Below are 126,544 nucleotides of genomic sequence, written 5' to 3'. Positions count from 1 at the left end.
GTTGAATACAACCTGCTGGCTGCATACTCCCACCCCTACCCCTGCTGCCTTCCAGCCCTGCAGCAGGCTGTGCATGAAGCACCTCCGCTCGGAGGTGAGGCAGCACCAACTGACTTCAACAACATTTCATCAAGAAGCAAAACATCCACCGGGCGTGGTGGCACACACCTTTAATCCCAACACTCGGGAGGCAGAGGCAGGTGGATTTCTGAGTTCGAGGCCAGCCTGGTCTACAAAGTGAGTTCCAGGACAGCCAGGGCTACACAGAGAAACCCTGTCTCAAAAAAAAAAAAGAAAAAAAAAAAAAGAAGCGAAACATCTGTGATACCTGACCAAGTGGTTTAGAGGTTGTTGTTGGGTGGTTTTTTGTTTGTTTCTTTTGAGACAGGCTCTCTGTGTCCTGGAACTCACTGTGTGGACCAGGCTAATGTTGAACCCATAAAGATCCTCCTGCCTCTGCCTCTTGAGTTCTGGGATTAAAGATGTGCACTACCATGTCCACTTTGGCCAAATAATGGTACCATATTGGTCAGGTTAATACATGAAGCTGACCACCATCCTCAACACGATTCCTAGTGATTGCTAGTCCTTTCCAGCGCCCCCACCCTGGCCTCTGAAGACACCCACACACACTCCAGCGACATACGTGTACACACAGTTGATAAATTAGACCAAGTACATGACAAAGTTGTGAGACTACTTAGGTCATCTAAGCCTCTGCTCTTTGTCTTTGGGGTGAGTTCTGCAGGCTGGTGTCTGAAGGGCGCTGTGCTCACTCACCCAGGCCACTCGCTGACCCACGCTGGGCCCACTGCATCCTGTAAGCTGTCTCCTGGGAACTGCAGACACTGCCCTTGCCATGCCAAGCACTCTGGCAACAGCAGGCCTGGCCTGAGTGGTGGCAGTTCTGCTTGGCGTGTTATCAAGGTTGCTGGGCTTTGCTTCTTAGGAAACATTTTCTCTTGAACCCATCCACCTGCCCCTCAAACCCTTTAAAATTCCTCACCTATGTCCCAGTGTATCTGTGTTGGTGGGGCTTGTCGTCTTTGTGGTCCCTCTGTCAGTCTGCTTTGCTGCCTTCAGCCCAGACTTTGAGGAGACTGTAGGCTCTGAGCACCCAGCTGTGGCCCTGGAATCAAATTTATCCAGTGTCAGCAGCAGGCCAACACTACCGGGCTGTGTGACAGAGATGTATCCTTGTGGGTGTGTCACTGCAGAGTCACTTCATTGCTGAGGCGTGGACATGGGGGCTCTCCTTCTTGACCAAGCTGGGTACAGAGTAGCCACTTGTATGCCCACGGCCCCATGCCTTGTCTCAAGCCCGCACTCCCCAGTACAGAACTGCCTTTAGCTCTGGTTCTCAGAATCACACCCAATGTGTTTCCTGCTACCCCACCTCTGCTGTGTTCCAGCTTCCTCCTGCCCCCACCCCCACTCATCTGCATACCTACTGTGCGCCATGGAAACCTGCACACTGGATTGGGCAGGGCACACCAACACACTAGTGGACGTAGATCTGTACACACACACACACACACACACACCTGCTCTGGTACAAGTGGAGCTATGATCTGAGCTGGGAACTTGGGTTCCCAGAGGGGAGGGGCTGCTGGCCTGGGAAGACTTGGCTATGCCTGACTAGCTGCGGTGCCTTCCAGGTGTCTATCCAAGGCAGCTGAACACCTTAAAGGGAGCCTCTTCAGACTTGGTTTATGACCTGGCGTCAGGATAACCTTTTCCCGGTAGCTAAGGGACACATCCCTAAGATGGTGGCCTATTCTCTGATGACCTCTTTCTGGCCTTTACCTCCAGGTCCAGTCCTTTCCCCCCCCCTCCCTCTGTCATTCTGTGCCTCCATTCCTTCTGGGCTTTGTCTCTTTCTGCCTGGTATTCTCAGGGAGCCCTATCCACCCCTAGTGAGGCTCAGACATGAAACACTACCCTTTCTCTGAAGAGGCCACCAAGCCCTGGTAAGTGAGCCATGCCAGGTTTGGCTCAGGGAGCTCACCTTCCATCTGTGCCACTATGTCCTCCCCTGCCAGGGCAGCCTGCACTGCCCCATACCCTAGTGCATTACTTGGGTCCTCTCTCTCTCTTCTCTCTCTCTCTTCTCTCTCTCTCTCTCTCTCTCTCTCTCTCTCTCTCTCTCTCTCTCTCCTCTCCCCCCTCCCCTCCCCTCCCCCTCCCCCTCCTCCTCCTCCTCCTTCTTCTCTCTCTCTCTCTCTCCCTCTCTCTCTCTCTCTCTCTCTCTCTCTCGCGCGCGCGCGCGCGCGCGCGCACGCAGGAGTCCTTCATAGATTCCCCACTGAGATAAGGGGCATTCAGTACCTCAAGATGAAGCCCACCCATTTTTCTGAAGGTGACACTAACTGAACCCTGATAAAACAGGGTTCTATGCGGAACACCCAGCCAGAGTTGGCCCTGGGAGGCACCCCCTCGACAATATCCATGCCACCTGCCTCTGCTCCCAGGTGGGCAGTAACCCACACAGGTGCACTGTGGGCACCACTCCGGATGCTCAGGGCCAGCCTGACCTGGGAAAAAATGGACCATCCCACACCTGTGTGTCTGTGTATACATGGTATGCACACACATGACCTTGGCCCCAGCTCCATAAATACTGGAGAAGAGGAGAGAAGGCCGCCTAGAGGCAGACACTCACCATGGGGCGCCTGGAGGTTCTATTTCTTGGCCTCACCTGCTGCTTGGCAGCGGCTTGTGCTGCAAAGGTAAGCCGGAACCCTACAAGGGACTACAGCCCTCTCTCATTCACTAAGATCTGGGAACTGGGACAGAGCCTGGAGGGTGGGAGACAGAGTACAGAAAGACAAGAAAAGGCCAGCGAGCCCACTAGCACTCCAAGCTCTGGTCCTGCCTGAGACACCCAGTTTGTCTTATTCACATGAAGCCCAGTGCAACATGCAAAACTGCACTGGAGTCTCACACCAGGAGCAGTTTTATGTAAGAATGTCCCATGCACTGTTTGAAAGATTTATACTAGAAGCCCACTAGTGCTCTGTGGTTTCAGGTATGCCTAAGTCTGGCAAGCCTCCCCACAGACCCTGGCTTTTCCTTTTCTAGAGGGGTCTCCTGCCAACAGAGAAGCAGTTTGCTTGGCATTACACAGCAACCATATCCTGTTCTTAAATAGGAACCTGAAATGTCTGTTCCAAATCAGGGCTCTGGCTCCCAAGTGCCCTCCATTTCCTGCTCCCCCTGAGAAGGGGTGAGACCTACCCATACCCGCTGTGTGCCCTGAGGAGCTGCACCAGCTCTTCTGGGGCGCCTACAACATCTGCCCTTTAACCACCCTTCTTGGGAGTGTGAGGACGAGTCACAGAAAGCTCAACAGATGCAGGAAGAGGGCATAGGTCTCTGCACAGGGGCCCCAGCAACTCACCCAAACGCTCCAGCCTTAGTTCTCTGGCCCTTGTCTTGTTTTCTTGGACCCTGGAGACCATCCTGGAGAATCCTCAGTGTCACCCTCCTGGAGCCTGGATGTTACAGTTCGGTCCGGGGCTCTTGCCATGGGAAGGAAGTTGTTTTCTTTCTTGGAAGAGGTTTTTTTTTTTTTTTGTGGGGGGTGGTTAGAAGGACCTAACTGTCCCACTACTGCTCCACCACCAGCACCAGCACACTGTCCTGCCACTGGCCAGGATCATTGCATCTGGCCCAGCCCTGGGCACTCAAGTCAACCACTACCGCACAGACACACTTCTGAGAGGTGGCATCACACTCACACACACACACACACACACACACACTATCGCACAGACACACTTCTGAGAGGTGGCATCACACTCACACACACACACACACACACACACACACACACACACACACACACACACACACATCCCTAAGCTGGCTTTCTGACTCCTCCCAGTAACCAAGAACCTTAGATACCCCAATGATCTGTGTTGTCTCTCTGGCTCTTCTCTTCAGTTTCCTTACACAGTATAGTAGGGAGTCAATCAGCCTGGACTTAGAGGGCTTCTGGGATGCCAGCTTGGGCTTGCAGCTACAGGCCACCTACTTCCCCCTACCTGAAACCTTGCACAGAGGAGAAGCAGGAGGCCATACTATCACCACTGCCAAGTAAGCGGAGCTGCTCCTGCATGTGCCCTGGACTGATGCAGGCAGGACAGGAGGGGACATGCACTGCACAGAGGTTAGACAGCCTCATCTCAACAAAACAACTCGCGGTGGGAAAGTGCGGGGATAGTGGGCAGATGAGGACCTGACTCCAGACCTTGGGTTGAGCTGGACACCAAATAGCAGTACTGATTGGCCCTGTGAAGATCCGGGCATGGGGCCACCAGTTCCATGCCCATCTAGGAAGGCAGTGGGGAGAGGTGGGGGCAGGAGAGAGAGATCTCAGAAACCTATGGCAATGTTAGAAACCCTCTGGAAGCACTGAGCATCCACCACTGTCTGTAGTTGGACAGGCCTTCCCTCTGACAGCCATCAAGCCTTAGAGGAAGGTGCGGTGGCCCATCTTACCTATGGGGAAATTGAGGCCCCAGGTCTCAGCCGAGATCTAGACTGTCACTCCAGCTTAGCAGACGTGGGCGGAAGTAGCCTCAGCTACCTGAAGGAGGATGTGCCAGGGTCTGGGAGGAAAGGGAATCAGCCCCTCCAGCACTTGGCAGAGGACCTGCTAGCACCCTGGAGCCCGCTCCATCAGCCACTCTGGATTCAGGCTAGCCATGCAGAAGCCCATCTGACCTGCCCTGTCTCACCTACAGTTGGGGGCTGTGTACACAGAAGGCGGTTTCGTGGAGGGCGTCAACAAGAAGCTCAGTCTCTTGGGTGGTGACTCTGTTGACATCTTCAAGGGCATCCCCTTTGCCACTGCCAAGACCTTGGAGAATCCTCAGCGTCACCCTGGCTGGCAAGGTGGGTGCTGAGTGCTGGGTGCTGGGTGCTGGGTGCTGGGTGATGGGCTGGCCCTGGCTGGTTCTCTTTACACCTTGCCCTTCTCTCACTGTAGGGACGCTGAAGGCTACAAACTTCAAGAAACGATGCCTACAGGCCACCATCACCCAGGACAACACCTATGGGCAAGAAGACTGCCTCTACCTCAATATCTGGGTGCCCCAGGGCAGGAAGCAGGGTATGGATCCCAGTTTCCCAGAGAACCCCACCCCACCCCCACCCCAGAACTTCAAGCCCTGGTCTAGGATCCATTTGGTGTCGTCAAGCTCAACAGCCCTGAAATCAGCACTGAGGCGAGGAGGGGGTGCCAACTGCTGATCCTCACAGCCCTGCCTGAGTACCTGCTCCAACAGGGCTACTGAGCTGTCTGGGGAGAGGACCTGTTGGTGTCTGAAGTCCCTGTCTGCCCCTTTCAGTGTCCCACAACCTGCCTGTGATGGTCTGGATCTATGGAGGTGCCTTCCTCATGGGATCTGGCCAAGGGGCCAATTTTCTCAAAAACTACCTGTATGACGGGGAGGAGATCGCCACTCGGGGCAACGTCATTGTGGTCACCTTCAACTACCGTGTTGGACCCTTGGGTTTCCTTAGCACCGGGGATGCTAACCTTCCAGGTATGTCGGAGCCTCCGACTGTAAGAGCGGGAATAGTGAATGCACAGGACCCTGTGCGGAGAGACGCACTTCAGAAGCTTCTAAGTTGACAGCCGAGGGGAGGCACCTTCTTCACAGAGTTGGGGGACTAAAGCTAAACTATGGGACAGGGGAGCCTGAGGCAGCCGCCGGGAAATGAGAGAGGCCAAGAAACAGACAGAATGGCAGAGATTCAAGTTGAGCCCTGAAAAGATACCATAGGAAAGATGCCAAAGGGAAGACAGACAGTAGGAGGAAATGTGCAGAATGGAGTCAGGCCGAGCCACTGGTGGCTGTGCCTCCCACGCCTCCCACCTTCCTGACCCACTCCCCACCCCCATCCCACCGCTACTCCCCTTTAAACTCAGCCTCCTGAAGATCTACCATTTGCCCTCCTGGGAATGGGCACATTGACTGTTAATCTCTAGGTCACCAATCTCTAACCTCCTCCAGCTTTAGTTGGGGGCCCTCCTGATGAAGGCTCTCCCCTCACCCTCAGGTAACTTTGGTCTTCGAGATCAGCACATGGCTATCGCCTGGGTGAAGAGGAACATTGCAGCCTTTGGGGGGGACCCTGATAACATCACCATCTTTGGGGAATCTGCTGGAGCTGCCAGTGTCTCCCTGCAGGTCTGGGGCCCTCTGGTGTGGAGGGGTCTGACCCCAAGGTTAAGGGAGGGAGCCAATGGGGCCTAGGATAATGGTCAGAGCAGGGTGTGGCTGGGAGCCCTGGGCCCAGGTGCAGCCTGTTGACAGAACTTCTGGGTGTTGCAGACCCTCTCCCCATACAACAAGGGTCTCATCCGGAGAGCCATCAGTCAGAGTGGTATGGCACTGAGCCCCTGGGCCATCCAGAAGAACCCACTTTTCTGGGCCAAAACGGTGAGCACAGCAGGGCAGGAGTAGGCAGGGAGGGGACCTTTCCCAATCCCGTGCTGCCCTGGACCTTCTGTTTGCCCTTAGTCATTCCAAACCTCGATGCTGGCCTTCTCTAACCTCCTGCCTCTGCCTTTCCTTAGATTGCTAAGAAGGTAGGATGCCCCACAGAGGATACTGGCAAGATGGCTGCGTGTCTGAAGATCACAGATCCCCGGGCCTTGACACTGGCCTACAAGTTGCCCGTGAAAAAGCAGGAGTGTGAGTGGTGCTCCTGGGTGGGAGGCACGTAGGGAGGAAGAGGAAGGCCCTTGTGAGGCAAGGCTGAGCTCCTGAAGAAGACAGACAGGTGCCACACTGGGTCTGTCTCTACCCCCTAGCAGGCCCCAATAGTAAAGAGATGTCTTCCAGTACTCCAGGGACTTCTAAGAAGCCATACATGGCCAGGTGCACACCTTTAATCCCAGCATTCAGGAGACAGAAGAAGGCAGATCTCTGTGGGTTCTCTCTGTTGCCCGGTCTACTTAGTGAGGGGTCAGCCAGAGCTACATAGTGAGACTGTCTTTAAAAAAAAGAAAGAAAGGTAGAAATGAAGGAAGGAAGGAAGGAAGGAGGGGAAAAAGGAAGAGGAAGGGAGGGAGATAGGGAGGGGCAGAGAGAAGCCTAACATGAGTCCCAGACAGCAGAAACGCACACACGGTTTCAGGGAGATGTGTAGACCCAGACCCAGGGCCACTGTGCTGGAAGGTAACTCTTAAGCTTCCTTGTAAATGTGTCAATCACTTGTAAATTTCCAAATATTTGGTCCTTCCGGCTGGAGCTGCCACCAGCAAACATGTAGAACCAGCCTGCTAGCCTAGGACATTGGATTTTTTCTTTGCTTACCCTTCCAAAGCAAATCTAGCAGTCTGAGCATGATCTGTGCGCATGATAGTTAGACACTCTACCACTGAGCACCTCTGCCACTCAAACAGATAATTTTATTTGGAGAGCCACTGAAGAAAGCCTGGCTGTGCTGGGCCGAAGGAAAGCCAGGGTCTCTGCCTGCTGAGCTAGAGCACAGACCAGCTGGCAAGCCTGGGGGACAGGCAGGCCTTACCCACGGCAGCCAGCAGGCCACCTCATCCCTGGTGGAGGTGTAACAAGGAAAGAGGGAGGGCACAGGGATGCTCAGGCAGACCAGACAGTCACAGTCTACGGAGCAGTGGACTCTTCATGTGCTCATGAGACAGTCTGCGAATGCTTTGGCCTGGCATACCCAGAAGGGCGCCACACTGCTCAGCATCCCACATTCAGGACAGTCACCCCTATCACTAGCTGATTGTGGCCAAAGGTCCCTGGGGCTAGGGTTGAGGAACCTGGGTCTGGTCAGAAAAGGAGAGAGCAAGTCTAGTACAAAAGGCCAAGAGAAAGAAGAGGCAGGCACTGGAAGGTATAAGAAGCTGTTGGCTCTCCCACCCAGACCCTGTTGTGCACTACCTGGCCTTCATCCCTGTCATCGATGGTGACTTCATTCCCGATGATCCCATCAACCTGTACAACAACACTGCTGACATTGACTACATAGCGGGCATTAACAACATGGACGGCCACCTATTTGCTACCATTGATGTGCCCGCTGTCGACAAGACCAAGCAGACTGTCACCGAGTGAGTGGGGGGACGAGAGGGAGGGAGATGGGTGCTGTGTTGGGGAAAGCACAGGCAGACATGCTCCTGTGGACACCAGGGCAGTTCAGCATGTTTTATTGTCCCCATGCAGGGAGGACTTCTACAGGCTAGTCAGTGGACACACTGTCGCCAAGGGGCTGAAGGGGGCCCAAGCCACCTTTGACATCTACACTGAGTCCTGGGCCCAGGACCCGTCCCAGGAGAACATGAAGAAGACAGTGGTGGCCTTTGAGACTGATGTACTCTTCCTGATCCCCACGGAGATAGCGCTGGCCCAGCACAAAGCCCATGCCAAGTGAGGTCTGGGAAGGGGTTGGCCTGGGGAGGCTCGTGAGAGGACTGCCTAGTTCTCTTGGCTCACTAAACAATGAACATAGCTCTGGGCTTCCCATCAGTCAAGGTTAAAAGTATAAGAGAAGCATATACCTTGTCTAGTCATGTGAGAAATATGAGTTTTGGTGGGAAACAAATGATCCTTGACCCTGGATTAGGGAAAGAGGAGGTTTCTGAATACTGTAGGGTGGAGACACAAACACTGGATGTGGGCTACAGCCTTTCTTTCCCTTATTATCAAGAACTCCAGTTCAGAGCGGGACGTGGTGGCACACACTTTTTTTTTTCAAAGATTTATTTATTATATTTATATGAGTACACTGTAGCTGTCAGACACACCAGAAGAGGGCATCAGATCCCATTACAGATGGCTGTGAGCCACCATGTGGTTGCTGGGAATTGAACTCAGGACCTCTGGAAGAGCAGTCAGTGCTCTTAACCTCTGAGCCATCTCTCCAGCCCAAGTGGCACACACTTTTAATCCCAGCACTCAGAAGGCAGATCTCTGTGAGTTTAAGGCCAGTTTAAGGCCAGCCAAAGGCTACATAGAGAGACCCTGTCTTATACAAACAAACAAACAAACCAACCCTCAATTTTCAATGAGTCTTGGGGTCCCCTAGGCCCTGCGCGTTCCCCCTGGCCTCTCTCCAGGACATACCTCCCAAGGGAGCCCCCTACCCACACAGATGCCTCTACTTCCCTTAGGAGCGCCAAGACCTATTCTTACCTGTTTTCCCACCCTTCACGGATGCCTATCTACCCCAAATGGATGGGGGCAGACCATGCTGATGACCTCCAGTACGTCTTTGGAAAGCCTTTTGCCACCCCACTGGGCTACCGGCCCCAAGATAGGGCTGTCTCCAAGGCCATGATCGCCTATTGGACCAACTTTGCCAGGAGTGGGTAAGATGTGTGGTGGAGCCCAGGATCAAGGGCAGCAGACTTGAGGGCTCCTCTGTCACTATGGCCGTGTAGGCCCGCTCTCTCACTTGGGCAAACTTCTTATTTATCCTCAAGCCTTGGTAGCTAGCTTGCACATGAGCAGGAGAACTGCTGACCCAGCCCCAGGGTAAAGCACGTGCTCACCATGACTGAGCCTTGAAAGGTTGGCTCGGATGGCCAAGCTGTCTGTGCAGAGCTGTCCAGGAGCACGGGCCTCCAGTCTCTTTGCAGGCCCCTGCTCAGTCTCTTCTCACTCTGCAGGGACCCCAACATGGGCAACTCACCTGTGCCCACACACTGGTACCCTTATACCTTGGAGAATGGCAACTACCTGGACATCACTAAGACGATAACCAGCGCTTCCATGAAGGAGCACCTGAGAGAAAAGTTCCTGAAGTTCTGGGCTGTGACATTCGAGGTGCTGCCCACAGTGACTGGTGACCAGGACACCCTCACTCCCCCTGAGGATGACTCAGAGGTTGCCCCTGACCCACCTTCAGACGACTCCCAGGTTGTTCCTGTCCCACCTACAGATGACTCTGTGGAGGCTCAGATGCCTGCCACCATTGGCTTCTAAAGTCTTATAAGCTGGGGCTGGAGAGATGGGTCAGGAATTAAGATCACTCACTGTTCTTCTAAAGGTCCTGTGTTCAATTCCCAGCACCTACATGGCTGCTCACAACTGTCTGACTCCATCTACTGGTGTGCAGATGTACATGCAGACTAAGTACCCATATACATAAAATACATACATAAATAAAGTCATATAAGCCTTGGTCCCAGGGTTCTGTTTCAATAAAGCTCTCCTTCAATAAAGCCTCAGCCCTCACTATCTGATAATTTGGTCTTTGCTCCTGAAACAGCCTGGAGGAAGGAGGGACGCCCCGTCAATGGTGACAGGCACTTGGCCCATTCCCTCCAATCCCCAGGCTGCAAAAACCAAAGGACTACCTTTGGGGTGGGGCAGTAGTAGTGTAGTAGAGAGGGAGGGGAGGCTCTTTCAGGCAAGAAGCAGCATCCTGAGATCCTGGAAGATCCCATCTATTAGGGGCATCCTCCAGCCCTAGCCAGCCGTGTGTGGCAGAGAGGCAGGGCCATCCGAGGCACAAGCAGCTATAGAAAGCTGGAACGTGCTTCACGGGCCACATGGATGCTAAGGGGAAGAGGCACCCTACAGCTTTAAGCACTGCACTCGGGCTTTCCCAGGCATGGTGCAGCAGGGAACAGAACCCTAACAAGGTTAGCTGGAGTGTCTTGGCCTTAGGAAAGGGCTTGGCCAGTGTCCCACATGTCTGCAGGTAATCCTCCTCCTCCCACTTTTACAAAGGACTTTGAAGTCTACATGTCTCTTAACTGACAAAATTTGCCATAGACGCGGGACGGTTTTCTCTTGGTCAGGAAAGGCTTTTGCTTGGAACCTGGGTCTTGCAGTATTGCCCACACTGACCTCAAATGCTGGGCCCAAGGGTTCCTCTGCCACCAGCTTTCCGAGAAGCCGGGCCTAGGAACTACAGCTTAGAATAATTACTTACATTAAAGGAGATAATTTTAAACCTGAGTTTTGCTATCTATCTCAGGTTAGCCTCCACTTCATCATCCTCTGAGGGATACAACATTGTGTTCAGCCTGCAAGTGTCATCCCAGCACTTGGGAGGCAGAGGCAGGTGGATTTCTGAGTTCGAGGCCAGCCTGGTCTACAGAGTGAGTTCCAGGACAGCCAGGGCTACACAGAGAAACCCTGTCTCAAAAACCAAAAACCAAAAAAAAGCAAGTATCAAATTCTTAAAATTGTGCTAACCAGGTCAGCATGGCGCTGAGCAGCAGGCGGCACCTTGTGGAAGCCTGACATTTCGAGTGCCAGCCCAGAATCCACGTAAAGGTGGAAAGAGAACCGACTCCATGAAGTTGTCCTCTGACCTCCATGCGTACACCCCCCCCCCACAGACAATGAGAAATGCTAATTAAGAAGCTGTGGTGGCACACAAGTCTTAGGCTAATTGGACCATTTTCAGGACAATTACACATTGTATCACCAATGCCATTACCTGTTTCTACCATCCAGACAGAAGCTGGACCCTCTAACACCAAGCCTCCACCTTCCTTCCCCAGCCCCTTGTGACCTGCCGTTCAGCACTTGCCTGTTCCAGATGCCCCTTGTGTAGGGTGATGGAGGAAGCCCCCGGGCCAAGCTTGTCCATGGTCTCCAGCCTTGCTCCTGGCTGAGCACACCCCTAGTCTCTTGCTGGTTTGTGAGGATGCTGAGTCCTTCTTTTGACTGATGCACAGCTGGTAGCAATGCTCCCGCTTCCAAGCTGGAGTGACTCAGGTCCTCTGTTTTCCTTTGCGGATCTAACTAAAGGCTTGTCGATTCTGTTCATCTTTTCAAAGAACCTGGCTCTCTGTTCCATTACTCTCTGGTATGAATTTCCCATTTTCGTGTGTAGTGTGTGCATTTGCATACGTGTAGATACATGTGTGTAGAGGCCAAAGGTTGACGTCAGCAATCATCTTGGATTTTCTTCTGTGGTCTGGGGCATCAAACCAAGGGCCCTTTCCCAGGGTACACAGCACCCAGATCCTGCTTGTTCCTAAAGACTGATTTATTTTTGTGTGTATGAGGTTTTACCTACATGTGTTCCAGTGTTACATGTGTGCCTGGAGGCCAGAACAGGGCATCAGATTTTCTAGAAAATACATGTGATGGTGAGCCACCATGAGGAATCCAGTTCGTGTCCTCTACAAGACCAACCATCAAGCGCCCTGCCAGCCCCTCTTCCTACAAACCCTACACATTTCTGTGTTTGTGAACATGTGGTACACATGGTGACCTCACTTACAGAAGTTGGACTTTCCCCACCATGTTGGTCCCAGGGAGCAGAGTTGGGTTGTCAGGCTTAGTAATGGGTACTTTCACCTCCTGAGCCACCCTGCTGCCTTACAACCTACCACTTCTTTCTATCTCATTCACCTACCTACCTATCTTCCTTCCTTCTACCCATCCATCCATCCATCCATCCATCCATCCATCCATCCATCCATCCATCCATCTACCTACCTACCTATCGTATGTGTATGAGTGTTGGCTGCATGCTTTCCTGAGGAGCCAGAAAAGAGGCATATCCCCTGGAGCTGGAATTACAGGTGGTTGTGAGCTGCCTGATATGGGTACTGAGAAGCAAACCCAGGTCCTCTCCAAGAAGCCTGCCTCTGGGCTCTGCCCTCCACACCTCCCTGAGATTTCCGCATATGTGTGTGCTCTTAGCTGTAGAGCCCCCACCCCACTCCCCAATCTCCTATCTCTATAGAGACTGATCCCTGGAGCCACCGCCTGACACCAGCCATTCACAGGCCATCTCCTCATGAGAACACCCCAGGAGTGCTGAGAGGCTGTAGCACTGAGCACATCACTCCTTTAACTTGTCTGCTGCACATGAAGTGGGTGTGTGCTCCTTCAGCTGCCTCTTCTCTGCCTGCATGAAATCAACTGAGTCCTTACAAAAGAGTCAGAAAACCCTGAAAATAAGCAAGGAAATAAAAACAGTAAAACCACAGTGACCAGGCCGTAGTAGAAACGGGATTTTAATATAATATTCAAGTCTAGCATTTTCTATTTACAACAAATAAATATTGTCCCACCCCAATCAGTAAACTTTTTACGTTTTATACAAATGTTCAGTTGTCTTCCTCCTCCCCACAAACCTCCCACTGCGTGTCGTCTTGTACAGCCCGGATGCAGCGGTGGTCAATGGCACTTTCAGTGGACTGGGATTCAATACCAACCGGGCAGTTCACGAGAGGGCTTCTCTCTCTGATCCAAGGGAGGGCTTGGGCTCCTGGTGGGCGAGGCTCCCTCACTCTGTAGGCCCTGAAGGTGGAATCTTTGGTGCAGCCTGAGAAAGGCTAGAGTGTGGGAGGAAAGGCTAGGACCTCCATGAAAGTCCCAGGCCAGTGCCTGTGGGCACAAGGAGAGAATGCAGTCGGCAGCCCTGCTGGGTGTATGTGTGTCCTGGAGCATCCGGGAGCATGGGTGGCAGTGATCTGCACCTGGGGAGGTGTCAGCAAAGTGTGGTGGATAGTGTCCAGGGCAGGCAAGGTCCCATGCCCAGTTGGCAACACTCCTTGGCAAAAGTCAGCTAGTCCTCTGGTTTCAGAGAGCAGAAGGCACCGAAGGCGGCAAGTGGTCCCCAGAGGCCAGGTCAGCCTGTCAGTGGCAGGTGTCAATCCCGGCAGCAGGAGAGGTTCAGGGTGAAAGTGGAGTAGGGGGGTAGCCTGGACTGGCAGGTGGGCAGAGGTACCTGTGTGGCCAGGGCCACTCTAGTCTGTAAGTGCTTAGTCTCCAGCCAGTCAGCCCGTCCCAGGAGACGTCCTTAGAAGATGCCTTTGGCAATCCTGAGTCCCTTCTGCTTCATACGAGGGAGGGTGGAGCTGGCTCCATGCTTGACTTTAGCCCCCTTAGTGAAGGTCCGCTTCTTTAGGATGAAGTCATAGTTGGCGGTAGAGTTCATGGCATAGAACACATTGGCGTTTTCTGGAATCTTCAGCTCTGGTGGGAGAGGGACAGGGAGTGGTGCTTTATGCGGCTGAGATGCCCCCACCTCCTGAGAGCCTCCTCCCGGCCAGGCCACAGCAGGGCCTTGGGAGTCCTCCAATCCAGCTCCAACAAGGACCTCTCCTGCGACCCCAGTAGAGGTCAATGAGAGCCTAAGGAAGTCTCTCCACACCACCTTTACGGCTCTCTCTGCTGGCTAGGACTTCCAGCCAGAGCAGGTTTCCAGGAATCCACACTGCCTTCCATGATGCTCCACTGCTACTCACCAAGGCTCCAAGGACCAGCAGAGGGCAGAACCTTCCTCTGGGTTCCATTCCACTAGTCACCTCTGGCCTAGAATCTGTCCATCATTACCAAGCGGGACTTCCTGCTGACCCCGTGTCTGCCTCTAGTTCCTGAGCCTCTGTAGGCCTGCCTTCTGGAAGGAAGGGGCCCCCTCACCCTGTCCATATAACCAAAACAGTGGAGAAGCTGAGAGGAGGTTTGCAGTAGAACATCTAGGTATCTTGGGAGTTACTGCAGACAGCAGCAAATGGTGAGATGGGGGTGTTCAGCTCACTTCAGCAGTGTCTGTGGTGACAGACATGGGTGGCCTCTGTGGTGATGTCTCTCTCTAACATTAAGCTGCTGGCCACAGCCTCCTTTTGGGGAAAAGGACATAGGCACAGAGCCCCTGAAATTCTCCAAGATCCTTGAGAATGGCCTGATTTTTCTATTTATCTTTTTAATTACATTCATGCATCTATGGAGGCCCAAAGAGGGCATCACATCCTGTACAACTGGACTCATAGGAGGTTGTCAGCCAGCTGTGGAGAAGCTGAGAGGGGGGAACTGAACTCAGATCCTCTGCAAGAGCAGCACACACTTAGGGGATTATAAGTAACCATGTGGGTACTAGGTACTGACTCAGGACCTCTGGAAAAGCATCAAGTTCTAACTGCTGAGCCATCTGTCCAGCACACAGTAGTCTGTACACTGTAACCACTAGGCTGTCTGCCCAGCACACAGTACACTGTACACTGCACACTGTACACTGTAACCACTGAGCCGACTCCCCAGCCCAGGCTTGTGACTCCATCCTTCTTTCTAGAATGCTGACTCGTCTGTGCGCTTTTTTGCATCTCATGTGTGGATTTTTTTTTAAAGATGTATTTATTTGTATTTTGTGTGTGTTGGTGTTTAGCCTGCATGTATGGCTAGGAAGGTGCCAGATCTATGCAAATGAAGCTACAGTGATGAGCTGCCATGTAGGTGCTGGGAACTGAACCTGGGTACCCTGAAAGAGCAGCCAGCGCTCTGAACCGCTGAGCCATCCAGCCTCTCGTGTGTGGATTTTAAACTGAGCATTCTTCCTGAAGTACCTGCTTTCTTATTTTAACCAGGCAATGTCCTCTCTGACAGGCCCACGCATGAGCCTCTCTCCTCAACTCTTGTCTCTTATGGAGAGGCCCAGCAGCAGGCTCTGGGGAAGGGGCCGGTGCTGAGCCGCCCCTCAGCCCTGGCCTACAGTTGACTGACTTACTGTGATCCTCTGAGATGATCTGCACCAGCTCATAATCCTCCGGCTCGTCCTCATCTAGGTTGTGTTTGTCCATGGCTTTTCGGATGACAGTCGGAGCCTTATCCTGGCTGGTCACCTGAATTGGGATGGGGAGCAGGCTATCAGGACAGGGCACAGTGTCCTACAACAGCTTGCCACCAACTTCCACATGGTCTTGGGGAGCTATGTGCCCCTGAAGCAAGAGGAACCAATAATTTCCACTCGGATGATAAGGAGGAAGCAGCTGATGCTCACTGGCCTCCCATGCCCAGCCCTGCCCTAAGGCTGCGGTGGCAGGCAGCACAGGCTACTAGCTCAGAGGGTTCAGACATGGGGTCACCCAGGTGAACATGACTAAGCACCATTCCGGCTCCTGGCACTGAGGGGCACCAAGGGGCCGAGGCCCTACTGGGGTGGGTATGGTAGGGTACCTGACCCAGTGTAGCGGCCGTCTGCAGCTTAAGCCCTGGCAGGTGGGAAAGGCCCTCCGTGTACTGCCCATCCATAGTCTGAGTAGATCCCATCCCATTGGCTCCATGTTCAAACAACATCCACACCTTGGCACTACTGAGTCTGGCCATGGCTACCAGCCTGCTTTGGTCCCCGCCTTCCTGAGCTTGGACTACAACAAGCTCCTAAGCAGTCTGCCTCCATCTTGGTCAGCAGCCTATCCCCATGGACACACCCAGTCACCACTGGCTTCTGTTTCAACCCCCAAGAGAAAGTCAAGGGCCTTACAGGTCAACGGGTCCTGAATGACTCTCCCCTAATCCCTGTCCTGTTGCCTTGGGACTGATGCCCTACAGGCTGGCCCATTTCCTGGGGTGGGTGGGCATAGTGCTCCTGTCCCTCCTCATGGGCCAGAGTGCTGACCCAGGTCTCCAGGTATTTCTCTCTATTCTTTTTTAAGATAGTTTAAGATGATTCAAATACCGACAACAGGCAGGTATCTGTGCACGTCTGCCGTCTAGCCAAGTCAGGCCCCACAGGCACATGGGCTGCAGCTCACTCACCAGGATGCTCTTGTACATGTTGCCGTTGTCCACATCCAGGCTGACCCTGATGATGCAGCAGTCGCCCACCTGCTGGTTGTAGAGAGGCAGTGAGGAGCTGTAGCTGCAGACCCCTGAGACGGAGCGCTTGTGGGTGCGCGTGGTAGACACGGGCGTGGTGGAGGCTGACGAAGAGGAGGTGCTGCTGGAGGCGGAGCTGATGCCAGAGGTCTCTGGGGACGACTGGGAGGCTGACTCCCAGAACTGTGGGCGACAGCAGTGTCAACAGCAGCCTGAACCACGAAGGGCCCTGAAGGCCAGCAGCCAGCTTTGGGGACTTCTGGGCCCCTTGTTGGACAAAGTGAGGATGGGTAGAGGAGGGAGCATGGGTGGTCACCTTCTTTTCCTGGCCATCAGGAGACTCTGGGACGAAGCTCATGTTGATCTCCTCCACATCAGAGCTGGAAGAGCCAGCTGAGTGCACACTGAGCGCGTCGGTGATGTCCCCGCTGCCGAGGTAAGGGCTGCACCGAAGCTGGTCACAGGACTTGGAGTGGGCACTGCTACTGGTGCTGAGCTCCGTGCTGGGAGCCTGGCGGCTACAGGAAACACTTGGCTTACTCTCAGGGTCTTCCCAGGGGTGCCAACCTTGACTGCGCTCAGTTCTGTTTCCCTGGATATCTGAGGGGCCATCCCATCTCATAGAGGTGAAAACTGAGGCCCAGATCGCTGACTCAGCTCACTCTGTGAAGGGCTGATGGGTGTTAGGATTAGGCCCCAGCACTTACTCGCTCCAGCGCTTGACAATGGCTGTGCTTTTCTTGCTCCTCAGGGTGTTGCTGGCCGACTCAGACGGGGGCTCCAGCTCACACGACAGGGTGTAGCTAAGGTAGACATGGCTGTGAGGCTACCAGGAGCCAAGCTGGGGCTCCCAATCGGGGTAGCCCCCAAGCTGGAGCCTGGATACGCAGCTGTCACCAGGCAACAGTGATGACATCATGTCCCTCCCCCACAACCCCCACCCCACCCCCACGGCCAGCATCCTCACCTCTCAGCCTCACTGAGTCGCTCCATAGCTCGGAACCATGTTCCAAAGTGTTCTTCCGGAGCAATGCTGTAGTTGTTGCAGGCTGACTGTAGCAACTTGATCTGGGCAATGACTTCGAACTCCTGGATCAAAAGACAATAGGGTGGTGAAGCTTCTGTGTCTTTACCGCCGCCTTACACCCACTCACGCGTCTCCCTCTTTTTACACAGGAGGCTGTCCCGGATGTCATCACCCCAAGACCCTTTTCTATGGAATAGCCTCTGAAGAGTGTACCAACTATCACCATAGAGCAACACAAGGACGCACATGCCTTGCCCAGCCCACGACCTCCCCCGCCCCCTGAAGCTGGCAGCTCCTCACCTTCCTTCTCTTTTCAAAGTTGATCAGTCTCCCCTAGAAGACAGAAAGCCAATGTCCGTAAGAAAACAGGCACCTTCGAGCACTGCCTACCTTCTGCACTACCACAGACACCCACTAGGGGGCAGGAAGTACCCACGCCTGGCTCTAGGCAATAGCAAGGGGAAAACCCTAAGGGCAGAGGTTGTAGACATTTTTGTCCAACCCACTCTGAGTTCGAGGGCCCTGCCTGGCCCACATGCTGTCTGTCCAGCCCACTCTGAGTTCCAGGGCCCTGGCTGGCCCACATGCTGTCTGTCCAGCCCACTCTGAGTTCGAAGGCCCTGCCTGGCCCACATGCTGTCTGACCTTGGAGTGGCAAGCTTCACTCTCTTGCCCATGCATGTCTAGTTTGGCCAACCCTCATTTCTGCTGTCAGAACTCTGTAGTCTCCAAGGGGGCAACCTCCAAGATCTCTTGAGAACCAGAGCTCAGGGGGCTCTGTCCTCCTTGCCCTTCAGACCCCACCACAGGCCCAGGTACACTCACATAGAGATAGTCCTTCATGGCAGTGTCCAGCATCACCAGGTCAGTGAGGAATGTGCCCAGGTAGGGAACGGTGCCCTGGATGACTCCCTGGGGCATCAGTCAGGTGGGAAAGAAGCGAGGCCTGGTCAGGGCCTCTCCACGGCTCACCCGACCCCAGCCAGGCCCACCAGGGCTCTCCACTTAGAGCAGCTCAAGAACCTTTGCTGCTTCCAGCCCAGGGTCCCCTGCTGCCCCCAGCCCAGGCTGCAGACATCTATGGTCCCTGCTCATACCCTTCCCAAAGAGCTCTGCCACGCCCTGACTCTGATGTCCCCAAAGATCTAGCAGGTCACCTTGCCACAGGAGGTAAGGGCCAACCAAGGGAGCCCTTCCTCTCCCAACCTCTGGGCGGGCCACTCACTGTCTCCTTCTGCCGCCTCTGGGCTCTCCTAGGGTTCATCTCCAGTGTGGCAAACTTGGAGGTTCCTTCCTGCCAGGGTTGAATGTGAAGTCAATAACATTTTCTTCTTCTCCCAAGCCCAACCTATGCTGCGATCCTGGGCCTGGCTGGGCCAATGTGTCTGTTTCCACATTTGATATTTCTAGATCAGTGTCCTGTTTTAACACTCACTGGGTGGGGGAGGGAGGGCCTGGGCCTGGCCTTTGTGCACCTCACCTTCAAAGTTCCCGGGGACAGGAGGGCTTAATTTCTGGCCCCTAGTGCCATCTTGACTGGCTCCCTGCAGCAGTGAGGGGTATGCAGCCCGGTGACCTCCTGCACACCCCTCATTTCCCTTAGACCCATTGTGTCCTGCGAGCTCAGCATCCTCCATTTGCCAGACAAGAAAACAGAAGCCTGCACACTGGCAGCACCTGGCATGGAACCCCACAGGGACCCAAAGGACTGCAGGCTACTGACTCTGAGTCCTGTTCTCCGGCCACATGAAGCATGGTAGGACGGTCTCTAACTGAGCTGTCATATGGGAGAGGGAGAAGGCGGGGCCTGAGACCAAAGCTTCCCAGTTCCACAGGTCCCATAGCAGATGCTTTGTTCTCTAAGGATCTTGGCCTGCATAGCCAGAGCAGGGCCCACTGATAACGCTCTTCTTATGTGGTAGCTTCTAGGGTGAGGTCATCAGCCCCCACCCAGCTAAGCTGCCGGGACACCCTATGGCCTCAAGGGATGAAGCAGTCAGTCCACCACCGTTCCTCATGCTGGTCAGCAGTTGCTGCTTCAGGGCAGCGGGGAGAGCCACCTATACAAGCATAGCTGCACCCTGGGACTAGATGTTTGGAATGGAGGATGACACCCATCCCAGGTAGCCTCTCACTGGGACAAGCCTGGCCCCACAGATAGAACAGGCTGGCTCAGGGAAGTAGCACCCTCTTCCATCTGCCATCAGTCTGCCAGTGGCTAAGCCACAGCAGGAAGCTGTAGACCTGCTAATCTGGCTGTCTCATCTTCCTGCAGCAGGCTGGCTGGCTGTCCCTACTACATCAGATTACCAGAGGCCTACTGTTCCACCAAATGCCTGCCACCTGTCCAAGAACAAAGTCATCCCCTCCTCCTGTCTGGTCTTGACAGGACTGGAAGTTGGCCAAAAGCTTTCAGTGAGGAGATGAAACCCTGCCATCTCCTGCCCCCTCCCCCCTCCTCCCCTGTCCCCTTCCTCCAACACCCTGTCTGCCACCTCACCTTGATGAGCAGCTCTCTGCTCAGGGAGTAGTTGTTCTCATCAGAGAAGATCTCCGACAGTTTCTGGAACACTCGAAAGCTGTCCCTGAAGGAGGCACAGAGCGAAGGCGGCTGTAGGGAAGGCTGTGCACTGGGGCAAGCACCGTGGGGAACCCGTTTTCCTTTACAACAAAGCTTCCGCGCTGCTGGAGAAGAACCCTAAATATGGTTCCATGGAAGCCTACCAGAGCAGGCAAAACCGTTTTGCTCTCAGCTGGGTAGTTCTGTGCTGTGTGCAAGCACGAGATACTTACCTGGCTCTAATCAGGGTGAGCACACTGAGCTGTGCCGACCAGTGAGCCTACCCTTCTCTTGGTCTCTGCTGTTGGGCCTCACTAAAGGTAGAGCCAGCCTGGGATACAGTAGGGTTGGGGATGGGGAGACCTACCTGGAGACCTCTTCCCACGTCTTCTTTAGGCGGTGGATGGCATTGCTCTGTAGAGCAGAGAGGATGGCGTAGAGGGAGGAGAAATTCTTGAGCGCTCTGCACTCCTGGGGACAAGGAGTCTGTGAGTGGAGCCCATGGATGAGCCCTTCCTGATGCCAGGAAGCTCCCAGAGGGCATGCCAGGGACACATGTTCACACAGCGACTCAAGTGTACAGTGCCTGGAGCGAGTATACACCTGGCTGTGTGGCCCTGAGGTCTATGAAGAAAAAGAAGAGGCCCTCCTGTAGCTTACCCTGGCCACCTCGATCCAGTGTTCCACCACCCGGGCCCTGTCCGGAGCCTTCATACTCTGGTCCCCAAGGCAGGTAGTAATGACACAGTTGGCCACGTTGTTGAACTGGGCGACAGTGGCGCGGATGGTAGGCGCGAGGTGCTCCTTGCCCTTCTTGTCCCGTTGGGACCAGATGGAGCCCAGGCAGTGGTAGGGCACGACTTTCTTGAATAGTTCCTAGGGAGGGGGTCAGTGTCACAGCCCCGCACAGCCCAAAGGCCCAAGCTGCAGCATGTAAGAGTGAGGATGTGGCTGAGCCTGTGGGACCCTCACCCCTTCACCTGACTTCTGAGGGTACCCAGTGCAAGGCAAACCAGGTAAAGTGAAGGGAGAGGAAACACACACATAGCAGTGGCCCTGCCTGCTCACCTCTGAGAGCATCTGCTGCCCCTCGCTAGCAGGCACGCCTGCTGCTATAGGCCCACCTGAGTCTCAGTCTCCAGTGCACAGTGAGCACTTCATAAATGCTGAGGTTAGACGGGCTTCAGGGTGGAGTGGAGGAGGGGGACCCAGGCGCACCTTGGCGAGCACTCCTCCATCTCTCAGAGGACACACACACACACACACACACACACACACACTCTCTCTCTCTCTCTCTCTCTCTTTCTCCCCTCCCCCCTTTCCATGTCTACCACGGGGGTGGGAAATCAATGCCTTGGGTTAAGTAGTATGCTCTAATCACACGTTTGTTAACTGTGAAGCTAGGACTTGCCCTGGGACAAAGGCTCTGAACCAGAAAACAGGTCTAGACAGCGGAGGATAAAAGGAAGCCTGCCTTGCCCCGGCCCCAAGCCACTCACTGCATCCATCAGAGTAAACTGTTCAGCCACCAAGTCAGGAGGGAACAGCAGAAGGTGAGGCTTCTCGGTTAGTCCATTCTCCGTGGCTTCAGGCAGAGACCAGGAAGGCTCTAAGGCAGGAGTGGGCACAGGAGCTGACTCCAGTTCCAGGCTCTGTGAGACGGCGGGCTCCAGCTCTGGAGCCAGTGCTAGGGATGGCTCAGGCTCTTGAGGTGGCTCTGGAACTGGTTCTAGCTCAGGAGCTGGTGCCACCACTGGGCTGGAGGCCAGCACTGGCACTGGGGCCGCAGCGGGCTCTCGTACTGGAGTTGATGTCACCACTTGGCTGGGCGTCAGCAGCAGTGCAGGTTCTAGCTGTGAAGCTGGCTTCAGAGACAGCACTGGAGCTGGGGACAGGGCTGCAGGAGATAAGATGCCCACTATGGCTGCCTTGTCCAGAGCATTTCAAGACCGAGAATCACCGACTGCCAGAGAACAAGCCCCCATCCCAACAACAAGATGGTATCCCAGACTCTGGTGTACTACCTACTGGGCCCCAGGCTTGCTCTTGCTCCTGGCTCGGTGGCTGGAGCCTCTCTGTGGTAGAAACTTTTACTGACCCTCCTAGCAGGCTCTGTGTGGCTACCCCTGGTTCCTCACCCTCAGACTCAGCCTCACTGGGCTCCAGGTCCTCCAGCTGGGCCAGGAGAAGGTGAGCGCGGCGCTCCAGATCTGAGCCAGGCATGTTGAGCTGTACATAAGCCACCAGCTGCTTGAGGCAGGGAAAGTCCGGAGGTTGACAGAAATCCTCTGAGTATTGGTCCAGCCAGGTGCCCAGGATGGAGGAGATGGCACTGGGGACACGCAACAGAGTCAGAGGCATGGTCTCTCCTCGTACCCTCCCACAGCATCCTGGTGTGCCTCCACCCACAAGTCCCCTTTGGCTGTCCAAGTAACTAGACAGAGGCTACAGAGGGTCCTACAGGAGGCAGCAAAGGCTCATCAATGGGATGGTGGCTCACCCGGTTCCCACTCCTGCCCAACTCTACTGGAATGGAGATGCCCAAAGGGCCTGCCATTCAACCAGTGGCAAGGGTTACCTCAGTACCTATTCTTTGTAAGCCAGGTATGGGTTGCATTTTCCTGAGGGACTCAGGGACCAGCTAAATGCCCATTCTTAAGGAGTGAGGCTGCACGTCTATTGAGACAGGCTATGCTAGGGAAGGATTTTCACAGTGACTGGTTCTGAATCAATCAATCAATCTCTCTCTCTCTTTCACACACACACACACACACACACACACACACACACACACACACACACACACCCCTCCTCTTCCATCTGACACAGGGGTAGCCTTAGACCTTAGCCCAGCATCAGGAACCACATGTGTGGGCCTATAGTTTGCTCGACCCTTGTTCCCTAAACCTCCCCTCTGGACGTAAAGCCTACTTACTTTTTGAGTTGGTCCTGCGGTCCGCCGTCCTCACTGGAGTAGGGGAGGATGCAGCCATATCTAGAGGAGGCCGTGAGGGCGTCACATCTACCGTACCTGCTTATGATGTCTAGTGTTACTGGTCAACTCCCTGATGGGAATGGGGCCCAGGGAGGCAGGGACTCAGCTCCTGTCACAGAGTTAGGTGCTTGGCAACATGGCTACGCACAGCAGATTGCTTTAGAAACCGAGGCACTTCAGCAGACCTGAGGTCTCTCAGTCGATTACCACAGGGCCGTCCTTGCTCTGTGTTCTAGGTTGAGGTCCCCTCCTTTCTATGTAGGGAACCCACTTAACCTGAGGCTGAGGAGAGGAAGGCCCTGGCAGCCCACCCTGACAGGAGCCTGAAAGGAGGCTTATCCCCAAGCTGGGCTCCCCCAAGGTGCGGCCGGCAGGAAGGGTGTCCTGGGTCTGGCGGCAGTGCTCACCTTTTGAACAGCAGGTCTAGCACCTGCTGGGTGGTAGTGAAGGCTCTGTAGGTGCACAGGAAGACAGTGACGTAGGAAAGGTCACTGCCCTGGAAGGCAGGCACCAGGTGTTCCACCAGCTTCTCCAGAGTACCAGCCTTCACCGTGCGCACCTTGCAGGTCTCATAGAGGTTCAGAGCCGACTCGTTCTCACACTGCGGGGACAGGAGAAGAGCGAGGTCAGTAGCAGGGTCATGTTCTCAGGGACGCTGGAGGCTGGAGCTCGGGTCACCTCCTGGACACCCTCAGCAGAATGTGGCCCAAACTGGGACAGAGGGTCTCTCTCTGGTTTTAAAGTCTTGGATTTTCAAGCAGAGTTTGAAGTGTTGAGCCCTTCAGGGCGGTTTCTTAGGTGAGTGACAGCATTCTCTAACATACTCTGTGGGAGGGGGATGTTTCCAAACTGAACAGTCCATCCTAGAGGTGGAAAGACAGGCTTACTCCGGGGGCGGGGGTGGGGTGGTGGTGGACCCAGAATGTTCCCTGAGCAAGTTCAATGACCACAGGAAAGAATCATGCTGGATGCAACAGTGGTGAAGCATGGCCGTGTGGCGGCATCAGCGCTGTCTTCTGGAATGTTATGTGGCTGAGTCGGTCAGGCTCAGCTTCTTAGCTCAAGGGACCCACAAGACTTGTTCTGAGACAGCAAGTTGCAGAGAAGTGTATACATGTTGAAGAATTTTGTCAACTTGATACATCTGACAAAATTAGAGTCATCTGAGAAGAGACCCCCCGCCCCCAACTGAGAGATGCCTCCTTAAGCCTGCTGTGGACAAGACTGCTGGGAGAGGGTCCAGCCCTTGTGGGTGGGGCCGTCCCTGGGCTGGTGAGCCTGGGTTCGTGAGACAGCAGGCTGAACAAGCAATGGGAGCAAACCAGTCAGGAGCTCCCGCCCCTCCATGGCCTCTGCATCAGCTCCTGCCTCCAGGCTCCAGCTCTCCCCTCCTGACTTCCTTCAGTGATGGATGAGGATGCCAAAATGTGAGCCAAATGAACCCTTTCCTCCCCAGCTTGCTTTTGGTCATGGTGTTTCTTTATAGCAATAGTAATCCTGGTGAGATGGCTCAGTGGATAAGAGCACCCGACTGCTCTTCCGAAAGTCCGAAGTTCAAATCCCAGCAACCACATGGCTCACAACCATATGTAACAAAATCTGATGCTCTCTTCTGGAGTGTCTGAAGAAAGCTACAGTGTACTTACATATAATAAACAAATAAGTGGAAAAAAAAGAGTTTAAAATAAAAATAAAAAAAAAAAGTAATCCTAAGACAGACCGCTTACAAAGCCTAAACTTCCATTCAATGAGGGCAAAGGGCAGTCCTGCTGTGAGAGGATTTCTGACACTAGGAGGAAGAGGACAGGGGAGGGGAGGAGTGACATGTGAGGACAGCTTTTAAACCGAGCAAAATATTTGAATATGCATGGCCTTATGGGCAATGAGAAGCAAAGCCAATGGCTTCTCTTCTCACCTGTGGGTAGGGATGTCAGCAGGATCTTTGTGCATGGGCTGGGGAAGGGAGGGAGGCTCAGCCCAGAGTCGCAAGAGGGACTGGGGCCCTCAAACAGAAAACTCTGGAAAGGAGTCTGGCAGGGTCACCCTCCTGGTCTCCTCTCCACACTTACCCCTAGCCAGCGCTGGCCCTTAGTGGCTCCTTGGTGTAGCTGGACCTTGCGCAGGGAGATGGAGTAGATGACCCCGTTGATCAGCTCCTCCCCAATCTCCTGCGTGGAGCTCTGGAAAGACAAGGCCCAAGAGCCAGGCCAGGCCATCAGGGGTCTGCTATAGGGGCATGGCACAGACAGGTGGCTTCTGGACTTCCAGGGCGAAGAAAATGGAGAGCCAGGACTCCCCTTCCCACCTGGCTCCTCACGACCTTAAGGTCAACATCTCAGGAACCTGCTCCTACTTAGTACTGGACAGCCCAACACAGTCTACCTGGACAGTACTGTTATTCAGCCATTTCAGAGACGGGTAAGTGGAGGCTGAGGCAGCCAAACTGTCTGGTGTATATGACAGATCCCCTATGCCAAGGCCCTAGCATGGTCACAGGTGGCACTGGCCTCAGAACCCAAGGCCAGGGTCACCCACACTCTTCTTTCATTGTCCCATCTGAGGTTCCAGGCTGACCAGGCAGCAGCAGGCAGCTCTTTCTAGCCCAGTGCTGGAGTCGGCACCATGGCTCTAGGGCAGGTGCAGACGCTGACCACATCTGAGGCCACTTCCTTCCCCTTCTGCTCATTCATGCTGCTGAGACTTCTTGGGTAACATGGGGGTTCCCAGCTGGCTGTTCTTCCTCATGTGAGTGAGTGGGGTACTGCAACAGTGCTGGGGATCCACAGAACCCCAAATCATGAGGCCTATATGGAGAAGGGGGTCATGTGACTGCTTCTCAGAGCCTAAAGCAGAAATGAAACATTCACTTCCTTGCACCTCAGGCTCTCTCTACTCCTGCCCTCTGGAGAAGGGATAGAGGGGACCTGATTCCTGGAAGTCAGTGGGTAACAAGAAGGCTCATGACCCTAAGCAATCCTGGCCTGGACCCTGTGGGAGTGTCATGTGTTCCTCAGCGCAGGGAACTTCCCTTCAGACACTAGTGGCACTGTCATCAGCTAACCCCTGACCCAAATCTAGAAAGTCTTTCAGCAAAGATAAAGGAGACCATGGCTCTGGAACACCCACTGTGTCGGCTCAGCGTTCTTAAAAGTCAGGGCTGGCAGAGTCTTCCTTCCCTGAGGAGCCTGGCCGTACCCAGCATCAGCAGCAGAGTCAGGGTCACACATGAGGCTCCTGCCATACAACACTGGGGTTCAGCCTGGGGACCCTAGTACAGTGCTACTTTGTAACAGGTTTTTATCGATGCCCATTAGACAGAAATGTGCCCTGGCCAGGCACACCCGCGGCCATAGCTGGATGCGAGCAGCAGTGGCCATCCCTGAGCAGGGCTCAAATGCAAGGCTTTGCTTGGCCTGGGCTTCCGCTGACAGCCCAGCAGCTGGCCTGGGCCCTGTGGGAGTGTCATGTGATCCCTGTACCCTTCCCCCAACCGAGGGGGGGCCATTCTGCCAGCTGGATGGGGGTGGGGGTGCAGACAGGCTCTGAGAGCCATACATGTCTTCCTCTGGGGAGCCGACACCCTGTTGCACAGATGGGAACTGTTCCAGCCATGAGGAGCTAAGCCCATACACTCTGCTTCCTTCAAACAATCACAGCAGAATGAATCAGACCACCTCACAATACTGAGTGTGGGCCCCTTTGCACCAGATACCCAGAGAAGACAGAGATACCCCAGGCCTGGTTAGAAAGCAACAGAGAAGAGCTTCCCTCCCCAGTCTAAGGAGCTATCCTCAGGTCCCTCTGAGGTTGGAAGGGCAGGGACCATGTAACCTGAGGCTACCTTGAGCTACCTTTCTAGTAGGCAGCCCATGTAGGAAGTGTCATATTCAAGCAGTCCAGGGAGAGGAGGGGGTAAGCTGGCCTGGTAAACAGCTGAAACAGCAAAGATGTCTGCCAGCCTGCCTGCCTAGGGCAGGCATCCAGGAGGCCTCTGAGCTCCAAGAAAGGAATGCCACATGGTTGGCTGTGTCCTTAGAGAGGATCATCTCCTCCCAACACCGCCCCCCCCCCCCAGGCCCTCAAATGTGCAAGGCCCCCAGGGACCTAGGATGAAGCTGGCTGTTGTCGCTTGAGGGTGAAAGTGTCCCTGGGAGTCCTGGGAGTAAGCCGTCCCCACAATCACAGTCTCTTCAGAGCTCCCAGAATGAGGTGTGTCACCTGATCAAAGTTCTCAGGGTGGCAGGCCAGCAGGATGTATGTCCCCAGCTAAAAGAAAGAGAGCTGCAGGCCAAGCCCAGAACAGCAAGGGGCTCAATAAGGATGGGGATGCCAGGCCTGTGTCATATCTCCCTAGAGAGCACTGGGTGGTGGTGGTGGCCGGGCCTGGCAGACACTGCTGCTTCTGCTTTGGAAGGCCTTGGCAGATGTGGTAGAGTTCAAGCATGAGATCACAGTTTCTCTCTATGTGTGCAGAGGCCGGGTGATTCTAACCTCACCACACCTACCTGTACCACAGTCACCAGGGTACCCCAGGGCTCTAGCAGGTCCCTTGCAGATCCCCTACAGCTCTGGACACACAGAGTCCACAGGACCAGACCCAGGTACTGTATCTCAGGAGGAGTCTCACTCCCCAGCTTAGCTCAGCAAGCTGGCCATGGGCTGAGAGAACAGCAGTAGCAGCTAACAGGTGGCACGGTGTGGGCTGCAGCTGACTAAGGATGGCAGACAACACCTGGGACAGCACAGGAACTGGTGATGTACGAGAGTCGCACCTGCCTGAGGACCACCTGGACTACTGGATCCAGATGGCAGCTCACTCAGAGTCCTACCCCATGCTTGGAAAGGAGCTTCCAGAACAGGGAGGGGCAGTCCAGATTCGAGTGAGCCATCTCAGGCTCTTGTCATGGAGGGAGAGCACCTTCCAGTTTTACAGGTGGAAACAAAGCCCAGGGGAGGGTTGAGGTGAGAATCCATGATTTCTCACGCCCAGGCCATGAGCTCCAAAGGAGTGGGTAAAATGTAAACATCAAGCATTAGAACCCTGTCTCAGCCCCGGCACTGGGTGGACAGCCTCGATGCTGTGCCTCTGTGGCAGCCCTCAGTGATCAGAGGAAGCTTCAGCTAGGGACTGCACAAGGAGCCTGGTTGCCATGGCAGCAGGAGAGCACCAAGACCAAAGAAAAGTCTTGGGCCTGTGCAGAGCTCCCACCGAGTCAGATTCAGGTCCCAGGAACCCTCCCTGTCAGCCTGAGTCCTGCTAATGGCCAAGTTAGCATTTCAGGAAAGAAAACTAGACTCAAGTGTGGGAGGGGGCACGCCCCAGTCCTCACAGGGTATAAAGCAGACCCAGCTGACGGCAGACTCACGCCAGCCCATGACCATGCCATCCAGCTAACACGGGCACTTCCTGCCCCTGAGCTTCTGTATATTTAGTGCATGTAATTTAGTGTGGTGCCTGGTGGATGAAGGGACACCAGGTAGACAGGTAGAGCTAGGAAATAGCAGCCAGGACAAGGATTTCACCCCTGGCCTGTAAGGACACACCCATGGTACACAGATGCAGGGGAGAGGCTGAAGACTGAAATGACTTCCTCGGGCTACATAGCAGATGGAAGGTGGCCAGGCTGGTGGCGTCACACAGGTGCCTCTGAGCAGAGGCTTAAGGACGAGTCCTGGGGAATGGATCCTGCAAGCCTGGCTCCTCTGCTGGCTGTCAGTCTCACGTGGCCAACTCCACAACTCCTTTTTGTTTGTTTGTTTTGGTTTTGGTTTTCAAGACAGGGTTTCTCAACTCACTCCATAGACCAGGCTGGCCTCAAACTCAGAGATTCGCCTGCCTCTGCTTCCTGAGATTAAAGGCGTACACCACCACTGCCTGGCAACATGTCCATTTTACAGATGAAGAAACTGGTGCTCAGAGGGGCTAGCCTTCCACAGAGCTCAAGCTCTTTGCCTATTGGGTTCAAAAGGACAGATGGGGCCTGCAGGTGTGACCTGTAGGACAACAGCTGCAGGAAAAGGTATCAAAAGGAGGGGAGCATGCCAACAGAACAGCCATGGCCCAGCAGTTCTGGTCCCTGTGTCCTGCTCAAGTGAGCAGCCCCCGGGCTGTCATTTCTCTGGGGAACTGAGTTTGCTTGGAGCCCCAGCTCCTGTTTTAGGAAGCAATTCATCTCAATCGCTCTCTCTCACTGGGCTGGGCTGGCTCACTCCTCTGTGGTATATACCTGATAACACAGCATTTGTGAGGGTATCAGAAGTCCGGGTCAGGGCAGGTGCTAAACTGTGAGACCCTTCAGAGTGAAGCTGAAGCCCCTCCAGATGCTTCCTCGGTCAGAGCCAGCAAGAGATCTATCCAGAGTCTTGAAAACTGTCTGACAGGAGGTCCCTGTTCCTGTCCTGCTAGCAATCTGGTTCCTCCTGCTCCAGAGCTGCCTAGAGGCTCCTAGGAAATGGGCCAGCATCCTCTCTCTCTCTCTCTCTCTCTCTCTCTCTCTCTCTCTCTCTCTCTCTCTCTCTCTCTCTCTCTCTCTCTCCAGCCATCTGGCCCTCCTCATCCTCAGCTACTGTGCTTCTGAGGAAAGCAACTGTAAGTAGGAGGAGACCCTGGGGGCGTGGCTTTGATGGCAAGTCTCCTCACCAACACAACAGGCTCTAAAGTTCTTGAAGGCTGCCCTTTTAGAGTCAGCCAGGAAGTATCTCTAGAACATTATCTTGTGCGAGCGAGCGTGCGCGTGTACACACACACACACACACACACACACACACACACACACGCACACACGTACACGCACGCACGCACGAGCGCGCGCGTGCACACACACACACTATGTACCTATATCTCTGAGTTTTCAGGGTCAAGGGAACAAAAGAACCCTGGGGTAAACTACGAGCTGCACACAGTGTGATCAAGAAAGCAGACGGCTCGGAGGAAGAAACCTGGCCTCACTGTGTCCAACCCACACAGCCTTCAGGCGACACAGGCAAGCAGCCAGGATAAGACGCCTGCCTGCCTGGCCTCGGCCTCTGCAGTTGACCAGCTTGTTGAGTGCAACCTAATTAGTTGTTTCATTTGTTAAATGGGCTATTAATAGCCCTGAACCCCTCAAAGGACAAAATGCATGCAAATTATTTAGCCTAGGCTCTTCCACCAAGCCCCAGCGGCTGTTAGCTTTTATGTTAAGCCCCTGGTTACAGTTCCCAAGGTCTCAAAATCTGAGGTACTCTCACCTTCTCCTGGACTCTAAGCCTCCCCATCACTCACCCGACAAAGGCTTTTTTGCAGTGCTTGGGTCAAGCTCTATCCACGACCTTTGCGGGCTTCTACTGCTCACTAGCCATCTCTGCTGGGTCCTGCTTCTAGATCTTATATGTACCAGACACCCTACCCCCAACCCCAGGGAACACTGTGCTGAAGTCCTGTCTGCGACCCTTTCTGACAATGTATTTATTTAGGTCAGGGACTTCACCTCTCTGGCCTCCAGCCTCTTAGCAGATGGCACTGGCATCTGAGCTGGAGGTCTGTGTGAGCCGGGAGGAACACGGTATTGGTGCCTGCTGCCTGTGAATGCTACAGATTCACAGTCACTCTCGCCAGGATGAAGCTGAAGCAAGCCTGTGGCAGGAGCATAAACCTCGTGACCTCTATAAAGCAGACTGGGGCAGGTCAAGCTAGGTCGGTGGTGGCTTGACTTAGAACTGAGAGAGTAGGCAGATGCCCAGATGTGTGAGGACATCTGGCAACCCCAGGCTGATGGAAACAAATGACAGAAGACGAAAGGCAAAGACAGAGAGTGCAGGGACCTTAATTGGATTGATTTCATTTCTGGACCTGGGTCTGCTACCAGGAAACCAGACTCAGGATGGGGATGGGAGGGAATTATTGGCAAAACAGACAGGGATTTCCCTGCCCCCTCCCCCAGGCGAATGCTAAATGGTCATTGTGTTCAGTTTCCGGCTGTGGCCTCCTCTCCTGCCAGGACCCTGGCTTTCCTGACCCAGCCAGAAGCTTCCCTCTGATTTCTAAACGGTGACCAGGCTGCATGACAACACAGAGGCCTGGAGAGAGGGCAGCAGAGGAGGCACAGATAGCAGCAACCCATGCAGGAACAGAACCTTTCAACAGCCCTGCCACAAAGGGTCCTTAGGGATGTAGCCAGACAGAGTCAGAGAGAAGCTTGACACCCCCCTCCAGGAGTGATCAGGCTAGGCCCTTCCAGCACACAAAGCCGGAGACTCTGCCAGACATAATGAAAGCCAGATGAGTGCAGGGCTGGTGGTGGGCCGCCCACCACCAAGCTCCCCGGAGTCCCTCCCCAGCCGCCTCCAGGATGAGACCACTGGGTGAATGAGCAGCCTGGCTTGGGACACCTGCCAAGCACAAGAGGCCTCCTAGGCCTGGGGGCCCCATGACCAGAAGTTCCCGAGTATGCTTTGTCTGAGCCTTCTCTAGGCAGAGCAGGATGCAGGGCTGCCTTGGGATTCCACTACCCCTGGGGCATGGTGGCAGGTGTACACTAAGGTGAAAGGAAGAGGGCACTGCTGGGTGTCCCTGCCCAGGACACTAGAAACAAGCTCCTACCCACATTCACTATTCCCACCACCCACACATAAGGGCATGGTCTCTGAATCTTCCAGCCCATCCCACTCCCTTCCTGCCACTGCCTCCTCTGAACAGCCTCGATGTTCCCGGGTCATTAGACCTATGTCTGACTCAGTGATGGGTATTCAAAGGCCCCTGAGGTCCCACTCACCTCTGGGGAGTTTAGGGCTGTGCCACCACAACCACTTGCTGGCCCACTATATTGTGGCCTCCTCGTGTCACGCGCCCCATTGACAAGGGTTTGAAATGAGGATAGGCCCTCGTGGTTGGAGCATTCACACACCACAGGCGTGTAAATAGTGACAGCATGGAGGGGCTTAAAGGTTTGACTGACTGCAGTAATTGGGGTTGTCACACCTGTGATGAGTGGGAGCAGGTACTGGGATGAATTGAGGGGGCACGGGAATTCAGCTCTGATTCCCCACCTACTGCTGAGGGTGTGCTGGAAGCTGTAATGCCCAACTGGCTGCCCCAGGGCTGATACAGCAGGGGGACTTCTGAGGAAGGAACCCCCCAGCCACACACAATGCTGCAAAGGACGTTGGGCTCACCCACCTCCAGGCGCGGCAGATCAGGGTCGAGCTGCGTGAAGCTGTGCAGCACCACTGGGCAGCTGTCGGGGACGCCCACCTCCAGGCGCACGGCGTCCCACACGCTGCGGCTGCGCCGGGAACCGGGAAACAACGGCTCGGTGCCCCCTATGGGCCCGGCCGCCTCAGCCCACATGCGCTGCACCATGGACGACTCACGGTGGCGCGGGTGGCCGGCGGGCCGCGAGACCCGGGGCAGCGCGGGGCGCAGGGCCGGCGCGGCTCCGCGCTGCCTGCGCTCTGCGCCAGAGGCCGGGCCTCGCTGATGTCAGCTGGGGGCGTGGGCTGCTGGGGGAGTGGTTTCAGAGGGGGCGTGGGCCTCCTCTAGTTGGCAGGCCTGGTGGACAGCGCTTGCATACACAGTCTATGTATTGTGTGGGCGGCCCGTGATGCTGTTTTGCTGAAATCAGATCCACTTCCCGGGAATTCCAGTTACAACACCCCCTAGCTCTGTAGCCTCAGTTTCTTCACCTGGAAAGTATGGGTAATGAAAATGACTTCCTCCAAGAGTGTGACTGGGAGGATGTCAATGAGGTCACTGACTATGTGCTCATATATTAGAGTATGGGGAAGGGTGACCCTGAGGATTGATTGGGCTCAGTGTCCACAGGGCGTTGGCATCCAGTCCAAGCTCCATTGGGAGAGGGATGCTTCCAGCCTCAGCTCCAGTCACCACAGTCATGCACAAACTAGACAAACCTACTATGCAAAAGCAATGCTGGTTACCACTAGGTGAGGTGGCGTACTTTTAAAGGCTTGTTTATTTTATTGTATGTGTACTGTTATTTGCCATGCATGTGTGTACATTGCAGACATGGTAGACGCTGATGCCTGAGGGGAACAAACTGTGAATGCTGGGCCATCTCTCCCGCCACAAGGCCTAAATTTTCTTTGAAATTTTTAATTGTCAGAAAGTATTTTTATGAACAGGCTCCAGTGAATATGATTTAAGAAAAAGATAGGCAGATTTGGCTAGGTGTGGAGATCCCCTAAGGCTGCTCAGAAGCCCGGGCTCTGCCCTATCTCCAGGAAGTCCAGGCGTGTGGGGGTATATCACAGGAAGGCAGTGGCTCCCACACATTCTGTAGGCTTTTCCCCAGCCCCATTCCTGGGCCAAGGACCCGGCAGCAGCTCAGCTTTGTTTCCTGACCCTGCTGCTCTCTCCTATTCTGGCTTTCTTTTTCTAAGGGCCACTTCTCTCTGATACTTAGTCCCCAGGCGTCAACCCTGCGGGCAGGCCGTCGGCAGGCAGGCTGCCTCCAGACACACTAATTGCAGGGATGGACGGTGGCAGAGGTGAGGTTCCATCATCTACTCTGCTTTTCTGGTTGCTGTCCACCTGTTTTATCAAGTTCCTTTCCTGTCTCGCTCTGCATTTCCCTCCTGGGAAGTCTGTTCATGGATATCACATGCACAGACACAGAAACACAGACACACATATGTGTAGGCAGATACACAGAGACATAAAGCCACACAGACAGACAGACAGACAGACAGACAAGCTCCTCACTCCCATAGGCCAACAGCTCAAGCCTTTTTACTCTGACCCCCTTTCACCAATATAAGTGTCCCCATGTTCCTGCCTGCTGCCCTAGACCCCACAGGGCTCACACCCTCAGCATCCCCAGCACCAGCTGTGACTTTTTAGACACTTCCCAGAAAGCAGAGCCCTCCCCAAGGCCTCCTAAGCATTCCCTCATGATTAGCCCCCAGCCTACAGGGAATATCCTTTATCAAGAGCAGGCCCATCAAAAGAGAGGGGATAAGGACAGCATATGTGGGATAGTGAAGAACGTCTTGCAACCCACACCTAAATCTAACCATCACTTGGGGAACAACAGGAGTCAGAAGGATAGCCTCCACACACCACCAGCCTGCAACCTATGGAAATCCAGCCTATAGGACAGACAGACAAACAGGTTTTGCTTTGCTAACAAATATATGGGGGTGTGGAGGTACACAGAAAGAAGAGATACCAGCCAGTATGTGGGTTTGTGAACCTGATATGAACAAACTGACTGTTGAGTAGCAAGGCGATGCACTCTAGGATACCCAGCAGGATCCTGAAATAAGAGGAACAGTGAACCACAATGGTCAGAGCAATGACCCAGGCAGCCAGGTTGCTCCCTAAGCAAGCACTGTTTGAGTATAGCGGGCAAAGGGATGACTTCACGTGGGAGGCGTGGCGAGGGGAGAAAAGGCTTGATTTCATTATGTTGCTCAGAACAGCAAGAGATCTGATTCTAGAATTTTCCATTTAATATTTTTGGAGCAGGGTCAACCTTAGGTAGCTGAAGACTACCACAAATTGATGGCACGGATGCTGCTGCTCCTCCTCTTCCTCTTCCTTTTTTGTTTTTGAGGCAGGGTTTCTCTGCATAGCCCTAGCTGTCCCGGAACTTGGAGATCCGCCTGCCTTGCCTCTGAGTGCTGGGATTAAAGGTGTGTGCCACCATGCCTGGCTGGACACGGACATCTGGACTTGGACGTTGTTTCTTAGCTGCCACTATGGTGTGGTTACTGTTGAGAGTTATATGGCAGGGTGGGAATTTAGTTCAGTGATGGAGAGCTTGCCCAGCAAGTGTGGGGCCCTGGGCTCCATCCTCAGCATCAAGGGGGAAAAAAAAGGGGGCGTTCTATGGCTGTGCCTGGGATTTTCAGATGAACTGATGTTATTAAAGCCATATTATGCCATATTCCCTACCTTGAGTCTATTTGGGATCTCTCCATAATAAAAGTTAAAAGAACAAAGGGGCTTGGCTGAAGACTCACCCTCTGAGACCCCTGGTGGGAGGTAGTGACCCTGGGCTAGATCTGAGCCATTTCCTATGTGCTTTACTCAGCCCAGTCACTGACAGGATCCTGAGAACAAAGCAGCCTCAGGCAGTGGGTGCCCAGGGAACTGAGTCCTGATGTTCACATATTCTTAATGGAGGCTGGGGACAGCCCTGGTGACCAGGAGTGAGACCTGGGCTGTCACACAGCATGCTCACCTCTGCAAGAAAAGGTTACAAGGAACTGGTCTCTCTCCTCTTCCTCATCCCAGCCCTCCTGGGAACGCAGCTGGCCCTCACTGGGAGGCACAACAAACCCCTCAGGAACAATGCTGACTTTACACAGTTGGACGATGTTCCTCAGAGAGCAAGGCTCTGAGCTGACAGGCAAAGACTAGAGGGAAGCCAAGAGCGCCTCACACATGTATTTTGTTTGGACTGCAAAGTGTTTTTAAATGTTTGAGCCAACAGTAAAAGGTCAGGTGATTTCACATAAAAATCCAAAATTCAGGCGTCTCCTGTAACTCTGCGTGACCTGACCACACCAGCTGTGTTCCTGAATAAGACTAGAGGCTGGGTGGGAGCTGAGCGGCTCGGCACCTGTGGGCTCTAACTACCCCTGGACACCATTCCCTGATGCTCAGACAAATGAGCCCCACAACTGTCTAGGTCCCTGGAGTCTGGCTTCCTGTCTTCTGAATCTTCCTCTGACTAGGATGAAAATGCGTCCGTCCTCACACCACTTCAGTGAGTGCATTGCTAGTCCTTTCATGCTGCCAAGGTTGCCCCTGCCATGGTTCTCAGGGGCCTAGTTCCATGTCTGCTGGGTAGCAGACAGCCAGAGCCAGACCTGGACACCAGGCAATGTCAGGACAACCACAGAAATGAGCCAACACTTTCTTCACACCCAGGCTGGGCCACAGCCAGTGAGGACAGCAGCCGGGGGGACCCTGGTAGAAATCCTTTTTGTCTCTTGTCTAGGCACAATGGCCAACACCTGCAACCCCGGCACTGGGGAGGCTAAGGCAGGAAGATTATCAACTTGGAATCAGCCTAGGCCTCAGAGCAAGACCCTGCTTCAAAACAACAGACGACTTCTCACCCCCGGATGGCAGGTAAAGGCCTGCCCGCATGGCGGGAGGACACTGCTAAGGTGTGGCCCAGCCCAGCTCCTCTGTCATTTCCCGACTAGGGCATCATCATTCCTGGCCTGCCTGGGTTCTGGGGTGGCCCTGTGTGGGCGTGTGAGCACACACCTTGGCGGGAGATGACGCACCTGGGCCTGAGTGACCCAGCTCAACCCTGTGCCCTGCAGTCAGTCTCAGGAGCCTCTCCACACAATGGAGGAGAGAACCGAAAATAGCAACTCCCCCAGGAGGTCATACTGGGTGGAGGGATGTGACATGATTACCCCAAATCTCTGACCTCACATAGAGTTGCTGTCCAAGGAAAACTGGAACAAAAGCAGCCTGAAGCTCAGTAGATCCGGAACCCAACTAAGTTCCAAGCAAGCTGTCTCCTGACCACCACCCATGTACTGTGGCACACATGCCCACATACATCACACATACATGCATACACAATAATAAATAAGAGGGGCTGGAGTGATAGCTCAACTGTTAAAAGCACTCACTGCCCTGGCAGAGGACCTAAGTTCAGTTCCCTGCATCCACAGCTAGCTCTAACTCCAGCCACAGGGGATCTGACACCCCTGACGTTTCTGATATCGAATAGCTATACCCACATGCAGACGCACGCATCTAAATATAATTAAAAATAACAAAAAAGTTGTCTGTGTATACATGCACACTAAATGACTATCACACACACACACACGCCCCACAACATCAAGCCTGGGGCAATGGAGATGGCCCCTGTAAGGACACATGATTCTTGATTAGCCTCTCTGGCTTCAGCCTCAGGGAATTCATGCTCTGGATTGTTACACTCTGTCCCACCAGCGAAACTCCACGCTGGCAGCCTACTGAATGCCCCCTGCCCCATCACAAGATACCCACTTTGGACCTACCCACACTGACAACCCTGGGGACCACTAATGCTCCAGGTGTCACATGAAGTACACAGGGGCAGAGAAGAAAGACAGTGAGGACACAAACACATAGAAACGGAAATGGAGACTCAGAGCTGAACCCAGACTGAAAACTGAAGAGAGGAGATGGAAGGGGGAGGCCGGGGGTGTGGTGGTGGGAGAATAGACAAGCTGTGGCCTGTGTGAGCTGATCAGAGCAGTCAAGGGAGCCACTGAGCACGTGCAGTAGCTCCATGTGTCCCACAGTCTCATCGGTCCCTAAGCCTAGAGGCAGTGACATTTGTCCCCCAGCACACCCCAGAAAGGCCCTGGCATCAGGCTCCCATTCCCTTCCTTCCCCGAGAGCGGTCAGCAGGCTGCCAGCCTGGCCCTCCTCTTATACTCAGCCAAGTGCCAGGTAGAAAGCGTCCTGAGGCTCTGGAACCCGGCTTTGAGCCCTACTCCCTGCTCCATGTCTTCAGAGCCCCAGGCGCAAATCAGAGCTCAATATCTCTCCCAGAAAGAAGAAGACACTAAGAAAACAACGAGGACCACATACCAGCTATCGCTCTGAGTCAAGTGTAATCCAAGAAGCACCATCCGACATTAGCTGTGAGCTGCTGTGACGGCCCACAGGCATGCTGTCTGCCACTGCTGGGGACAGGTGGCCAGCCAGAGCTCACACACAGCACCCCAGCCTCTGAGCTGACACCGGGTACAGGAGACAGCTCTCCTGGTGCTTCTAACCAAACTCCTTCAACCAGTTCTGACAAGAAGAGTAAGGAGCCCTAAGGTGCCAACTCCCATGGCCCAGGCCAGGTCTTGGCTGTGACCTGACAGCCTTTCTGGCAAACACTTACCTCAGCAGTGGGTGCCAGCAGAGGTGCCGGGCAAGGTGTCGGAGGAGTGGGAGAGTGGGCAGTGGTGCGGCGGGCAATGGCCCACCGCCTGGCAGTCACCACTGAGACACAGGCAAAGAACACTGAGCCCTTCCTCCCCCTGGGCACAGCAGGCCTAGCATGGACCCGGTCTGCTTCCCGGGCCATAGCAGGGCGAGAACCCAGTGGGGAGTGGGCTCTTTGGCAGGCTGTCGGATACTGTGTCTGTAGCCCGCCTGCCCCAGTGGAGTTGAGCTCCAAGAGTGCCTAGGCCTACTGTCACCTGCATGGCTGTCATACCTGCTGCTGTGACGGGCAGGGCCAGGAATTCCCGCTTGTACCAGGCCACAAGGCAAGCAAGGATGAGTGGCCAGGACTCTGTTCTGGGGTGGCCTAGTCATCTATTGCTAACCTACACCCCTTAGGTAGACCTAGCTCTCTCCTCCTATCCTCTGCCACCAAGACCTCATCCCACGGATCTCCCTTGGGGGGCTGGAACTCTCTACACTGGGATCAAAGCAGCCTTCATCAGGAGCAGAGTCGCCAAATGAGCATAAGCCAGGTCTCGAAGCCCCATGTCACCATTCTAGAAGCCTTTCCTGACCACCTAATTCATAGCTCCTGTCCCGGGTATTTGGCATGGATTTTTTTTAAAAAAACAATTATTTATTTTATGTATATGAGTACACTATAGCTGTCTTCAGACACATCAGAACAGGGCATCGGATCCTATTACAGATGGTTGTGAGCCACCATGTGTCTGCTGGGAATTGAACTAGGACCTTTGGAAGAGCAGTTAGTGCTCTAACCATTGAGCCACCTCTCCAGCCCCTGGCATGGATTTGTTTGTTTGTTTGTTTGTTTGTTTTTGAGACAGTGTCTTGTAGCCCAGGCTGACCTCCACCTTACTATGAAGCCCAGGATGACCTTGAACTCCTAATGCTGGGATTACAGACGCTGCCAGCCCACCGGGCACAGTACTTCATTTTCAGCAGAGACCGAGTAGGGTGGTAAACACTGAGTACTACGCCCACCAAGATTTCAGAAAAGAGACCACAGAAGAAGTAGGTGGGATGTCTGTCCGTCAGGAGCAAGGCAGCAGCTGAGCTGGCGTCAGGCTTTAGAGCAGCTCACCATCCTTCCCCTGACTTTACTGCAAAACAAACACTGGAAGCCACTAACCGAGCTCAACACCCCTCTGACCCAGAAGAACCAGGGTCAGGGGAAGAAGCCTGGCTCCTACAGCCAAGCCCACAGGCTGCTTCTGTCTGCAACCACAGACCTGACCCAAGGCCCACCAAGCCCAGGAGGAAGTAGGCAGAAGCCAGGCTGTATCTTTACCCTCCTGGAACTCTCGCTGGGCTTCCAGCACTGAAGAGGCAGGAAGCCAGTGGTGGCCAGGGACTCTCCAGCTCCCCCAGAGGCACTGCAATCCCCAGTGGGGGTGGCAGAGACCCAGCATCCAGACTGAGCCCGCCAGCACCCTAACTCTGTTCTCTGAGCAATGCACACCCTCTTCCAATGGTCTTCCTGTGACTCTTCCAGAGTGACTGACTGATCAGTGGCTCCAAGCCTTGAGGAGGGAGGGGGCCTCAAGCCTTGGCTCCTGGGCCTGCTTGGTGCTGCCGCCTGCAGGACTTGCAAACACACCACACTCCTCCATATTGGCCTCTCTCTCCTGTGCTACCCACCTAACCACTGGTGTTGGCCGGTACAGGTTTACCGGTGAGAAAGGGGTTTCCCCACAGAGGCCTGTGGAGGAAGTATGAAGGGACCAGAAGGGCAGCGGCATTATGTTTGTGTCTTTGACGGAGCAGCGTTTACATGGACTTCCTGACCACCTGGCCTGTGCAAGATACAATGCCTGCCCCGGATGCAGGCTCCTTATTGCCCGACAGACACTCCCTCCAGCCCTCCCAGCATCTTCCAGGCCTAGCATTCTGATTTCCCCAACCCGCCCCAACCTCAGCTTAGGCTGCAGGGCTTGATCCTGCAGCTACTCTGATTCTCACAGGGCAGGGCTGCCTGGGGCAGCAACACTGAGCAGGCTGAGAGGGCTGGAGGGTCTGAGTCACAGCTAGGTCAAAGAACAGGACCAGAAGGACCAGCTGCCACTCCTGAAGCTGGGGTTCCAGGAGGAGGGACCAAAGAAAGGGAGGAGCCAGTAGCTCCCAGCCCCACCCTGCCACAGGCTGGCCCTGAGAGAGCAGGCCCTTTGTTCCAGGCCCTCGGGAGCCACGTGACACCTGTCACTGTCACTGCCTGGAACGGAGGATGGCCACAGGAGCTCCCAGAGCCACAGAGTGGGCTCAAAGGGCCCCCTGCCACAGGGACAGCGCACCACCCCTGCCTGCACACCAGTGTATATGATCCTGCCCATTCTCTCAGGACGCCCCTGTCATCTGCTCTGTTCTACACACCAGTGGCCCTGGGAGAAGGTACCTGGCCACTCACACAAGCCTGCATGGTGTCCCTAGGCCCAGATGCTAGCGTCTGTGGGGGTACTACCGCTGTGGGAGTGTCTTCCCGCCCTTCACAGGTTGGGGGGGGGGCTCTGAAGGGTGAGAGCCCATTGTTTATAAACAACTGGTAGCTGTGACTCAGCTGTGACTCAGCTGAGTGCTGACTCGCAGAGCTGTTTACAACGCACAGCATCCTGTCCCTGAGGCTGACTGGGGACATGGCTCTGCTCTTCTTTCCTGCTGCCTGCTGACCTGACACTCGGGGTCCTATGGGGGAGTGAGAGGACAGTTCCTCTCCAGGAACTGGGCCCATCATCAAGTCACCCCACACATGTTCCTGTGGTCCGTGCTTCACTGGCTTCTTCTCTGGGGCCAGGGAGAGTGCAGGCCTCAGCTCTGGCCAAAAGGCCCCGAGCAGTGGTGCTATCATTGTCTGTACTCCTCAGCCCCAAAGCAAAATTTACCCATAGAGGGAGTAGATACCACAAAGCCCTGGTCCCCAGTCAGGCCAGGCTTTTAGCTCTTCTCAGTGAACACAAAACATTTTCCACCTAGCCTGAGACAATGCTGAAGCCACCATAGTTATCTTCATGGGAAAGCTGGGGACAGAAGCCCAGAGAAGGCAAACAATCTCCCCAAGGTCACGAGGCCATGGAGATGCTCAGACCCACTCAGGGTCCAGGGCTGCCTGCTTTCTTTTACTCTCAATCAAGTTAAAGATCAGAAAATATTTATGCCTGGTAGCACTGACAGGTGCAGCAAGGCTGCAGGGTTCATGTCACCGAGGGCGGCGGTCTGCCGTGGACAAGCCTGGGCTGGGATACTGACTTCTCTTTCTCCTGGCCACTGTCTGTAACCTGCTTGGTGCCTGGAGTCCCAACTACTAGGTCTGAAGGGCAAATCTTTCCCACTCGTTCCGTAGTTTAGGTCAGTGACCTCGGAGAGCCTTCACTTACAAAAACCACCCAGTGTGGACGTCACTGAGTCACCACAATGAGCCAGGGAAAAGGCTTCTCACAGCCACGCAGCAGGGCCAGTCATCCAGTGCTGCTGGCTGTGGCTGGTGTCCTAGCTGCTCTTCCCAAAATCTCTTGCCTGCCTTAAAAAGACCAGGATGCCTCTGTCCTTGCGGTGTCACCCATGGTCAGGAGGAGCATCTCAGGAACTCCTGGGGTTTTGAAGGGCCAGAGCTTCCAAATGACTTATGGGAAGCTTCATAGAGCCATGGGTGTTTTTTGTTTTGTTTTGTTCTGTTTTTTCGAGACAGGGTTTCTCTGTATAGCTCTGGCTGTCCTGGAACTCACTTTGTAGACCAGGCTAGCCTCAAACTCAGAAATCCACCTGCCTCTGCCTCCCGAGTGCTGGGATTAAAGGCGTGTGCCACCACTGCCCGGTGAGCCATGGGGTTTTGTTGCCTTCTCCTGGCAGTCCAGAACTGGGGAGGCCAAGAGCACAGAAGCACATGCCACACCTGCCCCAGCATGTGGAAGCTGGGCAAAGCCTAAGAGGACCAGGAGCAGGCTGGCAGCTGAGGCCCGCCCCAAGCACAGCAGTACCTCACAAGAGACTGGCTCACCACAGGGCTTCCCTGTGCTGGCAGCCTGCTGCCAGGCCTCCCACCAACCACTGAGTCATGAGATTGCCAAGAAGGGGAGGACCTGAGAATAAGTGCCCGCCCAAGCCACTCCCACTGGCTTTGGGCCCAGCAGGATCCAGCACTGCCAAGAGTTTAAGGCTCCTCTGGGGGTGGGGGTGGGGAGCAGCTGGGATTAGCTCTGCCTCCTGCAGCCTCGGCCTGCCCCTGGGATGTCCGGCAAGTAGCCTCCCTCCAACTGGAAAGATCCAAGTGGCAGCTGTGAGCTAGGATCTGGACAAAATTCTAAGCCACCTGATGGTTTTGTCGGTCTTTTTCCCTTGCTGGTCCTAGCCCACAAAAAGCTAATCTCTGCCTCAGGCAGGCTGTATGTTTAAAAGAAATGTTCAGTGGAAACACTTGTGATAGGGCAAGATGATTTTGTGGGCCACTTGTTCAGAAGAATGGCACCCCAAAGCTGCTTGGGGTTGATCTTCTTTTTTTTTGTTTTGTTTTTTGAGACAGGGTTTCTCTGTGTAGCCCTGGCTGTCCTGGAACTCACTCTGTAGACCAGGCTGGCCTCGAACTCAGAAATTCACCTGCCTCTGCCTCCTCAGTGCTGGGATTAAAGGCGTGCGCCACCACGCCCAGCTGGGGTTGATCTTCTAACCAGACCTTTTTGCTAATTAAGAGCCATGACACCTGGCTGGAGAGATGGCTCACTGCTCTTCTGAAGGTCCTGAGTTCAAATCCCAGAAACCACATGGTGGCTCACAACCATCTGTAATGCGATCTGATGCCCTCTTTTGGTGTATCTGAAGACAGCTACAGTGTACTTAGATATTAGATATAATAATAAATAAATCTTTAAAAAAATTTAAAGCCATGACACCTTTGCAAAATGTAACCAACATGGTGACAAATGCTACAGTTTCTAAACCTGGTCAGTTTTGATACTTAAAAGGTCAAGGGATCTGACCATCTAGGACCACAGGGGTTCCCCAGGCGCCTGAGTTGGTGATAAGCTGGCAAACAGAGCAGATGCAAACCCATCTCTAGAGCTGGGGGACCCTGCTCAGTTGACAGAGCGCTGCCTAGTGTGCACGAGGCTCTGGATCCCATCTCCAGAAATGCATAAACTGGACACAGTGGCCATGCCTATCATCTTGGCACCTGGGAGTTGGGGACAGGGGAAGTGGGAATTTAAGGGCATCTGTGGCTACATATGGAGTTGGAGGCCAGTCAGGGTTATATGAGACCCTATCTCAAAACCAAAATTTCACAATTGCCATAAAAATATCTACCTCTGCTCCTATGACCCTAGGGCATCATGTAAACTTCATGTTTGAAAGGGAGAATGCCTTGGAGGGAGAAGAGCAGGGTGGACACAGAGGAGGCCACAGCAACTGTCACAAGCCAGGAAGCCCTAAGCTTCATGGGCACAGCAGCCCAGTGTCCTGCTTCTCATCTATGTCCACAGCTAAAGTGTGCTTGAAGGCAGAGATGCCTCACAAGTATTGAGAGCTAAGGGGATACACACACGTATAACAGTACACACACCAACACTGCTGTGTCAGCTTGAGGCCTGCCAGGTGGGATGGGATGGGAGCCAGGTGCCCCTGGAGGACTCTGCTCCCGGCATGGGTAGGTACCTGACTTGGCAGACTCATGAGTACCTGCATAGACAGGTGGATCTGATTGTCCTGGTGGCTCCTCTGGCTTCCAAATTCCTGGACTCTAGTCGTAATTCCTCAGGGTTACGAGAGCTTCATGGAGGAGGAAGGGTGCACTGTCTGCCCACCTGCTCCAGTGAAGGTGTTGTCTTGCCCCAGAGGAGAGTGAAACAAAACACCAAAGCACAGGAAGGCAGGGGAGGTGGCAGCCAGGCTTTCTGGGAAGCAGGCGCCCTTTTCCTTAGAACAAGAGCCAGGTGCTTGCCAGAAATCATCTTGCCCTGAGATGCCAAGTCAGCTCTGGCTCAGCACAAGGACCTCCCTCTTTCCTGGCTGGCCAGAAGCAATTTTAGGCAGTGGGTCTCTGGCCACTGGCTAACTATAGGTTGTTCTGGTGCAGCTTGGCCTGAGCAGAGACACCCGCACCAAGGGACAGCGGAGAGCTGGGAGAGGCTGTGGGTGAGGGGAGCCCACAGCCAGGCTCTTGTGCTCAGCAGGCCATGGCCATCCAGGGTTCAGGAACCACAGGAATCAGGACAAATGGGCCCTTGTGGTGCAGGAGACTGTTTGCTGTGCCAGGGACACTGCGTGCCCAGAGCTGCCACCAGCCTGCAGCTCAGGGCTGGGAAGTAGGACTGCCCTTTCAGAAGGACCTCCCGAGTTGCCCTGACCTAAAGAGGGCTTCAGACTCCATCTAGATGCCAGGAGATGGCAGCGCTGGTGCCTGCTGCCCTATTTCCCACAGAACTTTTCCAACAAGGAAGTTACCCAGCCTGGGGGCTGGTACTGCTTTGTCCCACCCCCGAGCTACCTGCTGGCTCTCTACCCATCCTGATTTTGTTCCTTCTTTGGTGTCTTTCCAGAAGTCAAGACTCTCAGATGCTCATATCTGGGAACCTAACAGAAGAGCAAACTGCCAGTCCCCCTTTCCTGTTGGGGCCTGCCAGGGGCTACCTGGTCTCCATGCCCACAATATGATAACAGAATGACCATGCACGCCAGGCACTGTGTAGAGCACTTCCTAGCCACTGAAATGCTGGGTAAGCTGAGAATGATGAACATATGAACAGATCGGAGAATGGACACTGAAGCAGCTGAGTGTGAAAGCTCACCTTCCTATCCCACAGCTAGGATGTGACAGCCCTCCCTGCCTCAGCTACTTGTCCCTTCACATATACACTGGCCCAGCCACCTGTAGGTCTGTTAGGTCTGGGGACACACATTATTGGACCACAGAAACAAGGGCCTGGATTTGCTCAAAAGTGGGCAAGGGTGTCCTGAGGCAGGGAGATGTCCCGAGCCACCCCAGCAGCATGCACACAGAGCACACACTGATCTGCACCCCACACAAGGCAGCAAACGATGCCGTCTTGAAGGCCCAGAGACCTGGGAAGAGGCCTGAAAGGCACAGCATTTTCCCCACACAACTACCCCACAAGGACAGACTGTGACCCGGTGGCTCCCTCCCTCAGTGCCTACATCTATAGCTTCTGTGCCCAGCACCTGTTCCTGGCAGGGCTGCCGGGAGCAGTGCAGGAAGCCAGGGCTCTGTGAAGGGATTTCCCAGCCCTGGTTGCTAGGAAGGAAATACTCTTAGAATCCCAAAGATGTTGAGAATACGAATCTCAGCCCCTTCCCAGGGGACACCACCTGCCCACATGCTCCCTCCAGCCTCTGGTTGTCACTCTGGCCACTCAGGGCTGCTCCAAGCCAGGTGAACCACCTTGCTTTTAAAATTAAAGTCCAATCTTGAGCATGGATGTTCAGTTCAGAGGCCTGAAACTGGCCCCGGGGAAGCAGTGGATGACGGCAAGGCCACGTCAGATGGCTCAGACAATAGACCCCACCTCCCGGGGTCTGCGTGGGAATATTTGTGGATTCAATTCAGAGCCTGCAAGTGTCCTTGCCTGTTGCCTGTTCTAAGAGCTGTCCCTTCTGGAGAATCCTGTGGCTATCTGCCTTCAGATACTCCCTGTACCTTTGGAAGGCCTGCTTGTGTGGTGTCAGGTGTCTGAGCACCCTCATATACACTTTAAGTCTTTAAGCCTGCAGGGGAGGTCATGAAGGCTTGGGGTTAAAGGGCTAAGTCAGGATTCTCATCTGCCTGGCTTCATCCTCCTCCCTTCTGACTTCCAGACAAGCCAGACCTGCTAGCACCTCCCCCTCCTTGTGACAATCAGGGCTGGGCCACAGTCAGGCAAGGGTGGATTCCTTTGCAATGGATTTCTTTCAGGTGGGGAGAACCCCAAGGACTCAAAATCATTTCTTCTCTGCCCTCCCAGTTTGAACTTTTGTTTTGTTTTATTTTGTTTTTTGAGACAGGGTTTCTCTGTGTAACCCTGGCTGTCCTGGAATTCACTCTGTAGACCAGGCTGGCCTTGAACTCAGAAATCTATCTGCCTCTGCCTCCCAAGTGCTGGGATTAAAGGCATGCGCCACCACTGCCGGGCCCAGTTTGAACTTTACTGGGCTATCTCACCTACCCCCAGTCTCTTGGGACATGTCACCTCTAGGGTCAGGATGGAATCCGGGAAGAGACAGAAGAGGAGGTAGGTTACACAGGCCCACCTCTCCTCATCTCCTTTGGCAATAAAGGGCCTTGGGCAGTGCTCAAGGGCAACGGCTCAGCCCTCTTCAGGGGAACAGACTCTGGGTTTCAACTCAGAGGAGGCGAGCAGGGAGAGGACTCAGTCCTCTCACCCAGCCCCGCAAGAGCAAGAAGCCTCAGCTCCTTAATTATGCACCCAGTCTAAGGGCAGGGCTACAAGGCCAGTCCAGGAGGTAGCCAGAGGCCACCTCTTGCTAGACTGTGTCCCTGAACAGCCTTCTTCCAGCACAGGGTTGGGCTCCACAAATGAACATAGCAGCACCTAAGGGGATCTATAGTTACCTATTCCCTTGCAGGGAGGCCAGGAGTGGGAATTTCCTTGGAGAAAGGGAAAGGGGAAGGAGAGAGAACACAGACAGGTTCTGAAGGATGGTAGCATGCACCTTTATCCCAGAACGTAGGAGGTAGGGGCAGGCAGATCTCTATGAGTTCAAGGCCAGCCTGATCTACATGGTGATATTGTTCTAAAAAATATACAAACAAACGAAAAAACACTGACTGGCTTAGCAATCATTTCAGGATATTTAATACTAAAACCTCAAGCCCAGTGTCCAGCTGCCCAGACTGTGTGCTGGAATCCAGTTACCTCAACCTCAAACCCTGGAATCTACCAGCGGAGGCAGGCAGACTCAGCCACGTGCAGGCCCTGGGCCCGATTTCCCACATCCCATGCAAGTCCCCAAACGTGACATAACTTACGGGGCAGTATTGATGTTTAAAGTGGTGAGCACACAGGGAAAGGGACAGATGAGCCAGAGATGGAGAAACAGGTCAAGAGGAATTATGCTGTGGTCAGCCGGCTAGTTAGTCTCAAAGTTGGTTTGAGACCACAGCCTTGTATTCCAGGAGCTCCAGGGGACTCTTGGTCTTTGCCACACCTGGGATGCTGCCGTGCCCCAGGACTAGGGAGTCCGGGGCTACAGGGTATTTGTGTTGTTAAAACATCGTGCCTGTCCCTCTGGAATGGCCGGCACCAGGCTACAATTGACTGTACAGCTGATTCTGAATCTTTCTGACATTCTACCACTGTCCAATTGTCACTCGGATATCTAGAAAATGGCATTGGTTGCTAAGGGACTGGCCTGATGGTAGGCAGCTGCAGCTTGGGGTAATAGGAAGAGGGAGTAGACTGGGGTTTCTCTCAGTAAGGATCCTGGGGCTGTGGGCTGCTAGGCCCTATATGGAGGTGTGGGTGGATCAACCACAGGAGGTAACCACTCAGAGCTAAGAGCCACACACAGGCGGTGGGAAAGCCCCTAGCCGGGAGTCTTCCTGCAGGTATTTTGGGGGACTATGGTTGCTAAGCAACTGTACTAGGTTGCCATGGGAACTCTCCCTTCTTCTGGGACTTGTCATTTTTATGGAGATGCCACATTCCTTCCCATCTCTACCTCCTCAGGCTGTCTCAGCTACCTGTAAGGGGCCCTGGAGGCTCCCCAAACCTACCTTTGCCTACAAGGAAGCCACCTATCCAAGAAAGTACTATGCCTCTAAGACTCAGTTTGGGGGTGTGTGTGTAGGGGATTCAGGTCTCACAGTGTACCTCAGGATGACCTTGAACTCATAATTCTCCTGCCTCAGCTGGGATTGCAGTCGTGCACCACCCCGTGACCCTCTAAGAGAGGATTCTCTTGAGGTTCAAGACCCAACACAGAAAGCAGAGTTGAGGCCCTCATTAGAGTCAGGGGGATGAAAAAAATCTGTCTAGCTTGGTTTGCATCTCCATTCCTGCTAACCACCAACTCAGGCTCTTCCTGCCTTGACAGGGCTCTGACCACTAGAAGCCCAGTATAACTGGAAGGCATTCTCCGCCCTAGCCCTGGTGCCTGGCCCCTCCCTGGCTTGTCTGTAAAGGAGTGTCACCTGGGGCTTGCCATTACCCAACCAGGGGTTGTCCCCATGCCCAGCCAACCAGTGTTGGCAGCAGGCCATGCTGGGTAGACATGCCTCCTCTGGGACAGGCTAAGGCTAAGGTCCCTGCCAGCCATGTGTTGTATAAGCAGCTCACCTTTCCCTAAAACTACTTCTTGTGGCCTGTGGTAATAGGTAGGGGAGCTGTCTGGAAACTGCAGTAGGCCAAGGCAACTTACTGGTGACGAGCCAGAGGGAGGCAAAGTCCAGGCCCCAAGGTGTGTGTGTTGGGGAGAGGGGGTGGGGGAGAAGCTGAGGTCTCCTCAGTGGTTACCAGCAACACCCTGCTGCTCGCCTGCTCTCATTCTGATTTCCTTCAGTGTGTGTCACCAAGGATGACTCCTGACCTGTTTACAGTTTGCTTTGTCTCCTGGCAACCAGATGAGCTTTTGTGGAAACTCGGGACAGGGCAGTGCAGTACTGAACTTCCACACCAGAGGTTACAGCGCCACCTGCTGGTGCTACCATTGGTGGCCTTCAAGCCTTCCTACACAGGTGAAATTCTGCCAGATCCTAAGGAACCTGGCCTTCCCTATAACCCTCCTCACAGGCTCAGCTGTGTCCTTCCAAAAGCCCTTGGGTCCTGCAGATCCAGGCAACACAAGGCTAGACTGGGATGGGGTCAGGTCAGGGCTCACTCTCTCACTCTCACACACTCTCTCTCTCTCTCTCTCTCTCTCTCTCTCTCACACACACACACACACACACACACACACACACACACACACACACACACACGATGTCCTTACAGTAATGGAGACAACCAGACACAGACACACAGAGACACAGACACACAGAGGCAGCTGTGTGGAGGCAGAGGACTACAGACACGTTTAGGGGGATTTAAAGCTAAGGACTACAGCCATGCCAGAAGCTGTGGTTCAGTGGTGTTGATGCCTTGCTTTTAGGCTTCTGTCCTCTAGAACCACGAGAGATTTCTGTTGCACAGGGTCATCCAGTATATGGCATTCTGCTAGAGCAGCCACAGGACACTAACACAACGTACCAGGCCTGTCACCTTTTTGTCACCGTCATGCCTACCTCGCTGACTCTTGTCTCGCTCCCTGTCAGCTTTCTGCACTGCTCTTCCTGCTTTCTCTCGTGTGGCTGACCTATGAGATGCACAAGCACATGGATGAATGGCTCTCCAGCTCTGCTACTTCACCAAGTTCAGACAACCGTAAAAGTCAGAAGCTGGGGAAATGGCTCAGAGGTTACAGGGCCAGGACCTCCACGACTCAGGCAAATGCCTGATGGCTGTGGCTATCCAGACAGATATAAATCTAGCCTCAAAGGATAGAGACGGAATCTCCAGAGCAAGCTGGCCAGCAAGCCCAGCCCTATTAGTTGAGACCCTGCCTCCCTCAATGATCACAGCACCTACCATATGCATGTGCCAACACATGCATCTACGCCCAGTGTGTTGGAGTTCCCAGCACTCGGAAGAGGATGTCTGTGAGTTCTGGGGTCTACACAGTGAGTTCCAGGATAGCTAGTGCTATGTAGAGACCCAGTCTCAAAACAAATGAACCAAAACTCATGCACAACATATATACACATATATGTATAACACACATACCTGAAAATGGAAGAGGAAAAAGTCAAGAGACAGCAGCAGGTGTGCAGATGGGGGGTGGGGTGGGGTGGGGTGACAGCAATGAAGGCAATAGCAGGTGAGGAAGAAGATGCTTCCTGCTGCTCATGGCCACCCTGGTGCCAGGACAACCAACCTCTGTGTTTCCATATCCCTGGCCCTTCGATCTCAGGAGGCTAAAGGCCATGTGAGTCACCCATCTCTGTCCTTTGTTTTCCTCTCAAGGCCTACCTGGTCTCCCATAAGCACAGTGGAGACTCATTCCAGCACCTACTTGACCGTGTGTGTGTGTGTGTGTGTGTGTGTGTGTGTATGTGTGTGTAAGATGACACCGTAACACTTGGGGACTGCTGTCAGCTGTGACTAAAACACAACCTTAAGAGTTGGAAGAATTGTGGGTGGGGATGGAGAGTGGCAGGGATATAAACTACAGCAAGCCTGGCTCTGGGCAGTGGTACAGGGACAGTCATGTCCTCTCTTGGTCTCCTCTCCCAGCCTACACACTGGAGGGTCGACAGGTAAGCAAAGTCAGATGTGCCCCTCTGGCACACACCTCCCATTGGCCTGCATGCTAACTCTTCTGCTCAGCCCATACATCAACCCTAAGCCGCCGGCCGATCCCCACCAGCCCTAACCCCATCCCCTGAAGTGGGCTGGAACTGACTAGCTTCCAACTAACAAATACCATGACCACAAGGTCACGGCCAATGTTCTGTTTAGAAAGCATCTTGTGTCTTACTGGATTTCTTGTTTCCTCCTGGCCCTCCGTCTTCCCTGTCCGACTCTGAGGAGGCGGCAGGTTCTGATGTTATGAGCCGTTTTACAGAAAGGCAGGTCCACATGGCCAAGAAGCCAGAGAGGTCTCATGGTCACCGTGGATCCTGCCAACCACAGCAGGATGAGCTCCAAAGTGGTTCTTCCCAGCTGAGCCAGCGTGGGTCTTGTAACATGAAATGGATTATTATCAAGGTCTGGGGGCCGTTGGCTGTGAGTCAGGGGCAGATTCTCACACCTCGGAGGATAAACAGAACATCTGCTTCTCCTCTTGTATTCTTAGGTGTTTCCTTTTTTTGGGGGGGAGCAGGGGGTTCGAGACAGGGTTTCTCTGTGTAGCCCTGGCTATCCTGGAACTCACTCTGTAGACCAGGCTGGCCTCGAACTCAGAAATCCGCCTGCCTCAGCTTCCGAGTGCTGGGATTAAAGGCGCTCGCCACCACGCCCGGCTCTTAGGTGTTTCCTAAGGGCAGGACCTACCTACAGCCGTCATTTTAAGAGCCACACCCAGGAGCAAGGTAGCCACTGGTTAGAGTTCAGGCACGCAAGGCACTACGGGAAAAGACAAGAGGAAGCCAGGGCCCTTACACCCAACTCACTCTGAGGACAGGGATGCTAGTTGGGGGAGGCCTGAAAGAGTGGAACACACAACACCGAAAGAATGACTCTTGGAACTCTGTCCCCCTCCCCCGCAGTTGCTCCATTGACTAAAAGGATACTGCTGCCCCCCAGTGGTCAGTACCAGCACTACAGCCCCCAGGCAAGAAACCCTGAAAACAAAACACTACCTTTTGTTTGCGGGTTGTCAAGGTAGCAGGTCTCCCAGGCCCCAGCTGGGCAAAGGAACAAGACCTGTATGTTTCAGGGGTTACCACAAAGACCTCAGGAGCCTCATTTCACCCCTCTTTCCTTCTGATGGCTCTGGGACTCTGGCTCACTCAGGGGGCCTCCTCTTTCAGTCTAGGCAATGACCCTGACCCCATTTCAAATAAGAATCACACATTCTAACTAGGGTGGTCTTGTCCTTGGATCCTGGAGGAATGGTCTAGAGTTTGCCTCCCTCTAGTTACTCTGGCCTTTAAGTCACTCAAACCCTAAGGCTGCTTAGCAAGTCCACCAGGGGGAAGGCATTTTCCTAGAATTTTTATGGGTCATTGTAGGAGAACCAAAGCCAAAAGACATTCCACAAGCCCCTGAAACCCCCGGGGGCGGGGACGAGTCACAAGGGCCAAGCATCCTAAAGTGCAAAGGAGGAAACTAATGTCTCCTCAGCAGCCTCCTCCACACTAAGGACCTCCGCCCTGCCCTCCAGGCCAGTCTGAGGATGGCCCCAGACAAGCAAACCCCAGGAATCTTAACATCTCTCGGTCCATCAGCGCCTCTCGTACTATGGGCACCCCCAAATGTTGCTAGGAGACTGGACGCCTCAGCCCCAAGACAGGGCTGCCTTCTGCCTCTTCCTTCTTCCACCTCACCACACCACCTCCACTGTCCCACCCTTCCTCGGAAACCTAGGAAGTCTGTAGATCTATCGAGAGTGAGTAGGGGGTGTGCGCTCGTGTTTGGGTAGGTTCCACAAGGAGGGGGTTAGCCAGTGTTCCCCAGGACCTCAGGAGATTCATTCCCCAAGCAAACCCTACGCGAAGGTTGAGCCCTGACCCCACGGGCCGGAAGCCTTCCCTTCTCCGCTGGTCCCCGCCCACCTGGCATGCCTCTTTCCAGACCTCAGTTGCTCGATTGTACCCGGTTGGACAGGTTGGACGCGGAACAGCGTTAAGTGCACGCTCTGCGTGGACGCTCGCTCTCCGGGTGGGTGCGGGCTTCATTCACACCCACTGGTACAGGGCCCCATGTCGACTCACCTGGCAATCTACCATCATCCTCAGCCTCGGCAGCTCATCGCCAGCCCCAGGGCGCGGCCCAGGGCTCGCAGAGGCCGCTCGCCTCGGCCCGCGCGCGGCGCAGCGGGGCGTCCGGCTGCGGGGCTCATGGCGCGGCCTCCGGTCCTCGCCAGGCCCGGAGCTCCGCGGCCTTCGCCAATGCCGCTTCCATTGTCTGCGCCGCGCCGCGCCGCGCCTCGCCTCGCCTCGCCTCGTCGCTCTCCTGGCCGTTGGGGCCTCGCTGCTCGGTTCCGCCGGAGCTCCGGGAGCTCGGGACGGGTGGGCGGAGACAGCGCGGCCCCGCCCCGGCCCCGCCCAGCTCGCCCGCAGGTGCGAGGGGCGGGCCCCGGTGCGCGAGCTCGAGGACACGCTCGGCCTCTTTCCCCGCCGGTCGCAGGCGATTAGACCTGGGACGTCGGCCTGGTGTCCACCGCCCGGCGCGCGCACGTGACCCCGCCTAGCCGCGCGCACGCGCCGCGCACCGAACGCCTCTCTGGGTTTGTCTCCGGACGCCCCCTACCCCCACCGCCCCCACCCCACAAGTCCTCTGCCCAGCCGCCTGCGCTGTACTCCCGCCCCGGCAGAGTTTAGAATCACCATCATGAGTGCCTGAGTATAGGTGGACATGGGGCAGCTCCAGGATGGAGATCCTGGACATTCAGTTTTTTAGGTACCCCGACGCCACCTGCAGGACTCAGCTTGGTGGCAGGAGACTCTGAGACTGGCAGGAAGGTCAAGTTGCTCCTCCAGTCCCTCCCTGGACCTTCATCTCTCCTATTCCTTCTCTTCCCTGTCACCACAGAGAATCAGGTTGCCTCTGGCTGGTATGCCGGTTAGGAGAGAACCTAAAAGGAGGTTCTTGTACCTGGGGATGAGCAAGTGTTGGGGTCTGGAAAGTTACTTCTACCAAGGAGTCCTTAATCACTCGGGATTAAGCCTCATTTGGGGAGTTGGAGAGATGGTTCAGCTGGTAAGAACGATTGCTGCTTTTCCAGAGGAGCCAAGTTCAGTTCCCAGCACTCATTCTGGAGCTCCAACGCTGTCTTCTGGCTACACACATACACATAAATAAAAATAAATCTTGCTGGGTGTGGAAGTGCACACCTTAAATTCCAGCTCTGAGGAGGCAGAGGCTGGCAGAGCTTGACTATGAGGCCATCCTGGTCTACAGTATAAGTTTCATGCCAACCAGGGGTCCAGAGTGAGACCCTGTCTCAAAATCCTTAAACAAAAAGCCTCATTTATAATGGGCAGTGGCACCAACGTTCACAGCTAACCAGCTTTTGTGACCACCTAAACTGTGCCTGAGAGACTTAAAAGCAGTGCTCATTCTCTGTCCAGTGTTGGGCGGGGCCTTCCCCAGCCGGTTGATCTCCTGTCTCAGCCTATGGAGGCCTCCATCTTCCTGTTTTATTTGGAAGCACACTTACAGGGGCGGTCACTAACCCATTTAATTTTCTTTTCTTTTTTTTCAATTTATTTTACTTCTTATGTGTATAATTCACTTCTGTAGCACTTATGTGCAGTGTTCAAGAAATCTAGAAGAGGATATCTGGTCACTTGGAGCTGCCTTGTGGATGCTGGGAATTGAACCTAGGTCCTCTGGAAGAACAGCCAGTGCTCTCAACCACTGAGCCATCTCTCCAGCCACTAACCCATTTTCTTTCTTTTCTTTTTTAAAGATTTACTTATTATTATATCTAAGTACACTGTAGCTATCTTCAGATGCACCAGAAGAGGGCGACAGATCTCATTACGGATGGTTGTGAGCCACCATTGAACTCAGGACCTTCGGAAGAACAGTCGGTGTTCTTAACCACTGAGCCATCTCTCCAGCCCCCACTAACCCATTTTCAATGTAAGAAACAGGCTTTCAGAAGTCACAGAGACCCTACCTGTCACGGGTCATGATGAGGTCCAACTATGGCTTTGAAACAAGGTCAACAGACCCCAAAGCTGTACTGTCTAGGAACCCAGGAGGCATGATGGGGACTCTGAGGAGCTGGAGCTTGGAGTGCCGAGTGATACCAGGCAAGTGGAGGGCTACTGCAGGCGAGGGGTCCTGAATGCTGTCTAAGAAGCCTCCTCAGAGCCAAGGCATCTTATCTTAGAGAGGATGGCTGGAGGTGCTGGGTGGGTGTTGGTACCCTGGCATGGATCCCAAGCCCTGCTTCATTACCTTTCTGGGCCTGTGGAGCTATAAGCAGTTGAGCTTCCTCAGAAGTGCAGTCTGCTGCCCGGGCTGGAGCAATCAAAATAGCTGTCCAGGAAGCGCACTTTCCAAAAGGTACAGCCATTATCCCATTTGAAGGGGGTGACCTGCCCAACCTTGCACAGGTCCTAAAACAAACTCCTAAACTGATGTTCATTCTTCTGCCTCCCTCTCAGACTGTGGAGTGCTCCCTGAGTGTTAGGTTCCAGGAGAAGCTCAGCTGCTATCCTGGAGCTCACTGCCCACAAGGACACTGCTTGGAAGGGGGAATCAGAGCTCTTGGTGGCATCCCATGGTACTGGCATCTCCAATACACTGGGTCTTCCTCTGAGACTAGGCTTCTCCAGTAGCCTCTCATAGGCTCTCTTCATGGTGCCAAGCCTCGGCTTCTTTGCATGACCCCTTCAGTCATTGGCCTTTAACTGCCACTGAGGCTTGCACCTTCATCAGTGGCCTCTCCTAGCATTTCAGAGTGCCAAGCCTTCACTGTTCTCCATGACCACTGCATGTCTTCAAGACCAGTCTACCTGGGTGACTCTTACATATTACCAAGTCTGGCTCTCAGCATGATGTCTATCTCTGAAACACAGCTTCTTTGTGGTCTCATAAACTATTTCTCAGAAGATTTTTCTTCAGAGATACTGGTCTTAACTCCAGCTAACGAGCACCAGTTGTCCCACTAACCCCTTCTGTTCTTGACTCTGAAGCCAGAGCCATGTGGCTGAAGATGCTGAGTTCTGTGGAACATGGTCCCCTTGTTCTGTTACATCTTTACCAGTGTTCTGGTTTTGATTGTGGTTCCAGGTTCCACCTCTCCTCTCAGGGACCCTGCCAGTACACCAGCAGGGGACAAGGCAGGGTCTGGAACAAGTGGGGTCCACAGTCCACCTCTCCTCCAGGCTGGAAGGGGGAAGTGGAGTCTGGCACAAGTCAGATACCAGTTGGTTGGGAGCAAGTGCCAGGAGAGAGAAGGGCTTCTCCGAGAATCTCAGAGTTAAAGCTTTTTTAGGTGAAGGCCTTCTCCAGTGATCTTTAATGAAGCAACTCTCTGAGATGATCTTAGCTTGCTCATAGTTCTTTATTGGGGTGGGGTGGGTTTGAACACAGACACCTTATTCGGGGTGAACCAAGGGTTATATAATTTTGGGGAAGGCTGTGAGGATACCCAGGGAAGGAAGGTCATTGGTACGTGAGGCTTAGCATGGAGACGAGGAGTTCCAGGTGTTGGGGACGTGACTGACTGCCTGTGATAGGAAAGGGGCTGCTTCTACTCCTGCTGGTCTCAAGTTTGGAGATTTCTGAGGTTTGAACTTGCTCTACCTTACCAATTCCATGCTGGCTCCTCTTGTGGCATAATTCACGAGCACAATATTGGAGAATTTCCTTCTCTGACTAAGCTTGGCTCTTCTGGAACTTGCTCTATAGACTTAGGTGGAGAAACCTTGCTGCTAAGGTTGATGTCTAATATTACCAGAGAGCTCCAAGCTCGGTGCAAAACGGCAGACTCCCTTGACCTTCTCCTTCACTGACCTTGTCTAGGGACCTTAAAACCCCCATACCCTCTTTTTGAGGAATGTTACATTGTAGCCGTGGTTAGATTACAGGTTCATCTCCCTTTCTTCTGATAAGAAACCCGTTGAGCAAGCACCTGAGATTCTTGAAATGCCTCTTCATGCTAATGAGGCATCAATGACCTTTGTCCATCCCGGATACTCCTACCCACTTACCCAAAACTATATAATCCCTGATTCACCCCAAATAAAGTTGATCTGTCTCCCCAAGCTGATCCCGAAATGTGGTCCTAAAATGTCGACACGTCCATTCATACTCATGGGCTGGCTGAAAGCCTGTTCATTGACTCTGCTTCCTTTGTCTCTGTGGGCCAGCGGCCAACAACCCCAGGGGTGGGTTGGGGAAAGGAGAGGACCAGGAACTGGCCTTGATTTTAGAGATCTGCATATCCTTGTTTCCTGAGTACTGGGGTTAAAGGCCTACACCTCCAATGCCTTGACCTAAGCTTTTTTTTTTTTTTTTTTTTTTTTTAACCTGGAACTTGCTCTGTACCAGGGTGGCTTTGAAGTTAGAGATCTACTTGCCTCTGTCTCCTGGGATTAAAGGTATGTACCAACTTGTCTGGACCTAAGCTTTTCTTTAATTCCTTTTCATAATATCTTTATAAGCATGACTACTATGCTTTAAGATCTGGACCAAAAGCCTGTGTCTTATAGCCTCAAGATCTGGATCACAGGTGTGCCCTCCATTTGTGGATAATACAAATTATTGTTGTAAATTGCCCTGATATCACCACTCCCTTAATTCCATTTAACATCCTTGAACACAGGATTTAGCTCCATTGTACTTCCTGGTCCCCTTTTATACTTGAACTGTACATTTTGTATTTTTCCTTTCTAAGCCTGCAACACTTGATCAAAACACTCTTCATAAAAGTGAACCACAGGACTGAGTCTATGCTAGGCTGTTTTGAGATTTCCTTCCTCAATATAATTAATCTACAACTCTTCACTTTAGTATCAAACAGCTGGGATAATTTTCTTATACACTGTGTAAAGGTTGTCTTTGTTTTATTCAGATGTTGATTTCTGTAGGGGTAGAGAGCTGGGATACTGTCTGGACTTTGTGTTGTTGTTTTTAGGACGCATCATCTATCTCTTTGATCTGTAAGGATCCTTCTGCAGCATCTTCTGATTAGTGTAATAAAGCACTGATGGCCTATAACGCGCAGGAGAGGAAAGGTGGGACTTCTGGGCAAAACTGGAACTCTGAGAAAGAATCAGGCATGGTGGGAATTCGCCAGACAGACACAGAAGAAGAAACAGATGCTGGTACTGAAAGAGAGGTAACTGGGCAACTCGGCCAAACTTAAATTAGAATAAAGCAGTTGATTAAGCTACATGAGCTAGTTGGGTAATAGCTAAGCTAAGGCCTGAGCTATAATAAATAATTGTCTCTGTGTCATTATAGGAAACTGCAGGGTCAAGACACTCTGCTGGTAGACAGACAAGGGCAAAAAGCAGCCATGTTCTTCAAAATATCACAAAAATGATCTCTAGGCAATATACGAAAATTCTTCTCCTCTGAAACAACTACGTCTTCCTCTTCCTCCTCTTCTTCTTCTTCTTCTTTCTTCTCCTCCTTCTCCTTCTTCTTCTTCTTTTTTTTTTTTTTCGAGATAGGGTTTCTCTGTATAGCCCTGGCTGTCCTGGAACTCACTTTGTAGACCAGGCTGGCCTCGAACTCAGAAACCTCAGAAATCTGCCTGCCTCTGCCTCTCAAGTGCTGGGATTAAAGGTGTGTGCCACCACCGTCGGGCTCCTCTGAAACTTCTTGAGCCGGGCCCTCACAGTTCAAATCATCCTCAGTACAACTGCCTTTCATGTTCTTACTAAGATAACCCATTAAGCCCCACTTAAAGCACTCCACATTCCTCCAAACAAAAATCACTGTCAAGCCTATCACACCAATACCCCAGTCTCTGGTACCAACTTCTTAGTTAGGGTTTCATTGCTGTGAAGGGACACATGACCAAGGCAACTTTTACAAAGGACATTTAATTGGGGCTGGCTTACAGTTTCAGAGATACAGACCATTATCATCATGGCAGGAAGCATGGCAGCAGGCAGGCAAACATGGCGCTGAAGAAGCCTAGAGTTCTACATCTTGATCCAAAGGCAGCAGAAGGGGATAAGCATTGGAAGCCTCAAAACCCACCTATACAGTGACACTCTTCCCCCAACAAGGCCACTCATACTCCAATAAGGCCACATGTCCTAATAGTGCCACTCTGTATGGTCAAGCATCCAAGCAGATGAATCTATGGGGGCCTAGCCTATTCAAACTACCACACCCATCCAGGTCGGCCTGTCAATAGGTGGTGGTATTTTTTTTTAAGTCTTGTTTAGGCAAGGATATTGTTGAGATATTTCTAGGTAATGCTCCACTGTCGAACATAAAAGACTACCTTGAAGCAGACAACCACCCATTTCCTGCCCAGGTCTTCTGCCTCTTCCAGTCTTTCCACACTCTCTTTTGTGATAGTTCCTGAGCCTTAGGTGTCAGGGTTGTGTTTTCGATTTATCAACGGGGTCTGGGCACCCCACGGTCAGTTCTCTACATTTTGACCAGCTGTGGCTTTCCACGATGCTGCAAAAAGAAGCTTCTTTGGCGAGGGGAGGGGTAAGAGCTACATTTATCTTTGGGTATGGCTAAGTGTTTAGAATTCTGTTAGAACTTTTGTTGGTTTTGAAATGACCTCACCAGCCACAAGTAGTGGGTTACCTTTTTGTTGTTGTTTTGGTTTTTGAGACAGGGGTTCTCTGTGTAGCCTTGAATGCTCTGGAACTCACTCCTTAGACCAGGCTTGGCCTCAAACTCAGAGATCCATCTGGCTCTGCCTCCCGAGTGTTGGGTTAAAGGCATGAGCCACAACTGTCTGTTGTGTTTTTTGGTTTTTGTTTTAAATATAGCAAAACATGGTGTGCTGGATAGTTTATGTCTACCTGACACAAGCTAAACTCATTAGAGAGGAGGGCACCTGTTTCTAGAAGAGGGTGCTCTGTGATTTTAAAGCTTCTGAGCCCATAAAACTTGTCTGTCCAGGAAGAGTGTTGCCCATTGCTCCACAAACCTCGTCTGATTTTTCTACACAGAGGCTGAGGACTCCTTGCTGGGATTGTCCGTGGCCACCTTCAGAGACAGAGGGCCAGGCTCCTGCTGGAGCCGCTCCCAGCCCAACCCTTGCCTCTGCTGGAAAGCAACATAAATACAAATTGAATACAAATGGGACCACCTCTTGTATGCCCTGGGGCTGAGGGAACAATGAGGCTGTTGATCATTGCTACCCTCTAGGTGTGGCACATCTGTCCACAGGACCCCGCCTTACCCAGGCTCCCAGAACTGGAATAAGCAATCTGTGGCAGCAGCTAGCTTTAGCTCTATCTCCTGGAATAACCATTAACCAAACTTCTTCCCACATTGATTGTTTGAAATCCAGCTTGCAGCCGGGTGTGGTGGCGCATGCCTTTAATCCCAGCACTCGGGAGGCAGAGTCAGGAGGATTTCTGAGTTCGAGGCCAGCCTGGTCTAAAGAGTGAGTTCCAGGACAGCCAGGGTTATACAAAGAAACCCTGTCTCGAAATACCAAAAAACCAAAAAAAAAAAAAAAAAAAAAAAAAAGAAAGAAAGAAAGAAAGAAAGAAAGAAAGAAAGAAATCCAGCCTGCTTGTATTCCCCAGAATTATCTAGACTGGCAAAAATAGTCCACTGTACAGGTAAAATCCTGGCCAGGATCTAGTATACACCATCTTTACTGAAAGCTACCTCAAACCATGTAACAAAGTAGACATCGAGTGCCTGAGAGTGTGGCTCACCATGGGATGCAGGTGACCAGAGGGAAGCTAAGCCTGGTCTGTTTCAGAGCTAGCTCAGGAATCCTGAGCATCCACAGCTGCCCATGGCTAGGGGAACAGCATTGCTGGGATGAGGGCATTAACGTGCAACTTCAAGGCAACAGGCAGGGCTGAAAGCAGCTCAGGGGCAGAGCATTTCCCTTCAGTGTGCAAGCCCTCAGGTTGGATCTCCACCATTGCAGATTAAAACAAAACTAAACATCAATATTTAACTAACAATCGAGGGCAACAGCCCACAGGCACTCTGAGCAAAGCTGGATTCCCCAGCCTGCCTCGAGAAGGCACATCCATCCTGTTGGGTAGGTGTGGGGAGGCCTGAAAGGCCGTCTATTTTGATTCCTCCCTCTTGTCCAACCAATCATGTGCTGGATTGCTATATGACTGTGGGTACACAACATCTCATAGTTTACACTGTCTCTACATCAATTTTCGTGGTTGAATTCTCCTGGTATACTAAGATATGCAAGGGGTAAGCTGGGCTTGGCATGGGGCGGGTCTTAGCCCGGATGTTAGGTCCTCAGCCAGTTGGCATTCTTTTTCACTGAGGAGAATCGAATCATCTTCAGGCTTCGGGGCCGAGGCTTCCTTTCATCCCAGAGGTACTCTGGGGACAGCACCTTAGATGGTTTGTGCCAGATGAAGTGGCGGTTCAGGTGGCTCTCCTCCTGCCAGGCTGCCATAATGCTGTTAGCTTTGTCTGCCAGAATGGCCATGTGGCAGGCCCGGGTAAACTCATACACTCTGGCCACTCGTCCCCCAAAGAGTGCCCCACCATAATAGAAGTCCCCCTCATTGTCTGCCACAAAGGCAGAGGAAACTTGCCTGCGTTCATAAGGGAATTTCCGGCGAGGTACAGCAAAATAGCCTGGGTGAATGGCAGCCACTAGATCCCCCAAGGTCTCGGGGCCCCATGGGTTACGGAAGACCATATCCACATCGACACAGAAGAGGTAATCCACTTCTTTGTGGGCTCTCTTGGCAATGTGTTTGTTGATGGTCTCCATTCGGCGCATGGAGATCTCCTCCCACCGGGAATAACCCTGGATAGGGATGATGCTGAGGAGCCGACCGGGGCCCAGGGGAACTCTGGGAACGGCTGTAGGATCATGGGTAAAGAGGTAATAGTGTACTTGGTACCCACGCATAAAGAACTCTTCAGCTGACTCCAGGAAGCGCTGAATGAAGCAGGTGTACCTGGGGATGATAGCTCTGTTAGCCACTGCTGTCCACAACTGCCCGGGTCCCCAGTATGCGCTGAAGTCTACACACTAGTTTTTCACCTCAGGAAGTCATTGAGGTCTTACCTTGGGGTCCTTATCTGTCAAACTCCCACAATCCTTGTCAAAGTTGGTCACCCTCATCTGAAAGCCCTGCTTCTGAGTTTTGGATTAAGATGTATAATTGTTAAAGTCTACACAAATTCTATACCACGAGACATTTCTGGTTCAAGTGTTTATAATTAGAGATACCAGGGATACTTAGAGTGTGACAACCATTTGAGATTGTCTTTAGTCACCTGTAGGCTGTATGCACACGTGTCCTGGAGGCTGGCACTAGGCACTTGGGCATCTTCCTCGCTGTTTGTTCTGGTTTTGGTTTTTGGTTTTTTCAAGATGGGTTTTTCTCTGTGTAGCCCTGGCTGTCCTGGAACTAGCTCTGTAGATCAGGTTGGCCTCAAACTCACAGAGATCCTCCTGCCTCTGCCTCCCAAGTGCTGGGATTAAAGGCATGCACCACCACCATCTTATTTTTTTGTGATAGGGCCTTAATGAATCTGGACCTCAATAATCTGGCAAAGCCGGCTAGGTGGCAAGACTCGGTGATGTTCCTATGTCTGCATCCCTGGTGCTAGCATTACAGGCATGTGCTATTGTGTGTGTCTTTTTTTTTTCAACATGGATGCTGGGGATGGAACACAGGTTTTCATGTTTGCATGAAAGCATTTTATCAGCTGGGCTGTCTTCCTCTGTGTCTGATATGCTTCCTTAAATTTTTTTAATTAATTAATTAATTAATTAATTTATATGTGTGAATGCAGAGGACAGCTGCCAGGAGTTATTTCTCTCCTCCCATCCTGGGGATTGAACTGAAGTCACTGGGCTTAGAGGCAAGAGCCTTTACCTCCTGAGTCATCATGTTTTGATTGAGCATGGCAGACAGTGTTGTTTGGGATTCCTATGATCTCTATTAATGTTCTGCTCAGAAACTTGACCACTTTATACACACTCAAACTGAACACCAGGAGGACGAAAGTAGTTGAGAGGCTATTCTGACCAGGGGTCAGAATCAAGGGAAAATGAATGCTAGACAATGGGACATAGAGCAGAATCCATCCCTAAAACCAGGGGCTCACCTCACCTATGTGGTCCGTTTTTCATCTGGCCAGTATTTTAAGTTCTAGGGCCCAAACACAGTTCCAGACAGACTTAAAGGAAAGGCCAGGTAGGGACAAGGAGAGGTAGGGAGGACAATACATACCCTGCTGATCCTGACCTAGACGTCTCCCTTTCCATGGCAGGCGAGCCCTTATATCAGAAAGCTCTCCCATACTCCACAGCACTTGGCCAGGCAGGCTTCCCCCTAGACCAGAAGCCCCTGTGGCTCAGGGAGACCAAGCCCCACTCCTGCCTCAGCCATGACTCACTTCCCCACGGCAAACACGGTGACGCCAATGGTCAGGTTCAACGGCTGGTACATGCTCTTCAGAAGCTCCGGGTCAAAGGTTCCCTCGGAGACGATGGGTGCCAACCACGGGGTAAGTGTCAGCAGCTCTGTGGGTCTGGCACAGGGCAGGATTAGGCCATGGAAGCCTGCCTTCCTGTTGGGAAGCCTGGGCAGCATCTTGGTCCTGTTTGCTGGGTCTCAATTTCCCCATGTGAAAGTGGGGATAATAACAGCTTTCTCCAGCTCGGGCTGGGCAGCCTGAGAGTTGGGATAGACACACAGAGTGTCTAGAGCAGTGGTTCTCAACCTGTGGGTCATGACCCCCACAGGACTCGCATTCCAGATATTTACATTTATGAACCCTAACACTAGCCAAGTTACAGTTGTGAAGTAGCCACAAAATAGCTTTTTTGGTTGGGGGTCAGTACAACATGAGGACTGTATTAGAGGGGTCACAAAAAATGGGGCTGGTGAGATGGCTCAGCAGTTAAGAGCTCTGACTGCTCTTTCAAAGGTCCTGAGTTCAATTCCCAGCAACCACATGGTGACTCACAACCATCCGTAACGATATCTGATGCTCTCTTCTGGAGTGTCTGAAGACAGCTACAGTGTACTTACATATAATAAATAAATAAATATTTTTTAAAAGGGGGGGGTGTCCACAGCATTAGGCAGGTTGAGAACCAGTGCTCTGGAGTGTCCTAGAACTCATAAGGTGACAGACATAGGTGGCGTGCCCTTTCTAAGTAAGGCATGCTGCACAGTGCCACTGTTTACTGTTCCAGCCTTGTACAAAGTAGGTAATATATGATCTCAAAAGGTAAAGCACAGAGTAGATTCTACTGCCTAAGGTCACACAGTCAGTGACAGGTGGAGCTTGGCTCCCTGACTTTCTGGGGCCCAGGTCCCCTTTGCTATTGATCCCTCCACCATCCTCACCATCCTCTGGCTACTCTGGATCTCCTTGGTCCCCTCCCTGCCACTACCAGGTCATTCCATGACACCTACCCGTGTTCCAGCAGCTTAGGCTGAGGGTACTGTAACCTGTAAACAAGAAGAGCCAGTGTGAGGGAGGCAGCTCCCATGCCCAGGGCCAGAATCCAAGGAGAAAGGGTCTACTTACTGTGTCACAGGCTGCAACGGTTTCTCCTTCCTGAAGGGCAGCTTCATGTTGCTGGTGGCAGAGAGAGAGAGAGGAGGACTTGTCAAGGATACCTTACTGTAAGCATAAACACAAGGGTTAAGAGAAAGAGAGGAGGGGCTGGAGAGATGGCTCAGCGGTTAAGAGCACTGACTGCTCTTCCAAAGGTCATGAGTTCAAATCCCAGCAACCACATGGTGGCTCACAACCATCCTTAATAAGATCTGATGCCCTCTTCTGGTGTGTCTGAAGACAGCTACAGTGTACTTAGATATAATAATAAAATAAATCTTAAAAAAAAAGAAAGAAAGGCACGAGAATGGGGGTGAGGTGTAAGATACTGGAGAGGCTGCATGTGCACTCAAGGGGGAGTTGCCTCACCTTTTCTTTGAGAAAAGAAAAATCTTTCCCTTGTTGAGGAATTTCCAAGTAAGTTAATCAGCTAGCAGCAAGCCCCAGAGACCTACCTGCCTCTACCAGCTCAGCATGAAGATGTAAGGGAATCCACACCACCATACCCATGGATTTCACAGCTTTTGGTGCTCAAGCTTGCAAGAAAAGCACTTTATTGACTGAGCTCTCTTGATGGCCCTCTTTCAATTATGTTGAGGTGCAAAGCTTACTGGCATGGTGGAGCAACTATTACTTGTGCCATGAATGTTTTCTTGGCAGAGCCATGGTGGCACACAACTTTAATCCCAGCACTCGGCAGAGGCAGAGGCAGAGGCAGAGGCAGAGGCAGAGAGGCAGTGGCAGTGGCAGTGGCAGTGGCAGTGGCAGAGGCAGAGGCAGAGGCAGAGGCAGAGGCAGATGGATCTCTGTGAGTTTGGGGCCAGCCTGGTCTACAGAGTGAGTTCCAGAACAGCCAGGGCTACACAGAGAAAATCTTGTCTCTAAAAACCAAAACGAGAGAGAGAGAGAGAGAGAGAGAGAAATGTTTTCTTTGTTGTTCTAAAACTTAGATCCATCAAACAGTAGCTCTCTGTGGACCTGCCCATTGAGGCTCTACCACCACTTTGCCTCTGCCTCTATGAACTGGTATCTCCTCTTAAAGTAGAACAATGAAGAAAAGGCTAATTATTAAATACTGATATATTGATTTATTTAGTGATTTACTTAAAGCACTGCTTGAATTGCCTATCTGCCAAGCATGACTTCACTTGCTACAGGATGAGCTGGAGAAATAACCAAGCTGATGTGTCTTTGCCCTTAGCCGCCTGCAGACTGTGACATTAGCCTCTGTAAAATCTTGTTTGCTTGCCTGCCTTGCCTTGTGGTGTTAGAGAATAAAATGTGAGTACAAACTGGGTCCCTTTCAGGAGACCCTTCTCCTCCACTCTCTTTGGTGTCGGAGTGCTTATTCCAGAAAGGTATTCGACAATACTGTGAGTGCAAAGTATCTGGCCCTTCATGATTTGTCTCTGCTCTTCATGCCTTTCTCTGAACTTTATCTACTGTGTCCCTGCTCAGAAGATAAAGGTGTTCTGAGGAAGCAGTCAGAATCAAGTAGAGGATGTCACACTAGGATTCAGCATTCTGTGCATCCTGACAATAATTTCTTTTCTCTGACAAGTCCAGACATGCTTTAGCTACGTTAGGGAATGATGCACAAGAATACAGTCCCAAAGAACTGTTTCTAAACAGGTTCTCCTTTGCCCCATTAGCCCTTCCTTCCCACTACCTCTGGTGGGTGATAGGCTAGAAGGGAGGTTAAAGGGTTTAAGAACCATTATTAAAGTAGGTTTTGAAAAATATAGGCCTACAGAAGCCGCACTCCTCCATGGCCTTTGTATCATCATTTCTTGCCTCCATCTTCCTGCCTGACTTCCCCTTTGTGATGGGCTATGATGGACACATATAAGCCAAGAAACTCTTTTCTCCCACCCCGCTTTTGGTGATGACGTTTTGTTACAGGAATAGAAACCTAATAGGACAGTGTGGTGGTGTGAATAAGGATGGTCCCCATCAGGTCATATAGGTGTGGCCTTGTTAGAGGTTTCAAGGTTCCAGCCCAGCCCAGTCTCTCTCTCTGCTGCCCGTAGATCACGGGGTAGCTCTCAGCATCATGCCCGCTTGTATGCTGCCACGCTCCCCATCATGATGATAATGGACTAACTTCTGAAGCTGCAAGTAGGCCCCCAGTTAAACACTTTCTTTTATAAGAGCTGCCTTGGTCATGGTGTCTCTTCCCAGCAACAGAACAGTGACTAAGACAGGCAGACAGCCTGAGCTACATAAGATCCTGTATAGGAACTGAAGAGCTAGCTCAGCGGTTAAGAGAACTGACTGCTCTTGAGCGGACTTGGGTTGCATTCCCAATACCTACATGGTGGCTCACAATCACCTACAACTCCTGTTCCAGGGCATATGACATCCTCTTCTGGCCTCTGGCGGCACTAGGCACATGGTACAGAGACATGTAGACACTTAATAAAGAATAATAATAACCAGGTGGTATTGCCGTATGCCCTTCATCCTAGCAATCAGAAGGCAAAGGCCGATCTTTGTGAGTTCAATATCAGCTAGGTTTACAGAGTGAGTTCTAGGACAGCCAGAATTACACAGAGAAATTCTGTCTAAAAAAAAAAAAAACCAATAATAATAATAATAGCCAGGTATGATAATATATACTACCTTTAATCCCAGGTAATAATAAATAAATAATAAATAATAAATTCAAGGTTAGCTTGGTTGTCCCCATCTCAAAAAAAAACAAAACAACAACAAAACAAAGCAAAACAAAACTGTCTTCAAAACAAAAAAGAAAGAGTCCAAAACATATACACAAACCTCTATCTCTTAGCATACAATGCCGTGTACTTGCCTGGAGACTTGCCAACAAGAAAGCCATCAACAAATTCAACATAGCGGCTCCTTGATCATGGGCCAGAACTCTGGGATCCTGTTATAAACATCTGGACAAGGATTATTCTGTTTTTAATAAAATGTGTCATGCCAGGTAGTGATGTGCACACCTTTAATCCCAGCACTCAGGAGGCAGAGGCAGGTGGATCTCTGAAGTTGAAGCCAGCCTGGTCTACAAAGCAAGTTCCAGGACATTCAGGGCTACACAGAGAAACTGTATCTCAGAAAAATATCAATCTATCAATCAATCTATTAGTCAATCAATCACCCATGTTATAAAATAGCCTATAATCTAGATGCTTAATTTTTCTTTAGCTATTATGAAACACAAAAGATCTTTTCCCTTGGCTATCAAACAGGTTCACCAAATGGGGAAGGCCTTTTTAGCCCAATGCCACTCAGTTCCCCCTGCATCCACACAAAATGGAGCAAGAGGTTCCTTCCTAGCAGGACTCTCTACTGACCACCTTCTAGGTACCAGAACACCAGGCTCCTCATAAGCATCAGCCCAGGAGGGGCATGTCTACCCTCCCGTCTAACACACAGCAAGCAGCAAAGGAGACCCAGAGTGGTGCAGCAATGTCTAAAGAGGAAGTAGGCTGAGCTCAGCAGTATGTTGGAAGGCTGGAATCTCCGGTTCTCAGCTCGAGTCTACGGCAGCTCTAAGGAGCACTGCTCAGAGCCATAAGTTAAGGCTACAGGTCCCCTTAGACAACATCAACCTAAAAGATTTCCTGTCTCTCCAAATATGGTCACCCCACACTGTAGCCAAATTCTCTTATCCAGTACTTACAAGAACTCTGGGCAGGGGAGGTAATAGGGTATGTAGGAGACCAGCAGCCAGTCCTTGATAAACTTCCTAGAAAGAAAAACACCTGTTAAATGCTATACTACCTTAAAGGATGGCCTCACTTGTGCACTTCATTAGGAGCAAAGACCTTCATTTGGTAAAGAGTCCTGTCACTCCATGGCAGTTGACTGCAGAGTAAGGACCCATATCTAGCATAGGGCCTAGTGTGTAGCTGTCTTTTTGTCCACATAGCTAGTCACTCATGGTATGACTAGGTCCTTGAAGCATGGCTTCCCACAGACAGACGGTAAGGAGACATGCAGTGGCCATAACTCCCCCACAAGGCCAATAGGGGTTACTTTAGGAACATGAACAGGGTTTCTTATCAACATGGTTTGAAGGACAGTCTAGGCAGAAAACATGGCAAATAAAAGGCTGGGAAAACCCAAACCATGGCAAAACACAAAAGCCAAAACTAGTTAGCCTTCCTGAGGCTGGAGGATCCTGAGCCTCGAGAGTTGATGGGTCCTGAGGAACTGGTTGACTATCACATTTAGGAGGCAGGAGAACTGAGAAGGGCATGGAAGAGATTCCAAGTAGCAACTCACCACAGGACCCAGAGACCTGTGCCACCGAGCAGGAAGAACGCTAGGCCCTGGGCCAGTCTTGGGCGGGTCATCACTGGGTGCAGAATAGAAACTGGGCACTTTCAGAAACCCCTAGGGCCTTAGGTCTGTCAGGCTCTGGGCCTACCTCACTTGAGGTCTTAGAAACGCCTGCAAAGAAATGTTCCAATTATTTCCCTCTTTCAGCTGGCCAGGAGCTCAGTGGCAGCTAGGATGTCATCCCCAGGCAGTGGTCTATGTCTAGGCTCTGCCCATTCATCAACAGGGCGACAAAGAATCACCTAGCAACGGACTGGGACAGTGTCCCCAGGGACTTAAGTTCATGGAGGCAAACCCTTAATTTCCTAAAGCTACTTCTGGCCACTTGGGAGAGGTGGGGTCTGAGCTTTGTGACACAGGCAGAAGGTGCTTAAGCAATCTGGCTCAAAGACCTTTTGCTTGGTGATTCTTCACCACCAAAGGGTTGGGGGAAGATGAGATAACGCTCCAGGCCAAGGAGAGGAGAGTGTGGTAAGCCTGAAATCGGAGAAAGTTCCCAGATCTGGAGTCCTGGAGGTTAGGGCTCTGCCTTCCCTCTCTTGCCCTCTCTTGCCCTCTCTTGCCCCCTGGGACCCCAGTTTCCCTTCCCAGCTCACCATTTCTGCCTCACTAGCCTCAGGCTCAGACTCGAGCTGCACAGAACTGCGAAGCAGATGACAAACTCAGACCCAAACCCTGCAGGTCCAACCCAGAAGTTGGGGCTGCAGAGGAGTACCTGAACTTTGTCCAGCTTGTTCTGGCACTGGGACTTCCTCCTCCTCTTCCTCCTCCTCCTCCTCAGCGGCTGCGGTGGGGTACGGTGCAAGGACCCAGTCGGGTAGGGCAGAGCAGATGAGACTGTCTTTGGGATTATAGAACCACTCCCTTTGGGCTGACCAAGCTTTAGGACAGAAGGAGGAGCAAACCTCAGCCCAGAAAACAGGAACTGGACTCTTTCCCAGAGCACAACCCCCAGGCCCAACCCAGCACACAGCAGGATTCCTGGTCCTTGGGGCGGAGCAAAGTAAGTCTGGGAGCAGGCAAGTACCTAGAGATCTGAAAGCCACCTGAGTCCCACCCATCCATGCCTTCAGCCTTGCCCTGCCTGTGCTTGAACCTTGTCAGTAACTTCTCTGTTCTTCTAAATCCAACCCAGCCTGCGGAACGTACAGCTCCTAGGCAGGGATGGTAGGTCTCCCAACACAGGCTGAGATGTGAGGTATGATTTTGGAGAAAAACTTTCAGAAAGTCAAGGAAAGGGAGAACCAGAGTCTCTGAATCTGGCCAAGGCCCTGTCTCTTCTTAGTCTGAAGAAATATAGTTTTAGCTTGGCTAATGTGCACCAAAGCTGTTTGCAGAGCTTCTCCCTTCCCCCTGCTGCTTCAAGAATTTTCCCTTTCCCTGCCAATGTAAACAAGTTCAAGACCACCCGGCCCCTTCCCCATCTGGAGGGACTGACTAGCGGTCATGATGACCACAGCTGCCAGAGCAAGATTAGCTGCTCTCAAGAATTAGCCATGACAAAAATATCAGTCCTTGGGACCCCTGCCTCAGTTTGAATTCTAAGGTAAACCGACCTTGCTGACAAAGTTTCTGGCACATCAATAGCTGACCACTAAAATTAAAAATATACTGTTGCTTTGCTAGCCAATAATAATATAGCTGTGTAACCGCCCTTCAAAAGAGTATAAAAAAGCTGTACTTTTGACAATCGTGGTTGACTCTCCCTGCGAGGCTGAGCAACCCCACGTGCTACGAAATAAAAACCTCTTGTCATTGCAGCGACCTGTCGTCAAGCTGTGTTTCTGGGGGTCGCGTTCTCAACACTTGGGCCCCTGGGGTCCAACAATTGGAGGCCCCAGCGAGATTGTGCGCCCCCAGACCCACAATTGGCGAAGAAATCAGAGGTATGCTCGAGCAGGTCTGTGTTACTTTCTGTTTCATGTTGTCTGCATCCACAGTCTGTATCTGTTAAGTCCTGGAAGGGGACAACTGGTTTTCAGGTTTCAGGTTTGGTTTTGGACTGGTCTCAGGTTTTGGTGTCTTCTAGGAGACCCCATCCAGGTTGCTGTTGTGACGGGCAGACGTGTCAGTGTCATGGGCCAAAGGACGCTGGAGGGCGCTCCGAGTCACGCTGGGAGGTTAGATCAGAAACGGTCCTTCTCAACCCAGCAGCTGCTAGGGTTCAGCAATTGCCTGGTACAAACAGTATCAGGCGTCTCTGGAAATCGCGTGTAGGACGCCCTGTGTTGGTCTTGTTTATCTTACTTGTTTCCTGTGGTGTAGTTGTGACACTTTATTTGGACGAGATGATGGGACAGACCACTTCCACTCCCCTGACTATTACCCTTGACCACTGGATGGATGTAAAAGAAAGGGCTCACAATTTGTCTGTTGAGGTTAAAAAGAAAAAGTGGCAGACTCTGTGTGCTTCGGAGTGGCCTTCCTATCAGACTGGATGGCCACCAGAGGGCTCCTTCCTCCTAGACAAGATAGAGGAAGTTAAAGAGAGGATTTTTTTTTTCTGGGACCAGGGGGACACCCCGACCAGGTTCCCTATATTGTTGTCTGGGAGGATTTGGTTTTGTCACCCCCTGCATGGGTTTGCCCTTTTGTTTCACTTTCAGATCCAAGTCTGGCGAGAGTGTGTGCCGTGAAGACTGAGACAGAAAAGAAGACCGTTCTGTCCTCTGGAGATGCAGACTTACTCCTTTTGGATCTTCTTCCACCTTATCCTCCTGCTCAGCCCCTGGTGCCAGCCCCACATGGAGGGGCACCTGCCCCAGAGCCCATGGTGCCCCCCGGCTGCGCCGCAGGCTCTCCAAGAGCCAGAGGTTTCTTCCACCCAACCCCCAGTACAGGGTCCAGCAGCGGGGACACAGATCAGGTGGGCAGAGACCCCTGATGCCCCTATTTTACCCTCCGGGCCTATGGTCTTGCAAATGACCAAGGCAACCAACCTCTACAGTACTGGCCTTTTTCCTCTGCTGATCTCTATAACTGGAAAACTCATAATTCCCCCCCCCCCCCAAAAACCCTCAGGCTCTGACTAATCTTTTGGATTCTATTCTCTTCTTCCACTGACCGACTTGGGATGACTGCCAACTCCCTTCACAATGCAGGAAAGACATTAAATTATCCTTGAGGCTAGAAAAAAACATACCTGGAATGGATGGTAGACCCTCTCTTCTGCCTAATGAGATAGATGCTGGGTTCCCCCTTACTAGGCCCTTCCTGTAGGTAGGGAACACCTGAGAGTCTATCACCAGACTAATGGCAGCTCCCCAAGGGGCAGCATGACACGGTAAAGGAATCTGGCCAAGGTAAGGGAAACCGTTCAGGGCTTACGGAATCCCCTTCAGCACTCCTTGAGCGCCTGATGGAGGCATTCCGTCAGTTTATGCCCTATGACCCTAAAGCAGAAGAACATAAGGCCACCATTACTATAGCCTTTATTGAACAGTCAACCAAGGATATTAAGAAGAAGCATGCAAAAGTTAGAAGGATTACATGATAAGTCATGAAGGAGCTTGTGCAAGTAGCTGAGAAAGTGTTCTATAACTGAGAGACAGAAGAAAAAGAAGAGAGAAGGCAGAAAGATCAGGAAGCTAGAGAGCTGAAAAGAGACAAAAGGCAAGAAAGGAATCTTCATAAGATCCTGGTCACTAGCCGGGCGTGGTGGCGCACGCCTTTAATCCCAGCACTTGGGAGGCAGAGGCAGGCGGATTTCTGAGTTCGAGGCCAGCCTGGTCTACAAAGTGAGCTCCAGGACAGCCAGGGCTATACAGAGAAACCCTGTCTCAGAAAAAAAAAAAAAAAAAGATCCTGGTCACTGTAGTAAGGAAAGCTAGAAAGCCCCGAGAATTTAGGAAGGTAGTACCTGGCATCAGAAGGGAGCCCCTGCCTAAGGACCAGTGTGCGCACTGCAAGGAAAAAGGAGATTGGAAAGGAGAGTGTCCTAATAAGCCCAAGAAGAAGAGAGCCCTGTACCCCAAGGTGTTGGCGGTGCAGGAAGAAGTTATTAGTGGAGACGGGGTTCGGATCCCCTCCCCGAACCTAGGGTAACTCTCAAAGTGGAAGTGTTTTTTGGTGGCCACAGGAGCACAACACTCTCTCTTGCTACAAACTGATGGAACTATGTCCTCCAAAAGGTCTTGGGTCCAAGTGGCTACAGGGAGTAAACAATATCCATGGACTACTGTGGGAAGCCGTTGCAGAGTGGCAGTTACAGAGTGGCAGTTACAGAGTGGCAGTTGGCTACAGCTGGCCACCACACATACATAGCCAGTAAAGGTTCTTTTGCCAAGGTGAGGTTTTGAGAATTGACAAAAGTTAACCAATCAGATGAGAGACAAGTTAACCAATCAGATGAGAGACAAGTTAACCAATCAGATGAGAGACAAGTTAACCAATCAGATGAGAGAGAACGCCTGTCCTAGGCCTATAAAAGCAGCACCAGTTCTGGGCTCGAGGTCTTTTCGCCTCTACAATCAAGCTCTCCCAATAAACGTGTGCAGAAGGATCCTGTTGCAGCGTCGTTCTTCCTGGCCAGTCAAGCGCGCGCAAGAAGTGGTGCCGAAAAGCCCGGGACAAGAAACATCTTCAGGCACGAGCGAAGACCCCCTGCTACAGGGAGGATTCAGAACTGCATCACGGGGAAGGAGCGGATAATAAAGGTTCCCGTAAAACAGACTGCTGAGAAGGATTCAACAGCGTGAATTCAGAACTCTTCAGCTGGGGAGCGGTGTTAATAAAGGTTCCTGTAAAACAGGCTGCTGAGAAGGATTCAACAGCGTGAATTCAGAACTCTTCAGCTGAGGAACGGCGGTACCGGTAAGTAGAAAGAAATTAATGTGAGTCTTTGAGAAGCATACTCTCCTACAAAATAGATCTGATAATTGTTGCTGGGGTTGCTATCTTTCTTGCCTTGATCTTATATCATGGCTTTAATTGTCAACTCCCAAAATGTAAAGATACAAAAAATAGTATAAAAAATAGTAAAAAGCAGAAAATTAAGTCAATTTACCCTCCTCTCGAGGACTCTGAGTCGTTAGAATTGTCTAGCTCAGAGGATTCCGAATTATCAACAGGAGAGGAGGAAGATTTGAAGGAGGCTGCTGCGGAGTATGAGGCAGAAAGATCTGGTCCAATAGGGAGGAGTTTCAGTGCTCCCCCACCTACTCCGCCTTATGCAGATAAGAAAGCAATTGGCAATGGTCACTCTTTTTGCACTCCTAAAGGGTTGCAAAAAATATGTCAGGCTTTTCCTGTTTTTCAGGATCATGCTCAACAGCGATATTATGAGCCAATATCGCATAAACAAGTAAAAGAGCTAGCAGAGTCAGTAAGGACCTATGGAGTTAATGCCTCATTTACTCAGTCCCAAATTGATAGACTGGCTCACAATGCCATGACTCCTTTTGACTGGATGAGTGTGGTAAAGGCATGTCTTACAATGGGACAGTATCTAGATTGGAAGTCTATATGGCATGATCTGTGTTTGAGTCAGGCCCGTGCTAATGCTACTGCAGAGCAACAAGCATGGAGCTTTGAAATGCTCACAGGTCAGGGTATATGGACAAACAATCAATTAGGATACCCAGTGCAGGTCTATGATCAAATTAATCAGGCAGCAGTGAAAGCCTGGAAAGCATTGCCTAATCGAGGAGAGGTATCTGGTAACTTGACAAAAATTATTCAGGGAACTAATGAGCCGTTCTCTGAATTTGTGGCTCGCATGATGGAAGCGGCAGGACGTATATTTAGTGATTCTGAGGCCGCAATGCCATTAATTGAACAATTAGTTTATGAGCAATGTACCAAAGAATGCAGAAATGCTATCACACCATGGAAAGGGAAAGGACTACAAGCATGGATGAAAGCCTGTAGAGAAATAGGAGGACCTCTTTCAAATGCAGGGCTGGCTGCCGCAGTTTTGATGGCACAAACAAAAGAAATAACCTGCTATAATTGTGGACAAACAGGTCATATGCAAAAGCAGTGTACAAAGGGTAGAAAGAGTAGGGTTGAAAAGACAGAACCAGGTACTTGCCCAAAATGTGGGAAAGGAAGACATTGGGCAAATGAATGTAGATCAGTCAGAGATATAAAAGGAAGGCCAATACCTCAGTTTAAAGTGCAACAGCCAAAAAACGGGGTGAGGGGCCCCCGTCCCCAGGGCCCCCAAATGTATGGGGCATTTCAGACCACAGTGTCCATGAGGCCACCCAGAGACCTAGGAGAGCCACTCCGGGTTCAGCAGAATTGGACATCTGTGCCACCTCCAGAGTAATTCTTACACCTCAAATGGGGTGCCAACCTATTTCATCAGATTTTAGAGGTCCCTTACCAAAGGATACAGTGGGCCTACTCTTGGGTAGGTCCTCTTCTGCTTTGAAAGGATTGATGATACATCCCGGAGTTATAGACTCAGATTATGAGGGACAAGTTAAGATTATGTGTTCTGCACCCCGAGGTATTGTAGCCATTTCTCCTGGAGATCGCATTGCTCAATTACTGATTCTTCCTAGTTTGCATAACATGTTCCCTAGTAGCCAGGATTCCCGAGGAGATAAGGGACTCGGTTCTACAGGAACTAATGTGGCCTACATATCTTTAGATTTGGATAATCGTCCCACTTTACAATTACAAATAGAAGGAAAAACCTTTCAAGGCATAATGGATACAGGAGCAGATAAAAGCATTATATCCAGTAATTGGTGGCCTGCTTCTTGGCCTGTTAATCAATCGTCACATAGCTTACAAGGATTAGGATATGAGGCTACCCCAACTATAAGTGCAAAATCCTTACAATGGCAAGATAAAGAAGGAAAGACAGGGCTTTTTCAACCTTATGTACTCCCCTTACCTGTAAATTTATGGGGGAGAGATGTGTTGTCAGCAATGAACCTTATATTGACTAATGATTATTCTCAGAAAAGCAAGGAAATGATGAAAGGAATGGGATATATACCTGGACTAGGTCTTGGAAAAAACTTACAAGGTAGAATTTCACCAGTTAAAGCCACAGAAAAAGTAGATAAGAAAGGGCTGAGTTTTTTCTAGGGGCCACTGAGGAGCCTTTACCCATTCCGTGGCGTACGGAGGACACGGTGTGGGTGCCTCAGTGGCCTTTACCCTCTGAGAAGTTAAAAGCAGCTAAAGAATTAGTACAAAAACAATTAGACCTGGGACATGTGGAACCCACTCAATCACCCTGGAACACCCCTATTTTCGTTGTAAAGAAGAAGTCAGGTAAATGGAGATTGTTACATGATCTAAGAGCCATTAATGCACAAATGCAAGTTATGGGTCCTGTACAAAGAGGACTCCCCCTACTCTCCGCTCTACCTAAGGATTGGAGAATTATAGTAGTAGATATTAAGGATTGTTTCTTTTCCATTCCATTAAATAAGAAAGATAAACCTAGATTTGCATTCACCTTGCCTTCTATTAATCATATGGAGCCTGATAAAAGGTACCAATGGCGGGTATTACCTCAAGGAATGGCAAATAGCCCTACCATATGTCAGTTATATGTAGGAAAAGCCTTGCAACCAGTTAGGGATGGTATCCCCTCCTTAAAAATTTGTCATTATATGGACGATATTGTGATTTGTGGACCTGAAGAAAGAAGTATACAGCAAGCTTATGGCTTGCTTAATGAAACTTTAAAAAATAATGGCTTGATTATTGCACCAGAAAAAGTACAGCAGTCTGACGTTAGTCATTTTTTAGGAGCCACTATTACTTTACGATGTGTCACCCCACAAAAGATTAGTATTAGAAAAGATCATCTAAAAACACTAAATGATTTTCAAAAATTATTAGGAGATATAAATTGGATTAGACCTTATTTAAGAATCCCTACTTCGGAATTAAAACCTTTATTTCAAATTTTAGAAGGAGACTCACATATTACCTCATTGAGACAATTAACACCTGAGGCTTCTGATGTTCTTAGGAAAGTGGAAAAGGCGATCCAAACAGCACAGTTAACTCGTATAAATGAGCAAGAACCTTTGTGCCTATGCATATTACGCACCATCAATTTGCCAACTGCTGTGTTATGGCAAGATGGTCCTTTAGTATGGATACACCCACATATATCCCCTAATACGACTATAGAGCATTATCCCACCATGGTAGCAAATATGGCCCACAAAGGGATAAAAACTTCAATTACGCACTTTGGAAAAATACCTGATAGCATAGTTGTCCCTTATACTGTCGCACAAATGCAAATATTGTGTGCTACTATAGATGAATGGGCCATTCTTAGATGCAGTTATTCTGGTTTAATTGATAATCATTATCCTAAATATCCGTTATTACATTTTATGTTATTACATCCAATAATATTTCCAAAGGTAACAGCTAATACCCCTATAAAGGGAGCCATCGATATTTATACAGATGGATCCAAAACAGGAATTGGAAGTTATGTAATTAATGAAAAGGCTGTAAGGTTGCAATTTACACCAGGAACCCCTCAATTGGTAGAATGTTTGGTGGTTTTAGAAGTTTTTAAAAGATTTCCTATGCCCATAAATATTATCTCTGATTCTGTTTACGTAGTTAATGCGGTTCTAGCATTAGAGACTGCCGGAAATTTTAAGCAGTCTAGTCCAGTATCTGAAATTTTGATGAAAATACAAAATTGTATTTTGATGCGTGAGCAGCCCTTTTATATTCAACATATTAGAGCACATACATCATTACCTGGACCTATGGTTAAGGGAAATGCAATTGCTGATTCAGCCACCAGAGACATGGTTTTCCTATCACAAAGTTCTATAGAAAGTGCTAAGAATTTTCATCAGCTTTATCATGTCCCTGCTTCTACATTACGACAAAAGTTTAAGCTCACACAAACAGAAGCCCGAAATATTGTCCTACAGTGTGGTAAATGTGTAGAATTTATTAATGCACCTTCCGTGGGTATTAATCCTCGCGGATTGCGACCCCTAGATGTTTGGCAAATGGACGTCACACATATCCCATCTTTTGGGAAATTACAGTATGTACATGTATCCATCGATACCAGTTCTGGTGTCCTACATGCCTCTCCCTTGACAGGGGAAAAAGCAGTTCATGTCATATCTCACTGCTTAGAGGCTTGGGCTGCATGGGGCAAGCCCCTAGTGTTAAAGACAGATAATGGTCCTGCATATACTTCTTCTAAATTTAGCCAATTTTGCAAACAAATGCAAGTGAAACATATTACTGGATTACCCTATAATCCACAGGGCCAAGGCATCATTGAGAGAGCCCATCGCACTCTGAAACAATATTTGCAAAAACAGAAAGGGGAAATAGAGGCTATGACGCCAAAGATGGCTCTATCCCTTGCAATATTTACTCTTAATTTTTTAAAATTGGATGATGCTGGAAAATCACCAGCTGAAAGGCATGGACAATGGCCTCAATCGCCCAATGAAATGGTCAAATGGAAAAATGTCCTTGATAATAAATGGTATGGCCTGGATCCTATCTTAATCAGGTCCCGGGGAGCTATTTGTGTTTTTCCACAGGGTGAAGAAAATCCACTTTGGGTTCCAATGCGACTGACAAGGACCGTGAAAGATCAAGATGGATCCCAAGATGATCCTGCTCCTGATGATTGAAACCAGGATAAGTATACCTTTATGGGCCATAGTAAGATCATGGCCAGTACCTTTACCGGTACATTCCAATTCTTCTACCTAGCCTTTGTTTTTTGCAAAGGAATGTTTTTTGGATGTGCCTTATGCACGACAAACTCCTCAAGAGCCACGGGTGTATAAGAGTACTAGTTTTCATTTAAATTATACATTATGCTTTGTGCATAATGTGGATAAACCTTTTACACCCTGTATATTTTTTAAGAAAAAGATTATCTCTAATTGGGCAGATCAAATTAATACTGCTGACACTATAAGTCAGATAGCAGAAAAAACGTCTGAGGCATTGCTTACCCTGCAAAGGGTGGATTCTCATATCACCTCAGGGTTAATGTTAGTGAATCAGAGAGTGGATATTTTACAACATGGCATGGAACAGATGATGGATGTCATACAAATGAGTTGTGTGGCATCCACATCGCATGTATGCATTACTCCCAATAGGTACATTAATAATTCTTTTATTAAAAGTACAGACCTATCGAATTACCTGAAGGGGAACTGGTCGCAGGAGCTGGAAAGGTTGCAGAGGAGGCTGCAGGTGCAGATCCTGAACCTTAATGGGACCAGAGTGGAACCAGTGACCCTCGGAGACTTTACCTCTTGGCTTACCTCTGCTTTTTCTTACTTTAAGGAATGGGTGGGAGTGATTTTGTTTGGTGCTGCCATATGCTGTGGACTGGTGTTCATGCTCTGGTTGGTATGCAAATTCAGAACCCAACAAAAACATGACAAGGTGATTATAACTCAGGCACTTTTAGCTATTGAAAACGGCACCTCCCCTGAAGGTTGGTTATCTATGCTCAAGAATTAGTCGGCATCTGAGTTCTCTGCTCTTGCACCCCACGACACTGGGATGAGAGAGACTCAATGATCATTGATCAGCCCTTGCACATCAATAGGGTGATCATGATTTCCCCACTAATTCATTTTTTTGGCTGGCCTCTTTTGCAGAGTTCACCCTAGGTCATTTAGCAGTTACTGTCACACAGCACTGCGGTATCCAGAGACGGGCAACTTTCCTCATGCACAGACCAACCTAAGACACGGGGCCCAGTGGCGATAGGGTTACCCTATGACAGGAAAGGCTGTGACATTAGAGGAATGACCTAAAACAGGAGCCACGGCGGATGGACGTAATTGCACAGGCCTAGACCAGCCTCATTTTATTAAAACAAAAAGGAGGAGATGTGGGAAGCCGTTGCAGAGTGGCAGTTACAGAGTGGCAGTTACAGAGTGGCAGTTACAGAGTGGCAGTTACAGAGTGGCAGTTGGCTACAGCTGGCCACCACACATACATAGCCAGTAAAGGTTCTTTTGCCAAGGTGAGGTTTTGAGAATTGACAAAAGTTAACCAATCAGATGAGAGACAAGTTAACCAATCAGATGAGAGACAAGTTAACCAATCAGATGAGAGACAAGTTAACCAATCAGATGAGAGAGAACGCCTGTCCTAGGCCTATAAAAGCAGCACCAGTTCTGGGCTCGAGGTCTTTTCGCCTCTACAATCAAGCTCTCCCAATAAACGTGTGCAGAAGGATCCTGTTGCAGCGTCGTTCTTCCTGGCCAGTCGAGCGCGCGCAAGAGACTACCCGAACAACAATGGACCTGGGCGTGGGCCGGGTATCCCACTCATTCCTTGTAATGCCTGAATGCCCCTACCCACTGTTGGGATGAGATCTTCTCACCAAATTGGGAGGTCAAATTCACTTCCTCCCCGAAGGGCCTGTGGTTAAAGGACAAAAAGGAGAGCCTTTGCAAGTTCTGACTGTTAAACTAGATGATGAATGTAAACTTTATGAGCAACCGGGCAGTGGTGGCACACTCCTTTAATCCCAGCACTTGGGAGGCAGAGGCAGGCGGATTTCTGAGTTGGAGGCCAGCCTGGTCTACAGAGTGAGTTTCAGGACAGCCAGGGCTATACAGAGAGACCCTGTCTCGAAAAAACAAAAAACAAAACAAAAAACCCTTTATGAGCACATAAGGCCTTAAAATAAAGAAATGGGAAAGTGGCTCCACAGGTTCCAGGAAGCCTGGGCAGAGACAGCAGGTATGGGGAGAGCCAAGTATCAGCCTCCTGTCTATGTAGAACTTAAAGCCCAGACCTCCCCCATAGCAGTCCGACAGTACCCTATGCCTAAAGTGGCTTGAGACAGGATGAGACCTCCAGCGCCTCCTTCAGTTGGACATCCTGAGAAAATGTCAATCTGCTTGGAATACCCCTCTCCTTCCTGTGTGGAAGCCAGGGACTGACGACTACCGTCCAATCCAGGATCTGAGAGAAGTAAACAAACGGGTAGCTGAAATGCAGCCAACAGTACCCAATCCTTACAATCTCTTGAGCACTCTATCACCAGAACAGGTTTGGTACACAGTATTGGATCATAAAGATGCCTTCTTTCTGACCCTGACTCCCTTGAGCCAAGAGTACTTCACTTTTGAGTAAAAAGATCCTGACACAGGAACAACTGGATAACTGACATGGACTTGCCTGCCACAAGGATTTAAGAACTCTCCGACCATCTTTGATGAAGCCTTACATCAGGATCTAGCTGCATTCAGAGCCTCCAACCCAAAGGTAACACTCTTGCAGTATGTAAATGATCTTCTTCTGGCTGCATCCAGCAGAGAACTGTGCCTACAGGGGACCAGACGCCTGCTCGCTGAACTTGTGCCTACAGGGGACCAGACGCCTGCTCACTGAACTTGGGAGATTGGGATATCAAACATTGGCTAAAAAGGCCCAGATCTGCCAGCAACAGGTCAGTTACCTGGGTTACCTAATAAAAAAGGGACAGTGATGGCTCTCTGAAGCTAGGAAAGAGACTGTTTCATATCCCTCTGCTCACCAATCCAAGACAAGTTAGAGAGTTCTTGGGTACTGCGGGCTTTTGCAGGCTGTGGATTCCAGGTTTTGCTGAACTAGCGGCCCCACTTTATCCCCTTACAAGAGATAAACAGCCCTTTGCATGGGGAAATAAAGAACAACAAGCATTTGATACCATTACAACTGTCCTAACGTCAGCTCCAGCTTTGGGCCTCCCGGATGTGACTAAGCCTTTCCATCTTGTCATTGCAGTGATCTGTCGTCAAGCTGTGTTTCTGGGGGTCACGTTCTCAACACTTGGGGCCCTGGGGTCCAACAAGTCCAGTCAAGTGGCTCCACTTTCTTCATCAGCCTATTGGCTTTTGGAAGGCCATTGGTTGTCTGCCCCAGCATCTTAGGAAGGACCCTCTGACTGATCAATTGTCAGCCAAGCTCAGTGGATGCAGAGGACTCCTCTAGGAAGGAGGATAGAAGCCAGGGAAACCAGCCAGAGAAACCAGGCATACCAGGGAAGAATGAATTCGGATTTTGTAAAGTAACTTTTATTCGCCTAGATGTGATTGTTGTCTCAGAGGCTTACTGCCTAAGTCTGCTAGCCTGGGTTTAGTCTTGGAAGTGTCTAGCCTCTGTACAATCTTATTTAGGCCTAGTTCATCCTGTGAGACTTGCTGCTGAATAAACTCACCCTTTCTTGTTCTTTCTGATTGGCTGGTTCAACTCAGCTATTCTGGCTCAAACTCCTCTCAAGCTGACTGATTGGATCTGGCTTCTCACTCCTGGCCTCTCCTGAATGGCTCTGCTTGGCCTCATACTAACTTTGGCAATCCGTTAGAATCTTCTGTCCCTATCTCATTCTCTGGCTTGTTCTCTCTTCAACCTGTCTCTATTAAAACTCTCCCAGTAAAACAGCCACCTTCCCTCTCCTCTCTCATCTTGTGAGAATTGGGCATATCCTATTCTGTCAAATCATTCTCTGGTTCATCCCTTTGTCTGCCACTCAGATATCGCTAACGTTACCTTCCTTGTTTTGGGATTAAAGGCTGAGTTATACTATAACACAATCTCAGGGTTCACATGGTGATCAGATATCCTGCAACAGGATTAGAAAGAGAAAGATTTGCTCAGGGTCACAAAGCACTGTGCCACAGCCCTCCTGCTCAGAGAAGTTAATGAGCAGCTAGGTGAGCAAGTCTAATAAATAGTTCAACGGATAAGGCTAGTGTGGTGGTTTGAATATGGTTAGCCAATGAGAAGTGCTACTAGTAGAAAGTGTGGCCTTGTTGGAGGAGTGTGTTGCAGTGTAGGCAGGCTCCCAGGGCTCCTCGTGCTCAAGCTCCACCCACTGTGGAAGCATCAGTCTTCTCCTGGCTGCCTTCAGATCAAGATGTAGAACTCTTAGCTTCTCCTTCAGCACCATGTCTGCCTGGATGCTGCCATGCTTCCCACCATGATGATAATGGATTAGACCTTTGAACCTGTAAGCCATCTGTGATGGTTTATATATGTTTGGCCCAGGGAGTGGCACTATTAGGAGGTGTGGCCTTGTTGAAGTAGCTGTGTCACTGTGGGTGTGGGCTTAAGACCCTCATCTTAGCTGCCTGAAAGTGAGTCTTCCACTTGCAGCCTTCAGATGAAGATGTAGAACTCTCAGCACTGCCTGCACCATGCCTGCCTCGATGCTGCCACGTTCTTGCCTTGACAATAATGGACTGAACCTCTGAACCTATAAGCCAGTCCCAATTAAATGTTGTCATTTATAAGACTTCCCTTGGTCATGGTGTCTGTCCACAGCAATCAATGGTGGTTGTGAGTCTGACCTAGGAGGGACTCACTGCCAGCATTCCCCAAAGGGCCAGGCAGAGTGTTATTTAGTAGCTGACATGCAGAGATTAACAAGAGATGGAGTGACAATGAGGACGGAGAAGTAGGATCAGTGTCATCCAAGAAGGGAGAGGTTAGGGAGGTAAGAACCTCTGATGAATATTGGATCACCTCTACCACGTCTATGCCTAGGGGTGAGGGTGTAGGGTGGGTACCCTCTGTGCTTTGATTGTGCCAGATGTGATTGATGGCTATGACAGATGCTATAGTAAAGTTTACTAGTGATCCCCATCTCCCATGAGTGTGCCATGGATTTTTTTTTTTTTTTTTTTTGGTTTTTCGAGATAGGGTTTTTCTGTATAGCCCTGGTTGTCCTTTAGAGAATGACCTGATCTTTCCCAGCCACAGCAATGGACATACTGTGTTTTTATATCGCCTGTAATGTTTTTGTCCAACCACAAATGAATTGTGAGCATTAGATTCTATATCTGTAGTAGTTTTAATCAATTCATAAAGAGGTCTAGATCTAGTCCTTAAAGGTCTAGTGCCCTTTCTGCATTCATCATCAGCATTTTCAAAAACTAGATTCAATTAAAAATTCTCTAGCAGTTGGATCTGATATTGTTCTATTCATAGATGTAGTTAATCTTTGTAAAAAGTCAATGAAAGAGTCATTTGAACCCTGGGTTATCTTTGTATACAATTCAGATTGTCCCTGTTGTTCAACCTTGTCCCAAGCATTTAAACATACTGTTCTAAGATGGCATCATCAAGGGTAATGTGTACTCTTAATTCAGAATACAAACTGACCCTTGGCGATACCAATGCCTCTAGTCCTATTCAGTTGCTCCATAATTGAAGACTCATCTTTCCACTATGTTAGCAATTATAGTTGAGGGCCAGGCTCTAAGGTGGCTGCCATCAAATCTCTCCAATCTTTTGGAATTATATTGATTTTTGCCTGGTCCAGTTGTTAAATATCTGTTTTACATATGGTGAAGTGAATGCAAGCTATAGGTTGTTACTGATTCCTTAAATCCCTTTAAGTCTTGTGCTTCCGTGGGCCGCCATTCAAATTCTTGATTCCACAGTAGACCCTGTTCACCTGGTTCCGATTCCCTTATCAAAGCTGGAAACACCATTTTAGGTTTTTTTAACGGACACAGACTGCCTTTTTGCAGTCTATGATGATGTAGAGTTTGGATTGGATTCATCTGAAATTTCTTTAAGGGACTGTCTAGATTTTGTTCTATTATTTGTAACTTATTAAGGATTTTTTTCAGTCCTTTCCTCAAGTCTGCTTTATTCTGATCTCTCTTAAAGGGGGTATATAAAATTGTAATCATTACTGAAAATATAATTATTTGTGTGCTGTTAAGGGAAACAAAATTATACAGGATTTATTTTATGTATATGAGTACACTGTAGCTGTCTTCAGACGCACTAGAAGAGGGCACTGGATCCCACTATAGATGGCTGTGAGCCGCCGTGTGGTTGCTGGGGATTGAATTCAGAACCTCTGGGAAGAGTAGCCAGTGCTCCTAAACCCTGAGCCAGCTCTCCAGCTTCCATTTCCATTTGTTTTGTTTTGTTTTGTTTTTTGAGACAGGGTTTCTCTGTATAGCCCTAGCTGTCCTGGACCTCACTTTGTAGACCAGGCTGGCCTCGAACTCAGAAATCCGCCTGCCTCTGCCTCCCGAGCGCTGGGATTAAAGGCGTGATGGCAGATTTCCATTTTTTAACACAGAAAATATTTTTCTTTTTACATCTCTAACACTCTCTTTCCTCTGAAATGGAAACTTCTGGTTTCTTTGAAAAGTCAGGTTCCAGGCCAGCCTGGTCTACAAAGTGAGTTCCAGGACAGCCAGGGCTATACAGAGAAACCCTGTCTCGAAAAACCAAAAAAAAAAAAAAAAAAGGGAAAAGAAAAGTCAGTTTCATCAAATGATATTTTGCTAGTTGGAGAATGTCTTGCTATAGCAGACATGTGAGAGAATGTTTCCCTGAAGCAGACACAGGTGAAGGGATGCTCTGCTAGAGTAGACACAGGAAAGGACGTGTAATGAAGGAGTATAAATGTGACCCACAGACTGAGAGCTGGAGCACTGGTGTGCTTTGCTCTGCCTTGCTCCTCTTCGCTAACAACCCACATGGATTGGTTCACCTCACATAGCATTGATGATTTGTGATGATGCCTGAGAGAAACTCAAAGAACTTCCCATAAGGTTCCTGCGACTTCTTGCTGCTTCTGTGGCCTTGGGCTGGTTGTTGAGTCTTATGGCTTCCTCAGGACTGGACCGCGGCTGTTGGATCATGCATGGTGTTTACCTGCTGAGAGGACTGGACTGCAGCTGCTGATTCATATTTACTGTTTGCTCTAGGACTGAATTGTTAATATCCTGACAACGAAGGTTGGACATGCCCCGCAAAGAAATATTCCTAAACAGGTTTACTTCCCCTGTGTCCTAATGAATTTTCTCTTCCACTACCTCTGGTGGGTGGTGGCAAGAGGAGAGGTTGAACGTATATTAAAATAGGCTGCAAAAATTTATGTGTACATTCCTCAGAGACTTTTTTTTTTAATTTATTTTTTTGGTTTTTCGAGACAGGGTTTCTCTGTATAGCCCTGGCTGTCCTGGAACTCACTCTGTAGACCAGGCTGGGCTCGAACTCAAAAATTCGCCTGCCTCTGCCTCCCAAGTGCTGGGATTAAAGGCGTGCGCCACCACGCCCGGCTTGAGACTTTTATTTTTAATATGATTGTCTATATCAGTTTTTCTTTCTTTACGCATAAGCATAATTACAAACATTTTTACCTTTTCAGAGGCTCCTATCTGGGCTTGGATTTCTTCTGCATGTTGTCTCCAAGGTTCTGTTGTTCTGTTGTGCTTTGTGCTGCAGCCAGCCCTGTCCCCCGCTGTTCAGCTAGCTCACTGTGCTGGTGGTTGGCCCAGAGGTGATCGAGGTGGTTCCAGGTCCCATGTGCCATCTGCTGGCTTCTCCACTCTGTCAAGCCTGGGCACGGCTGCAGGTTTTCACCCGTGGGCTCTTTTCTCAGGCTCTAGCCTTGGATTTTCAGCCCCATGTTAGGAGCAAATATAACCATGGGCCTTTCTAAGCTTGTCCCAGTTCCTGAATAATGACACTGGGAACTCTGCTTATTTATAAACATTTGCCTTTACTGAGGCACTGTTTCCCACTAGCTCATAACTCAGCCTGTTTGTTTATATCTAAGTTCTGCCACATGGCTGGTTAGTTACCTCTTCTTCTTTCCCTGCCTGCTGCTTCCTCCATTCCTGTGGGACTGTGAAAGGCAGCCTGTTTTCTGGTTGAGCTAGGTTTAAACCCCTGGGAGACCCAGCAGGTGTTCCTGTAAGGGATGGAAGGTGTTTGCCACGCCCCCAGACACCTGACTCCTGACACAAGGCTCCATAATTCTGTGGCCATTATTCACATATGTGAATGTCATCATTCACATGAATGATTCACATCATTCACTTGAGGCACCGCCTCATGCCCATGGTATTCGTGTCTGGACTCCACATCCACAGTTACCTGGCAACAGCCAGGTTTGCTCCTTCCCACAGTTACCTGGCAACAGCCAGATAGGTCTGGCCCACTATAAAAGGGGCCACTTGGTCCCTCCTCTCTCATATGCTCTTACTCTTGCCCTCTTGCTCCCTCTCTCTCCGAATTCCCTTCCCCCGCGTGGCCGTGGCAGGCCTACTTCTCTACTCTTTCCCTCTCTCTCTTTCTCCATCTCTCCTACCCTTCTAGCTCCCCTTCCCAGACAGTCCTTCTTGCAAAAGGTATTTAACCTCAGGCCCGCCCTGAGAAAAGAGGGAAAGGTTTCACTCATCACAACTCTCTGTCATGACAATAAATACCTTAAAACCATGGGACTGTCTCGTCTCATCAGGATCCGCCGTGCTGGAGCAATGGAGCAAGTGCGGTGCCCAAGAGTGAGAGTCTGCCCTCCCGGCCACTGTGCAGGCCCTGGGACCACTGAGCCGGGCTTCTGGCAGTTCTCCAGGGACCTTAGACTGCGCCTTCCCACCAGCCAGAGTGGGGTCCTGTGACTTCTCACAGCCCGAAGCCTGCCTGGCGTGGGCATGCGCAGTCAAACTTCCTGTGTCTGCCTCCACCAGCGGCCCTATCCCTGTAGTGGGCCAGACACGGGCCACCATTTTAACCCACACATTCCCAGATGACTCTTTCCCATAGTTCCACCCTCTCTCCAGAAGTCCCACTTTACATCCTGCCTTTGCTATAGGCCATAGGCTCTTTATTTTAATCAATCAGAAAGTGTCCTAGGCAGGCAAGGAAGGACAGAGACATCGTCACACAGTGTAGAAAAACATCACTCTCACATGTAAGAACTACTCTGAACTGGCATTGATAGAAATAGAGGAGAAGACAGTAAGTTTGTTTGTGTGGTGGCAGAAGTTGCCACCATTGAAAAATAGAACATGCCAGTTTTGGCTTTGAACTGTATCGAGGCCAAGCTGTTTGTTGTAACAGAGTGAGGATTTAATAAAATATGAGTTCAAGGAGGAAGAGAGGAAGGGTTGAAAATGAACTTCACCAAAGGGAGCTGACAGACAAAAAAAAAAAAAAAAAAAAAAAAAGAAGAAGAAGAAGCTCAAAAGGCAGAGAGAATCTGTGAGACTTCCATGGTGGAGCTGAGACAGGAGGGCAAGGTTTCAGAGGTCAGGAAATGCTTACGAAAGCTGCTTAGCAGGCAGCTCTTAGGGGTAGTAGGCAAAGAAACGGGGGGGTGGGGGGGGTGGGGGGGGGAATGGAGGAAGAGGGACGGGTGGGGGAGGGGAATGGGTGGGGGCAGTGGGAGGAGGTGGGGGGGAGAGGAGCAAGTGTCTTAGCAACTAGAGTTACCCACATGGTGAGGATCCCGGAGAGAGGAAGGTATAACAGGCTCCAGGAGTCAGAGAGGACATCACGTAGGTGAGTTGGTGAGGAGAGACACAGAGCTGGTGAAGGAAAGAAGTTGCTGAAGAGGTGGTCTCTAGAATTTGGAACCAAATATAAGAAGTGGCTGAAGCCAGCAGAAACAGATGATCTGTACGCATTTTTGGAGAGTCAAATCAGCAGCTCGAATTGGTTTGAAATGTTAAGATGTCAGGTAGTAGTGGTGCAAACCTTTCGTCCCAGCAGCACTCAGGAGGCAGAGTTGGGGGCAACCTAGTCTACAGAGTGAGTTCTAGGACAGCCAGGCTTTCACAGAGAAACCCTGTCTCAAAAAAAAAAAAAAAAAAAAAAAAAAAAAAAAAAAAAGTTGAGGTATGGGCGTGGCTTAAGGATAAGTGTGTCATCCTCTACCATTGGAGTCCCTTCTTTTTTTTTTTTTTTTTTTTTCAGCTTTTAGCAACTTTATTTTCCTTCCATCTTTTTTCCCTTTGCTCAGGCACCTGCACAGCAGCTCAGGACCACTCAGTGGTGGCTCCAACCCACTCCGTGGCCTGCGCTGTGGGAGCTGCTGACCAATCCTCAGTGGCTGGCTGTGCACTCCAGTCTTCTGTGGGGAACTGCTGGATGGGCACCGAGGGAACCTGCACACCCTCAGATCAGTCGGCCACCTCAGGCTGAGCAGCAGTGAACTCAGGAGCTGGTGTGGTCCATTCACCCTGGAATTCCTCCTTGGTCACAGCCTTCTCAGCAGCAGCCTGCTCCTCCTTCTCAATCTCCTCTGGGTCTCTGTAGAAGTAAAGATCAGGCATGACCTCCCAGGGGTGCTCACGGGAGATAGTACCTCGCATGCGGAGTACTTCCCTGGCCAGCATCCACCACATCAGACCCACTGAGTGAACTCCCTTGTTGTTGCATGGGATGGCAATGTCCACATAGCGCAGGGGAGAATCTGTGTTACACAGAGCAATGGTGGGTAGATTGACATAAGAGGCCTCTGTGAGTGGCTGATGGTCAGCCCTGGGATCGGTTACCACTAGAAGCCGTGGCTCCCTGAAGGCTGCTTGGATCTGGTTAGTGAAGGTCCCAGGTGTAAAGCGGCCAGCAATCGGAGTGGCTCCTGTGGCAGCAGCAAACTTCAGCACAGCTCGCTGGCCAGTGTTCCTGGAGGAGATGACGCTGACATCAGCAGGGTTCTCGATGGCAACAATAGCTCGAGCTGCGAGCAACAGCTTCTCCCAGGTCCTCTTCAGGTTTATGATGTAGATACCGTCACTTTCCTTTTATAGATGTACTGCTCCATCTGAAAGTCAAGGTTGGTGCCACCTAAGTGGGTTCCCACAGCAAGGAATTTGAGGACATCCTCCTCCTTCATCTGCAGGACGTCAAGGGCTCCGGACATTGTGTAAGTTTCCCTTTAAGTTACGATGGGAATCAAGAACAACGCCGTATGGACCCGTCCCCGGGTAGCGCGGAAAGCTGGAGTCCCTTCTGTGTTAGGAGATGGGTGGTGAGGAGAGAACACAGGAGTGGGTAATTGGAAGGTTAACCTTTTTTTTTTTTTTTGGTGATTTTTCGAGATAGGGTTTCTCTGTGCAGCCCTGGCTGTCCTGGAACTCACTTTGTAGACCAGGCTGGCCTCGAACTCAGAAGTCCGCCTGCTTCTGCCTCCTGTGTGCCACCACGCCCAGCTGAAGGTTAACCTTTTTTATTTGGGTATTAGAGGTTCGGACGTGGCCACAGCACACAGGCAAGGGGACCCACCCTTGGATAGTATGGTCTTATTTTTTTTAATTAGTATGCAGCATGCACAAAGGAAAGTCCTAGGTGGTGACCCAGGTTCCTGGAAGTTTCTCCCTCCTTTTCTGTGACATAGAGAGAGAGGAAGCAAGTTCAGTTTAGAAGCTGTAGGGCCAGGATCTGCAGCAGGGCCTGTTGAAGCTTATGAAAGAGGTTGGTAGTGGGAATGAAGAAGGGCTCACAGAAAGGACCACAGGCTGCTTCATAAGGGGCAGGCAAGAAAAGAGAAAGAAAGAATTCAAGAGTGGAAGAAGCCAGCCATTCCCAGGAAGGTTAGAATTCTGACTTGAAAGTGGTTAGATTAGATGTTTCCTACGTAGGGTAAGAAACCTCTCTAACCAAAGACAATCCTCCTCTTATCATCCAACTACAAAACTTTTGCTCTTATCCAGGGAAAAAGCAAGACACTGCCTGTCCACCTGGTCCCGGTTGTTTGAAAAGTTTTGTCTGTCTGTTTATGCAGATGTGTCTCTGTTTTCCAGACACATCTTGCAGCAAACATCTCTCCAGCCCACGGATATTTTCAATGAACTAAAAATGAAATGAAAGGGGGGGGGGTGGGCTGGAGAGATGGCTCAGTGGTTAAGAGCACTGACTGTTCTTCTGAAGGTCCTGAGTTCAAATCCCAGCAACTACATGGTGGCTCACAACCATCCATAGTGAGATCTGATGCCCTCTTCTGGAGTGTCTGAAGACAGTTACAGTGTACTTAGATATAAATAAATCTTTTTTTAAAAATGAAGTGAGGGCCTGGCGAGATGGCTCAGCGGGTAAGAGCACTGACTGCTCTTCTGAAGGTCTTGAGTTCAAATCCCAGCAACCACATGGTGGCTCACAACCACCCGTAATGAGATCTGATGACCTCTTCTGGTGTGTCTGAAGACAGCTACAGTGTACTTAGATATAATAATAAATAGACCTTTAAAAAAAATGAAGTGAAAGGTTCTCTGGATACCTCTCCTACGCAATTTTAATCTCTATCAGTTTTAATGGTATCATTTCCTGTGGAAAGATAAACAAATTCATGTCCCCAACATAAAACTTTCTCTGACTTCCATTCTGATGGTAACACATCCTTATAGTATAATTACTATAATTTAATCCCAGAGTTTTTTCTATAACCCAGTGTCTCGCAGCTGTTATCCCTTTCTCATTAACATTCAGAAAAATTAAAGTTAATAGAGGGAGCACTATTTAGTCTATCCCTGGGGGTCATTATTTACCCTGTTGGTTTTGTAATCCTTTCCTTTAAGGTACAACTAGATCTTTCTACAACTGTTTGTCTTATAGGATAGTGTGGTATACCTGTAATCTGCTTTATATTATAATATGCAAAGAATTGCTTCATCTTATTGGAGACATGTGGGGCATTGTCAGTCTTGATTTGTGCATGTATCCCCATAATGGCCATAACTTCCAGTAATGTGGAAATGACAGAATCTGCCTTCTCAAATCTCAAAGCAATTGCACATTGAAACCCTTATTCTGTATCAATGGTATGGAGCACAAACTTTAGTTTCCTAAATTCTGCAAAATGAAACGGATCCATCTGTCAGAATTCATTTCTTTTCTGACCCAGGGGGGTTACTTCCAGCGGGCAATGGAGTTTGGTTATACAAAGAACAAGTAGGACATTTTCTTATAATTTCCTTGTCTGTGGCCAGGTGGTTGAAGTTTTTTTCTTCAAACATTTACTGTTAACTTGATGTTTTTTTATAAAGCTTGGAGGGTTTAAAAAACATTTCCTATTAATAATCAGTCAATTTCTTCATTTCCTTGTGCAATGGACCTGGAAATGTAGTGGGTTGGCCTAATGATGCTTGTATTCTAATACTAATTTGGGGTCACCAAGACTGGTTACCCCAGAGATGAGAGAGTCCACAAATAAGCTGCTGAGTGATCCTGACCCCCAAGTTATTTCTGATTGGTAAAGATGTCAACACCCAGTAGCTGGGCAGAACAGATATTGGTGGGGTTTAGGTTTCATGGGCTTGGTGTTGGAGAAGGGGCACAGGGGAAAAATGAAAGTGCAGGAGAAGGAAGGAGAAGCTACCATGGGTTAGGAGTCAAGAGAACTGACCCTGTGGGCTGGCCAATTGGAGTTAAGAACAGCCCAGATGAAATAGTACATAGTAACCCTGGGTTATCAATAGGAAAGTAGATTCTAACAACACAGAGAATAGTAACTGCCCAGCTCTTGTGTTGTTTAAGGTTTATTGTAAACATAAAAGATGTGAGTGTCTTTCATCTGGGAACTAAAGGGTCAAAGGTCGGGTAGAAACCTTGGCCTGGGATTTAAATAATTTCCACAACACTGGCAAGCCTGTCTGAGACAGAATATGGGTGATATATAGTGGATAGTCTCTATTTATGATTGCCTGTTGCACCTGTATAAATAATAAAATTAATTCTGAATTATCTGGAATAAATTCAGCAATTTCTATGTGCAGAACAACTCTTTCTGCATATTTAGAGTCATTGATTATTTTAAGAGATTCAGGAAAATATAACAATAGAAGAAGAAGAATCTAAGAATACAGCTCTGATTTTTGACCTGAACTATATGGGTTTTGAATTACTTTGCTCATTTTGTCTGACTTAGAGCTTGCCATTCCCAATTTATTTGCATCAGTATAGACTGTAGGTACTTCAGGAATTGCCATTTCTTTTCAAATGGGTGGGAGAATCCAATTAGTTCTTTTTATACACTGAGGATGTTTGCTTTTAGTATATTTACTGTTAATTTCTCCAAAATAGTTACTACAAGCTCTTTACCAGCCTTCATTGATTACCCATGACATAATCTCAGCATTGTTGTTGTATAAGGTACTAAGATTTCTCTCTGTTCCTGACAACTGACATAGTCTTATTCTACCTTTTATGATTAAGTCAGAAACGTTTTCTATGTAATTCTTTAATGTTTTGCTTTGTGAGCTAAGAAAATCTACCTTCTCTTAGCATAATGAGCCCAGGAGGAGAATGAGTTAAAGAGGAAATAACCAAAATATAGGTTTGGGATCCATATATGTGGCTTGCATTCTCTGTTCTACTAGAGTTAACTCTCTCTCTGCCTCAGCTGTTAACCATTTTGGACTGTTTAAGTCCAAATCTCCTTCTAACATTTGAGACAAATTACTTAAATATTGAGTAGTTAATCCAATGGTAGCCCATAGCCAATTAATCTCTCCCATTAATTTTGAAAATCATTAAGAGCTTGCAACTGATGTCTTCTGATCTGTACCTTTTGTGGTTGAGTTTTTAGTTGACTTATTTTATAACCCAAGTAGTTAACAGGTTCTCCTCTCTGTAACTTTTCAGGACCATTCTGTAACCCCAACATGGCAGAATTCTTTGTGTTTCCTTAAACATTTTCTCTTAAATATCTACCCAAAGAGATCTATCTGCCTCTGCTTCCCAAGTGTTGAAATTAAAGGCATGTGTCACCATGCCCAGCTTGGCCTTACTTATTGTTGGAGCACATATATGACCTGAAATGATGGGCAGACATGGGAATGTTCAAGGTAACTAACATGAGGGCCAGAAAGAACAAAGCAAAGGGAAAAGATACAGAGAGAAGGGAGCCGTGAATACGTGGCTCAGTGTTTACTGTTCCTTCTCTGCCTTTTTCTCTTGACACAGAAATATACACATGCAAGTGTATCTTCTGTATCCTTGTGTGTGTATGTGTATGTGCACATGTGCACACGTGTGTGCATGTGAAGGTCCAAGGTTGACATCAGATGTCTTCTTCCATTGCTCTTCACCTTAAACATGGAGGCAGATTTTGGTTTGATTTACTTCCCATCTTCTGATGCTCATGTATTACCGGTGAGTTCAAAGTGGTTGCTGCCTCCAGCTTGCTTGGTGCAGTCCGCATAATGTCATCAATATAGTGCACCAATGTGATATTTTGTGGAAGAGACAAATGATTGAGACCCCCTTCTAACTAAATTATATTACACAGGGTTGGAGTGTTAATATAAGCTTGAGGTAAAACTGTACAATGCTGGTCTTGCCAACTGAGAGCAAATTGTTCTGGTGGTCCTTACGGACAGATACTGAGAAAAATGCACTTGATAGATCAATAGCTGCATACCATGCACCAGGAGAGGTGTCAATCTGCTCAAGGAAGGATAATACATTTGGTACAACAGTTGCAATCTGTTACTACCTGTTTTCCATAGTCAACTGTCATTCTCCACGATCCGTCCGTCTTCTGCACTGGCCAGATAGGAGAGTTAAGGAAGATGCAGTGGGAACTATCATTCCTGCATCTTTCAGGTCTTTGACGGTGGCACTAATTTCTGCAGTTTTCCCAGGGGTACAATATTGGTTTCTCTATTTTTCTTGCCAGTAGCAACTTGAAAGGCTTCCATTTAGTCTTTCCAACCATGAGAGCCTTCACTCTACAGGTCAGGGAACCAATGTGAGAATTCTGCCAACTTCAACTTCTATCTATTCCAAATATACCTTCTGGAGTTAATAGCCACAGGATTCCAGGGGCCCACTGGACCTACTGTGAGTTGGACGTTAGCCAAAACTCCATTAATAAGTTGACCTCCGCCGCCGGGCGTGGTGGCGCACGCCTTTAATCCCAGCACTTGGGAGGCAGAGCAGATGGATTTCTGAGTTTGAGGCTAGCCTGGTCTACAGAGTGAGTTCCAGGACAGCCAGGGCTACACAGAGAAACCCTGTCTCGAAAAACCAAAAAAAAAAAAAAAAAAGGTTGACTTCCATAAGTCCCTACTTAATTGGAGGGCCATAGTGTTTCTTTCTTTTTCCCTAGTTGCTCTTGCCAAAGGCTATAATACTCTCTGGAGGACTGGGAAAGGCTAACAATGAGACTTTTAGATATTTTATCAAGGACTTCCCTGGCAATCACTTCACTGTGGGTCTCCAAACTGGAAACTGGTTCATGGGTTGAGAATCTCCTTTGCCCTGATTCAGTGTATTCTTGGTGGATTTGACAAATTTTCCACTTATGCAGATCAAACAAAAATTTACTAGGCTTCTTTTCTATTTAATGCCTGGAAACCCCATGACTGATTAGCTCATACCAAAGGTCCATACAAATCATGCCACCATGAAATTCACTTTGCCTGTGCTGGCCATAACAGGTCAGGCCATTATGGACACTGCTTTGTCTATGCTGCTCATTGTGATAATGCATGCTCGACCACCTTGCCTTTGGTGATCCGTGCTGTCACCCTGCGGGGGCCCAATTAAACCCACTACATTTAATTCATCCAACAGAGCAAGCATCTCCAACCCTAAGGTCTAGGACAAGGAAAAGGGCAACAGCAAAGCTCTTCAAATGTGCTGGTGTCCCTCTTACATGACAGGGTTAGTGAGAGGCTTGTTTCCACCACCTTCCCATCATGGAGGATTAGATTTTACAGTGTGCCACTCTAGCACTGCAGTTTCCCTGAGCCTTAAGAGCCCTTCATCACTACTAAGCCAAGAGTTATCAGGTATCCCCAACTCCTTTTCAGTATGATTTGAGGGTCCCTGCAAGCATCAGGGCCTATGAAAGGCAAGAAAGAAAACTTGCCTGACTTAGTTGGTACGGGTTCAAAGTTCTAGAGAGTCTGACACCAGGTGGTTTACTGTAAACATATATTAAAATAGTACAATTCTGGAAAAGTTTCCTGATGTAATACAATCCCGGGTATAAGAGGCATAATTACATTGAAACTCAGCTCAAAGTACACCGACCACAAAGATGGGTCCTATAGCTTAAGGGCCTAGGATCTGGTATGGTCTCTGACCAAGATAATGTAGAGGTCAGCAGGTTATAAAATACTTGTGACATCTCCCCTAAGCATGGATTTTATTGGTGGAGAAACTAAGTTAAAAATAAAGGTCTAGGAAGGAAGAGTCCAAGACAAACATTTAGGGGGCATTTGGGTGAGGTCTGGCTCTACAAATAGCAAAGGTCACCAGGTCATTAACAACATCCACGCCCAGTCCTCTGGGTGGGAAACAGGTATGGATTTCCTTCTTTGGGGAGTCAACCCTATGTGATTAACATTCCTGGTTTCCTTGGTGATCTGTGGGCTCAAGGACTTTTGTGCTCCCATCAGTAGGTTCTTTTAAAAAATACTTCAGCCAAACATGGAACAAACTTTTGACACCTTTTTTCACTGTGCGAGCTTCCATATTAAACATAAGAGCTCCAGAGAAGCCCATATCCATAAAACTCAGCCTGATTCAGTTTTATGTTCTTTCCATTACCCCAAACCTTTAAAATCCATTCCCACATATATTCCCCAGACTTCTGCTTGAATGAATTAGCAAACTCATTAAGTTCTTTAGTAGTGCAGCACAATGCATGGACTATACTTCCTATCTTCCCTCTGGGAGCCTGCTTAGCCTGGTTACAGGTCTAGAGGCAACTACTGGGGGTCCTGAGGGACATCAGTGTTGGTTTTGCTTGGAATTTTCTTCAGAGAATGAAGGATTAATTAGCAGACAATGGAGGATTAATTTTAACTGAAAAGCGGAAACTTGGCTAGCTATGTTCAAGTCTTAATGGATGCCAGAGGCCATGTGACTAGGTACTTTACCTGAGTTTGTTCCCAGAAAAGAGACAGATAAGGGTTAGCTCAAGATCATTGGACTTTGGGGTGGCCATATCTAAGGAAATAGGACTGTGGTGCTGATGCTGAGGACAGGGAGTGGGGACACAGACCAGGGTTGGACAAGGACCTTCCTGCTCAGAAGAGGGCTGGCTATCTAGTGTGGGAGAAGGGCTTTCTGTTATGGGGAATGGCTCTTATCAGGCACAGGAGATGTCCCACTGCCCTCGGACCCCTTGGGACTCTGCAGCCGATGCAGGGCCTCCATCTGCCTCCTCTTCTCCTTGGCCCTGTTGATGGTTGTCCGGAAGAGCTTGCAGAAGAGCTGGATAGCTTGGGGCGAGTCGTCGTTGCCAGGGATAGGGTAAGTGATGAGGCATGGGTTGCAGTTGGTGTCCACAATGCCCACTGTGGGGATGTTCATCTTGGCTGCATCCCTCACAGCCACATGGGGTTCAAAGACATTGTTGAGTGTGTGCAGAAAGATGATGAGGTCTGGTAGGCGGACTGAAGGCCCAAAGAGGAGTTGTGCGTTAGTCAGCAAGCCACCCTTGAAGTAGCGGGTGTGGGCGTACTCCCCACAGGCCTGGGCTGTAGTCTCAATTAAGTGAGAGAACTGACGATTCCGGCTCACAAACAGAATGATGCCCTTGCGGTAGGCCACGTGCGCGGTGAAGTTCAAAGCCAGTTGGAGATTCAAGGCTGTCTGATCCAGATCGATGATATCTTGGCCCAGGCGGTTCCCAAAGATGTACGGCTCCATAAACCTGCCAAAAAACCCCCAGGGTAAACGGACCCGTGTGCGTGGAGCTGCCCTGCCCCTTCCACAGCCACCTACCTACCAGCCACCCAGGCTCTTACATTTACCAACTCCCACTACTCCTGCCTAGGGAGTGATGGGCTGGGGACACAGGTGTGGACTTGCGCACAGACAATCAGGTTTGTGGCTCAACCTGTCCCACCTTCTCCCTGTGGAGATTTGAGAACCAACTGCAGATAAACATGAACCCAACCAAGGTGCTCTGCCCAGTTTAACTCTCTAGGGCCACTTCTGTTCTATACAGCAGGTCCTCTCCACCGGGCTCCCCCGCCTGCCATGACCCTCAGTTTTCACCCTGTCTGTGAACCAGCATCAATACTAGCACTGCACTTGGTGTTGCCGCAGACACCCCCACCCTGCCCCCACTTCCAACCCTGACCCAACTCCACCACTCTGCCCACACGGCCTGTGCCAACTACCTATGGCGGCAACCAGCTTTATGTCCCAGGTGTACTCGGGCCTCGAAGAGGCTCTTCACAGAAAACAGCTCCTTGACATTGAAGAAATCCGAATGCTGTAATGGCGTATCTAGGATCCTGCTCTGGAAATCTGAAAAAGAGAGTAAGGGCAGACACTGTGGCCCATCACCAACCAACCAAAGACTCACCAGTCTCCTGGGAGTGGGAAACTCAAAGCTGTGAGGAAACGCCAGGAAAGATCTGGAAGACACAGGGGCATTTTTGCAACACCGAGGGACTAGTGTCAAGGTCTAAAGTGACTGTGTGCGGGGAAAACCTGGCCAAGTCCTCTTCCCTTAATCTCCACAGATGTAAGAGGAAAACGAACCAGGGGCCTCGTTGACTTCGGGTGCCTTAAACGCCCCTCCAGAAGACCAGCAAGATGGACAGATACAAAAGTAAGTCTTCACGGGTTTCGAGAGCTACCAGGCCACAGGGGTTCTATCTCCCTCCCACCACACTTAGATTGGTACTGGGTTCCTTTGGGGACCCTGCAATGACAACCTCTCCACGATTCCGCGCCCCGGCCCAGCTCCACCCGCTGATCTTTACCGTCGCCATCCTGGGGCTCGCTGACTGCGGGGACCGGGGCTCCCGTGACCTTCCTACCATTCTGCTCCGCAGGGCCCGGGATCGCCTTCTGCAGGAAACCTGGCCAGCGCCGCACACCTGCGGGGAAAGAGCCGGTGGGGGCGCGTCCAACCCTCGTCCCTGTCCTCCCCTCTCGGATCCCCGGGTTCCCCCCATCTCCGAGATTCACCGCGCTCACCTGCACACAGCAGCCGGGTCAGCACGGCCGGAGCGGGCGCCATGGCGGGCGCGTGGACAGAGATCCTGCAGAGACTCTTCCTGCCCGGCAGAGCGCCTCCTCCTCTGAGCGCGCGGGGTCGCAGCGCCGCTTGCTGGCCCGGAGGACCCTCTCCGCTGTGCACCGCTCGCTGCGCCCGCATCCTTGTAAATGGGCGAGTTGGCACTGTGACCAGTGGTCTGCACTCAGCTGGGACGTGGGGCTGAGCTAGAATGAGCGACCTCTCACCCACAGCTCGTTCCTCTCGATAAAATTACAGCATCCTCTGGAGGAGGCGACCCTCTTGTTCAAATTGGTTTTTAGAGGTTGTTTTTAGGGTTGCTGTTTTTTTTTGTTGTTGTTTTTGTTTTTGTTTTTGTTTTGTTTTGTTTTGTTTTTCCTGAGACCCGGTTTCTCCGTAGCCTTGAGCCTTGACTGTCATGGTATTCGCTATGTAGACCAGGTTGGCTTGAACTCAGAGAGCAACCCGCCTCTGCCTCTGGAGAGCTGAGATTGAAGGCATGCCCTACCACCGCCCCGTTTATTGTTTGTTTTATAAGTGCATTAAAAAAAACTATTTATTTTATGTATATGAATACACTGTGACTATCTTCAGACACACCAGAAGAGGGCATCAGATCCCATTACAGATGGTCGTGAGCCACCATGTGGTTGCTGGAAATTGAACTCAGGACCTGTGGAAGAGCAGTCAGTGCTCTTAACTGCTGAGTCGTCGCTCCAGCATGCATTTTTTTTATTTTTTAACATTTGTTTTAGTTTTACTTATTTTTTGCCTACATGTATGTATGTGTACCTTGTGAGTGCCTTGTCCCTGTGGAGAGCAGGTGTCTGACCTCCAGGAACTAGAGTTAAAAGTGTTTATGAGTCACCTTGTAGGCTCTGGGAGTTGAATCCAGGTTCCCTACAAGAGCAATGAATGCCCTAAATTGCTGAGCCATCTCTCCATCCCCAAATTACATTAAACTATGACGACAACAACGATGACATTGACAATGATGACGACGACGATGACAGCAACAACAACAACAACAATCTCCCTGACTGGCCAGACATTCATAGAGATCTGACTGCCTCTGTCCCCTGGGTGTTGGAATTATTGGTGCACACCACCACACTGTGCCCTAAGTAATTTTTTATTGTTTGTTTTAAAATTACTATTTATTTTTATTATTGTTGTTAAGACAGGGTTTCACTATATACTCCTGACTGGTCTAGTACTCTCTTTTTAAATCAGGCTGGCCTCGAACTCAGAGATCTGCCTCCTGGCATTGCGCTAGCACGTCATTAATGCTGAACTATGTGCATGGTTCACAAGATCATTTTTTATATTTCACCAATATATGGCCTAGGATTCCCTAAATTTAGCAGCACCTCACATCTAGATTTAGGCTGAGTTGTGGGGGTATTGGGTGATAGAGGCCATGGCCAGGACAGTAAACGACAGACTTGTACTTGCTCAGGCAGAGATTGGAAGCACCTAATTCCTGCCTATTGGCTGGTGAAATCCCAGGTTCTAAGGTTTCATTCGTCCAGGATCTGCCTCCTAGTGCATTTTGGGACGATACAAGGATGTTCCCACAGTCCCAGAAAAAGGTCAGCGGATCTCCCTGAGGAGCAGCGTGTGGAAGCTTGGAATTCCTTGTTTAGAACTTACGGTCTCCTTTGTTATTCGCCCTCGGGAAGATTCTAGACTTGCCTACAGCTAGCTGCTAGCCAAAGCAACCTACAAAAGACCGCCCCACCTCCTGATCAGGTGACTTCATTGCCTAGCAACAGGACGCCTTGCCGCAGCAGGCACAGACTTGATCTGGGCTAGTTTCCTGCGGGAGGCCAAATGTCTGAAGAAAAACCTCAACAGTCCGCGGAGGAGCCGGAGCCGGGGGAGCCCAAGGCTAAGCCCGCCCCAGAGGAGCCGGAGCCGGGGGAGCCCAAGGCTAAGCCTGCCCCAGAGGAGCCGGAGCCGGGGGAGCCCAAGGCTAAGCCTGCCCCAGAGAAGACCAGCGACTACTACCGCATTAGCGAGAAGCTCCCAGTCAGGTTCAACAACCCGGGGTGGTTTCATGGCTACGGGTAAGGAAGACTGAGGTTACCTTCTTCATGCAGCAGGGCGGCCCTAGCTTTGGCCATGTGTTTGAGAACTCTCAAGTGGCTGTGGCTACTGAGGTCAAAAGGAGCCAGTCATGAACCTTTATTTGTGTCATCATTACTGTTAGGGTCCTGCTGTCTGAGCAACCACAGAGTGAACGTGTGTGAATATAGCCTTGTTGCAGGCAGGGGATGTCTCTATTTTTAAAGCTTCCCTGAAAGCTGTACACCTTACAGGGCAGCCTGGTTTTCGGGGAAGTAAGGATGGAAACCTTCTTGACTTGTGTGAAGCTGGTGCAGGCACACTCCCTTTCCACGAGTAAGAAGACAACTTGCTGAGGCCTCGGGTGTGAAGAAGAGCGGCTGGTAGCCTCTATCACAGGCCACAGTCTCACAAACTAGATTTCTTACCTCCTTCCCTCCTGACAGGAGCTTGGCCTCTGTAAGGTTGGGGCTCAAAAGCAGAGGGACTTCCAGGGTCTGGAAGTTGAGACGCTGTCTCCGAGGTAGCTTACATACCTGGCAGTGGTAGTCTGTGCCAAAGTCCCACCAAGACCCCTCCGCCAGCATTTGCTGGCTGGGTGTTCTCTAGGGTTTCCCTTTGGAAAGATCAGGGGCCATGGCCAGCAGAGGAGGCCAGAGAGAAAGGTCTGCTGGGAGAGAGTGCTCTCAGTGGGAGCCCCGTGGACATGGTATTGCCACCGTCAGGGACAATAAAGTTCCATCAATCAAATTCTTCCAGGCTATGACCTGGCTGACTTATTCTGAGTATGTGTGAGAAACAGTGCATCTCTCTCCCACAGGACCAAGGAAGCTGTTTCCATGTACAGGACCAGTAACCAAACCTACGGAAGCAGAGCCCCCACGGTGCATGAGATGCCAGTAAGTGCAAGCCAGGCCTGCCAGGACGAGGGCCATCTGGAAAAGCAGACTTATGAGGAGTCAGAGTTGGGAATCAGCGTCCCACGTTGTAAATGCATGGCACCTCAAATCGAGTTAGGACAAGGCGGGGCAGAGAGATGATAGAATGCAATTTCAAAGCAGAATAGATTGTAGACAGGAAAGTCCAAGTAAACTTGCTTCCACGTTCTCCTCCCCATCAGACAGGCACGCACACCTTTGCCCGGGCACTCGAAGGCCAATTAGTGAAGTCAAGCGTTCATACGAGTGGCAGAACTCCTCGGAAGAGCCTGTCCACGGAAAGAGTCTGTGTTCCAAAATCAGACGCAAGGTGTTTCTGTGGGAAGCAGGAACATGGGAACTGCTGCCCATACCTTCTTAAATACATTCGCCTTGTCTCTGTGTGGGGGTACGCCATGCCACACGTGGTTGGAGGTCAGAGGGCCACGTGTAAGAGCTGGTTCTCCTTTCACCAGGCTTGGTAATAAGTGCCTTTGGTCTCAAGTTAGCCAGGGCTAGTTCTGAATCAGTTCAAAGCTTTGAACTGCCTGCACCTCGAAAGTGCTGGCTTAAAAGATGTGCAGTGCCAGGGCTTTGCAGACGTTAGACGTGGTGATCTGTCCACTGAGCCACACCCCTGGTTTCTGTTCTGCCTTTGTAAAAGGCCACGGAGAAGAAGCTGCTCTTTTCAACAGTGGTGCTTTCACCCAGGTTAGCAGGTCATGGGCCACAAGCCGCGGGTATCAGAGGCAAGCTAGGGGGTAGGTATTCCGTGCTTCTTAGTCCTGTTCTCTGGGGTTGACTTGTCAGCTTTCTGACTCAGTCCACTGCACCCTGTGAGCAACTCTTAGTATTATTCTGTCAGCTACGGCACTGGTGGATATTTATTATTATGGACTGTCAGAATGCATTGACTGTGCAGAGCCAAGAGCGGGCAGGCCCCAGTGCTCAGTGCACAGCTCAGGTATTGGCCATCAGCTCCACCTGCAATACACCATGCAGACAATAGGGGGAGCTGTGTGCATTGGAATGGTATTTGGACACTTTTTTTTTTTTTTTTTTTTTTTTTTCTCAGAGACAGGAGTTCTCTGTGTAAGTAACATCCTTGGCTGTCCTTGAACTCTTTTTGTAGACCAGGCTGGCCTCAAACTCACAGAGATCCGCCTGACTCTGCCTTCCAAGTGCTGGGGTTAAAGGCATGCTCTACCACACCCGGACTTGGACACTATATTTTATGTTCAGTTTCCCAGGAGATCTCAAATTTGCCTCTTGAAAAATGCCTGAAATAATTTCTCTTTGCTTTTCCTGCCAAAGAGAGAAAACATCAGGTGATCTTGGCCCAGGGTGGTCTGAGGACAGGTAGGACACTACTACCTGGTGGAGGTTGGTCTGCACACACCACATGTCCCCCTGTCATCACTGGAGTTCCCGGACTCACAGTGGCCACACTCAGCAAGAACTGAGTGCTGCCGGGAAGTGGTGGCACATGACTTTAATCCCAGCACTTGGGAGGCAGAGGCAGGTGGATTTCTGAGTTTGAGGCCAGCCTGGTCTACAGAGTGAGTTTCAGGACAGCCAGGACTACACAGAGAAATACTGTCTCGAAAAACAAAAACAAAAACAAAACCAACCAACTAAACAAACAAAGAACTGAGTGCTTCCGGCCTCAGCAGGGCAGCCCTTCCCATACACCGGGCTGGTGGTGCATAGTGCCCTTTTTAAAGCACCTGACAGAGGATTTTGGCTCATGGGATAGAAGCTCATTGCTAAGGCTTGGAGGAGTTGACCCTAAAAGGTCTGCATGTTAAAGGCAGGGTTACTAGTGTGTGCTATTGGGGTGTGGGACTTTATAGGAGTTTTCAGGGCTCTGGAGGTGTGTCCTCGAGAGGGATCCTGGGATCCAGCCAGTCCTCTCTCTGCTTTTCTTCATGGCCCATGATGTTTGCTCTTATCACAGTTACCCAGCAACCCCAGCCAAGGGCCAAAGCATTGAGGCTGTATTCATGAACTGGAGCTTCAGAAGTGAGGCCCACATGTGTTCTCTGTCTCTGACTCTCTCTCTCTCTCTTTCTGAGAAATGGTTTTTCTATGTAGACCAGGCTGGCCTCAGTCTCACAGAGACCTGCCTCTTGAGTGCTGGGATTAAAGGTCTGCCCCACCACACCCAACTATTTCTCTTCATAAGTTATAAGTATTTTGGAAGAGTATGGCAGACACTGCTGTAGAGTATTGTGACTACACTCACAGAGAAGGTTGAAGGGTACACAGGCCTAGTGTGGCATGGCTAGCAGGAGTAGACCTCAATGTGTGTGTGTGTGTGTGTGTGTGTGTGTGTGTGTGTGTGTGTGTGTGTGTAGGTCTAACTCTGACCTAACTTCAGGTTAATGATTGCTGTCACACCTAGGCTAGGCATGGAGCTGCGGCATTCAGGTGATCCTGTAACTTCTCTTGCTGTCCATGTGGCGTGGGAAGGAGGCAGTGTTAATCATATTAGACATAAGCACACACTGGCATGGTTGGATGGCAAAGGGAGACCATCTTGCTCACCTTGGTTTCTGGGCTTCCTAGCACCAGAGGCTGTGTTTTCTCACAAATTCTCACTCTTCGTCCAAAGAACCAGTTGGTGGGACTGCCTGAGTGTTACTACCATGCACCACTAATCCTCTTGTTTGTTTGACTTTCAGAAAGTATTTTATCCATCTTCAAATAAGTTTTCCAGACAACACGCAGCTTTTGGAATGTTCCAGAGTCATAATATTAATGTCACCCTGGAGAAGAGCTTAGTGACCGGGCCTGACAATCACATCACCCACTATGACCGTTTGAACTTTCACCCCAGTTACAATGTCAACAGGCCGTCCATCTGTGACTAAGGGAGCTGGGTTCCTGTCCTCAGGGCTCTCCTGACTCAGGGCTGCTTCGGGGAGCACGGATGCCCTTGATCCTTGACAGGTGCCCTATTCTAAAGGCTTGGATCTCACTGCCTTCTCAGAAAACACTTTTCCTTTCCAGAGGAGAAAAATGTGCAAATAGAGCCACAATACCTTGTGTTCTGCATTTCACACAGGAAAGATGCTGACAGCATCTTTGTTTTATTAAAAAGTTGCCACAGCCTCAATTTCTGCCACGCCTCTTATTTGTCCTGAAGCAGCAGGGGAAGTGCACAGCTTGGAACCTGAATCTTGGTCTGAAATGTGGGGTGTGCCAGAGAGTGCCACTAAGTGCCTTTATCTGGGAGCTGTTGCCATACGTGTAACTGTTCTAAAGTCTCACAGACCGCAGAGAGCGTGGGGTGCCCCACCTGGTAGCACAAATGTCAAGTGCACATCCTTCAGTCACAGTGAAGGTGGGGGGGGGGGGGATACACGCCATGCACTGAGGTTGACTGTGGCTGCCATTGTTGATGACAGTGGAGATTGTCTGTCTCCCATCCAAGATTCATCCAGGACTAACCACATTTAGCTTCCCAGACTGGAAATGCTCAGATTTAGACAAATTCTCTCTCTGATCATTTTATTTTTTAAGATTGTATTTTAAAATAGTGTGTGTGTGTGTGTGAGTGTGTGTGAGTGTGTGTGTGTGTGAGTGTGTGTGAGTGTGTGTGTGTGTGTGTGTGTGTGTGTGTGCCTGAGGAGTCCAGAAAAGGATGCTAGATTTCCTGGGGTTACAGGAGATATGAACTGCCCCAATAGGTACTGGGACCTGAACGTGGGTTCTTTAGAAAGATACCATGTGTTTTCAGCCACTGGGCCAGCTCTCCAGCTCTGATTTTCTTTTCTTTAATTTTTTTGTCAGGCTTGTCAGCAAGTGCTTCATTTGACCTGCTAGCCATGTTGCTGGTTGACTTAGGGTTTTAAACTGCTGCAGTGAAACTACATGACCAAGAAGCAAGTTGGGGAGGAGAGGTTTATTCAGCTTACACTTCCACATTCCAAAGGATGGCAAGACAGGAACTCAAGCAGGATGGGAACCTGGAGGCAGGAGCTGATGCAGAGACCGTGGACGAGTGCTGCCTACTGGCTTGTTTCCCATGGCTTGCTCAGCCTGCTTTCTTATAAACCCCATGACCACCAGCCAGGGGATGGCAGCATCCATCCATAATGAACTGAGCCTTCCCTCATTGATCACTAATTGAGAAAATGCCTTACAGCCAGATGTCATAGAGACATTTCCTCAACTGAGACTCCTTCCTCTCCGATGACTCCAGCTTGTGTCAAGTTCACACAAAACCAGCAAGTACACTGATCTTGATTATTTTTTCAGTGTATGTGTGCTCCTGTACCGGGGTGTACACAGTGAGGCTGATATCTGCCATGCATGCTAGTGTGCGTGTGTGCATGCATGTGAACATGTGTGCATGTGTGAATATGTGCATGTGTGCTTGTATGCACGTGTGCAGGCCAGAGGCTGACATCTGTTGTCTTCTTTTATTGCTCTCCACCTTGTTCTGAGACAGGGTTCCTCACGGAACCTGGAGGCTGGAGTTCCGGTTTTGGCTGGACTGACTAGCCCCTGGCATCCACTGACATCTGTCCTTCAGTGTTAGGGTAAGAGATGCATGCTGCTGTGTCAGGCTGGGGATCCACACTCATGTCCTCAGGTTTGTCAGGTAAATGCTTCACCCACTGAACCACCTCTCTGCTTCTGTGTTTTGTTTTTTAACTTTATTCCAACTAATGAGGAATTCTCACTACAGGATATCTGGAAAGGGTTGAGCTCAGAAAGAAATCCTAACATGCTGGGCAGTGGCGGTGCACGCCTTTAATCCCAGCACTTGGGAGGCAGAGGCAGGCAGATTTCTGAGTTCGAGGCCAGCCTGGTCTACAAAGTGAGTTCCAGGACAGCCAGGGCTACACTGAGAAACCCTGTCTCGAAAAACCAAAAAAAAAAAAAAAAAAAAAAAAAATCCTAACACACAATCATTAATATTTTGTTCACAGAAATTAAACATCCTGTTTTTTTCCTCTCTTCAGTATTAATGCATAAAATAAACCTTTGGCAACAGTCTTAATGTCTAACTTGGAGTGGAAATGCTTTCTAGAAAAAAAATTGATTGGTTTAATTAAAAAGCTATGAGCTGAGGCTGAAGCCAGAATCTTCAGACTGCCCTTGGGAGGTAGAAACTCAGAAGACAGGGTGTCCAACTGAAAAGTCAGTCTTGTTCTGTTTTGTAAGATTTGTTTAGGGATGTGAGGAGGTGATGCATGCCTTTAATCCCAGCACAAGGGAGGCTGAGGCTGAGGCTGAGGCTGAGGCTGAGGCTGAGGCTGAGGCTGAGGCTGAGGCTGAGGCTGAGGCTGAGGCAGAGAGAGGCAGAGAGAGGCAGAGAGAGGCAGAGAGAGGCAGAGAGAGGCAGAGAGAGGCAGAGAGAGAGAGAGGCAGAGAGAGAGAGGCAGAGAGAGAGAGGCAGAGAGAGGCAGAGAGAGGCAGAGAGGCAGAGAGAGAGAGAGGCAGAGAGAGAGAGAGGCAGAGAGAGGCAGAGAGAGGCAGAGAGAGGCAGAGAGAGGCAGAGAGAGGCAGAGAGAGGCAGAGAGGCAGAGAGAGAGAGACAGAGAGAGAGAGGCAGAGAGAGAGAGGCAGAGAGAGGCAGAGAGAGGCAGAGAGAGGCAGAGAGAGGCAGAGAGAGGCAGAGAGAGGCAGAGAGAGGCAGAGAGGCAGAGAGGGGCAGAGAGGCAGAGAGGCAGAGAGGCAGAGAGGCAGAGAGGCAGAGAGGCAGAGAGGCAGAGAGGCAGAGAGGCAGAGAGGCAGGCAGAGAGGCAGAGAGAGAGGCAGAGTCAGAGGCAGGCAGATCTCTGTGAGTTTGAAGCCAGTCTGGTCTATGTAGCCAGTTCTAGGATGGTCAGGGCTACATAGAGAGACTCTGTCTCAAAAAAAAAAAAAAATTTTTTTTTTTTAATTTAGGATCTGCACAGGGCTCCCAATGGAGGAGCTAGAGAAAGTATCCAAGGAGCTAAAGAGATCTGCAACCCTGTAGGTGCAACAACATTATGAACTAACCAGTACCCCGGAACTCTTGACTCTAGCTGCATATGTATCAAAAGATGGCCTAGTCAGCCATCACTGGAAAGAGAGGCCCATTGGACACGCAAACTTTATATGCCCCAGTACAGGGGAACGCCAGGGCCAAAAAGTGGGAATGGGTGGGTAGGGGAGTGGAGGGGAGGGTATGGGGGACTTTTGGGATAGCATTGGAAATGTAATTGAGGAAAATATGTAATAAAAAAAATTAAAAAATAAATAAATAAATTTAGGATCTGGAGAGATGGCTCAGTGGTTAAGGGAACTGGTTACTCTTTCAGAGGACATGATTTCAATTCCTAGCACCCACATGGTGGCTCACAACTGTCTGTAACTCCAGCCGTAGGGCGTCTGAGGGTGCCATGTGGTACACACATTTACATGCCGACAAAACACGTATACACATACATAAAAAATTTAAATTTATCATTTGTGTACATGTGCATGCCTTCATGAGTTTTATACCACATGAGTGCAAATACCTAAAGAACCTAGAGGAGGGGGTCCCTGAGCTGTAGTTACAGGAGGCTGGGAGCCACCTGATAAGGGTTGGGAAGTGAACCTGGGTCATCCATAGAGCAGAACTGCTCTTAACTGCAGAGCCGTCTCTCCAGCTCCTGAATTAATCAGTTTGTGCTTTTTGGTTTTTTTTTAAAATTTATATATTTTATGTATATGAGTATACTATAGCTATCTTTTTTTTTTTTTTTTTTTTGAGACAGGGTTTCTTTTTTTTTTTTTTTTTTTTTTTGGTTTTTCGAGACAGGGTTTCTCTGTATAGCCTTGGCTGTCCTGGAACTCACTCTGTATACCAGGCTGGCCTCGAACTCAGAAATCTGCCTGCCTCTGCCTCCCAAGTGCTGGGATTAAAGGCGTGTGCCACCACGCCCAGCTATAGCTATCTTTAGACACACCAGAAGAGGGCATCAGATCCCATTACAGATGGTTGTGAGCCACCATGTGGTTACTGGGAACTGAACTCAGGACCTCTGGAAGAATAGCCATAACTGCTGAGCCATCTCTCCAGCCCAATTTGTGGCTTTTTGAGACAAGGGTCTCTCTACATAGCCCTGGCTGGCATAGACCCCACTAAGTAAGCCAGGTTGGCCCTGAACTCACAGAGCTCCACCTGCCTGTCTCTCAAGAGCTGGGATTAAAGATGTGAACTGTTACGACTTGATGAAAATAGGTGTGGTGGTCGGTATATGCTTGGTCCAGGGAGGGGCACTATTAAAGGTGCAACCCTGTTGAAGACTGCTTTGACATCAGCCATAGAGATGGAGAGTTTGGAGTTTGCCCAGATGTTTTCCTACCTTGCTTTGGGGATTACAATTAAGTGATTGGATGAATCTCAGAAGAGACTTTGAATGTTGGACTTTTAACATTGTTGAGACTGCTATAGACTATGGGGGGCTTTGGAAGTTGGACTAAATGTATTTTGCATTATGCTATGTTTATGTATGGCCCCCATAGACTCATATGTTTGGACATACCTATCAGGGCCAGGGAGTGGAATGCGATGGTTTATATGTGCTCAGGCCAGGGAGTGGTACTACTAAAAGATGTGGCCCTATTGGAGTAAGTGTTTCAGCGTGGGCTCTAAGACCTCATCCTAGCTGCCTGGAAGCCAGGGTTCTGCTAGCAGCCTGCAGATAAAGATGCAGAACTCTCAGCTCCTCCTGTGCCATGCCTGCCTGGATGCTGCCATGTTCTTGCCTTGATGATAATGGACTGAACCTCTGAACCTGTAAGCCAGCCCCAATTAAATGTTGTCCTTTATAAGACTTCTCTTGGTCATGGTGTCTGTTCACAGCAGTAAAACCCTAAGACAATAGGTCAATGATCAGTAAAAATATTCTTTAAATGCCACCAGCCCTTATCTATTTTACCTCTCCTCTTTCCACATCATTGAGGATGGCCTTGAACTTCTGACCCCTTTCTCAACCTCCTGAATGCTGGGATGACAGGCATCCACTACCACACTTGGTTTATGTGGTGCTGGGCTCAAGCTCAGCTGAGCTACATCCTCAGCCCTATCTGTCTTCTGTGGAAAGAAGGCCATAGCAACCAGTGCTGTAAAGAAGGGGTACCTTCATAGCAGCCATCCTGCATAGGAGGTGGATGGTGCCATGGTGGAGGAAATCCTGAGACTAAGGCTAGCCCAGAGTGATTGAGCTGGCCTGCTGTATAATGAGGTGGTTTCGTCTCAGCAACTGAGTGCTGGACAGTGCCCACTTCCAAAGCCCAGGGTAATATGGGGCCTGGGCCAGGATTGTCAGCTGGCAAACAAAACATGGGTTGGCACAGGGACCAAGCTTGCCTGTGGGCTGTGTGGGTTTCATTCTGGCACTATGGTTGGGCACTGAATTGCTTTAATTGGCCATGTCCAATAAAATGCTTTTTTTGGGAGAGCTGATGAAAGTACAAAGGTAGACAATGCCTAGAAAGCAAGCAAACAAACAAATAACAAATTATTTTAGGCTTATAATTTATAGAGAATAGAGGTTTGGGGGCTCAGGGTTCTGGAGCCTAGGGATTCCATATCAAGCCCCTGATATCTGCTGAGCATCAGTTAGATCAGGCCTCTCACAAAGCCACTAGTGCTACCACGCAAGCATTTATCCATGCTCTGACTGTAGAGGTGACATGGCCACCCGGCCTCTCCCACTGTGATGGACTGTATCTTTGAACTAAGCCAGACAGAATCAACCCTGAAGTTGCTTTTGTCAAGAGTATTTTAACACAGGGACAGGACAAGATATGAGTATGCATGTGGGACTTGCTGGCCATAGCTGATGCTGGCATAGCCCTCAGCCCAAGGGTGATGTCCTTCCCAGAGTCAGGAGCAGCTTTTCTGTTGCACACAGCACAGCAGACTTGGAAGGAAGCATTACAGAGCCTGGCTTCAGGAGACTGGACTAGTGCCACCCCGTCCTGTGTCTTAGCTAGGATTCCCATTGCTGTGAAGACACACCACGACCAAGGCAACTTTTTTTTTTAAGATTTTATTTTATTTTATTTTATTTTATGTATATACACTGTAGCTGTCTTCAGACACACCAGAAGAGGGCACCAGATCCCATTACAGATGGTTGTGAGCTACCATGTGGTTACTGGGAATTGAACTCAGAACCTCTGGAAGAGCAGTCAGTGCTCTTAACTGCTGAGTCATCATTCCAGTCCCAAAAGCAACTCTTATAAGGACAACATTTAATTGGGACTGGCTTACAGGTTCAGAGGTTTGGTCCATTATCACCATGGTGGGAAGCATGGCAGCATCCAGGCAGGTATGGTGCAGGAGGAGCTGAGAGTTCTACACCTTCATCTGAAGGCCAGTAGAAGACTGCCTTCAGACAGCTAGGAGGGTCTCAAAGCCCACCCCCATGATGACCCACCTCCTTCAACAAGGCCACACCTCCTAACAGTGCTACTCCCTGGGCTGAGCGTATTCAAACCACCACACCTGGAAGGGAACAGGAACAGGGCTGAGGGATGCTCGGTTTCAGGGCAAAGCTCCTTTCCTTTGGTGCTGTCATTGCCCCACCCAAGCCAGGCTATGTTTAAAGACCCCCAAACAAAGAACAAAGGAAGCTGTGGATAGTACTTGGTTTATTCATTAGAAAAACAAAAACCCAAACTGGATGGGTCTTATATACAAAACAAGATGCTCTTTGTTTTCAGGGGCTAAAAGCACTCAGAAAATTTAAAGTGGGAACATGGATGACGACACAAAGCTGTTTCTCCTAGAAACACACGAACAAATATCACGATGAATTTACTATACATAGAACCAGATCATTTAGGACCACAACGGGACCACAGAGCCTGCCACCACATCAAAGTTCCAACGTGGCAGATGGGGAGGATGGTTGGAGTGTGTGCCAGCATTTGGGCACTTTTTACAATTCAGACCCAGGTGCATAAAGTAGAAAACTCTCTCCCATGTCAGAATACCAATAGAATTCAGCCACAAAGTAGCCACACAGCAATCCAGAATACTGAGCTGCAGAACTCAGGGAAGACAGGTGGAATCACAACACAGATGTAATCTTCACATCTGGGCTCCAGCACATCTTCAGTTCCCAGTTGCCACAGGCACCTCAGCACCAAGGCAGTATCACTGCCAAACTCCCAGGACCCCAGTGCCTGCGGTCTGGCCTCAGCACTGGCCAGAGCCTTCTTTCTCCTGGGTAGAGGCAGCATTGCAGAAAGCCATGCAGCCTGCTGGTGTCATCACTGGTCACCCACAGCAGCTGTGGGAGGGTTTGCCCTCACTGCTTCCAGGGCTGGGGCTCACCATCACAGGTGGCTAAGGTGTTTGGAGACCAAGCCATCTCATGGCCTCACTACTCACCCATACACACATCACAAACAGGACAGTCAAAACGGATATGTGGGATCACCTTTTAGAGCCATGATTAAAAGCAAATCTGTAGCCCTTATATGAAGGGATTTATAAGGATGTTAGAATCCCCCAGCTACTGGATACTGGATGATCTGGGGTCAGCTGAGCTACAGAGCCAGTAGTGATTCCCACACTAGATGGGATGGATGGTTAGCTATTTGCTAGCTGTTGTGCTTTGAAATGTTTTCTAATTACAGGTCATGACTACAGAATCCAGGGACACCCTTGCCCCAGTGGTATCCTGACATACCTCAACCACATTAGCACTTCCAAGGTAAATGGTTGCTGCGATCTCCAGGCCTGAATATCTTCACAAGCAAAGCGGTTCCAGCCTCTGTCTCTGACCCTCACAGGGACAGGCAGAACCAAGGGTCTACTCACCTACCACACATGCACTGAGACCCAGAACTGCAGCTAGGAACGCCCTGCAAGACTGAACATTTTCAAAAAGTATTTTTTACAGCACTTTTAAAATAATTTACAAAAAACCTACAAAACCCATTATGTACCAGGACACATTCATTAAATAAAAATGTCATTTGAAGTTAGTGTACATATTTATATTTATATTAGGGGTGGATGGGAGCTGCATGGAAGGGACCCAATTTTTGCTCTTTATCTGTCATGATCCCCTACTTCCACCCTATGCTGCCTAACACACAGGCACACTCTCTCTCTCTCTCTCTCTCTCTCTCTCTCTCTCTCTCTCTCACACACACACACACACACAGAGGCTCACGCACGCACATAAACACAAAGTCACACACATACAGACAGGCATGCATGCACACACATCAGGCAAGACACGGACACTGCTTCCCACAGCCATGGCATGGCATGCCTGTCACAACTTGAGGCCTTTACTGCTCACTGTGGCACTGCCCCCATCCTCCATGGAAGTGTCACTGAATTCGCTGGCATCACTGCCCAAGGTCTCCTGGTCCTGCGGTTCCCTGTCAACCCTGTGCCGATATCTCAGGTCTAGAACTTTGTCCTCAGAGGCAGAATTCCTCCTGTCCTGTTGTCTCAGGGTCCCCTGAGCCTTCCGGCTTGGCCAGTTCCCACTGTCTTTCATTAGCAAGTGTGGGCTTCCAAATACAGGGTTGTGGCCAGGCTGGGTCTCCCTGAAGGCTGAGAATGCGGGAGCCTGCAGAGGTAAGCCTAGATTGGGGCTGAAGAGGCTGGTCTGCTTGCCCCCCCAAGAAACATTCTTCCCAAAGTGGAAGAGCTGGGTGGAGAGGAAAGGCAGGCCCTTCCTGGGGCCTGAGGAGAGGCTGGGTGGGGCCCCAGCCTGTGATGTAGCCCCTTTTTCCTTCTCACCCCTAAAGACCCCTGTCCACACTGTGCCTTGACCCGAGTTCAGCACCCATGGGCTGGATAGCCTGCTCTGGTGTGCAAAGTCACTCCAAGGAAGGACGAGGTCAGCCTGGGACCCAGGGTTGGGGGTTAGCAAGTTCTGACTGCCATAGTTCAGGTGAAAGGTACCCCCGGCGCTTCCAGCCTCGGCACCCACTTTGGCACAACTGGGCAGCTGACCGAACACACTTTCTGCCGTTGCAGTCTGGCTTCCCTGTGGGCTATGGTCTTTGTGAACGTGAGCACTTTTCCTGCTTGGCGGAGATGCTTTGGCAGAGCTGTTCCTGCAGGTGTTCTTGGGTAGTGCTGGCTCACTTCGGCCCAGGGCAGTGGTGAGGCGGGCGGTCTGCTCAGCACGGAGGGTGCCCTTCCCAGACTGGCTCAAGAGGCCGGTTGCCTGTGTCCGAGCTCTCTCTGGGCCTCTCCTTCCTTCGGCCAGCTGAGGGGTTCCCCTGGCTTTTTGGCTCCGTGTGCACACTCCAGGCTGCAACCCCAGGGTTGGGTCTTTCCTACAGGGCATCTCTGGCTTGGCAGGTCCCCCTTGAGGTTCTGTGTTGCGTATAGACTCCTTGGCCTTCTCTGCCAAAAACCTCCTGATCTCCAGCTCGATGCTGTCATCACTGTCCACTGCACTGTCCTCAGATGTGGGGCTGGAGGCTGAAGGAGGGTGGCCACTGGCTCCTGTGTCTGTAGAGGGAAGAGCCCCTTCTGGACTTTTCCTCCTGAGGAGAAAGGCAGGGGTTGCGTCCTCGCCCCCTGTGCCACCCATCTTTGCCTTCTCTGCCACACTGCTTCCTGGGCTTCGTCCTGGGCCATCTTTATTGTCCCCTCTGCACTTGGGCAGACAGCTCCGTAGTGCCTGCTGTCTGTGGTCTTTCCAGTCCCCTGGAAGGTTGCTCGGCTTCTCCCCACACCGAGTCTCTGTGCTGCCAAATCTGACCTTCTTACAGGAAGCCCGTGGGTCTCGGCACCTCTTCTTAAACTTGCGCTTGGATCTTAGCAAGTCCTTGATGGCCATGTCCAGGTCCTCGTCACTGTCCAGAGAACTGCTCTTATCCTCAGAGCTTTCCTTCTCAGTGGCCTTCCCGAGGGCCCCTTGTGGTAGGTGTGTATCACTGAGCCCAACTGTCCTGGAAATGACAGGCTGTTCCTTGGCTTCAGCCTCTCCTCCTGGGGTCTCTGTGATTTTGTTGTGCCCGAGAGGGTCCCACCCGTCATGGCCAGGCTGAGCTTTCCCCTGGATGTGGTCAGCGTCCTGGGTACTTTCTCTACCCTCCCTTATTTTCTTGGGCATTGTAGTGCTGCCTCCTCCACCTCTCCGTTTCCGTTTGCAGACCAGAGGGAGATCTAGTGTTTTAGCAAAAGGGACCTTGGGGATGCCAGGCTGGCCACTGGGGCCAGGCGAAGACAGTGGACCCTGGGCAGGCTGAGGACTCCCTACTTGTGCCTTGAGAGCCAAAAACGTTCGGATCTCTTGCTCGATGCTATCATCACTGTCAATGTTGCTGCTGTCACCTTCAGAACGGGGAGGCATGGGTTGGGGACAGAAGAGTGGGTTCCTGGATGGAGGCCTGTCGCTGCCTTCCATGGGGGCTGGCAGAATGGTCTTGGAGATGTCCAGGATCGCTTCTGCACACATCAGTTCGGTAGATGTGTCTGCTAGGCGTGAGGCCTGGCACACAGCTTCACTCTTGGCAGCTGCGTGTCCTGGAGGTAAAGAGGCTCTCGAATCCGTCAGGAGCCTGGAGAGGGGATCAGGGTGGAGGACCCCCTGGGTGGTGTCTATAACCTTGGGAACAGCCAGCTTTTTCTTGCTAGGGGGTCTCCTGTGGGCTTCAGGCAAGGCGTTTGGCTGGGCACTACCAGGGCTTTCCTCTTTCAGCTGGCCTCTCAGAGGTGGGTCCCCACTGGCCTCCTTCCTGGTTTTCTCTAGCTGGTATAGCTGGATGGCCTCCTCAATGCCGTCGTCACTGCTGGAGTCTGATGCCTGGTGCACTGGGGCCGAGCTCCTGATGCGCTTGCTGCGCCTGGCAGGCATGCTCCTCCTCACCCCACCCCTGCTCTGTGCAGCCTCCGGTCTGTGGGCGGTCAGCTTCGTGCTCACTGGGGTCTCAGGCTCTGTGGTGGGCTTAGGCTGGAAGTTTCTCTGCTGTGTGCTCATCTTTGTTAACCTGGGAGGTTTTCGGAAGATGAACTCCTTACACGTTCCCATCAGAGCTGCCCTGGCTGAGGTTTCTCGGTTCCCTCTAAGTCTGGCAGGGCTGTTGTTTGGGTCGGATTTTTTATCCACAAACCCATCACACTTCGGGTTTTCATGCTGTCTTTTCTCATTAAGAAACTGTTCTATTTCAGCTCGGATGCTCTGTTCAAAGGAGTCCTCGCTGCTCATGCTCGCTGGGGAGGTGGAGCCCTGATCTTCACTGGCTCCCACAGGAACACTACCTGAGCCGGGAGTGAGCTGTGAGGGACACGGGATGGGCAAGGTGCTGCTGTGGGCAGGCTCGGGGATAGAGGGGGCCCCTTGGGACATAGGTTCAGAAGCCCCACCCCTTGCCTTCAGGTACTCTTGGATAGCTTCCTCAATGTCTCGGTCCACGGAGTCATCACTGTCAGAATCCAGCTCCAAGGGACTGCGTCTCCCAGCTTCATCTTTCTCCAGGGCGCTGCAGTTTGCCACGAGACCACGGGCAGGGAACTCTGGCTGCTCTTTGCATACAGCAGGCTTGGGGGCCAGCCTCGTGTCCCGGGACCTCTCTGCACGTTGGCCTCTTTGGGTGAGACGCTCATGGCCCATGCCCAGGGCAGCCTCGTCCCTCTGAAGCGTGCTGATGAGCATCTGGACCCTGGCGCTCACGGAAGCCCTGGAGCCGTCCTCTTTAGCCTCAGAGAAGCAGTCTGGGAGGCAGAAGCTCCTGGGCTGCCCAAAGGCCTCCCATCTGGACTGGAGCGCCACCACTGGAGGGGCGTTCATGAGGAACATCCTAGCAGGCAGGCTGGGTGCTGAGAGGCAGGGCTTATGGGTCAGCCTGTTTCACATCCTGGGAACAGAGAGAGCATAAGGAAGGGTAGAGCTGAGCAGTGACATCAGCAAATAATCACGCCACTACAACCTAATGTCTCGTTGACTGGAGTGGCTTATGCCAGCCTCTTAGGTGTCAGTTTTGTGAGCAGTTCTAGGAGTCACTTCCGCCCTGTAGGTGGAAGACTCAGTTAAAAAAACAAAGTGCAAACTCCAGCAGCTCTTTCCTTTCCCTTCTGGGTTCGCACTTTTCCGTAAGAGGAGGACAAAGGAGACGTCATTTACCTCCCAGTGTTATCAGAAGCCACAGCAGTCTAGAAATGCTTGTCTGTGCTTTAAGAAGAATGACAACACACAGGTAAGTAGGACTTTATGGGTGGATCCTCTCTGGAAATGACCAATAAATATGATCAAAGCTGCACCATATGACAGACTCAGAACACACTTCCTCGAGCCTTTTTTTCAGAATTGCCTTCCTTATGCTGTTTCATGTGAAAAATGTCAAATGTGTATTTGACAGCTGCTACTCAAAGGCTGACACCAATTTTGCCCAATTAGCATGAAAATTTTGGTGGTCCTATCATGTGGGTAGGCCTGGAGAAAGGACTGTGTGGTGTGTAGACAGATCATGGGCTTGCCAGCTTGGAGGCCGAGGACACTGTGAAGTGTCACGTGCCTATGTGGTTAGAGCCAGGTCTCTACATATCAGCTAGGCTGGTGTCAGGAACACTAAGAAAGTTCACAGAGTCATCCTAAGAGGAGCCTAATCTAAGAGGCACTGGGTCACACGGAAAAATGCCAGCTGCTCTGTACAGCTCTCAATTCCTCCAGGCTTCTCTGATGCCCTTCTGCCTCCCAGAGATTGAGGAGCACCTGCAAGGCTGAAGGACAGAGACCTGAGTTCCTCCAAGGGAAGGCATGGAAGGCTGTTCCACCTCTAACCCAAGGCCATAGAGCAGAGCCTGACCTTCGGTTTGCTTTACTTCTATGTACTTAATCAGGACCTGCCTTTCTGACAGGCTGGGATGTGCTGTAGACATACTGAAATCCCTTCCCTAAGAGGTGGGGCTGGGCATCTAGACCAAAATCTGCTCAGAGCGACAGGCAACAAATGGAGAGGTCACTGAAGATGCAGCGGCAACTCATGGTGATTACCAATGTGTGCTTTAAGAGTTAAACTAGTGGGGCTGGTGAGATGGCTCAGTGGGTAAGAGCACCCGACTGCTCTTCCGAAGGTCCGGAGTTCAAATCCCAGCAACCACATGGTGGCTCACAACCATCTGTAACAAGATCTGATGCCCTCTTCTGGAGTGTCTGAAGACAGCTACAGTGAACTTACATATAATAAATAAATAAATCTTAAAAAAAAAAAAAGAGTTAAACTAGTATAAAAAAAAATCTATTGTAATTACTTGTAAGTCTCAGGTGTAGGCTGATGCTCTGCAAGGCTTCCAGGTGAGGTCTTCACTGCTCGGCTTGCACTTCAAAGCATCTTCTACCAGCTTTTAAAGTCGGCCGTGTGAGGGCTGGACATGGTGGTGTACACTTTTAGTCCAAGCACCAGGATAGCCTGGTCTATGCATAGTGAGTTCCTGGCTTAGCCAGGGGTCTCTAGTGAGACCAAACTGTCTAAATAAATAAACAAATAAATAAACCAGCATTTACTACCAGGATTATCATCAGTAACATCTAATTTAGAAACTGATCATGGCTTATAAATATTTTTTCTGTTATGATATGTCCTTAATGTAAAGAAAGGCTTGACAAGTTGAGGAAAAACTTGCCCTGACACCAACTACACTAACTGTGGCTGATTTGCCTCCCCTCTAGTGAGAGCCGCAGGATGGAGGGTGCTTTCCTCTACCAGCTACCCGAGCTCACATCCTGGCCATCCTCAACAATCACTTTGCTTTCCTGAGACTCCCCACAGGCACAAGGCAGTGGGAACTAAAGGGAAGAGTAACTGCTTTCACTGGCTGGAGGACCTACCGCTTCTTTGCTGTAGGTGGTGTTCAAACTGCAATACTATAGAAATCACGTAACATTTGCAGGGCTTAACTGTGAAGGGTCTGAATCGAGTAGGGTGTGGTGGGGTATGCATGCCTTAATCTCAGGTGAAGGCCAGAGGATCAGGAGTTCAAGGCTAGTACTGGTTCCTTATCTAGTTCAAAGACAGTATCTGGGCTACTTGATGCTGTCTCAACCCACCAAAGTAAACACAACAAAAAGTGCTTTCCCCGTTGGGGCAGGGCAGGGTGGGATGGGGTGAGTAACATTAATATCTTAACATGACAGCAGGTGCAGAGCCGAGGGAATAAATCAGTTTATTTCCACTCACCTGCTCACAGCTTATAACGATGGACCCAGAACTGAGCTCCTCTGACAGTCTTAATGGTTGTTGGTCCAGCTACCTGGTCAATCTTGGGAGCTGTCACTCTGGAGAACCATGAACTTCACAGTTAGAAATGTGAGCTGAAGCCAGAATTGGGGCTTTAAACTGGAGGCTCTGGGAATCAGGTTTCCAGGGTGGTTGTGGGTACAATCATCACCCCTCTCTGCCCCCCCCCCCCCAGCATGGACTCTGCACTTAACTTATGATGTAGAGGGCCCTGTACTCCAACTTAAAGTGGGTGTGGGTAAGATTTGGTCCTTAGGAGCCAGAGGTGCTGACAAGATTCGGCCCCCAGAAAAATTGTTGTGACTGCCAATCCCTGTGCACAGTGCTGGAAGCAAGGGGAGACAGATCCCCCTGCTGCCTGAGTACTGACTGCTCTTCTCACTGTCTGAGAGGGAGCCGCAGTCTGGTCTTCAGCAGGTTAATGCCAACCCTTCTCCAGTCAGTGGCAGGGCCTCCGGCTGGTCTGTGCCCCCATCCATCCATCCCCCCCGAGTAATTTTCTGGGATCCCAGGCTTAGGGAATCCGGGAGTCTCGAAGCTGTTCGTGGCAGGTCGAGAAGGCAGCCTTGAAGGCCAGGCCGGCCTCAGTGACCGGGAGCCCGCCCCTCACCTGAGCCACACCTGGGCCCGCCCGGCGCCCGCTGGCTCTCGAGGAACGCAGGGCGCAACAAGCGCCAGGCATCCGCGAGAGGCGCCTCCCGGGGGCCGGGACCCTCTCCCGTGATAACACCAGCCTCAGCCACCAACCCGATCCGGACCCTGCACGCCGCGGCCTGCACCACGAAGCCAGCCCAGCTGCCCGCCCTGCGCCCCGCGTCCCGGGAGGCGCCGGGCCCGGAGAGCGGGGAAGCACGGACACTCCCGCCCCGCCCTCCCTCGGTCGGGCGCCCGCAGCCACCGCGGAGTCCCGCGGGGACTCAGGGGCCCGGCGCGCCGTGGGAGCGCGGGAAAGGAGGGCGGGGCCGGCGCGGCGAGGGGCGGGGCGACCCCCACCCCCCACCCCGGGCCGTCTCTCCCGCCACCTACCCGCGGCGGCGGCGACCGCGCTCCGGAAGCCGTGCCCGGTGGCTGGGCATCATGGGAATGGCACGGCCGAGTTCCGGGGGAGGCGCGCGGCCCGGCCGGACCCCCGCCCGCGAGAGCGCGCCCACCTGCACTGCGAGCGCCCGCGCTCGGACACGCACGGCGCGCGGGAGGAGCGCATGGGGCAGCTTGGAAACGGCCGCGGCGCCCGCGGGACTCGGAGCCTGCGCGGGGACCCTCCTTGTCCTCCCACCCGGGGCCTGGCGCAGCTCCGGGCGCCGAGAGCGTGCGCAGCCCAGGGGTTCAGGAGGTCGCGCGCGTCGGCAAGTTGGCCACGGCGAGAGGCGTGGCCGTGAAGAGAAGGAGGGCGGCCGGACCCTCGCACATACCTTCTTTTTGGTCCAGATCCAGTGGCCCCCGCGTGCCTGGCATCTGCTCACAGTTGCCCTTCCTATCCTCAAACACAGCAAAGGTGTGCTTCCTTGCCTGCAGTTTGCACCCAGCTCAAGATTGTGCTTAGTTTGCCTGCTCTGGACACCGCGGGGCCTTCTGGGCTACCCAAGTCCCTTTACATTGTAGAACGCTTCTATATGTCTATGCACAATGCCCCCTCTCCCCACTTTAGCCAGATCTTAGAGTGTGCTTAAAGATAGGAACCCTGAGGCTGAGGAGAACTAAGCAACAGGAGTCATGCAGGGTGACCTTGCTCCACATTCACACCAGTGGTCTTAGGAACAGGTGGGATAGGACTAGCTTCCGCCAACGCGGTCAGGATTATACAGTGGAATTTCTTGGCTCTGTGGCACACTGTATGTGATGTCGGAAATCTCCCTAGTTTTCTTTTACTTTTTAGACATGTCTGGAGATTCTGTATTGATCATGTCAGGGAACAAGCCAGGCTCACCCCCGGCCCTAGGCACTCACCCTGTCTGATAAGGCAGAGGAAATGATTAGAGAGTGCCAGGGATCTGACAGGAGAAACCCCTAGAGACTTGTTATATAAATGAGCCTGACCTCAAACTTACACAGATCCACTCGCCTCTGTCTTCAGAGTGTTGGGATTAAAGGCAAGTGCCATCACACCTGGCCTGAGTTTTTGTCACTATGAAGTAATATTATGAACATTTAGAGAGAATTACACAACCAATAATACCATCACCAAGATGTAGCTGTAGGCCTATTTTGGAATGCTTTTAGTGTTGTGAGAAACACCTTTGGGTGTCCCTGAAGCCACTCTGTGTATGTCTCCTGGTCTAATGCCTAGAAGACAGTAGTCTGCTTGGGAGAGATGCGAGGTGCTGACACTTGGCAGGTGCCCTTCAGAGATGAGGACTGTTTGGTTATTTTCTACTGCTGTGAAGAGACACCATGACCAAGGCAACTTATAGAAGAAAGAGTTTATTAAGCTTACGGTTTCAAAGGGTGAGTTCATTCCACCATGGCAGGGAGCATGGCAGCAGACAGGCAGGCATGGTGCTGGAGCGATAGCCGAGAGCTTACATCTTGACCCACAAGCCTGACACAGAGAAAGCAAATTGAAACCTTTGAAACCTCAAAGCCCATGCCCAGTGACTCACCTTCACTAAGACCACACCCCCTAGCCCTCCCCAAAAACAGGTCCACCAATCAGGGACCAAGCAGTCAAACCTAAGAGCCTCTCATTTTGTCACCACAGGGATCTACCTCACTGCCTTCAGGGTAAGCAGATATTTCCCACTTCCTGCCAGCTTGTAGAGCTGCCGTACCACTGAGTCTGCAGCAGTCTCACCATCTCCCTGTCCCTCTCTCTCTTCCTCCACCCCTTCCATGCTTGGTCGGTAGCCTTGAACTTGCAATTCTCCTGCCTCAGCCTCTGGAGGGCTGACATTACAAGGATTATAATCTTTTGACTTTGGAGTTATTCTTTCTCCTCATCCTCCCTTCTTTTTCTTCCTCTGTGGTACCAGGGATTGAACCCAGGGCCTCTCATATGCTGGGCCAGAGCTCTACCACTGGGTTTCACCCACAGCCAAGGGTTACTGTTTTTATCTGTTGGTTTGCTATGCACAATTTTTCTGTTTTTCTGTAGTTTAATTTGTCAGGTGATTGACAGCTGGGCTTGCATAAGCCCGCCCACAATAGCTTTGCCCATGATGTGTTGTTAGTCAGTCTTTCTTTGCTGTGGCAGAATACATGAGTTGGACAACTTTGAAGTGGGAAAAAACAGGTCTGGAGAGATGGCTTAGCTGTTAAGAGCACTTACTGCTCTTTCAGAGGATCCAAGTTCAGTTCCTAGCCCCTGTGGTGGGTAGCTTAGGACCAGCTGATAAGTGGCTCCTGGGGATCTGATGCCCTCTTCTGGCTCCCACAGGCACCTAGACTCACATGCACACACACTTCCACAAATAAAGTAAAAGAAGGAAAGATTTATTTTGATTTAGGGTTTTGGAAGTTGCCCTTCTTGGTTGCTTGGCCATTTCTTAACCCTGTGGCAAAATAGAACATGGCAGAGCCATGTGGTAGTGACCATTATTCACCTTACAACAGCCTGGAAGTAGAGCAAGAGGAAGGTCCTGGGCTCCTTTACCCTGATGACGTAACTTCCTGGCTCTAGACCCATTTCTCTTGTGTCCTGGTTGTACCCAGAGTCTCATGCTTGTTTGGCATATGTACCACCACTAACCCATGTATCTAGCTCTCTGTTTAGTGTTTAAACATTTAGAGAATCTCCTAGGTTGCTTAGGTTAGCCCTGGACTCACTCTGTAGCCCAGGTTAGTCTTAAACGTGTGATCCTTCTGCCTCAGTTCCCTGAGTGTGCTGGGATTACAGATGTGTACCACCGTGTCCTTTCTTATTTTATTATTTAGTTAATGGTATATATATATATATACACACACACACACACACACACACACATATCTATATCTATCTATCTATCTATATATATATATATTTGAGTGTTTTTCCTGTGCTGTATGTATGTGTATGCAGTTTTATCCTGCAGTTCTGTATTCTGCAGGTAACAGAGGTAGGAAAGAGTCTAGACATTGCATGTGGAGGCCTCTGGACAACTCTGGGGCTAGTATGCCACTCGAAGCCTTCTCTTGACCCCTGGCAAGGTAGTAGAGTGTAGAACTGTGAAAGGCAGCCTTGTTTCCAGTTGAGCTAAGGCTAGAAACCCCTGTGACCCTAAAGGGACAGTAGGCATTTCACCTGATCCCCGGGCACCAGGCTCCTGTCACTGGCCTCAGTCCTCCATAGATTTGTGGCTTTCAGTCATGTAAGGGCAATGCCCAAGGCCCTCCACAGGTAGAGGACACAACCTGTGGTCACCTAGCCTCAAGACAGATCTCCATTTTAATGAGATACCTAAAGGCCTAGAGATTTAGCCAATAATCTCTCTTTCCCAGACGCTCCTCCCTGCAAAGTGTATTTAATCTCAGGACCACCCTAAGAAGTGGGGTACGGGGGGCTGGAGAGATGGCTCAGCGGTTAAGAGCACTGACGGCTCTTCTAAAGGTCTTGAGTTCAATTCCCAACAACCACATGGTGGCTCACAACCATCCATAATGAGATCTGACACCCTCTTCTGGAGTGTCTGAAGACAGTTACAGTGTACTTACATATAATAAATAACTCTTAAAAAAAAAAAAAAGAAAAGAAGTGGGGTATGGTTTTACTCACCCACTTTCCGCTATGACAATAAATGCCTTAAAACCACGGACTGCCTCTGTTCATCGAACTCTGCCATGAAGACCTTTGCCTATAGAGCCCCTGTCTAATCTCCTGTAGAAGGCCTCTCCTGGTTCCCATCCACGGCCAACACCAAGCCAAGCCCAAACCTGCTGCCCCAACCACCAAGTCAAAGATGCTCCCCTCTGGACCAGCTAGAGCTCCCCTCTTTTCCCCCTCCACACCCAGTGGTTTCTGGGTGCCCAAGAGCCTGAGAACTAGACAGCCCCAGCCTCTTTGCAGGCCCAGCCCAACCTTCACCCCACCCCCCAGCCCCGTGCCAGCTCCAGTAGTGGTCCTGCACCTCAGACTGTGTCATCTCCCACCCCCAGAACAGTGTCCCTTGGTTTCTCTGTAGCCCAACACCCACCCGGCAAAACTTCCAGCATCCCGACTACAGCAGAGTTCCCTGTGGCAGAGCGGATGCAGGATCCCGACCAACCCTATAGTAGAGACCTTCTTAGGACCTCTAAAGCTGGCACTCTCTGTGCATGGTGGGTTTTTTTTTTTTTTTTTTTTTTTTTTTTTTGGTTTTTTGAGACAGGGTTTCTCTGTATCGCCCTGGCTGTCCTGGCTGTCCTGGAACTCACTTTGTGTGACCAGGCTGGCCTGGAACTCAGAAATCTGCCTGCCTCTGCCTCCCAAGTGCTGGGATTAAAGGCATGCGCCACCACGCCCGGCTCTCTCTGTGCATTTTGATAGGTTATTTCTCTGCCAGTGAAATGAGCCAATTCAAACCAGATTAGATTAGATCAAATGCAGGTTTAGTGGGAAGCTGCTCTCTTCCCAAGGAAGGAGGCCAGGAAGTCACCATGGGAAGGGACAGATGGGAGAGGAGCAAGAGAGAAAAGAAGAAAGAGGGGGGAGGGAGGGAGATAGGGAAAGAGGGAGAGAGCAAAATGTCTGGGTTATATAGGGAAGAACTTCTGGGGGAAGGGCAGGATTGGGGGGCAGGGTATGCCAGGTAGGGACTGAGGAATGCTGGGAGAACTTGGAGGCCAGGTCTGCTTTGATATGTAAAATATGCACCTCGGTCCCTTTTCTTGGGGTCTAAAACCAAATACATATGTGTATATGCATGCATGTTGTCATGTGGATAAGGTGGTCAGAGGACAATGTGAGGTTCTCTCCTTCCACCATTTGCACCCCAGAGCTGAACTCAGGTCATTAGGTGTACTGGCCAGTTTTGTGTGTCAACTTGACACAGGCTGGAGTTATCACAGAGAAAGGAGCTTCAGTTGGGGAAATGCCTCCACGAGATCCAGCTGTAAGGCATTTTCTCAACTAGTGATCAAGGGGGAGGGCCCCTTGTGGGTGGTACCATCTCTGTGCTGGTAGTCTTGGGTTCTATAAGAAAGCAAGCTGAGAAAGCCAGGGGAGGCAAGCCAGTAAAGAACATCCCTCCATGGCCTCTGCATCAGCTCCTGCTTCCTGACTTGCCTGAGTTCCAGTCCTGACATCCTTTGGTGATGAACAGCAACGTGGAAGTGTAAGCTGAATACACCCTTTCCTCCCCAATTTGCTTCTTGGTCCAGGAATAGAAACTCTGACTAAGACATTAGGGTTGGAGTCAAGTGTCTTTACCTAATGTGCTCTTTTGCCTGTCCCTCTGGGAACTTTCTTTGGGTCATTTTGCAGATGGAAAGACAGGGACCTGGGTGGAGCCCTAATGGTAAACTACAAGGGGCCCTTTGTTATGAAAGAACTCACTTGAAAATACTTACCATTGACACCCTTACTGCCAACTCCCTACCCTTCCCCTCCCGCTTAATCTGAGAAAATGTGACAGTGAGCAGACCCTGCTTGAGAAGACAAATAAGACCCATACTTGGGACGCTGCCCTGACTGTGTCACAAGATATGTGTGTGTCAAGTTGTGTGGGTCTGTGACCTGTGAACATTGTCCTGAAATTAGGCCCACAGCACTGTCCCAGTGCACAGCACTGACCAAGTGCACAGCACTGACCCAGTGCACAGCTGCAAAGGCTGTTCTTTGCTTGACAACATAAATATCCCTACGAGGTGACTGATGGGAAGAAAGTAGTAAAAGTTGGTTCTCACCCGGGCAGCGGCAGTGACTCAGTTCTAAAGAAAGATTGTCTTGTGCAAGAGGAGGGGGCCCAGGGTCATAGACATATGCAAACCAAACCAAACCAAACCAAAACCAAAACCAAAACCAAAACCAAAACCAAAACCAACTAAACAAAACACTGTGCCAGACAAAAGGAAGCCGCATCCCCGTGTCCTGGAGAGGAAGGTGGGTGTGGCCTATCCACAGCTACCTAGCGGTGCATCCTGCTGGGAACTGTGAGATGGATTTTGGATTGTGCCCTGTAGTGGAGAGTTGGATGAAGATAGGAGTCGTGGTGATGTTCGTGTTGCTTTTTGTTGTTGTTGTTTTGTTTTATTTTGTATTTTGAGACAGGTTTCTCTGGATGTAGACCAGGCTGGCCTTGAACTCACAGAGATCTACCTGCCTCTGCTTGCTAGAGATTAAGGCATGTGCCACCACACCCAGCTTGTGTTGTCTTTTATGCTGTATGAACACTTAAAATCTTGGGCAGTGATCTCACGTCTATATAACTTAAATGCTGAAGATATTTAATGCAAGCACATAAATATTTATGCATGCAAGATGGTTTGAGAAGCCAAGGCAGGAGGATTGCCAGGTCCACATAACAAGACGCTTGTCAAATAAGGAATATCCATGCTCTCAATACTTTTTTTTTTTTTACAACTGTATGTAATGTGTATCTGTATGGATGTTCACAAGTATGGTAACATGTATGTGTAGGTATGTGGATATGTGTGTGCATGTGTGTGGAGGCCAGAGGTTGACATCTGGCATCTTCATAGATTGCTGCTCTCTATTTACTGAGGCAGGGACTCTCAGTGAACCCAGACTTGCCTATTCAGATAGTTTAGGTAGCAAGTTTGCCCCTGGATCTGTCTCCTGCTCCCAAGTGCTGAGATTACAGAAGATCCACATCCATTGGACTTTTCCATGCGTGCAGGAGACTCAAATGCCAGTCCTCATGTTCGCACAGTAAGAACATCTCCATTGACACAGCTCTCCAGTCCTCCCCACCCCCATTCTGTATGCATGAATGCGCCATGCCATGCACGTGGAGGTCAGAGGAGACCTTTCAGGAGTTGGTTCTGCCAGAGACTGAACTCAGGAGGTCAGGGTCAGCACAATGCGTTCTTACCCGCTGAGCCTTGCCCACCCATCTTCCCAACAGTCGTGAAGTAAGTAGCTCTGCTTTGCCCTGCTGTTCCACAGCGACGTCCCCCCATCAGAGCATGCCAACATAGAACCAAGTTGATCGTGGATCCAAACCTCTGGAATGGAAATGCTAACAGTCTGCAAGTGGACTGTGCTTTGAAAAGCACCTGACATTCTCTAGATTTGGTGTGTTAAGACATGACAGGGAAAAGATCTAAAACAACCACCTCAGCCATGAACATGTCTATACCAGAGGAATTTAAGCTGTGGAGTGTTATTGTTTTTTTTTCTCTCTCTCTGCACTTTGTAATTTTTCATAATCAGTATTACTTTCATAAACAGAAAAATGCTTTATTTAAAAAAAATTTTTTAAAGATTTATTTATTTATTTATTTATTTATTTATTTATTATATGTAAGTTCACTGTAGCTGTCCTCAGATACTCCAGAAGAGGAGATTTTGTTACGGATGGTTGTGAGCC

The 126,544-nt window shown here is 50.5% G+C and overlaps 6 protein-coding genes and 1 pseudogene across 34 annotated transcripts, besides 1 other annotated feature; 2 read left to right on the top strand and 5 right to left on the bottom strand.

Annotated features, from left to right (window-relative positions):
* Positions 1-2,622: 2,622 nt before the first annotated feature.
* Cel (carboxyl ester lipase) lies at positions 2,623-10,207 on the top strand. The gene is made up of 11 exons (NM_009885.2): positions 2,623-2,729; positions 4,749-4,899; positions 4,994-5,116; positions 5,355-5,552; positions 6,070-6,200; positions 6,345-6,452; positions 6,590-6,707; positions 7,909-8,095; positions 8,208-8,411; positions 9,155-9,352; positions 9,653-10,207. Exons 1-11 carry the CDS (start codon positions 2,664-2,666, stop codon positions 9,966-9,968), a joined length of 1,800 nt encoding a protein of 599 aa, NP_034015.1. The 5' UTR covers positions 2,623-2,663; the 3' UTR covers positions 9,969-10,207.
* Positions 10,208-12,943: 2,736 nt separating this feature from the next.
* Positions 12,944-52,937, bottom strand: Ralgds (ral guanine nucleotide dissociation stimulator). Of its 12 annotated transcripts, none has more exons than NM_009058.2 (18): positions 52,466-52,859; positions 25,205-25,315; positions 23,543-23,736; positions 23,076-23,171; positions 22,279-22,472; positions 21,640-22,037; positions 20,801-21,016; positions 20,508-20,611; positions 20,081-20,165; positions 18,806-18,874; positions 18,406-18,492; positions 17,881-17,913; positions 17,521-17,642; positions 17,261-17,356; positions 16,870-17,071; positions 16,494-16,736; positions 15,463-15,577; positions 12,944-13,934 (listed from the first exon to the last, which is right to left on the bottom strand). In NM_009058.2, exons 1-18 carry the CDS (start codon positions 52,481-52,483, stop codon positions 13,759-13,761), a joined length of 2,559 nt encoding a protein of 852 aa, NP_033084.2. In that variant the 5' UTR covers positions 52,484-52,859; the 3' UTR covers positions 12,944-13,758. The 12 variants fall into 12 exon arrangements, with proteins under 12 accessions (NP_033084.2, NP_001139306.1, NP_001139307.1 ...); NM_001145834.1 differs by having other exon boundaries at positions 23,076-23,135; NM_001145835.1 differs by lacking the exon at positions 52,466-52,859 and adding an exon at positions 32,293-32,562.
* Positions 39,080-41,667: an enhancer, noted in NCBI's record as "VISTA enhancer mm337". NCBI's record gives its function as "enhancer in: somite[3/7]" and the evidence as "EXISTENCE:transgenic organism evidence [ECO:0001131][PMID:17130149]".
* A 7,058-nt stretch (positions 52,938-59,995) lies between the features above and the next one.
* On the bottom strand, positions 59,996-86,672 carry Gbgt1 (globoside alpha-1,3-N-acetylgalactosaminyltransferase 1). 8 transcript variants are annotated; one of them, XM_017317265.2, is made up of 9 exons: positions 86,423-86,666; positions 85,352-85,601; positions 68,962-69,126; positions 68,190-68,357; positions 67,585-67,650; positions 63,909-64,004; positions 63,794-63,829; positions 62,766-62,900; positions 59,996-61,315 (listed from the first exon to the last, which is right to left on the bottom strand). In XM_017317265.2, the coding sequence occupies exons 4-9, from the start codon at positions 68,258-68,260 to the stop codon at positions 60,631-60,633; spliced, it is 1,089 nt and encodes a 362-aa protein (XP_017172754.1). In that variant the 5' UTR covers positions 68,261-68,357; positions 68,962-69,126; positions 85,352-85,601; positions 86,423-86,666; the 3' UTR covers positions 59,996-60,630. The 8 variants fall into 8 exon arrangements, with proteins under 8 accessions (XP_017172754.1, XP_006497981.1, XP_017172758.1 ...); XM_006497918.3 differs by having other exon boundaries at positions 63,909-63,959; positions 86,423-86,663; XM_017317269.2 differs by lacking the exon at positions 62,766-62,900 and having other exon boundaries at positions 86,423-86,672.
* On the bottom strand, positions 87,909-88,935 carry Rpsa-ps9 (ribosomal protein SA, pseudogene 9; annotated as a pseudogene).
* On the bottom strand, positions 94,849-100,075 carry Mrps2 (mitochondrial ribosomal protein S2). 5 transcript variants are annotated; one of them, XM_006497625.3, is made up of 5 exons: positions 100,013-100,075; positions 97,884-98,065; positions 97,667-97,783; positions 97,076-97,205; positions 94,858-96,603 (listed from the first exon to the last, which is right to left on the bottom strand). In XM_006497625.3, exons 2-5 carry the CDS (start codon positions 98,062-98,064, stop codon positions 96,018-96,020), a joined length of 1,014 nt encoding a protein of 337 aa, XP_006497688.1. In that variant the 5' UTR covers position 98,065; positions 100,013-100,075; the 3' UTR covers positions 94,858-96,017. The 5 variants fall into 5 exon arrangements, with proteins under 5 accessions (NP_536700.3, NP_001159503.2, XP_006497688.1 ...); XM_030246829.1 differs by lacking the exon at positions 100,013-100,075 and adding an exon at positions 96,698-96,805 and having other exon boundaries at positions 97,884-97,950; NM_080452.3 differs by lacking the exon at positions 100,013-100,075 and having other exon boundaries at positions 94,849-96,603; positions 97,884-97,960.
* 1700007K13Rik (RIKEN cDNA 1700007K13 gene) lies at positions 99,702-104,025 on the top strand. The gene is made up of 3 exons (NM_027040.1): positions 99,702-99,992; positions 100,811-100,889; positions 103,592-104,025. The coding sequence occupies exons 1-3, from the start codon at positions 99,757-99,759 to the stop codon at positions 103,778-103,780; spliced, it is 504 nt and encodes a 167-aa protein (NP_081316.1). The 5' UTR covers positions 99,702-99,756; the 3' UTR covers positions 103,781-104,025.
* Positions 104,026-110,517: 6,492 nt separating this feature from the next.
* Positions 110,518-119,533, bottom strand: Ppp1r26 (protein phosphatase 1, regulatory subunit 26). 7 transcript variants are annotated; one of them, XM_011239093.2, is made up of 4 exons: positions 119,516-119,533; positions 118,044-118,141; positions 117,118-117,334; positions 110,518-115,724 (listed from the first exon to the last, which is right to left on the bottom strand). In XM_011239093.2, exon 4 carries the CDS (start codon positions 115,664-115,666, stop codon positions 112,175-112,177), a length of 3,492 nt encoding a protein of 1,163 aa, XP_011237395.1. In that variant the 5' UTR covers positions 115,667-115,724; positions 117,118-117,334; positions 118,044-118,141; positions 119,516-119,533; the 3' UTR covers positions 110,518-112,174. The 7 variants fall into 7 exon arrangements, with proteins under 7 accessions (XP_011237395.1, XP_030106849.1, NP_001005420.1 ...); XM_030250989.1 differs by lacking the exon at positions 119,516-119,533 and adding an exon at positions 119,255-119,449; NM_001005420.2 differs by lacking the exon at positions 119,516-119,533 and adding an exon at positions 119,130-119,180.
* Positions 119,534-126,544: the final 7,011 nt, after the last annotated feature.

Source organism: Mus musculus, chromosome 2 (assembly GCF_000001635.26).
Source record: "Mus musculus strain C57BL/6J chromosome 2, GRCm38.p6 C57BL/6J".
Taxonomy (NCBI): Eukaryota; Metazoa; Chordata; class Mammalia; order Rodentia; family Muridae; genus Mus; species Mus musculus.
This window is presented reverse-complemented; position numbering and strand designations above follow the sequence as displayed.

Excerpts from the sequence above, each read along its gene's own strand:
- 1700007K13Rik (NM_027040.1), top strand. The coding sequence starts at position 99,757 with ATGTCTGAAGAAAAACCTCAACAGTCCGCGGAGGAGCCGGAGCCGGGG. Across the intron at positions 99,993-100,810 it reads GGGTGGTTTCATGGCTACGG|GACCAAGGAAGCTGTTTCCA; the intron begins GTAAGGAAGACT and ends TCTCTCCCACAG. Across the intron at positions 100,890-103,591 it reads CCACGGTGCATGAGATGCCA|AAAGTATTTTATCCATCTTC; the intron begins GTAAGTGCAAGC and ends TTTGACTTTCAG.
- Mrps2 (XM_006497625.3), bottom strand. The coding sequence starts at position 98,064 with ATGCGGGCGCAGCGAGCGGTGCACAGCGGAGAGGGTCCTCCGGGCCAG. Across the intron at positions 97,206-97,666 it reads CGAGCCCCAGGATGGCGACG|ATTTCCAGAGCAGGATCCTA; the intron begins GTAAAGATCAGC and ends TCTCTTTTTCAG. Across the intron at positions 96,604-97,075 it reads AAAGCTGGTTGCCGCCATAG|GTTTATGGAGCCGTACATCT; the intron begins GTAGTTGGCACA and ends GTTTTTTGGCAG.
- Cel (NM_009885.2), top strand. The coding sequence starts at position 2,664 with ATGGGGCGCCTGGAGGTTCTATTTCTTGGCCTCACCTGCTGCTTGGCA. Across the intron at positions 2,730-4,748 it reads CAGCGGCTTGTGCTGCAAAG|TTGGGGGCTGTGTACACAGA; the intron begins GTAAGCCGGAAC and ends TCTCACCTACAG. Across the intron at positions 8,412-9,154 it reads CAGCACAAAGCCCATGCCAA|GAGCGCCAAGACCTATTCTT; the intron begins GTGAGGTCTGGG and ends TACTTCCCTTAG.
- Ppp1r26 (XM_011239093.2), bottom strand. The coding sequence starts at position 115,666 with ATGTTCCTCATGAACGCCCCTCCAGTGGTGGCGCTCCAGTCCAGATGG.
- Gbgt1 (XM_017317265.2), bottom strand. The coding sequence starts at position 68,260 with ATGACCCGCCCAAGACTGGCCCAGGGCCTAGCGTTCTTCCTGCTCGGT. Across the intron at positions 67,651-68,189 it reads ACAGGTCTCTGGGTCCTGTG|GAAGTTTATCAAGGACTGGC; the intron begins GTGAGTTGCTAC and ends TTTTCTTTCTAG. Across the intron at positions 62,901-63,793 it reads CCTAAGCTGCTGGAACACGG|ACCCACAGAGCTGCTGACAC; the intron begins GTAGGTGTCATG and ends GCCCTGTGCCAG.
- Ralgds (XM_006497796.3), bottom strand. The coding sequence starts at position 32,475 with ATGGTGCAGCGCATGTGGGCTGAGGCGGCCGGGCCCATAGGGGGCACC. Across the intron at positions 22,473-23,075 it reads CCGCAGGACCAACTCAAAAA|TGCCATCTCCTCCATCCTGG; the intron begins GTAAGTAGGCTT and ends GCGTGTCCCCAG. Across the intron at positions 22,038-22,278 it reads CAGTGAGGCTGAGTCTGAGG|CCCTGTCCCCAGCTCCAGTG; the intron begins GTGAGGAACCAG and ends TATCTCCTGCAG.